The following is a 113,395-nucleotide window of genomic DNA, read 5'->3' as shown; positions in this document are numbered from 1 at the left end:
TAACGATTTATACAATGCCAAAGGCAAAACTGAAGCTGAATGGAATTGTAGGTCTAAATCGATGCTTATTATAATTTAAGTGTCAGCTTATCTGGTTAAAATCACATTCCTATGGATTAGATATAGATAAAGTACTTAAAGGGATCGAAGCTTACATAAGCCGAAAGTACCTGCGTTTCTTCAATGACAAGAAACCCAACAGGCTCAATGTAAAAAAGATTCACGGAGAAACTATAAATGTCCATTCGAGAATTTAAAAAACAAAAATACAAAAATCTCGACAAAATTTTAAGTTATATTCACTATGTAGGGGCATAGGGACAGGGTTTGGCATCACCCCATTCCCCCACCCCCTTCAAACAACATTGAATTGGGCTAATAACTATATTTTGGATTGTTGTGTGAGGTTATTAGCCATTAGATCCGCGCCTGGCAGAATACATAATAAATATGTTTCATTCCTAATATAGAAGTTTCTCGATAGGTAAACTGACAAAATTAAAAACACACCTACAGAAAGGCAACACATTAACAAGGATTGCTGGTTCGATTCCTGCCTAGTTCATTACGTTGTGTCCTTGGGCAAGATGCTTGATCTCAATTGCCTCTCTCTTACCTGTGAGGTAACTTGTCATTGGGCGCAGTATATAACTGCTGCTGCCTGGAGGGATTGTCTCTGGGACAGGTTATCATTGACCAGGGGGAATATAACGTCTGTAAAGCGCTTTGAGACCTATCCTTGGTGTAAAGCGCTATATAAAAAGCAAAAGAAAGAAAGTAACTACAACCAGCAAATTACAAAGAACTTGACAAAGTATAGTGTTGACCTTTCTTGAATAATTTCAGGATGTCTCCCATTGACGATATAAGTCGATTAGTGGCTCAAAAAAAGTTAAAAACCTGGGTTTGTTGATGTGACGAAAAAGATTTTAAAACTTGGTTAGTTGATGTGACGAAAAAGATTTAAAAAAAAATGTATCTACCACAAGGTAAAAACGAAGAAGGGAAAATAATCAGATTTTCTTTTTCGAAGCTGACAGATGTAATCGGATGGCTATTGAAACAAGATAACTAGGCGACCTGTGGTCTATACACGACTGCGATAGGATAACATTAGGGCTATACTAAAGACTTGGTCATTCATTGTAATCGCTTTGTATACCAGGATAGCCAAAACTGGTAAATTTGACCAAACTCAAATCCGCTTAAATAGTCCACTAAATCGGGTTTCTGAGTTTAAGCCATGAGTCATTTTGTGTGCAGCAAAAGGTTTTAGAGTACGTATTGTTAACGGCAATCAGTTATCGTGTGTTTGTAATCGCCAGACGTGGAGTTTGGCCGGGAAGCAGTAATTCATTCAGGTTTTTAGGACCTCGGTGGTAAAGGTTGGGGGGGGGGGGTAAGAATGAGAGAAAATGTATGTTCGGAAAGGAATATAAACGGAAGGAAGGACTGACGGGTCTCATACCTAATTATGTACTCTGGATTGATAATCTACAGATTTTCATTTCTAATTATCTAAAAGAACTAAAACAAAGGAAGACAAAAACAAAATGGCGGTTGGTGGGGTTCACTTTTACTTAGGATACTGTACATATGTAGTATGATAACTGATGGGACGATAACATGGTGAAATAGTTCATCAAACTAACCATACTTGTCGCGGACCCCTGCCTCCATCCCCACCCCCGCCCATCATCCCCCTTTCCCATGCACTCTACCACCCAAATCAGTGTAGATCATAATATATTCGTGGACACATCTCTTTACAGTTATTGGGAGCGATACATAAAATGACAATAATATTGCGTTAGTGTGTGTGTTGTGGAGGGGGGGGGGTGGATGGGTATCCTTTATATGAACGAACAAGGGGGGCGGGGGTGAAAGAAACAGTTACGAAAGAGAAGAGAGGATGGATAAGCTGGAATTTGTAAGTCAAGTAACTTACATCCTGTTTATTGATAATTTCCGTCTTTTGACTAAAGCTACACTACGTATTAATTTAAACGATGAAAAATAAAGAAAAACACTTGATGTGGTTATACATATTTACTTCAACGAACCAACCGATTATTACAATGTTCCTCTGGACAGCTTTGAGGTGAAAATAAGCTTTAACTGCTGTTAAGGTGTGTCAACTAATGTTGTAGATTTTGATTGCACCGAGATGTAAATATTTCAATGACCGCTGAGAGGAGGCAGCCCTTTTTGGTTTACGAAATACTCTGGTGAGTGTTAAATGATTCAAATTTTGGTTGTCATGAGAACCTGAAAATGATTGAATGATTAATGTAAAGTAATACATTGTTCAAGTTGTCAAAGGCTGTCCAGAAGAAATCATCTTAATTTACAACATAAAACAACGTAAAAGTACATAAAATATTAAACAGGCAACACTTTCTGAGGGGGAGGGATACATCAACAATGAAAGATGTTCTCATCGTATGGTGAATAATTGCTACCTTCAAACTGTCTTCATATCATCACATAACAACTAAGTAAGTAATTAAGTCGTACTTTATTAAATCCCAAGCAGGAAATGATCTAAAACATAACATACAACTACAAATATTTTACCCCAAAATATATCAAACAACATAAAACATGAAATATAATATACAACAGGCAAAACATATTTGAAGGGAAAGGGTAGGGGAGGGGAGGGGAAGGGAAGGGAGGGGAGGGGAAGGGAGGTGAAGGGGAAGGGCATGGGAAAAATCAGAAAAATATATGGTTTTTCTTTTTCATTTTATGGTGTATGAAGAATGGTTACTCTTTAAAATGTATCAAACTGTATGTATATACAGCTGATGTTAGCCACAGGCACATACCGGTCATTTTACTTTTGATACAAATGATAAAGATTAACTTTGATGTTGCCGACTTAATCTTTTGTCTTTCTCTCTTGTCTTTGTTTTATTGTTAAATTAGAGGACGCCCAAGGTCAATCGATAGAAACATATTTTTTGTAGGTCAAAGACAATGGAACTAGATATTTGCCCTACAAACACAGCAACCACTCATAAGGTGTTACGTCAACTGTTTTTGGTCACGTGACTCAGTTGCCCCAACGACCGATTTAAAGCAGCCTCGTGATGTCGTTGTCATGGCAACGTCTCTCAACGCGCATATTTATACAGGCACTGACTGCATATGTTGAACGTTTTAAAAACCATTTCAGCATAACCAATAAATCATGAAAATCTCTTCCCTTTCATCTGAATTATCAACACTTGACCATATAAAGCTTAACTACATAAGTATAGGCTTACATAGTTCTATAGCCTTCTTGGTATACGTGTAAGAAAAATGCGATAGAACTATTGCTTTGTGACTGTTCTTTAATTGGTGAAATTTTTCTATGGTGTGTGGGAATTACCTTCATTCGAAACACTGAACTAGTTTGGTTGAGGAATGTGGCAAGTGACATCCTGATGCATGTATAATTGTTAGTATATATAAAAAGGCCACCAAATATAGTAGACAAATGTAATCAATAGAGCTCCCAGTTTTGATAGGCTAGAACTTGCTAAAGAATGTTCAAGGGAACTTTCAAGGAGGTTCTCACCCACCGAACATTTTCTCAGACAATGAGATGATTTAAATTAGACAATAGGATGTATGAAAAGTCGTATCAGGGTGGCATTAAAATGTTTGTTGAAGTTGGAACATGAGTGACCATAATTTGAAATTCTAGCATATTTTGGTCCACTGTTGATATTTTTCAAATCAACTTCATGTATAACCATCAAGAAATATATGTAAAGTTAGTATACAGATTTGAACGATGTGTGAGGTCGATGAACGCCATATATACATTTAATCAGCCGTTATTCTCACACGTTTACGATCAATAATACTATTGATGTATAGCTTATATAGTATGTACCACCGCAAAGGGATTGGGTGTTAACAAATACACGTGAGTAATACTAGCAACTGCATCTGAAATGGTGCCGCCTCTATTTAGTCATATTAGCTTAACTTTGTTGAATTGATGTTTATAAGGATTGGAGTCATTAGAACCGGGAGAGGAGAGGGGTGATATGTATCCAATGAAGGCGGAGGCAAAGAAAGAAATATTTGATGATATTGTTACCAGATTACTCCCTCCAACCCGCCATCCCCACCCCACAGAGATGTACTACTAGGCTATTGAAGAGTCGAGATCGCGTAATAGTTGTAAAAAAAAACTTCAACTTTTATGGCGATGGATTTTGTGTTGGTTTGGTAAACTTTAGACTATATTTTTTGAATTCCATAAATAGTTGGACTAGCGCAAACGCATAGTACATTTTCTTTTCTTTTTTAAAAATAAAATCCCTTTGTAATATTACCTTGAGCAATATCGGTTTGTTATGTTTTTACGTTCCTCTCATCATTGGTATCTCCCCGCCACTAAGTTGAACAAAAGTGCTTGATTTTGAAGCAGCAATATCAATGAACACAACCCTATATCAGTATATCAGTATGTAAAACGAACAACTGTTTGGTTACAATAGCCGTACATAGAATAGATGGCGCTCGTCCTTCTTGTGTTTTATGATATTCTCAATATACCAGCCGAGGAGGTGTCAGGGGCTCAACAATAATATATACAACAACAACTTATTACAAATTAAAAATAAACATAAACTTACATAAGTTTATTTAGAGCTAAAAGAAGTTTTCTAAAATAAATTATAACATTGATCAAAAACAACGATGAACAATAAGAAACAATGTTAACAAATAAGCCTTTCATGAAGCTGCAAATATCATCCTAAACTTTGGCACATACGACAGTTGATCATTGAGGCTATGACGATATAGAGGCACAACATCCGATGTACAGTAATGTACTTATTAAGTTTGAAGTCCGAGGTTGAACTAAGCGACATGCAAACACCGATATATTATCTTTCTGCAATTATAGAATCCGTTGTTATTATTATTATTTTTGTTGTTGTTAACATTCTGTAATATTTTAGGAGATTTATATATGGTGATTTGGTCACACTCGTACTTCAAAATGGTCGGAAACTTATTGACAGATTCAGAGATATATGGATCAGAGGCTGGGTTTAATCTTCATCTCTGTGTAACTGATGCTTTTACCTACGCCATACCAGAGTATTCTTGCCTCAGGGTCTTCTAGTGGATAATAAGGACCATTGAGGTTAGATAGAAAGTACTTCCCGTACCACCAGGCACCATGGTGAGTAACAGCCTGGTGTTGATTGTATTCATCATTATCCATGTCGAATGTACTGAACTTATTGTTGGAGTGATGGCCCAATCCTCTCCGACCTATAGTTAGTAAAGTAAACAAGAAAGACGCTCTTATAACACATAATACGGAGACTCATAGCAAATGTGTGGTGCCAGTACGAAGACAATATATGCGTAAGAATACAAGTCAAAGCGTAGGAGTACAAAGTAAATGCGTAGGAGTACAAAGTAAATGCGTAGGAGTACAAAGTAAATGCGTAGGAGTACAAAGTCAAAGCGTAGGAGTACATAGTCAACACGTAGGAGTACATAGTCAATGCTTAGGAGTACAAAGTAAATGCGTAAGAATACAAGTCAAAGCGTAGGAGTACAAAGTAAATGCGTAGGAGTACAAAGTAAATGCGTAGGAGTACAAAGTCAAAGCGTAGGAGTACAGAGTCAATGCGTAGGAGTACAAAGTCAATGCGTAGGAGTACAAAGTCAATGCGTAGGAGCACAAAGTCAATGCGTAGGAGTATATGATTTTATGAATTTGCTGAGTACGATAACGACTACAAAAAACAATGTAGTACGGTACCATTACGAGTGTGGACTCAATACCACACTAGTCTGTTACATAGTTACCTCTTGTACCGAACTAAGAATGAATAAATTATTCGACCAAACATCTCATGCTCATTTAATGTGATATCTCAGTCAAGCGATCACTGTGATTACAATGTCACATTACTCCCACTCAAACCCTTGGTTGTAGTGGTATAATGGTGGTGGGGTGGGGCGGGGGTGGGGGAGTTGGGGATTCCATATTTCATTTTAGTATCAATACTGACAAAACAGTAGATATATCCCGTAAACCGTTACATCCAACGCTTCATATGAATCTGTTTGAGTTGGTGAACATTGGCTAGAAAGAAAACCCTTTAACGTTCTTACTGTACCTGGAGCTCAGATATTACGCATTGAATCAACTTTGGTGTCACTTTGGACTGCTATGAATTACGTACAACAGCTCTACTTAACAAAGCGTTATTTTCCTTCTTGTATCAATCTGACTATTAATGGGGATCTTAAACGTTTATAAAGAGGGCGCTGTCCTATCGGTCCAAATAGAGTTCTCTTATATGAACTCTAGGTCCAAACAAAGGGTTCAAATGCGCGTGATCTATCCTGTTTACAGATCTCCAAAGACTTTGTATAGCACGGTAACATATACCAATCCTGTCTTCAATGACTACGAGAAGAATCGCAAGCCAGCATTTACTATTTCGGAGACTTGATGCAATCTTACTGACGCTGAAATCTTTAACTCAGTGTACGGGTCATGACTTTCCCCTCGCTGTACTACGAAAAAAATATCGCGTACGGGACGTGATTCAGAGAATACGCCAAAGGAGCATCCTGATTGGTTGACTGGTAGACGTCTGTAAGTTGCCGAAAGAATGTGCAACATTTCATTTCTAAAATGTACTATTTATGGGTGATAAAATATCAAGATTAGCTCGAATATGTAAAACTGTGTGTGAATTAGGATATCTGCAGGTAGTTTGCTCGGAAGTCTCCGCCAGAGCTTCCTCAAAGGAATTATCTGTGATTTCATGCAACTTGTTAAGTTTCGCGGAACTAGAAAGGACCGCTATGACAGCGCCCCTTTGTTGATTGAGGGCGTAACTAGAGATCCCCATTCGTTAAACCTGAATCCAAAGTATTTTCTGAATACATTAGAATGAAAGCAAACGCCGGACGTATAGAACCAAACCAGAGAGGTTTGATAATATTTCACTATTCCAATGCTGAAGCCAGAATATTTTTCTTCGTTTGGAAACTGAAGATTTTTTTCTTGTGGAGGGCTTCCAAAACTTTTGGAAAGGAAGTTTATTTTGAAGTTCATTCATTGCTCTTTTAACCTTAGAGGCAATTTTATTAAATGTATCAACACTTTGTATTCTCAGAGTAGTAGTGCTAGTTTCCTAACATACGAGCACTCTTGCAACTGACTTTAGTATCTAGGATAGGTGCGCCATCCCTCCAATACGCAATACGGATACTTCGAAATATTATGCAAAACACTATACTGAGCTTTACAGACTTCTAATGGGTGGAAGTTAAAAGATGCTTTCATTCATCGTGAAAGTTATTAAGTCAGCCAGTTGGGACAATTTCCTAATGATAATACCTCTCTAAACTGTACTCCAATATCATGCTTCCAAGCACTGGTATTGACAGTACAAACAGTTCCTAACCTTGATCTGATAGACACATGATATTCATACTGCTCGTACTGACAATACGAGTGCTCTGAAGCGGGACATAACACTACAGTATAGACAAAATTGTCCCACCTGGGTGACTAAGTTGTGTCAGGGAATGATATAGCTGGTATACAAACCTGTTGTTCCATTGTAAGATCCACCTACAGACAGTCGATAATGGTCACTTTCATCGTTGATGTGGAACCACCCATATAGAGCGTAGTAATGTTTCCCATCTTCGTCCACCAGATCAACCCTTAACTGATATTGACTTTGATTGGTGAGGTAATACAGCTTATCATTACCTAACCAAAACTCATGAGTCAGCTCACCAAAACCTTCTTTATAGCTGGTCCAGTTACGATAAAAATCAACAGATCCATTAACACGACGTTGAAAAACCTGGTAGATTAAAAAATGAATGAAATTTTTATAGTTTAGTCAACTTATGTAATCCATCAATAATAGTTTTTTATTAACAGTTTATAGCATATCATTATATTCTGTATATTGTAAGAATGGCATTAATAAGAAAAAATGTGAGGGATTTACGAAAATTTACCTTGCGATCTATACGATATAAACATCTGTACGATTAAACGACTTACCATCTATACGAGTTACCATCTATACGAGTTACCATCTAAACGAGTTACCATCTATGCGAGTTACCATCTATACGAGTTACCATCTATGCGAGTTACCATCTATACGAGTTACCATCTAAACGAGTTACCATCTATGCGAGTTACCATCTATACGAGTTACCATCTATGCGAGTTACCATCTATACGAGTTACCATCTATGCGAGTTACCATCTATACGAGTTACCATCTATACGAGTTACCATATGTATGAGTTACCATCTATAAGAGTTACCATCTATACCAGTTACCATCTATGCGAGTTACAATCTATACGAGTTACCATCTAAACGAGTTACCATCTATGCGAGTTACCATCTATACGAGTTACCATCTATGCGAGTTACCATCTATACGAGTTACCATCTATGCGAGTTACCATCTATACGAGTTACCATCTATACGAGTTACCATATGTATGAGTTACCATCTATAAGAGTTACCATCTATACCAGTTACCATCTAAAAGAGTTACCATCTATACGAGTTACCATCTAAACGAGTTACCATCTATGCGAGTTACCATCTATACGAGTTACCATCTATGCGAGTTACCATCTATACGAGTTACCATCTAAACGAGTTACCATCTATGCGAGTTACCATCTATGCGAGTTACCATCTATACGAGTTACCATCTATACGAGTTACCATATGTATGAGTTACCATCTATAAGAGTTACCATCTATAACAGTTACCATCTAAAAGAGTTACAATCTATACGAGTTACCATCTAAACGAGTTACCATCTATGCGAGTTACCATCTATACGAGTTACCATCTATGCGAGTTACCATCTATACGAGTTACCATCTATACGAGTTACCATATGTATGAGTTACCATCTATAAGAGTTACCATCTATACCAGTTACCATCTAAAAGAGTTACAATCTATACGAGTTACCATCTAAACGAGTTACCATCTATGCGAGTTACCATCTATACGAGTTACCATCTATGCGAGTTACCATCTATACGAGTTACCATCTATACGAGTTACCATATGTATGAGTTACCATCTATAAGAGTTACCATCTATACCAGTTACCATCTAAAAGAGTTACAATCTATACGAGTTACCATCTAAACGTGTTACCATCTATACGAGTTACCATCTGTACGAGTTACCATCTATACCAGTTACCATCTAAACGAGTTACAATCTATACGAGTTACTATCTAAACGTGTTACCATCTATACGAGTTACCATCTATATGAGTTACCATCTATACGAGTTACCATCTAAACGAGTTACCATCTATGCGAGTTACCATCTACACGAGTTATCATCTATATGAGTTACCATCTGTAAGAGTTACCATCTGTAAGAGTTACCATCTGTAAGAGTTACCTTCTGTAAGAGTTACCATGTTAACGAGTTATCATCTATACGAGTTACCATCTATGCGAGTTACCATCTATGCGAGTTACCATCTACACGAGTTATCATCTATACGAGTTATCATCTATATGAGTTACCATCTGTAAGAGTTACCATCTGTGTGAGTTACCATCTGTGTGAGTTACAATGTTAACGAGTTACCATCTATACAGGTATTTGGATCCTTTCGGTCGATTCCCAACTCTCTGGTCATTCTAGACTTACCGTCCATCCACCTCCATCAGCCATATTACAGAACACAGCAAATGATGATCCATTCCCGACAGTTGGTTTGATGGTATATATACCACTGATATTAAAACTTAACTTGAAATAATCCTGGCAGTTGGTCATGTGTGTGCATGTTTCTCCGTTACCTTGGAAACCGCTACCACGGTAACACTTGTGTATGTCTCCACGCGTCTCACATGATGCGTTAGAGCAGCAATAGTGCTCTTCGTTCACGCTTTTGAGTCCATCGGTACAGTTGTACATACTTGTACAGTTCTAAATAAACATTACGAAGGAGAAAAGAAGGAATACAACAGTTTCGAAGATATGTTGAATTTGCTTTAAACCCACCCAACCCCGACCCCTACCCACCCCTACCGAACCATTATCACTACCCAATCCCTGCCAAATTACCAACCCCGACCCCTACCCAACCCGTACCGAACCCTTATCCCAGTAACCGATCCCTATCCAATCCCAACCCCTACCGACCCCTATCATTACCCAATCCCGAGCCCTACCGACCCTTTCCAATCCCTACCCAACCAAACCCCTACCCAACCAGTATCCCTACCCAACCCCTACCCAACCCATATCCAATCCTATCAGTACCCTAACGCTACCCAACCCCTACCGAACCCTTATCCCTCCAAAACCCTCTCCAATCTCAACCCCGACCCATACCCAACCCGTACCGAACCCTTATCCTTAACCAATCCCTACCCAACCCCGACCCATACCAAACCCTTATCAGTACCCAATCCCGACCTCTACTCAACCCCTATGCAATTCCTACCCTACCAAACCCTTACCCAATCCCTACCCAACCCCTACTCAATCCCTACCCTACTCAATCCCTACCCAACCAATATTCCTACCCAATGCCTTCCCTACCCGTGCCCTACCCAACCCTTACCGAACCTTAAGACGTGCCTACAAAGAATCCATTGACAATTGGTCTAAGCAAAATAAGAACGTTTACTGTTTTGAAGTATGCTGTCTCACCAATACAGAACCAGCCTCGTCAGGCAGGGAGCAATCTCCCTCGATGCTAATGAGGGTGGATAAATCAGATGTTATATCTACAGTGGTGCTCTCAGAGGTTTCAGTGGTGCTCTCAGAGGTTTCAGTGGTGCTTCCAGAGGTTTCAGTGGTGCTTCCAGAGGTTTCAGTGGTGCTTCCAGAGGTTTCAGTGGTGCTTCCAGATTTTTCAGTGGTGCTCTCAATTGTCTCCTTGGTATCTTCTTCACTTGTTTCGGAGACAGCTTGAAGGGGTTTGAGCAATAAGAACAAATTGTTTATGTTATTGCTGCTGATGTACTCGACGTGTTTCAGAACAAAATATTCCCCTCGCATATGACGTGTCTAGTTGGAAACATTGTTCATAACACTTTCTATCAAATTAATTTGGTTTCTTCTTTAAACTATGCTACATCTCTGGAATACTTTTTAAAGACTAAATTGACAATGGAAAAGAAAGTGAGAGAAATGGACAGACAACTAAATTGGATAAATGAGCGATGGATAGAGCAAATTTAGACACAACAAAGGCGAGGTAAGATGAAAGGAAAGAGCGATGATAGGATTAAAGACTGAAAATAAATATTCGGACCACCTGTTGCCCCCTCTGGAAAACGATTAAGAATATAAAGCAAAATCATATTAAAGCAGCATTTTGCGTTTGGTCGCCGTTTTCTATTTTTTTGACATGTCCATCGAGTTTTCTACATATATCAATCACAAAACAGCAAACTAAGATATTAGCCAAGTTTTTCCCTGCCAACAACGTTAATTGGCGAGTAATTAAGGATATTTGCAGATAATGTGAAGAGTGTCCACGACAAATTCCACTGTTAAAATTAATCGCATACAGTTCCCCCAAAACCCACTAGTTTGAATTCAACCAATCGGATATGCAGGTCTATTTATGAGCCGTTGCTAAAAATAGATTCAAGACTTAACGTTGGTACAACCAGGGAGATGTATGGAACTCCCTGGTACAACTGCCATATAGACTGTACACAAATAAAGCATGGTGTTGTATTACATAGGCCAATTGATCAATGACATTCGTAGTGTTTAAATTTTCATATTATGGGCGAGGTTTATATGGTTCTAACGGAAATATCTTGGAGAAAAACAAAGTTGAAAGTTGCAAATTTTTCGACTTTTATGCCACCATTTAAGTAAGATTTAAATAGATAAGCTAGTTATGTATGTCGTTATGGCATAGTGGAATCAGTGAGGTTGAGGAAAATCATAGAAAAGGACGCAAAATGCTGCTTTAAGATAGACGCCAACAGTAAAGATAGTAATAATAAACTAAGATAAAAACCTTACCATTTTTCTTCGAACTGTAACAACCACTTCCTACCCCCGGAAACTTTGCCGCAAATTGGCACAATTCTAGAAAACAACCGAAATGAACACTTTTCTAGTATTTCGTACACCCCTTTGGTTACTAGCTATTTGGTTACAATTTGTTTTCTGGACTAGGAGTACGAGAATAACAAGTACTAAAGAGATGGGGTATTGGGAGTGAGGTCGGTGGGTGGGGTAAATGGGGTGGATGCGTGGGGTGGTGTGAGGGTGTGGGTATTTTTTTTGTGTGTGGTTGATATCGAAATTACGGAGCACATGAAACCTAACAATGTCAAGCAGTGACAGAAAGTGATATTCTCTCAAATTTACTTCAAAAGTAGGCTTAGTTTACCGTTTGTAACGTGGTTAGATTTGTTTCTCTCAAACTAGTACTGCAAATGTGAGAAACAGAGAGGAATTATTTTTAAATTAAGAGAAAACTAACTGCCGTCTGTTAGAGAAGCATCAACACAAACTGCGAAAACAATAAAGAGATGAAGAAATGTTTTAGTCTCCATGTTTGAATATAAAATCTTCCTTCCTCCTCGCTGACTTGAAGCTTAACTTAAATTTGAATCCTGCTCTCAGTGAAACAAACTGTTCATATATATATATATACATATATATATATATATATATATATATATATATATATATATATATATATATATATATATATATATATATATATATACATATATATATATATATATATACATATATATATATATATAAACATTTATATATATATATATTAATATACATAAATATATAAACATATATATATATATATAAATACATATATCTATACATCTATATATATAAATACATATATCTATACATCTATATATATATATATATATATATATATATATATATATATATATATATATAGTAATTCAATAAAGAATAACACACCAGAAAAATTCCACTTCACGACCGGTTTCGTCCTTTTGGGACTCATCAGGCGAAGGTAGGAATCGAACCCCGGATCTTCGTGTCACGAACCTAAGCCCGTACCACTCGACCACAGTGATTCTACTGGTGTGTTAAAGCGTATAACTTGGCTTTGAATAACTGTCATTAAGGGCGTATTACCCAAGTATTAAGATTGTACAGAGTGCGCCCCTGGCGCTTTGAATCTGACAATCTTTAAACAAATATACACTGAATAACCACTCTTTATAGGCAAGCCAAGCCGTAAATAAGAAATGAATGTGTATAGTGGTATGACAGATATATAGTAATTCAATAAAGAATAATACACCAGAAAAATTCCACTTCACGACCGGTTTCGTCCTTTTGGGACTCATCAGGCGAAGGTAGGAATCGAACCCCGGATCTTCGTGTCACGAACCTAAGCCCGTACCACTCGAAACCGGTCGTGAAGTGGAATTTTTCTGGTGTGTTATTCTTTATTGAATTACTATATATCTGTCATACCACTATACACATTCATTTCTTATATATATATATATATATTGGTTGATTGGTTGGCGTCTATCTTGGCGCAGAGTGCTCTATGTCCGGTGGACAGAGCGGAATATATGTTGAGACTAGTGGAACACTAGTATATATATATATATATGTATATGCATATATATGTATGTATATGTATAATTTATGCATATATATATATGGACATCTAGCAATAAACTTCAAACTTCAAACCAAGACATCGATACGTATATTTTTATGTAGGCCTGTAAATTTATCGTTACAGAACAAAAACGTTATAAAAGTCATCATGATAGAAACTCTTCTTACAAGTCTTATTTAAATAGCTATATTAACCAGGCTTATATCCAAGAAAAACTAGGTCGCTATAGAAACCGTAAAGTAAATAATCTGATTCGTCAAGATCATGTAATGAATTATCTTGTTGTATTGCTCTATTACGAAGACCGAATTTCCTTATGTTACTATGGTCAAAATTGCAATGTGTCTTGTCGGCTTGTCTGCATATAGTCTACATAAGTCATATAAAGTCATTGAAGTGTCTGGCAGTAATCCATTCCATGCTATGTAAGCATAGGTAGTAACCTTGACTGTTATAATATAACCAAGTTTTAATATCACCAAGTTATAATATCACCAAGTTATATTATCACCATATCATACTAAGTTTACTATGCATAGTAAACACGATAAAACTGAATAACCAGATAGAATATTCATGTGACGCCATTGATAAAAAACGCAAACATATAAATGATTCCCATTATTAGTGGACTTATATTCACGTTCATCTTACATATCTTAAAGACGAGGCCGGATCTACCTGTTTTAGGAACACTTGGCCGCCGCCCGAGATAACTTTTTGGCGGGCTCCTAGCAGGGGTGGGCTACCTTTTTGAATGAATTGGCCAGATTTTAGAAGCGAAAGATTGACAGGGCGGCACCTAACCAACGACCTGCTGATGATTTCAAACCTTTGCTTCCGAGGACGTTCAAGAAATAGGTGTGTGTACTAATCTGCATTCACAAAAACATAATGTCAATACAGTCCAATTGATAATTATTGGTGATAATAGACCTACCTGACAGCATCATAAGTGCAGATAAATTCTAGGCAGCTAGTTCGTTTTTAATGATGATGTAAAAAATCACTGGCGGGCCGCATGTGGCCCGCGGGCCGTAGTTGCCCACCCCTGGCCTGTAAGAACGATGTCCCAAAATGTCTCCGGACATATAGGCGAAGGAAGCTTTCCGCCGCGACTGCATGTGAGTTTCTCGACTTGCCGTCCTGGGAGCCGTACCACAAAATTGGTGCATTTCCTCATATGCCATTATTAATAATTTAAATAACTAACCAATTAGGCACAGCCCAGATCCGAGTTCGTATAATGAGCTTAGCGCAAATTTGGCCAAAAGTCGTCATACGCCAGCATGTTAAACCACCAATGACTTTTAATACCACCCGTGACACACTTCCAACGGGACTGTGTCAGTTTAAATGTTTTGCTAGGTCTACGAGAATACATTTCTATGAAATTTGAAAAAAAAGGATGGCAAGACAAACCACTTTAATTATGTTTTCAGGACCTCACACATGCGCATGTATCGTCAGACTTAGAATAGGTCCCATGTGAGTGGCGGCTAAAATGATGAAGGCATCCAAATACATCAGTGGTTGTTCGTTGGAGTACTCACGCAAGTTATCTCGGTTGCTGGGTGGATCTGCATCTGGTAAATTCTGGTCGGAGAGTACTATGTAACCACCGTGCACCCAGGAACGTAGCTAAGGCTTGATGATTGAGAGGGGAGGGGGGGGGAGCGTGTAGTGGCTGAAAATCCAACTGGATGGGTTTTGAAGCCAGAAAATTCCGACTGCTGCTTTGTACCCCCACCCCCCCTCACCCTCGCGCTACTCGTCTACGATACGGTCAGTGTCAGACACCCAATCTATCGCGACTGCACTTTTGTTCCGAACTTTTTTCGATACATTTGTACCCACTGGCACTCATTTCACAAATTTATTGGCCCCCCCCCTCCACCCCAACCAAATATTTTTGTGAAATTTCGGGCAAAATGCTGATAATTTTTCAGGCACCTACTGAAAGAAAGATAATTTGCAATGTGTTTTTCAGTAGTTAAACTTATATTATTATTACCATTAATATTGTAACGACTTCCAAATAACTCTAACCAATATGGAAGGGTAATAAGACAGAAATGATTGTATGTTATTTGCATGTGATTTAAAAATCGATGCATGTGTATATGATATGCACATTCACATGTGGAACACGCGCGTAGCGCGCGAAAAATGTTGGTTATATTTTTCGGGCAAGTCGTTACAACTCCCCCCCCCCAAAAAAAAAAAATCAAATTGGGTCCTACGCCTATGACGGTAGTTCTATAGGCATTTTTTTATTGGAGTATTCAAAATCATACGAAGTTTTTGACGGTGGAGTATAAGAATCGCGAGATACAATTTCTCAAAGTGGCAAGGAAAACGTGGTAAATATGACAGATTCAAGGTAAATTTTGACCGAAATTTTTCAATTTTTAGGTCATGCACAATCACAGGAATAAATGAATAGGCCTAGATAAACTAGAGTGCGACAGTCGGAAATTCCGACTGTCGCACTCCAATTTTCCAACTATCGTCAGTTTTACTAAGTTTGGGGTGAGACACCCCCTCTAGCGACGTCCCTGCGTGTACCCAGTGTTCTCACTGTGGAGTAAACTCCGGTATCACTCAACAACAAGGTAACATGGGATGCGCTGCCACGGAATATGCTCCCTATTTCATTTCCCCAATATTAGGGAACGGGCACCGTCTTTTAAACACCATCTACAACTAAACAACAAATATGTACAGGCTTTGGCTCTAGCTATGAAGTGCTGTCTCTTATGATAATGACGGAGCGCACTATTTTTTTACTGGAATCGCCCGAAGATGCGGCGTCTGTAATCCGAGGAACCAACGAACTTCTCTGCTAACTCCTCAGGCTTCAACTGGGCTAGACGTTCGCGGTGAATATGGCACACCATCACATGGTTCAGCCTATGTTGAGTCATGGTGCTCCGTAGCCATGTTTTCAAACGCCTCAAAGCACTCAATTATCTCTCGGCTTCCGTCGAACTGGCGGAGGAGACTAGGAGGACCACAAGAGAGCTTCGACTTCACCAAACATAGCCCGTACCGCTGTATTCATCAACTTGAATATTTGTCTATACCCTTCAACCGACGACGACTGGAACTGGCCTCGAAAGAAAGGCAGACTAAGCTTAAAATTGTCGGAGAGCTCAGGGTACCAACTCACGAGATCTGGGTGGAATTCTCCATTCAGCAACATTGAGTGATATTCGATGATATGAATCCTGAGATGTGTAAGTCCTAACCAAATAGAGCCACATCATTACTCTTTTTCCAAATGTGTGAGGCGGGGGGGGGGGGACATTTGATTTTGTTTCCACCACCCATCGAAATGTGGGGGGGACGTGTCCCCACCCCCCCGTCCCCGCTGGATTGACGCCCATGCATACAATATAAGTAGGATAGCAATATGAAGAAGTGAAAAAAAGCTTTTAAGATGAGTTATCTCATGGTTTCTTTTCTTCGGCATCATATTTTGGGGGATTCACCTGGGCTCAGTGTTACATCCGGCCCTCGTAAAAGATATGAATAGAAAGTGTACTAATATAATTTTAAGTTATTATTAAAATCAAGTTGATGTTTTATGTGTTGAAACAACATGTCCTCGATATGTCATTAGAAAATGTTCTATACACAAAATGAAAGCTTGATTACCTCATTATCTGTGCAAAATACATGTAACTTAAGACAATTAAAATATGATATTATGAAATGATCGTAAATAACATTTCAGAGCAGCCTACGTTAGTTCAATCTCTTTTCTTCTTAAACTTGTACGGCAAATATTAAAAACATAAAAGCAAACATATTAAATAAAAAAAACTTACTGCTGGCTGCCAGAGAAGCATCATCACAAACTGCGAAAACAATAAAGAGATGGAGAAATGTTTTAGTCTCCATGTTTGAAGATGAAATCTTCCTTCCTCCTTGCTGGCTTGAAGCTTGATTTAAATTTCAATCCTGCACTCTATGAAACAAACTGTTCTATTTAGTCAATTAAAAGGTGTTCTTTTCAACGGCGTTGTATAGTTCTTATGTTGTAAAATGGGGGAGTGTCTGCGCATTTAACAGACTCTCACTTGCAGGCATTCTTAATGGATGACCATCACGTGACATCTAGATTTTTTATCATTGGATGAAGCTATATATATATATATATATATAAATATATATATATATTTATTTATATGTGTGTATATGTTTAATGGATGCATATATATATACATATATATATATATATTTATATATATGTGTATGTGTATATGTATAACATTAGTGCACACTAGGACGTCTAGCAATGAACTTGTATTGTAATATTTCAACTTGAAAACAAGACATCAATAAGTATATTTTTAAGTAGGCCTGTAAATTTATCATTTTACAGCAGTTCACAGAACAAAAACGTTATAAAAGTCATAATGATAGAAACACTTCTTACAGGTCTTATAGGTAAAATAACCAAGCCCAAATGAACAAACAAACATGTCGCCATAGAAACCGTAAAGTAAATAATCTGATTCGTCAAGATCATGTAATGAATTATCTTGTTGTTTCAAAAGATACACATCATTATTTACTCTTTTTTTTGTATAATACTTATTTAATGTTTAGCCACAAACGAACGTTAAATTTAGTGAAGATTTTTATTAACTATACACCTTATATACAAACGGGGTTGCTATGGTGACATGGGCATTCGAATGTAATAATACTCAACCCACTCAATAATTTATCATGTATATTGATAGTTTATATTAAGGACCAATATGGCGACTGTCATAGCTTCTAGGTCAGGAAGATGGGAAATGACCCAAAAAAAAAAGAAAAAGAAAAAGAAAGATGTTTGGAACATTCAGCACACCTCAAACAATCAGCTAAATTAAAAACTTGATCTCTAGTTAGCCTCTCATCGTCGATTTGTTAGGGACACGCCAGATTTTCAGGTCAAACCTTTCTCAAAATTTGTACATCTAATATGTTAATATACTTGGTTGTTTCGAGTGCTGCAATCTTGGTACGGAACGTTTAGAATAAAAATTATCATATTTCATACTCAAAAAAAGTTCATATTTAAAAGCTTGAATATCATGTATTTACCGTTCGTAAAGGGGTTAATTTTTTTCGTCAATCAAAGGCTTCCTCATGCATTGAAATATTTTGTAAATAAAATAGAATTTATCGTTAGTTTGTAATACATAAATATCGTATTAGTTATTTCAAAACATAGTAATATTAAACAAACTCATTTATTTATTTATTTGTTTTATCGACAATTGTAGATAATTAGAAAGGAAGTCTCCTATAAAATATTAAAAAGGAAAGTAGGAGACTTCATGGAAGAACAGAAAGAAAAAATGTACAAATATAAATAATACAATATATACATAAGGATTAAATATACAGTAATAATAATAATAATAATGATAATAATAATAATAATAATAATAACCTGATGATGCTGAGATGGATACGTGAATAGATTATATAATACTAGTACGAGTAAATAAATTCCTTTTTCAAATGTCTGGTGAATGTGGGTTTTGAAGGTATAGACTTCAACTTTTTTTGATAGATCATTCCAAATTTGTATTGCTCTATTACGAAGACCGAATTTCCCACTGTTACTATGGTAAACACTGCAATGAGCGTTGTCGGCTTGGCTTGTGTGATGGTTATGTTAGACTCTGTTACTACATATAAAGTCATTAAACGTGACTGGCAGTAATCCATTCCATGCTTTGGAAGCAAAAGTAGCAACCTTGACTGTAGTCTGTTATAATATCACCAAGTTATAATATCACCATATTACTACTAAGTTTACTATGCATAGTAAACACGATAAAACTGAATAACCAGATAGAATATTCATGTGACGTCATTGATAAAAACACAAACATATAAATGATTCCCATTATTAGTGGACTTATATTCACGTTCATCTTACATATCTTAAAGACGAGGCCGGATTTACCGGCTTTAGGAACCCTTGGCCGCCGGAGATAACTTTTTGGCGGGTTCCTAACCCAGGTGCACAACTAATGAATGTGTGTGTGTATATGTATCTCATTCGTAACTTTCGATTGATCTTTAATATACATACAATATAAGTAGGATAGTAATATGAAGAAGTGAAAAAAAGCTTTTAAGATGAGTTATCTCATGGTTTCTTTTCTTCGGCGTCATATTTTGGGGGATTCACCTGGGCTCAGTGTTATATCCGGCCCTCGTTAAAGATATGAATAGAAGGTGTACTAATATAATTTTAAGTTATTATTAAATCAAGTTTATGTTTTATGTGTTGAAACAACATGTCTTCGATGTATCATTAGAAAATGTTCTATACACAAAATGAAAGCTTGATTACCTCATTATTTGTGCAAAATACATGTAACTTAAGACAATTAAAAGATGATATTATGAAATGATCGTAAACAACATTTCTGAGCAGCCTATACAAAAGTTCATTTTTTTTCTTAAACTTGTACGGCAAATATTAAAAACAGAAAAGCAAACATATTAAATAAAAGAAAACTTACTGCCGGCTGCCAGAGAAGCATCAACACAAACAGCGAAAACAATAAAGAGATGGAGAAATGTTTTAGTCTCCATGTTTGAAGATGAAATCTTCCTTTCTCCTCGCTGGTTTGAAGCTTAACTTTAATTTGAATCCTGCTCTCAGTGAAACAAACTGTTCTATTTAGTCAATTAAAAGGTGTTTTGTCTTGAATATCATGACCACATCCGGAAGCTGTTGAATTGTGCAAAGATTATAATGTTTTGGCAAGTGTTAATTGATTTAATATCTCAAAACGCTATATATATATATATATATATATATATATATATATATATATATATATGCACTGATTAATATATCTGTCAGGTACCTCAACGAGAGTGCTCTAAGCGTTTTGCTGAGCATTACAAATAGAGTATATTCCAGGCTAGCAATTCATTGCTTCGCTACTCAGAGTTTCGTGGGTAGATCCACTCATCTGGCGATACAGCAGTATAATGCAAGACTGCATGCACTTAGATACAATACAGCAGAACACACATAGAATAAAGGAACGATATGGACCGATAACCCTGAAAGAAACCTACTCTTTTAATCTGGATAGGGAGAATTTGTTAGCATGCCTACAGGTGGTTATAAACTCTGAACGGGTATTTAACGTAGCTAAGTTGGGTTTGTAAATAATTAAAAACTTTTCCCAGAGGCACAAATTGCACCTTTTTGTGGCAACATTATGAGTACTGGCTTTTACTAGGAATTTCCAAGTGATTTTATACAGAATATTGCTATCTTTCAAGTGCCAAATGTATTTGCTGAGTGCTGTGTCATGAGCGTATCTTTTGTTGTTAAAAGATTTTTTGTGGTTGTTATATCTGAGTTTGAAAGATTGCGCAAGGCCAACATAGGTTTCTGTCCCCACCACCGAGGATACAGTGGCCTGGTACATTACTGGGGAGGGGGTGTTACATTTACCAGGGGTAGGGCAATCCATTTTGTTTCTGCAGTTACAGGAGTCTTCCTTCTTATTAGCACTCTTAAGTAAAACTTGATTATGTGCACTTACAGTATGCTGAATGTTGTCTATACAACAGTAACTGATTTTTATGGTGTTTTTGTTACATATTTGATGCAAGACACTTCCGGGAGGGAAATTTTTCTTAACGAGAAAAGGGAATGATTGTCCGATGTTTGTGTCGACATTCTTCGAATCCGGTGGGTTAAACCAAATAACCTTTCTAGACCTGTTACGTTTCTTTTTTGGCTGCGGCTCGGAGTAGGTGAGCTTGTGTTTGAACCCGCTGTTGTTTAGCGCTTGTTGGTAAATAGGAGCAGCTTTGTTAAAAAACTTCCTCATTCGAAGAGATGTCACACAATGTTCTGTTGATGGACTCTGGTAGATTTTTTAGTATAACTTGCGGGTGGTTGGATTTACTGTGTATGTACTGTGGAGTGTTGCCAGGCTTGGTGTAGGGGTAGTACTGGTTTGTGATGAGGTCTAACGTCACATCTAGGTAGTTGATGACTTTCTGGTTGGCTTCTACAGTGATGTTTAAACCATAGGTGTTAAATATTTTACAGAGGTCTTTCTTGATGTGCCCTATTACTTGTGGTTTTTCGTCAAAGGCTGCAAGTCCGTCATCTCTATACAGGCCAATCCTTCCCTTGTCATATTTTTGGGCGATAATATTGAGCAGAAAAGTCCCCACTAGCTCACAGATCTCCGCTCCGTCGAAACTACCCATAGTGACGTCAAATAGATCGTCAGAAGATTTTTTTTTGTCCACGGTGCTCCGTTATGGAAGAGCAAGGATTATACACATATTATGTGCCAACAACATAAAAATGGTTGACCGTCGGTTCACAACTTTGTGTTCATAGAATAACATTGACACTTACACTTTATCCATGCAAAGTCTTCTCCGCAATCGTACATACACAATCAGGGTGCTAACAATACATTGATGTCTGACAGTTTGTTCACAATCATCTCAGCGCAGGACAGCATCAATCCCCTGTGTGTACATACGTAAACATATATTTCATTTGCGACCACCTCTCCGCAGGGATTGTACTAACGCGTACTAACGCAGTCCACCTCACCGGTGCTCGTACATACGCGCCAACGGTATCTCTGTTTACTACCCATACGTACAGCATTAACGCGGCGTTTAGGAAGTCCCCTTCCCCCTGAAACTTGTATATACACTGAATGCGCCAACGGTATGTTCTGGCTGGCCGTTGATTTACACAGTCACATCTCCATAGAAAGAATACTAACGCAGATGCATTAGGAAGTCGCTCTCGTCTCCTGTGTGTATGCAAGTAACATAAATACATAAGTACAAACATAACAAGCGCTTACAATGTAACAGCAGTCGGTAGTTGATATGCGCAATAACATCGACGTCACGTTACAACCTCGGCACTCTAACAAACTCACTACAAGCGTTCCGTGGACGGGTTTGGCTGGACGTTTTTTTTTTTTTATAAAAACAGTGATTACAACGTCGGCAACTTCAGAAGCAGTTTTTTCCTTTCGGACTGACTTGCTGCGACTCACTGGCTGGTGGTTCAGTCAAACTTTTATATACCCCGACCCCCTGTCACGTGGTCCCTATTTCTGACGTTGGATAACACATATCGTTGTTTACCGCAGCAACGGTTGCTAAGCTAAATTGCAAATCCCTTTTATCTCTTGTACCAAGCCCAGCCACCGTCATCGCCTTGGATCAGACCGCATACAAAATAAACGACCGTCAAATAACGTCCCCCTTTCGTTTAACCATAGCATATACTGTCCGGGGAGACAATGTGTACCAACAGGCCTTGTATAATTGTTCCGGGAGACTAAATCTACTGTTAAATCCAGTATAAAGTGTTCTAGGGGGACTAGGACAGTATGTACTGAATCAGGGGAGACATTCGACAGTTTGTAATGCTACACCGGCACATGGTAGAAGCTAAGTCTTCAGGAAGGTTCATCGGCACTGCCTCGAAGACTAAATATGGTGGCGCAATCCCCTTACCGACGTTATGTACACACAGAATAAACAGTTTTGCCCGCGTTATACTATTCTTTGAAATATATATATTTCATAACCCACACAATACGGTAAAGGACAGATTTGTACACAAACACGCAAACTTTATCGTTAGATATACTCCTCCTGTTAACTAACCTGTTAACAGGAAACATTATATTTATATTATTATTTACCTCAAATTGTATAGAGATTGTTTACATTATAACCCAAAATAACCAAATTATTTAACCCCCCCCCCCCCCCCGATTGAGTTTTTGTAGTTTTTAAAGCTTCCATTCTGTGTATATCGCAGCTATTCTTACCCTTACCAATGTATTAATAATTAATAGTCTGTTTTTGGTTTAAAAATTGTTTTGCTAACCTGCAGGAGCTGTGCCTCGCACGGCTCAATCAGGCTCCCCCCCCCCCCCTGACACTAGGTTGATTATATCCACACAGCTGTAGTCCATATTGTTGCGAAGTCAGATCAAATTTTGAGGGAAGGGTTAAAGGAGAGTCAAGACAGATGAGAAAGAGACTTTACGTATAAGTTAACAATTGATTGCTTCCTCTCAAGAAATCCTAAAATGAGGGAAAAGTAACATATGGCTATATAGTCATACGTTGGACAGTGGTACCTAATTACAAATAACAAAAAAGTTAAACTTACATAGGAGGTACCTCCAGGAACGCTCAGCAATGATAAACCGGCTGTGGTGGCTACTGCAACGTTGGCGAGTTCGCTTTGCGGAAGGAGACTCGAAATTAGCTGAAAGTCACGGCAAGTTTGACATATGGAAAATTTAATCCAGGAGAATTGTCCGAATCCAGTGAGATTATAATATAGGCGGCGGGTTTTAACGGTTGAAATTTAAATCAATTCAGCAAAATTGTCTAAATCCGGTAAAGTACAGGGCAGGTTTAGCGGTTGAAAAGTGATAGGAAAGAAACCATCTCAGAAACTTCCCGAAAATAATTTGAGAAGTAAAAGAAGGGATATGTGACGGCAGGAATAATAAGGCCCAGACAGCTTCACTAAAAACAGTGAGAACGACCGTACGGCACTGTGCTCTTTACGTTACCCACCACGCAGGAACCAAAACGTTACGGCCAAACGGCACTGATACCCAACCCCCTCTCACAAACATAACCCAAGCAAATAATTAACGCCCACCAACCAGCGGAGACAAACACCACCCACCCACTCCCACCCGAAAATTCAATAAGCTACAAACTGACGACAAGCCCGCCGTGGGACAAAACAGCCCTCCCATCACACTATCACCCGAAGAAGGCAGCCCCAGATAAACGGCGAAAATCTCTTTCAATCTGAAGGCGAATGTCAAACTTCACCGCCTCAAGGACTGCCTGCCAGCATGGGGAAATCCTCCCCTAAAAGCTATATCACGTCTATTCCTCCAAATATATTTTGTCAAAATAACAGAAATACAAGTAATACGGCGCAAAAACACCAACAGAACACACTGGAGAGTCAGCTACCCCATACTAGACAAACCCTTACCCTACCGTCGATGAACGGTCTCCCGTAACACGGTCGGCTAAGTATTGAAACCACTCCCACAACACATGAGCAATGACTGAAAACATGAGCAGTACTCTCTAGGCTGTCACAGCCGGTCCTGGGGAACAGCCCATCACCCAATCGTCAATGATACCTTACAGATTGGTCACCAAGGCCCGTGTGCAATTCTCCAGGCAAGATCGCGGAGCCTGCAATTTTTCAGCCTTGAATGCACCGAATGCCATACTTCGGCAGGATGGCGACCCTGTGAAAATGCTGCATACGGCTCTGTATTGACATTCGCTTTGAATAAGATTCCACAGGTAATATCGTTAGCGCGCCCTTTACCGGATCTTGCGCAATATGGCTTTTGTTCTGATGCTAAAATCCCACAGATGCAAAACAATGGGTGAAACAGGTGCGTGATGCTCTTGCGCAATGTTGCTCTTCAAGTAAACATGTTTACAAACTTGTGAAGATATCTCATGAACCTTTGAACTTCATAATTATTATTAATATTAGTATTGAAAAATGATGCAATCCCTCTATAGTGATTTATCCCAGGCGCTAGCTTTATCCATTCATATGGCACTCACTAATAACAATGTCAAAAGGTCGACATCCAAATGCATATGGGTGTCCACAAGACAGTATATATGACTTTTTATAACATTCAGAAAATCACAAACATCGATTCTTTTACTCATACCACGTAAGTCACGGTAGTTTAGGGAATATTAAAATGTCAGTTATCATTCTTACAGGTAAAATAACTTGATAATTCAAACAAATAGCATTGTACATCCCCTTTCCCATTCATAGTCTTCAGGTGAGATGACGTTTTTATTTGATGTAAAATAATACTGAACTTTATATGATCCTTGCAAACATGGAAAACACGACACCATGGAGAGAGTAGTTTTAAAAGGATACCAAACATAGATAAAAAGATATAAACATTACATACGAAGAACAGAGCAACAGCTTCGTGGCAGACTCCTGATTCCTGTTGAAATTCAGATCGTAATAAAAGACAAGCCATATTAAAACCCTTGCAACCCTTGCAACAAACGTGTATTGGTCTGGGATGTTTGCTCGGATTAATTGGGGCTGGATCGTCATGTGTTCTGTTTGCTCTTTCAATCTCCGTACCAGTCACATCTAGTCCCATTATATTCATCAAAATATCGTTTATGATAATATCGTCGCAGGAACGGGGACCTTCAGGAAACCAAATTGTTACTTCTTGATCGGTTCTCCAAATCCTCCATTTTCCCTACATAGGACATTTTAATCCTGGTTATTTTCTGCATTATTGCCGGCATACTCTGTCTTATTACTTTAAGCTAACATTTTAGCAGAGGAATTCTTTTTTTTTTTTTTAACTTTTTCGTTCTATTATTGCATCAAGTTAGTGATAACTATACAAAGTGCATAAACTGTTGATTCTTTGCTCTTTTTGCAATGTGCCATAGTTGATCCTTAGTAATAAGTACAACGATCTATTCCATGAAATAATTTCGCGACAGTGTTTCCACTTCGAAGGAAATTTCTCGGAATACGACAAAATCATGAATATTTCTAAGACTAACAAGAGGCGGTTTGTATAGACCCTAGAGTAATTAAGGCTAACAACCGTTGAAAATGAGTACGGTACATTTCGTGAAATAGCCACCTGATGTCAGGAATTGTAGCGGCGTTATTCTGGGAAATTCATTTCTGAAAAGTGGAAACACTGGTTATTGATGGCACCTGCCATGCCATGATCAAGTGTTGAATTTATCATTGTTTGTTTCAATAAAAAAAAAAAGCATATTTATCTTTTTTAATATCTTATTTTTAAAACAAATGTTTCATAACTTTCTAACATTGTAACAAAACTATGTCTGCTAAGAAGGAGCATATAGGACAAGGAAAAAAGGAGACGAGAGGAAAGGAAATGACACGGATATCCCGCCTATGTCTTATATTTTACGCACAAACAAATGCATAAACTGCTCAGAAGTATTGCCAATCAAAACAAATTTCTCAAATAGAACCTTAGTTGAGCTTCTGTAGCGTTGTGGCTCTTGTGTGAATGTGCAAGTCACCAAGGTAGGTTATTGGGTAAAGGAAGGGCAACTTTTGTAACCCTAGTGAAAATCAGTTATACCAAGTTTATTGAACGTGCACTAATGTATCAATATTTGGCACAGTGCTGATCGGCTTTATTTAACTTTCTGCCGATGCTACAAATATTGCCTTGATGTTAGTGAAAAGAAAAAAAGCAAATCATTGGTCTTTATTTTCTTGATTTTAATATATCTGTTTTCGATCTAGAAATCTAGTCTCTCATTTTCACTTTGTTTTTCTCTATCATTTAAAGCTGCTGTGAGCGGTGATATTTTCAAACATCAAACTAATCAGAAGTTGGCTGTGATTGGTGGATTTCTTTTTGGTCTCGGATTTGTATTAATTGGACTAACTAACCAGAATTTAACTTATCTCTTTGTATTTACCACTGTATCAGGTAACAATTACACAACTGATTATTTCTGTGTGTTTATTTGGGACGGAGGGTGGAGGGGGGGGGGGGGGGGGGAAGGAGTGTCATCATTAATTTATTGCGATTATATTGCTTCCTTTTTAACTCACTATATTTTAGATTTTTGGTAGTTAACAGTTTCGAAGGTACCACTCTCAGCACTCATTACTTTTCTCTTTATTTTAATACATTATTTTATTATTTAATATTTTAATATATGAATTTATTTTGGCCTATTGCGATGATATTTATGCTGTCACGTACTTAATGAGGAACCTTTGTCAGCGGGAATTATAGGACTCGGATAGAAACAAAAAGTAAGAGTACAAACCCTGCCTCCCATATAAAGAAAAGAAACCAAGTTGATATATTTTAAAAAATGGAATAAATCTCTACAAGTAGAGTGACGACATTTGGAAAGACTTTCCGCCATCTTTTAGGACCCATATACTATGCGTTTAGTATCCATATACTATGCGTTTGGCACTTAATGAACTATGAGCACTTAATATGCTATGCGTTGATCACTAAATGTGATATGCGTTGAGCACTTAATATAATATGCGTTGAGCACTTAATATGATATGGTTCAGCACTTCAAATTATATGCGTTCAACATTCATATAGTATGCGTTCAGCACTTAATGTACTATAAGCACTTAATGTGATATGCATTGAGCACTAAATATGATATGCGTTCAGCAATTAATATGATATGCGTTCAGCATTCATATACTATATGCGTCACACTGAATGAACTATGATAACTTAATACGCTATGCTTTGAGCACTTAATATGATATGCGTTGAGCACTAAATATGATATGCGTTGAGCAATTAATATGATATGCGTTCAGCATTCATATACTATATGCGTCACACTGAATGAACTATGATAACTTAATACGCTATGCTTTGAGCACTTAATATGATATGCGTTCAGCATTTATATACAATGCGTTTAGCACTGAATGAACTATGATAAATACGCTATTCGTTGAGCACTTAATATGATATGCGTTGAGCACTTAATATACTATGCGTGCAGCACTTAATATACTATGGACACTTCATATTATATGCGTTGAGCACTTAATATGATAGGGTTTAGCACTTAAAATGATATGCGTTTAGCATTCATATTCTATACGTTCAGCACTTAATATACTATGAGCATTTAATATGATATGCGTTGAGCACTTCATATGATATGTGTTCAACACTTAATATGCTATGCTTTCAGCACTTAATATACTATGAGCACTTAATATGATATGCGTTGAGACACTAAATATGAAATGCGTTGAGCACTTATTATGATATGCGTTCAGCATTCATACACTATGCGTTCTGCACTTAATATATATATGAGCACTATGTGAGATAAACTTCAAGGATGGTTGGCACACTGGAGAGGTTATCGTCTTTTGCAGTTTGCTGACGAGAAATAATGAGTAATATGAAAGTTGTGATGTGTAATCATCCATTGGTGTGATAAAAGTATCAGCTTATCACACTTTCTGTGAAATAAAATGATTTAAAAACAATTATTTGAGCGGAAAGAAGCGGGTAAGATATATATAGCAGTACAGAAAATCACCAGACTTTTGTTATAATAATTTTTCCTTGTATTGCTTTTGTCGACATAAACACAACGTCGTATATTCATCGCTACCATTTATTTTATGGAACATATTAGTGCTCTAATCGGGTACCATGACAACGGTTGCCATGCAGATGCAGGTTATAGAAAAAAAAACGGGTAGTGCGATTTAGGAATGGTGATTAGCTTTCCTCCTTTGAGATGTTAGTATATGTATTTTAGTGTGTGGAGAGGGGGCGTGGTCGCTTAGAGTAACCCTCAAACTTGGTGGAAATGTGCCTGGGTATGTGGTGTAGAGTCACCGTGATTGTGTCATAGGTCAAAGGGCACATAACCAAACTGGAGCACCGATGGTACTTAACTCATATATTTCAACTATATTAAACTGTAATGTAAACATACACGGCGGCTTTGCTGATAAGGTAAGCTAAATATGTTAACAGGTGTTCATCTGATGACACAAGTTAAGCGTAATAATGTATAATTCGATGGTGTCTTCTAGAGACAGTAAAAAACTCAAATCACTTAACAAACTAATCCCCCTCCTCTACCCCCACCTCTACCCCTCCTCTACCCCCTCCCCTCCATGGTAGGCCATTAACAATAATCATCAAAAACGCCAAAATGCTGTTCGGACGGACTGTTCATGTTTTGTGTCGGCCAAGGAAATTGGAAAAACGTCAATTTTCTTTAAGGTGTTTTAAACAGCCAAAGTGACAACACTGCCGCATACTCAATTTGCAAATATACCAAAATTAAGCTCGTTTCTCGTTGTATCCAAAAACAGTTAAGAAAGCCTCTTTTCTTTCTAATTTAATTGTGGAAATTTATTGAGGATCGTAAGAGTAATCATAAGGTCCTTTCAATCATAAGGTCCCCGGTTCGAGTCACTCCCAGATTAATGTATATGTCGTCCAGTTACAGAGTTGTTGACAATTCATAATCATGGACGTTAAATACGAATGTAACAGACTGATTTCGGTCAGCTTGCGGCTTTGATAAGCCAATGAAGCTTCTTCGCGAGTTCCTGCTTGCAGGAGGATCTAAAATACATACATACATACATACAAACAAGAGTATCTCATGTACGTACTGAAACCAGCTCCTTCTTTCCACGTTCTATTTTGCAGCTATTGGTAACGGACTTCTTTATTTCGCTGCCTATATGGCCTATCTAGAGACTTTTCGGGACTTATTTTCTTTGGCCTATTCCATTCGAGATACGTTTAGTTTTTCGGGTGTAACAGTCATACCAGTGCTGATGGAATTCATGCGCCACACCTATGGCCTCCATGGCGCATATTTCCTCTTAGGCGCTATTTCGTGGAATGCGGTCGCTGCAGGAATATTACTGAGACCATCGGCATTAGAAAAAACCAATGAAGTAATGGACGCGAGCTTTGCACCAACTGAAGATATCCAAGGAAAGGATAAATCAATTAAGAATGCAATGTTAATGCTGAAAGGAAGAATCGTATCTATGGTAACCCTTTTGTTTAATTTTCTCAACTTATCGCCAGTTATACACCATCCTATCTTTATAGTGTACCTCACAGTTCATGCCTTAATTAGCTATAATTTTACGGTCTGGGCGATATTTCTCGTTCCATTTGGAACTTCACTGGGCATCTCTTCCGAACATGCTGTACTATTTTCGTCGGCAGGTGGCATAGGAGGACTCTTCGGAAAGATCCTAGTTTCATTAATCTTTTACTTTGATAAAATGCATCCACTCGCAGCTTCCGTTGTTCCATCGGTAACTTGGTGCCTGGCTGTATCTTGTTACGTAATCAGTGATGACTATATGGTGTTACTTGGTACATCATTGGTGAGTGGGTTTTCACTGGCTTATATTGATGCTGCCACCGTTGCAATGTTCCCTCGATATGTCTGTGCCGCTCACCTACGACAAGGAACCGTTCTCAATTACTTAGGCAGTGGATTAGGCGTTCAACTGGGCGGAATTATATCAGGTAAGTAGTGTTTGAAATCCTTAATGGATAACAGGTAATGTGTCCATTCACAATGGTGTACTTCAAACCTAACAAACTACACACCACAAGTGAGTGTTCCTTCTTGATATCGGTTACCGGTGGCTAACCGCAAGGTTACTCTGTAACTGACCATAACCATACATTTATATAGGACCCAGCAGGTGTGTCAAGCTATCAATGTATACCTCCATGGTAACGGGGTGAAATGTATATCTTAAATCTAATTCCGACCTCGGTTTGGTTTTAATTTAAACGATCGAGTCAATCCGAATTGAAGGGTAGCACGGCGTAACTGGACATGACAGATAAGATATTATAAATTGAAGTGTACGATAAAGGAACCACAATACCATGCAGTATAATTGGACTATGTTATAGAGATAATTGTCATGGTCAACTGCCCCAAACAACTCCGAAAAATCACATTTTAACACACAATAGTGGACGCTAGACTTGAGCGAGTCTAAATCATTAACCCAAAGTGTCTGAGTTGTTTATCATTTTGGTTTCGATGATAATCGTAACCTTTGTAGTTATGCAGGCGGATGAGTGTGTGTATGTATTTATGTGTGACGCCTTGCTTGTAAACGAGATATCTCAAGAAGGGAAGCTTGGACCAATCTCATATTTGGTATGTACCGGTAGTTGTGGCACGCTTAGTTCAAGATCCCTATTGTTTTAGGTGTAGGTCAAATGTCATTTGGGGTCACCACCAGGGATCAAATTGTAAAAACGTTGTAAACACGATATCTCAAGAAGAGAACCTTGGTACAACCTATCAATCAGTATGTAGTTGTGACACTTTAAGTACAAGAAGCATATTGTTTTTTGTGCAGGTCAAAAGTCATTTGTAGTCACCAGGGGTCAAATTGTGGAAACCTTGTCTGATAATCTACCATATCTCCCACCGACCAGCCTAGCTATCGGGTAACATGTGCTTTTTTCCTCATAAGAATAGGAGAGGCTATTGGCAATTGGAAATTTGCTTAAGGGCATCCGTAGATAAGAATCAGAAGTCTCAACCTAATGTCCATTGACTGAGGTTTGTCGGTAACTTTTGGAGTCGCCATGTACGTCTCTGCATACATGTTTGTTCACAAAGGTGTGTAATGAACGTTGTAATGTTGATACATACGACGTTGCTGTTGGAATGGACGATATCATTGTGAATCATCGATATTATCTTTGCTTTCGTTGTTGAAGTTTTCCATTGTATTTCATAATTGTCGAGATTCATTGCCAAATAGAAACCTCAGGTTTGGATGTAGTAACGTTGGGAAAAATGACCAAGCCGTTTACGAAAATTAGCTGTCGCATAGTTAATTGTTTAGGAAGCCAACTAGACGCAAAGTCTTTGGCACCAGGAGGTAAAACTCGCCCAGCGCCTGCTTAATGTAATGTAGGTATACCATTGAGTAGAAGAAGCCAGTTGTCTTGAGTAGAGATCAACCTGTATACTGAATACAAGAAAAATTTCCATCTCGGTTATCAGCTACCAATGTGAATATTGTTTGTCATATCTCACTGCTTTTTGATGTACTACTTAGATTGAAGTATGTTGTTTATCCTGGCTATACCCTACGACCTAGTGTGTAATATTCATATAAGATTATTCATATAGCATCATCGAAACCACAATGAAGTTCTTCTGTCTGGTTTCTCTATTCCAATGTTTATGTTACTTTCTGAAATAGAGTTTGGATTTCGCAAGTTTTGAACTATAAAGTACTGAAGATTGTACCATGAACATAGTACGGCATTGGTGTCATCTTCAACACTATTAACATTCATACCAAGGGAAAACTGGGTCCATGATTAATCCAATCAGCGATGATACTGGACCGGCGCCTCGGTTGAAACCAGCAGTGTTCTTGAGATTCGACACCTCAATTTCGCGGCGCCCTAACATTGGGGTCTGGACCAATACTATGCTTATTATTCTTATTATTCCATATATTTTTGTACGAAGTTTCCAGAAAGTGATGGCAGTTTTAACGAAGGGCCTCCAGAGTTGTAGATATCTCTATATACGGCTGTCAGGGCCTTCTACAAAATGCGCCATATGTAACTGGCTAACAGAGGACGCAGGAGGGGTATGGTCATGGGAAGCCCATGGAATAAATATTGTTTATGAGTTGTATGTTATGGTCCTATCGAGGGGCGGGGTGATGGGGTGGCTAGCCGGTATAACTCATCTGTTTGCCTTTGTTCTTTCACCTAACCGATCTCACATCCCTTTCTTTCACAGGTGCCATTCTGGATTTCACCTCAAGCTTTTCAATCGTATTTGGGATAATGTTACTCAATGGTCTCCTGACAATTATTTTGGGCATACTGATGTATCTGTGGAGTTTAACGACGACGACTGAATGCGCAATCATCAAGAAATATACTAACAAGACGGGTGACTTCACAAAGTAAATTATACATTATGTAAAAGGTTAATACTCATATAGTAATTCTACGCGAGAAAACGGGAAAAGGTTGACGGGCCCATCGGGTAATCGAACCCGGGACCGCTCGCACCGAAAGCGTGTGTTTTCCCGAAAGTTGTAAAAAGTCATATATAATGTTTTGTGGACACCCATTTGGATGTCGACCTTTTGACATTGTTAGGAGTGAGTGCCATATGAATGAATATACCTAACGCCTGGGATAAATCACTATAGAGGGGTTGCAACATTTTGAATACTAATATTAATAATAATTATAAAGTTCAAAGGTTCATGAGATATCTTCACAAGTTTGTAAACATGTTTACTTGAAAGCCATATTGCGCAAGAGCATCACGCACCTGTTTCACCCATTGTTTTGCATCTGTGGGATTTTAGCATCAGAACAAAGGCCATATTGCGCAAGATCCGGTAAAGGGCGCGCTAACGATATAAACCTGTGGAATCTTATTCAGAGCGAATGTCAATACAGAGCCGTATGCAGTATTTTTACAGGGTCGCCATTCTGCCGAAGTATGGCATTCGGTGCATTTAAGGCTGAATAATTGCAGGCTTCGCGATCTTGCCTGGAGAATTGCACACGGGCCTTGGTGACCAATCTGAAAAGGTATTATTGACGATTGGGTGATGGGCTGTGCCAGAGGACCGGCTGTGACAGCCTAGAGAGTACTGCTCATGTTTTCAGTCATTAGTCATGTGTGTTGAGGTTGTGGGAATGGTTTCAAGACTTAGCCGACCGTGTTACGGGAGTCCGTTCATGGACGGTAGGGTAAGGGTTTGTCTAGTATGGGGTTGACTCTCCAGTGTGTTCTGTTGGTGTTTTTGCGCCGTATTACTTGTATCTCTGCTGTTTTTTAACAAAACATATTTGGAGGAATAGATGTGATATAGTTTTTGGGGGAGGATTTCCCTTTGGCAGGCATTCCTCGAGGCGGTGAAGTTTGTCATTCGCCTTCAGATTGAAAGAGATTTTCGCCGTTTATCTGGGGCTGCCTTCTTCATGCGCTGGTGTGCTGGGGAGGGTTGTTTTGTCCCGCGGCGGGCTGGATGTCCGTTTGTAGCTTTTTGAATATTCGAGTGGGTGGGTGGGTGGTGTTTGTCTCCGCTGGTCGGTGGGCGATTGTTTGCTTGAGTTTTTTTTTGTCAGAGGGGGTTGGGTATCAGTGCCGTTCGGCCGTGACGTTTTGGTTCCCGCGTGATGGGTCACGTAAAGAGCACAGAGCCGTATGCTTTTAGTGACCCTGTCTTGGCCTTATTATTCCTGCCGTCTTCCTCCTCAAATTGTTTTCGGTAAGTTTCAAAGATGGTTTCTTTCCTATCACTTTGCAACCGTGAAACCTGCCCTATATACTTTACCAGATTTGGGCACTTTTGCTGGAATGATTTTAAATTTCAACCATTAAAACCTGCCGCCTATACTATAATCTCACTGGATGTGGACAATTCTGCTGGAACTTGGAAGGACTTATATTTTCTATTTGTTAAACTAGCCGTGACTTTCAGCTAATTTCGAGTCTCCTTCCGCAAAGCGAACTCGCCAACGTCGCAGTAGCCACCACAGCCAGCTAGCCTATCATTGCCGAGCGTTCCTGGAGGTACCTACTATGTAAGTTTAACTTGTAATTTGTAAGGTACCAGTGCTCAATATAATGTCTATATAGCCTAGAGTCTGTAGCCTATATGTAACTTTTCCCTCATTTTAGGATTTCTTGATACTGCAACGAGAAAGTAATCAATTTGTTTACTAATTCCTAGTCTCTTTCTCATCTGTCTTGACTCTCCTTTAATCCTTCCCGCAAAATTGTATCTGACTTTGCAACAATATGGACTACAGCTGTGTGGATATAATCAACCTAGTGTCGGGAGGGGGGCAAGCTTGATCGAGCCGGTTAACCAAAAAAGACTATTAATTATTAATACATTGGTAAAGGTAAGAAGACCAGCAACATACACAGAATGAAAGCTTTAAAAACTACAACGTGGGAGACTTTTTTAGACCCCTAGGCATACCGAGAGGCTGCTCAAGACCTTGCAAGCCCACCCTCCCCGGATGAGAACTTATAGAATCAAACTTTCATTTCAACTGATGGTAATTTCTTCGCTATGACTTTAAACATTATTGAGGACCAGGGACGTAGCCAGGGGGGAGCAGGGGGAGCGACCGCTCCCCCCCTTTCAGTGTCTATTTTTTTTTTATACTGTCGTTTTTTAGCATGGTATTTTGTCAGTGCTCTTTTGATCTTGAATACTCGTTAGCTCCGTTAACTCGATTGTAATCGTAGTAACATTCACGCCTACTGATTCAACTACTTACTTAGTTTGGCAGATGCAATTAGCTAAATTTAGCTTATAGCCAATTACAAGCCTACAGTTGGCCACTGCGTAATAAAATACATATTGCCTACCTAACCGCACTCTATGGAATGTCACGAACTGTATGCACAACAACGTCGACAACGTTCGTTCAATGAGTCGTCCTAAGTTGTTGCACGAACAGCATGTTATAAAGCTAAGCTAGCAATCGTACGTGATACGCACTTCCTATAAATAATTATTACACTGCTAATACACTGCGATAACGATATTTGTTTTTAGGCCACTGCATTTCTGGCTGTATTACAAAATATGAAAGTTTATATTGTCCATCAGTTAAGTTCGTCAAATGTATTAAAGTCCAGACATTGGACAATAAACAAGAATCATCCTACTGGAAAACTTGTAAAAGAGCACTATGTTTGTCTTTCTGATATATTATGTAAAAGAACATGTAAAAGAATTTAAACAGGAAACAAAATCTGCTGATAATGATATCATATGATCAGGGCGTAGCCAGTATGTAGCACGATAGTTTCATTCAACACCCTACCCGCCGAAAAAGACTATAGGATCCGATGTCAATTTTTTAACATGTAGTTTAGAACCTGTTTACGCAGATAATATTTCAGTTGAGAAAACACTTGAGAAATTTGCATCAGATGGCAATCGTCGGATAGCTCTCGCCTTCTCTTATTAGGCTAACTTAAACATTTACTAGCTACAGTTGTATCAAAAACATTTCTGGACTATCTTTGCATCTACAAGTATCAGAAGTTGAAAAGTAAGTAAGACTACTCTGTACATGTACCTTCAAGGGCGGCGGAACCGGGGGGCACAGGGGGCAAGTGCCCCCCACTTTTCCTCAGGTTAAAAATGTGCCCTTTTTCTACATAAAACTTGTACTCTTGATCACCTTATTAGAACAGCGATATTTCAGTAAGAGATCTAATCCTAATTTAGAACTATCAGGGGCGTAGCCAGTATGTAGCACTGTAGGCCCGGGCCTACACTTTTTTTGGCCAAGTTATCTTTTTTATTAAAACACCCATAATTCAAATCCATAAGCTTGCTGGACGAGTTTAAGAGTCTAGACAGGAAAAACTATTGAAATGAACGAAGCAAGATTATGGCTAAATTAGGTGACCTATTCTTCTGTCATCTAGGCTGTCATTCATATCGCGTGCCGTTTCATTCAATACTCTACCCGCCGAAAAAGACTAGGATACGATCTTGTCAGTTTTTTAACATCTACTTAAGAACTCGTTTACGCAGATAAATTTCAGTTGAGAACATTCCACAGTCAAATAAGCCTATCGTTGATTAACAGACTTTATATGTACAGAGCTGCAGCTCTTTGTTGCCTGTTGTAGTCACGATCGGCGTTCCAAGTTCCAAAAACAGCCTTTTCGATAAACATTTACTAGCTACAGTTTTATCAAAGATAATTACTGGCTATGGTTGTATCAAAGACATTTCTGGCCTATCTTTGTATCTACAAGTATCAGAAGTTGAAAAGTAAGACTACTTAGACGGGGGGGGGGGGGGTGGGGGGCGTTGATGGAGTGATGTGTATACGCAAATAAGATAATACAATAAGATTTATAAAGGGTACTAAATATCAGGCTGCAACAGTCCAATCGAATTCCTGCAAAGTGCCCTTTGACTTCGGTGCCCCCCCCCCCAGATTAAAGGTGCTTCCGCCGCCCTTGTGTACCTTGCTAATTTTAATACATTATGTATTATTGAATTACGTACTTTTTTAACTCGTTTGTTTTTTGGGTTTAAAAGTGATATTGAATGAGGTTTCTCAAGTTAGCAAGAGGCCAGGGAACCAGAATGAACATTCGGGAAGGGCTGTTTCCTGCCATCTGGGGGGTTTGTAAAACCAAAAATTTTCTTGTACGCTCCGCGCCAACCGATGGTGGCGCTCCGCTCAGATAGTCGTGCCTACAACTTTGAAAATCCATATCAATCGCAAAAAGTGCTCCCCCCCTTTCAAATTCCTGGCTACGTCGCTGTTGAGGACTTCAATTTACCTCCGAATCATTGCATTGTTGGTGATTGGAATTTGACTCATGATCAAAGTGTGGATACTCCTAACTATTTACACATAAATTACCCTCGCCCAAGACAAGCAATATTCGATTTTTTGAACAATTATATTTCTTATACTACCAAATGATCGTAAGTTTACTTGGTGTCAGAGGAATCCTTTCAAGCAAGGACGCTTAGTTTTATTCTTCTCTGATTTCCTCTAGACTAATTAATGATTGCCTAGGTTATATCCTCTTCGTGTATTTCGCATGGGTATAGATTAGATCATTCTTTAATTATTCATTTTTTTATATTTAATTCTTAAATTAGCTCTTATCCTTAAATTAAGCTGGGTGATGTACTCTTAGGCATCCGGTCTTGACAATTTGATCTTTTTCGTAATGTTTTGTTTGTTAATATGATAAAAGAGATAATCAGTGGCATAATATAAGGATTGTATAGGCTTAGTCTATATTTTCCCCTTGTAACCGTGATAATATTAACAATGCTCAACTAGCAGATATTCAGTTTTTAATAAACGATCAACTGTTCTTTGAGTCAATGCTCTGTACAATTCGTGGGAGAACTTATATTAAGGGAGACTCGTATATCTGAAGCTGGTAATGTCAATAGTCAAATTTTAAGAGAGGAATTGCAGTTGCTAAATAATGAGCTCGAAACCTTTGGGAAAGAGAAATTGACTGGTTCCTTTATTTGCTCAAAAGCGTAGTGGATTGAGGACGGGTAAAATCCTACAAAATTTGAAACAGCGTAACATATTGCCCCAAAAGTAATTAGGCCTAGTCACTCAACAGACGAAGATAACGTGGATATTTATTCTCCGGATGAAATTCAAAAGAAAGTTTGTAGATTTTATAAATCACTGTACAGAGCTCGTGAAATTGAGTTCATCCAAACTAATGTGAAACAACTTTTGTCAGATAATCTTATATGTTGATCTGCTAGCGAAGCAGAATTGTTAGTAGGACCATTGACGAAATATCATCTGCGGTAAAATAAAATATGAAAAACAATGTATCACCCGGATCGAACGGATTAACAGTAAACTTTTTTTACTTCTTTTGGCAAGAGTTGAGAAACCATTTTGATTAGATCCATTAATTGTGGCTTTGAGAAATGCTTGCTTTACACGACACATATGTTTGGTGTACTCTCTATTATACCAAAGGGTGATAACACAGAAAATGTACTGAGTAATCGGAGACCAATTAGCCTGCATTGTTGAATGTCTCTTACAAAATTGCTTCCGCTTGTATCGCCAGCCATATCAACACGGTGTTACCAAAACTTACTTCCTGTTACCAGAGTGGTTTTTAAAGGGTAGACGCGTGAGGGGTTGAGGGGGGGGGGTGTTATTCGTACCATCTATGATACTATGTCACGTTTTGGAGAAGGATCAGCGCCCTGGGCTTCTATTTGCAATAGACTTTGAGAAAGCCTTTGATTCTGCTGCATTTACTGAGTACTTTCCCATTGAAAGAGGATTTACGCAAGGAGTTCCGCTATGTCCCTGTCTATTTAACTTAGTGAAGCAGGTCTTAAAGGGTGTGAAGACTCGCGCAAAATAAGGAACGTTTAATGCCGGTAATCTGACCTAGTTTCGAATGAAGTGTAACAGAAGTGTTAGATCCCAGAAAATACACACACAGCTAGCATGCTACCGTTGGTAATTAGACACGTGTACAGTCAGTACATACAGCTGCGGTCAATACCCACAGCACACGAGTACACACGATGCAGCGATGGACATCTCAGGTCCAGCTTAAGACAACAAGGTATCAACAAGGTTTCATTGCTGTCTGCATTTTCTAGCGACAAGAGAAAAACTTCACTTGCAAGAAACGGAAAGTTAACTTTTTCAGATTGCGGCACGCTGCAGTTTGGGCGAGTCTTCAATGCCTTTAAGGGTTTTTTCTTCCAAGTACCCCTTAATTCGTGGCATTGACATAGGAGGTAGTACAAAGTGACCCAATATGCCGACGATACAACTTGTTTACTTGATGGTTCTGTACGGTCGTGTAATGGTTTTGTTAATACACTTGAACGGTATGGTAACATGGCAGGATTAAAACTTAATTCTGACAAATCTAATTTGGTAGGGGTTGGTACAGTTTAAAGGGATATATATATATATATATATATATATATATATATATATATATATATATATATATATATATATATATATATATATTTATACACTCAAAGTGAGGGAGATATGATCACTTTGAATGACTTGCTGAGCTCTCTTGTATTTTATAAATTGAAGGATAGATAAGTAAGCCACTCAATCCTATTGATTACTGGCTTCTAGCAAAGATAATTCTCTTCATTTAGTTTATTATACTTCGTGTGACTTTCATAACACTCCATTGCAAGTCACACTACTACATATTTGGTGGCACTACATTGATGAAGGTAAATAGTCTGCAACATTGTTATACTGTGATGAATGACTAGGCTTCCGGTTATTATTGTTGTATTATCGGTTATTACTGATCTTTTGATGATTTACAAGAGCGCCACCATTTCGAAACTGAACCCTTACTGTTGTTGTTTAAGTACTTGGATGTTAATTGAACGTATAATTCTAGTCCATAATGTGTGTTTTTTAATGTAGACTTGAAATACTCCGTACTCGTACAACTGGTACTCGGAAGAAAATAATATACGTGCACTCTGGGCATTGTGCTGCTACTCACGATATTGTTAGTCAAAACACTCATTCACATTTCTCGATTTGGAGCAATTGTTTTGTAATCTGTTTATAGATCCAAATGAAGTCTTTGCTTACAAATCTATTTGTTTCTTAATATTTTTCACAATTGCTTTAGTTTAATAGTTATATTTAAATGATATTGCATAAACCTAACTACCCTGATATAAATATATACAGCATACCCTTTCCATTAACGCATTTATTGTTTGTTTGATGTAAATCGAGATATAAATCAGGGCCGATTAAGTTAAATGCCAAACATCAAATAAGACAAACATGGGTGCCAAGAAAGTTGTCAATTATACCTTGTTGATTGTTTTCTTCAAAACGGACTTCTCTTAAAAAAAAACACCATTTTTGTTTGTTTGATATTTTGCAAGAATTATATCAATTCGATTTCGATATTTTCTGTCCAAACATGTTTGTCCAATTAATCATGACCATATGTAAGCCAAAAAGTAATGCCCCCTCCCCACAAAAAAAAAAATGGACCATGTACGTAACTATGAATATTGCAGTTAAAAGGAAATACCTCATTACACCGATTTCGATGAATCTGTTGTCCAAACATGTTTGTCCAATTGATCATAACTGTTTGTATAAGCTAAAAGAAAATGAAAACAAAAACAAAAAAACAGAACAACAAAAACCCATACAATTAAACCATGTATGTATGTGTGTATGTATGTGTGTGTATGTGTGTGCGCGTGGGTGTATGTGTGTGTGTGTGTAGGTATGTATTTAAGATCCTCCTGCAAGCAGGAACTTGCGAAGAAGCCTCATTGGATTATCAAAGCCGCAAGTTAACCGAAGTCAGTCCCTTAGATTCATATTTAACGTCCATGATTATGAATTGTTAACTGTCAACAACTCTGTAACTGGACGACATACATTGATCTGGGAGTGACTCGAACCGGGGACCTTATGCTTCGAAGGCACCGGCGTTAACTACTGAGCTAACACTCATGTGACGAGAAAAACCATAACGCATGCTTGTATTTCGTGTGCATCAAGATACAATGCACCCTTCCATCTCCCAGACCCCTCGCCCACACTCCCTCTATAGTAATGCATATCTTTTAACAGTCCCAAAGATTTATTCCATTCCAGAATTGTTGTAATGTATAACTTAGCTTACCTGTATATTACAGTGTGTTGTAATGTCTTCGGTATTGTTAGTAATAGTATTCAATATTGTGCGTAATGTGTGTGTATGTAGTATTTATTCGTTACTTGCTTAATCATCAATATACATATGACTAGTACATGGGGATTAGTCAGTTGTCTGTCGCATCTTATCAGTGTATATTAGTCACCGTAGCAACGATTGACGTTGAATGCATGGTGTGGAGAATTTTACGGGTATTAGTAGGTCCATCATGGGTCATATAGGAATAGGTGGCGGGCTTCCACTACTTTCCATTATTACAATATATTATAGTGAATTTTTCAACTATGGTAGCGCATCGATGACAATAACATCTTTTATCTTTGAAGTTTGTCGTGTCCCGGGACACACGCTGAAATAAAATCGCTTTCACAGGCAAACTCATTTCAAGCAATCAGATAAGTGATTAAAACAAATGAATTACAAACGATACTACTTGATACCTCGTGAGACAAAATCTGGTCTGTGTACGGTTGGGGATGTTGAAGGGGTACTAAAGAGCCGTACAATAACTACAGAGATGGGATAAAACCCTGGATGATATTATCTAAAAGATGATTTAAATAATGAACATGAGAGGGAGGGAGGGAGGGAGGGAGGGAGGGAGGGAGGGAGGGAGGGAGGGAGGGAGGGAGGGAGGGAGGGAGGGAGGGAGGGAGGGAGGGAGGGAGGGAGGGAGGGAGGGAGGGAGGGAGGGAGGGAGGGAGGGAGGGAGGGAGGGAGGGAGGGAGGGAGGGAGGGAGGGAGGGAGGGAGGGAGGGAGGGAGGGAGGGAGGGAGGGAGGGAGGGAGGGAGGGAGGGAGGGAGGGAGGGAGGGAGGGAGGGAGGGAGGGAGGGAGGGAGGGAGGGAGGGAGGGAGGGAGGGAGGGAGGGAGGGAGGGAGGGAGGGAGGGAGAGGAGGGGGAAGGGGCGGGACCGAGAAACTTGAAGCAATTGAAGGCATTATTCATTAACAATGACGTACCCAGCAACATACCTGCGTCTATGTTTAACACAATTTTCACTAAAAGAAATGTATACGCTAATTTTGTAAGAGTCTTGTTAGCTGTAAAACAATACGCTGGCCTTGTTCGGATCTAGTTACCAAATGGTACTCACTCAAGCGAGACCTTCCTATCAATACACTAAGGAGTTTAGAAAGCATTTTGCGAAGCTCCTTATCGCGCAAGTGTAAAGTTATAGAATTTAGATCATCTGTCGCATTTTAAAAGTTTAAGAAGAAAGAAAGGTTTAAGTGGGTTTTTTTTTCTTCAAAAGGGAGTTAAATGAAAGCAGAACAAAGCGAAAAGCTAAAATAAGAAGCCAGTAAGTTTTCAGAGAATTGTTGGTTTCGGGTTTTCATTTTTCATTACTCTACTGTTCAATTTTCGTTAGTGCTTTTACTTGGAACTAATGTTATATTATCAAGACTGAAAAATATTTTTTTCAGTGATAGTGTTTGTTTGATGACGTAGTTATCACCACGTGATACGAATCTCATCGGCTGGTGTTACCGGTAAAAACAATTTTTTTTTTCAGTTTCCGTTTTTTTTTCTTCTAACATTGAGGAAGTTTAGTCTCAACATGCTTGTATTTGATGAAATGTTATTTCATCTTCTCAGTAATGACATTGAAGCCGTGACTCAAACCAATAAACTACAGAATATATTTTCTCCAACTCAAAATATCTACCCATTCGCCGCAATGTGTACTGTACGTGTTAGTTGGTGCACTTATTTTGGTAGTAACATATTCATATTTGCCTTCATATTTGATATTACCATGGGCGTCGATTTTGGTTTTCCAAGTGGAGTAGTGTGTGTGGCGCGGTGATGGGGTGGGTTGTAGATGACATGAAGGAAATAAGTGGGGGCTATCCACAGGTTGGCAAAATGTAGCCTGCGTGCAAGGATTTGTTTCTTGCTGCTCCTCGCCAGAAGCCTTTCAAAGCGTTTTGAATAAATTGCGTTTTGTTTTTAATTGTTTGGTTAGGGATGGTATTTTTAATAACACTGTTAATGTAGTTGGGAGGGGGGGGGGGGGGTGAGCTCTAAAGTGACCCTCTCATGAGGGCTCCAAATCACGAAAGTGTGGAAAGGCTCCCATTTCGCGAAATGTCTTTCATCTAAAACTGTTGGGGGGGGGGGGGGAGGTACTTACCCATGTCCATATGACCCTTCCACACCATCAATGTCAGTAGAACACAATAAACCGTACAGCAACCCAATGCACAAGCTATCAACGGATGGAATCACGTGTGAGTAGTTGGAGCCGATCCAATGATTACACATTACGTCATCCCAGACAATGTGGAAACGTGATCGCAACTGAGACACCTCAATAATTTACTTGGGAGCTGTTTAGTTGTACGCAGAGATTTGTATGGTACGTGAGATTCCAGGCACTGCATCTTTGTGCAGCATCGTGTTCAAGCAAGAGAAAAACAATCAACCATTTTAATTAACGCTCCCTCTTTAGATTTAGAATGAGATGTTTCTATATATTTGCGTATAGTCATAATGCACGTGAGAATACATGCCAGTCCCAATCTGGACACGACTGGAATGCTTTCACTGATTCACTGACGACGCGCAGTTAAATTTCATGTAACTATGGTGAGTAGAGGGTGGCGAATGTTGTATTGCTTGGTGTAAGGTTGGTATATTATAAACTGCGAAATACAAGGATCAGAGAAAGAAAATGGGGTGCCTGAATGTTTGGACAAAATCGCCCAGAATGTAAAGTCCACATCAACATGCCTGGTGCATTATGAACACGATGTACCGCATGGCCTTATATGGCATGGTGCATCTTGATTGACATCAACTTGATCACTTGTTATAGGTCGTGTACTGACATTTCTTTTATGAAGTACGCCACCTCTTTATCGGCCCTTGGACAGATTCCTTATCTCACTGTTAAAGAGCTGCTCGTCTGTATTTGGCCCATATACCGGTTATTAACTCACTTGTGTTCAAACTCACTTGAGCGATATTATAAGTACGTATTCTTCTTCGATAAAGCTAAAACTGAAGACAATTATTCCGATGACCCGGTGTCCCAATTAGACAAAGGCAATGACAAAGACAGGACAAAGGACAAAAGGCAAATGACAAATGACAAAAGACAACCACAGAGGACAATAAAACAAGGGACACAAAGGACAAAACATAAAAGACAAATGATAGCAGTTAAAAGACAAAACCAAAATAGCTAAGAGAGAAACTAGGCTGAATACTGCTGTACTACGGTGCCCGAGCTTGCGACACGTGCGTGAGATCCGAGTATAGGCCTACATGTATAAGAATATTATGACGATAGTATAATCTTGCATAGAGAGAAACTAGGCTGAATACTGCTGTACTAAGGTGCCCGAGCTTGCAACACGTGCGTGAGATCCGAGTATAGGCCTACATGTATAAGAATATTATGACGATAGTATAATCTTGCATAGAGAGAAACTAGGCTGAATACTGCTGTACTAAGGTGCCCGAGCTTGCAACACGTGCGTGAGATCCGAGTATAGGCCTACATGTATACGTAGTTATGACGATAGTATACTCTTGCATAGAGAGAAACTAGGCTGAATACTGCTGAAGTAAGGTGCCCGTGCGTGCGACACGTGCGTAAGATCCGAGTATAGGCCTACATGTATAAGAATATTATGACGATAGTATAATCTTGCATATAGAGAAACTAGGCTGAATACTGCTGAACTAAGGTGCCCGTGCGTGCGACACGTGCGTTAGATCCGAGTATAGGCCTACATGTATAAGAATACTATGACGATAGTATAATCTTGCATAGAGAGAAACTAGGCTGAATACTGCTGTACTACGGTGCCCGTGCTTGCAACACGTGCGTGAGATCCGAGTATAGGCCTACATGTATAAGAATACTATGACGATAGTATAATCTTGCATAGTTTATACTAAAGACTAATACTTTTAATGCTGGTGAAAGATTCCTTATTATATTTTGTGAACATTTCTGCATTGATCAGATGAAAAATTGCTAATGATTTTTCCCTTTTGTTTCTCATACGTCACGTATTTCAAGTATAAACTAAATTAAGGACAGTTGAAATAATAATTTGACATTTTAGTTAATAACAATTGATATAAGTATTAAGCGAGGCACAAGTGAAGTTAAATCTAATACTTCAAAATATGGTTAATATGATCAATATTTCGAAATTGTTAAAACATTAATATTTATATGAAACTGATCACAATATCTCACGCACAGACAAATAGTTAGTCTTTCGTATTAAAATATTATACCTTATCGTTCAAAATATTGATTAAGTTTATCTAATTGTTCAAGAAATAAAACATATTTTAGGCAGCAGAACAAAATTGGCAAGATTTATTACGTACGTAAATGGTAAAAAATATAACAACTTGAAGCTGTTAATTACTAAGTTCATATTAAAATAATTTACTGAAAATGAAAATTCCACGATCAGTTTCCGAGAACACGCCATTAAATGCATTTTCATTGTTAAGTTGACGCGATTTATTTAAATATTAGATTCTATGAATAATTCATCGTTTTTTAAATATCTGTCTTAGTAGGATGGTAAATATACATAAACTTTCGAGAAATTTACCATTTCTCGAACCATTAAAGAAGGGGTTTCTTTACAGGTTGCAAGAAGAATATTAAGTAAAAGAAGACGCAAGTTCTCGGCTTTTAATGACAGAACCAAAATGAGATGTCCGTTTATGAGAAATCTCTCTTCGAAAAAGGAATGTCCTGGGGAAAATGTTATTGACCGATGAAAATATTCGTTAAGCATCCTATTGTAAAATTTGCAAGCAATTTTGCTATATCTAGCGTTTTCAAGATATTGATAACTTGACATCGTCACAGTTACTGCTGCAGTAAGTAAACTTGTAGCAAACAGGTGTAATGTCATAGTTGCATACTGCAACGTACTCTTTTATTTCTTTAGTTGATATTGTTGCGAGCTTTGATTAGATATGGGTTCCGACTTGAACTACAGGATATATAGTTGGCGTAATATAATTGATGAATAATTGATGAATTGCGTAATATAATTGAAGAATTGCGTAATACAATTGATCGCTTCTCGGCCTTTTGGCTAAGATCATGTGTAGTATCTGTTCCCTTTCGAGGGGAATGGTGATGCACACCTGACGATGATCACACAGTCACAGTCCCGATGCAAGGGGATTGGGATTGGAAGCGGATCAGTCGTTCAGTAGTTTGGTTTTCGTGCCCAGGTTTCTTGGGCGACTTTTCTTAAAAAGTATATAATTGATGAAAGTGAAATCATATTGAGATGCATGATAATATGAGAGTATTATTGGACGTGAAATTTGAGGAAGAAAACCCCAAACATACAATTGCCATTGTGTTAGCTTACTTCTATGTCGGCAAAACTGTATTAAGTGTGATCCACAGGTGGTTGGTTAATTTCTATTATTTTTCAATTACAAGTTTAAACTGATTTATAGATACAGTAATTTACAGGTTAATATCTTGGAAAAACGGAATACCTACAATAAACGCCACAGCACTGGAATAATTGTTTTGTCTTCTTCAAACTTTTGCGTCACATACCGACATAAAGATTACGTCAAACGTTATTCGTCGAACCACTATTTGTATACTTAATTTCGATGAATATTCATTAAGTTTGGTAAACACCCAGTTACCACATGTTCATTCTTATATATGTAAAGTTATGTCCTATAGTAAGTACAAATCCATGAAAATATATACACAGTTCTTACGCATATATTTCCTTCACAAAACAAGACTTTTCCTGTAAGTATGTCCTAGCGAGGGTGTGGACAATTAAGTTGAACTGCGGGATACCAAACTCGAAACTGACGTGTTAAATATGACGACACATCTGTGTTAATATCCGCAACGGAGTACGCCCCAGCATACGAAACGATTGTACTGGAACTAACTGCTCATAGGCAATAGACTTTTCCAAAATAATTATAAAGTTTGTAGTATATTTATTTTTCTCATTTCATTGGCAGCCCTTTTTATCAATTTACAACATAATCTTACGAATAACTTTTATTCTCTCATCAATGTATTTTAATACATGTCGATTTATGTTTTGGTAATTAAGAAACCTTTTGATCTCTTTGGTCGGAAAGTCTTTTTCAGAGAAGACAAAAACCTCAAATTAAGTTTGCATTTGGTCAGACTAAGACAGCTAAGTTTGGGGGGGGGGGGGGGGGCACCAAATGGAGATTACAAAAGCAACGCGTTAATTTAGTGTTGAATTATATATCGCCTAGATACTTTTTCATGTAATTATGTTAATTTCATGTTAAAACAAGGCAAAGAATGAACAAAAAGACATCAATTTTGAATAATTTTGTGACTATCTTTTGAAATCTAGTTTGTCTAGCTTAGATAATGATCAATGTCACTGTTAAATATATTATTGAAAACATTATCAAATTTAAATCACAAATGCTGTTTTAGCTAAACCTATTGATGATTTTGAATCCTGGTATAGTTTTCCTGTATAAAGATATACAATACTTTAGCATGACACTCGTTTAAAGGTCTTTGCCGCTTTTTCTTGCTTATGTCTCCCGTAAAACGCACGGGGAAGAAAAAAAACCTTCGGGAAATTGTTGATAATAAATTACCGCTATATATCAGAATAAGCTTAAAGCAATATGGAAATTACAGCAGGGGGCCTGAGCATTTTATTTCCTTTTTTTATATTTAAACCGTTCTGTGTTATCTCTTTTCTCTTTCCACGTATATTATATGTCACCACTAATGGATTGAGTATAATTATATAGCCACTTTCAATATACTTGATTGCTGCAGTGCAACGCGTCACGTACGTGTTTTAACCTGTGGTAAAGGCAAGATATAAAAAGAAAGACATTTTGAGTACAACACGATTACTTTTTAATCTCATCCTGTTATAGTCACTGTATATAAGCCCGTTCTCTCAAAGCGGTATTCTTTTCTCGTGTTTTCTTTTGTCAATGTTGATGAAAAATTCATGACATTCTTTTGTATATTATATCACATTGCAAATATCGTGGTGTAATCGTATCATAAAGAATCACAACGGATTGTTTAATTGACGTGTATATATATATATATATATATATATATATATATATATATATAGATGTAGAATATCATATTCTTTTCCTGTATTATTTAGTGTAACGTTTTAATCATGCGCAGTTATATTATCATCATATACTTTGATAATATCATCGTATACTGAAATATGTTTATCATAATTTGTGGCCCTTTTTGGCTTGTCATGCCTTTTGTCAGTCAGCAATTGTTTTGCATACAAGACTTTAACCTGAGGCCGTGGATTTCTGGTGGTGGAAACATGTTTTAACTACAATTCTTGCTCATGTGCATTAATGACCGTATATGTTATGCAAACAATGCAGCACGTGAGGTAATGCCTCCAATGAGCTGGGTCGGAATGAACGTCTGTTTACTTGTAGTTTAAAGTAAGTTAAGAGACGTAAATCTATACGGGTTCCCCTTACATAACTATTATATGGTGGAATATTGATGGTTCCATGAAATAGCTTACGGTTGAGCAATCTTAGAGACGTGGTGGCTTTGTTATTACATTTCATTTCATTTCATTTATTTGTTTCTCACAATCCGGAAGCTAATATCCGGAAGCTAATATAACTGCAAAGCTTTATAGACCAACTTCTTCTTTGAAGATTAGAAATCGTAATAAACTAATTCGGTTTGATTTGATTGATTACATGTGTAAGTCAATGGGGATAGTATACATGAAGTAATACTAAGTTAAGTCACTACGTTAAATTGTATATGTGCCCATGAATCAGCTTATGTTGTCATGTGTAGTACGGCAACTGTATTAACTCATTGTAAATTTTGAGAGGCCGAATAGCTGAAATCATATTCACAGCAGCCTTTAATTGTAACAATTAATAACACGTATGGTGGAGGGGGGGGGGGCGGGGGGTCTTAGCAGTATAGACAAAAATGAACAAAATATGTATGCTTAAAAGCATCTTTAAATAAGTTTTGCCTCGTAAAAATTCTTGGAAAATATTCGTACATAATGGCCCGTTAAATAAATGCTGCATCTTCCACACGCATGTATATTTCACAGTTGCTTAGATAGCACGGAACACGCTATGCTTTGGGAAATATATGTACGGCTGTGTTTAAGCAGTGAAGCCTTGAAAAAGTGAGGGCGCTTTGCATTGTACGGCAACAGAGCCGTATATAGAGAGAGTTTGGCCAACTGGCGATTTGTGACGTCACACGCAAACCATGGGCATTAAAATAGGTCCAGTTGTCGTTACCAGTTGCGCGAAACACGAAAAACACCACACACAATATATAGCAGCTTTGCACACTGTGCTCGTTGCGAACAAACGAAGCGACTCAGAATGTCAGATTTTGACAGGCATACGAGGAACAAAATGGATATCAGGTAATGAATTAGAGTATGCGTTAGTTAATGACATTTACGTTTATCTTCACACCTGAAATGCATAGAAAACTAGCTGAAAACCTGTCATTACACTTGTTTTATTTTACGCCTCATACTACTAGTCCTACTTTAGTCATACAAACGAAAAGCACACATCACAGTCCTGGCTAGGCTAGATTACAGACGCACAACTATAGCATCAGGCCTACATTAATAGATCCTTCAATTAAATAAAGTAGGCCTACACATAAAATGACAATTTATGCTTCACTGATCTTTTCAGGTTTGCCAAAAGTAGTTGTACCAGAGGTCATTGTATTAAACTCCATAAGTTACATAGTAGGATTAATATTCGGCATAACTTTTTCTCTAAAGTCTAATACAACTTATACAAGGGTTGTGAATGGATGGAATGGTTTGCCTGAGAAGGTTGAATTGCAAGTAGTGTGAATGGGTTTAAGAATACTTTGGATGAGTACATTAAGCATTGTAATTGGGTATGACATTTGATGTCCCCGGTTTTATTCCTCTCATATAGTCTTAGGGTCCTTAATGGGGACTTGAGTGTCCTGGTCTTTTTTTCTACTAAACTAAGCTATATACTTGAGTGTAGGAGTTAGCAATAGTTGGGAGTCTGTGGGCAAACCTAAGAATGATATTAAGGTGTTAATTTCTCAGGAATGTAGTACTAGGCTATAGTAGGTGCAACAGATTGAATGGGTCTGTCGAGAAAAAAAAAACCTGCAACAACTGAATACTGGTGTATGTTGTAGCTTATGTATTTTCCATTAACATATATACTATACGGTCATGTCCTTAATAAGGTTTCATGGATCACACTGACATAGTGTGCCTACTTATCAGTGTTGTCAACTGAGCACAGGGCTGATGACATCATTCAGTTTGTTATTATGCAGACAGCAAATGGCCATAATGATAATTATTAATTGTTACTTATTCTTCATACTGCCCTTACTGGCCTTACCTGAACAGTGATGTATAAAAACGCAAGAAGTCGTTAAGCTTTTCATTTAAGAATCATTTCAGCCTGTCCTATTTCAAACATATGATTGGCAGGTTTCCACGTTACATAGCTTATCAAAATGGAGCTGTTCTGTAAAGCAAGAAAATCACACATATGCATGCATACAAACACACTCATATAACAATTTCTGAATATCTTTTCAGCTGCCCAAAGGTACTGGAATGCAAGCTCTGTTGGGTGAATTAAAAAAACCCTCATTGTACTCTTTTATTATGGTCGGCGTAACTGGAACCAGCAATGATGGTGATGTGGATTTGACAGTACCTAGACAAGAATTCAATAGCTGCTTTGTGTTGAAGTGGGTTCAACTTGCTCAAAGCCATGACAGGATGACGACTAGACATCAGGATGAATTATCTGTTCAAGAGCTCTATAAACCAGGCAGTTGTTAAAACATCCATTGGGTGACCCTCACAGTCTACCAGGCACTGCACTGCAGAAGCAAAATGAAGTGTGTGTGATACCTTCATCTTATGAGAGTGCAATGGTATCAGTGTGGCCTCTATCAATTTGGCTTCAAGTCTTTGTTTTCTTGAAAGCTGAGAAGATCTTTCAGTGGTTTCACACTGACCTCTGTACTTGACAATTCATGTGTATTTGCCAGCTCAGGAGGAAGCCAGATTTTAATTACATTAACCAATGCTGACTTTTTTTTGGACATGTGGTACATCTGCAAGGAGGTGAAGGAAGCAGTTGGAGTTGCATGGATGTGGAATCTTGTTGATAGTCTGGCAGTCTTATCCACAGATTATCCCAAAGCTTCTCCACATTGCCACATTCAGAACTTATTACATTGATAAACTTGAAAATTGCAGGAATCTAACGAAGCACCCATCAAGGGAATTTGTTTGTATAATTATTGAAAGCTGTGACCTTCTGATGTGACAGACTAATGTGAAATAAAGGGCAGTAGATTACCTTGTAAATGAACCTTGTTATTGTTTGATTGTATCTAATGTTTCCAAAATTTTAAGTTGCATGCTACCAATTGAAACATAATTCTTTCTCTATTAATGGGATATAAATACTTCTCCTTAAAGGGTGTGAAGACTCCCGCACAAAGAAACGTCTCATGCCGGTTATCTGACCTAGTTTGGAATGCGGTGTAACAGAAGTGTTAGACACCACCATTGATCCCAGAAAATACACACACAGCTTGCTACCATCTGTAAATAGACATTAGTGTACAGTCAATACAAACATCACGGTCAATACCCACAACACAGTGCACATAGCAGCGTGGACGTCTCAGGTCTAGATAAAAGATAACAAGGTATCAGGTTTCATTACTGTCTGCATTTTCTAGCGACACAAAACCATACCATAATTAGCCTTGGCCTAGTGGTCTTAGAAATGTAGCCTAGGCCCCTGCTACTTTGAAAAATGATAGTTGACTGCATCCAAATCAAACCAAGGCCTAGGCTATACTTTTGAAGAAGAAAAAATTAGGCTGAATTCATGTTAGCCTAAAAAGGCTAGGCCAATGCTGACAATTAACACAAACCAAGATCATTTAACCATTTGGGCATTTGTTTATGGCATACTAAAAGGGTCTATATAATTAGGCCTGTATGTGTACACAACCCACAAGTTGCCAATGAGTATAGACCTTGCCTAACTAGTTTAGGCCTAGGCTACTTTGTTTTCCTTAGGCCTAGTTTAATTGGGCCTTATACTGTGGCATATTATGTAATGTGCTATAACAGTTGTAGTAATAGCAAGAATGGTCCAGGTCTAACTAAGCCCAGGCTTAACTTATGATTCGGGCTTAACTAAGGATTAGGGCTTTACGTGATGCCTAGAGGCTAGCCCACCCTTTTACATTAAACTAAAAGTGATACTTTTTTAGGCTAGGCATACAATAACTAGGAATTAGGATAACTATGTGCGACTGAAACTGTCATGCCTATGATTAGGAGAGCTGGCATAATGAAATCGAATTTGTGAATCGTAAAACGAGATAGAATAGCCATGAATGTAGTTACAGAAACCAGTCTGAACGTAAAATTCTCGCATTGCTTGTACATTACTCGTATTACACTAGGGCCTATGGCTAGTATGGGCCTAGGCTATACAGACTTTTTTTCATTAGATCTCCATCTTGTTCTTTCTACTTCCAAAAAATTCCTCTTCTTTTATGGTCAGTCGGAAAATCAAACAACAATATCCATGTTCTGACCGATTGCAGCATCCCAAGCACCATTTCTTTCATAATTTCGTACTTTTTCGTGTACACAAACGATAGTCTATACACTGTGGGTATGCGTGTCGTCTGCTATAAAGTTTTCAAGTGGACCTATTTTACCACCCTGTGTGGGCGTTTTCCCTCTCGACCAATCCAAATCGGTTACATGGTTGGCCAAACTCTCTCTATATACGGCTCTGTACGGCAAAAGCCAGATCATTTGTACGTCTTCATACATACATTGTGCATACGACTTTGAGATTGAATTGAATTTTACCCCCTTTTTTTGGTTAAGAGTAGGTTTACTTTGCACAACAGAGACATGTTATGGCGACCAGAGTGGTAAGTTCTATACTCTTGACTAAAGAACCAACTTTGAAACCTTTTTATTTTCGCCTCTAAGGACTCGAGCAAGTGGAGTATTTTATGCAACTTTGAATGTCTTGAAAGTGTCACTTCTGATATCTGAGAGGCACATGGCAAACATTTTTCTTGCTTGTATTATTTTAGTGCTCCACTCAGATAGTGTCATACTTTTCCCTGGAAAATGGCGTGAAAAAGCAACCCTCCCTCCTCCCAGCCCCTTCCCACACACACCTAGTACTTCTGTGTAATACTTCCATATTAGTCTGTGCATGCAGTTCTCAGTTTAATGTTAATGTCGTAAAGTGGGTAGTAGTTTATGCGGTTAAATCTCTATGTTCCGACGTCTCTATGTTCCGACGTCTCTATGTTCCGACAAAAAGAAAAAATTCGGAGCAATTTTTTTATCCAAAACTTTGTTTGTACCAAGGAAACTAGTTTGGTGACCCAATCTTGGTTAACCAGGATTAGGGTCACAAGCGGTTCACAAGCAATGTTTGTTCGCAAGCACTGTTTGGGTCATAAGAAACTTTGGTTCACACATTTTTTTTTCGTGAAAAAAAAAATGGTCGCAAAGAATTTGGTCATAAAAAATATTGGTCATAAAAAAATTGAGTCCCAACAAAATTTGATCACAAAAATATTGGCTTTTGCCACATTTACAAGCGTTGGGAATATCTTGAATATTTGTACAATTCTAGATAGACTGAAATATGCTAGGCTTAAGTTATGACATAGGCTAACCTAACTTAGACCAAGGACAAGGTTACGTACATAGGACTAAGTTAGGCTAAGCCTATTTTCCTAGTAGTGAATTGTTATTGATAAGCCCAGGACATCATAACCGTCATCCCATGTAATTCTTGCATGTGGATCTATCGTTAGAGATACAAGTTTAAGTAACATGAGGTGGTTCTAATTGTTGTCATTAGGCTTTAGTCATATTGCATCCGAAAGGACAGCCGTAGCCGGTCTAGGGGCCTAGGCTAACTATATCCAGGGTCCAGTGAATAGCAATACAGCAGCTGGGCAGACGACCCTAGTAAGGTAATTAGATTCCTATGTAATTGCTTCTACTATCGCGTCCTAAAAATTACCTGTGTAACTGCAGTCCACTGCCACATTTTTGACTATTTTGGCACCCAAATGCGGCATACGACATCACCATTTCGAGTGATTTATGTCAACTTTTTAACTTTAGTTATGTCACAGTTCTAGTGTTTCTATAACGCGCCGGTACTTTCTTGCCGTACAAGCAAAGCGCCCCCAGTTGGACGAGTGGCTTCAGTATATGTCGGATGACGTCATTCTACCTACTTCAACTTCAATGATTTATCACGTTTCGTGTATACGTTTACATGTAGCTTTACCACTTCCACGAAAACGGTGAAATGACCGTCATAGAATGCGTAATGAACAGTTAATTTGGTGACGTCACTTCCGCCTTGCGCACAGTCATTGTACTTGAGATCCATTACTGTGAAGGATACGATTCGTTGTAAGTTTACAATGACGTCATAAAGGCTTAAGCAAGGCTTATATTATCATTCACGCTCTATAGTAGTAAGTTGAGTCTCGTCTATCCGACATGCTCATTGATTAACCTCCGCCACGTATCACGATCTTGCGCAAGATTTATTGCTTCCTCGAAATTGTTAATGCTAACGTCCTTAAATTGCGACTTTATTTTTCCAAGCAAGGTTTTCACGGGCCTTCCTACTGGTTTAGCAGTATGTCTCAATGCTTCTCTTAAAGCAACCTTTGCTGGAGCGTCCTCCTGGAGCCTTGCTACATGGTCACGCTATTATGGTCTTTGCATTATTACAATTGCTTCGGCCAAATGTTTGCATCATTATGACCATTTTCACGAAAATTGAATCGCAATCGACCAACAGCATAAGTTTTGGATAGTTTCATATTCAGTGAACGACTACTCTGTGGGCTTAGATAACGTATAGAGGCTTAACCGGTCATTACTCACCAACTGGTAAAATTGGTGGCGTAAAATACGAATGAGGTGTAACAAACAGCTCATTAAATTAGATCATGAACAGAAGAAGGCAGTCAACTATATAAAACATTAAACATTCCGGTGAGCAACTTCATGCTCACGCAATGTCACAAAATATGACGTTTTACTCGAGTAGTAATTGCGAACGCGCATTCAAAGGGACATGTGGCGTCAATTTGACTCGATTTTCTCGGTTGCACGCACCTCACCTCTAACATGACGTCATAACGTGACCGGGACATGTCAATTTTTACTGTGGTGCCTGCCGCTGATTTCAGCTTATGTAATGAATGAATGACAACATGTCTGTCATGGCCTAAGGAAGTGACGGAAGTGCATAAGTGCCACCGGAACAGAAAAAGAAAGTGCAATGATAAAATGTTTTTCGAGTTTTGCCTAGTCAATAAGCTCATATGAATTTTTCACTTATCAATTTATATTTGTTTATTCGAGAAAAAAAATCGAAAACGCAAAAGCGAGAAGAAAAAAACAGATGACAAAATTATATATATCAAGAATTCAGATAAGATAAGAGGTGTATGCGGTGAAATGTTTGATTGTATCTTATCTTCTTTTTCCCCCTATTTTTGTGGAAAGTCTTACGTTTTTGCTTAGTATTATTGATTTCACAAATCAGTTATCAGCTGTATGCAACACCGTTAGCCTCACCAATACGTGAACTTCACGGATAGAAATAAGTCATCTTTCAGCGACGAGATTTTGGTTTAGTTTTATGATCATAAAAAGTTGTTACCGTCTGTGTAAACAGTTTACTCATGTTACGCACGTGTTATTCGATAAGTGTCATCGCAGACACGCACCAGACGAAACAACACGATAAAGTAAAATACAAAAACACTCAGAAATTAATGAACCAAACCACGAAGGAGGGTTTGACGAGAGAAATAGATGTGGAGAGCGCGCGAGGAGAGAGACAGAGAGGGTGGGGCAGGGGTGTGAGGTAGGGGTCGTAGAGTGACAGCTCCAGAACCGTTGGTCAATTGTAGCTCGTTTAAATGTGCGATAAAGAATAATATTGAAAATATACTTAAGATTAAATTTCGACCTCAAACTGGGATTCAGAGGTCGCTCCAAACATCATGAGATTAGAAATAGTAACTAAGGGCGCTGTAATATGATAAATCATATACTCATATACGCCTTTAAACTGATGTCGAGTTGTAACGTTATGTCATTCCAGCCACTTCTTGTACTGTTCGAAAGTGATTGGTGACCTCTTTCAACTTAGAATTCAACTTGCATACACTGAACTGAAATTTGAAAATCATCGGTTTTAGTTGGTAACACAGTTGCATCACCCAGGCAGGCTGTGCCAGTGTGTTCCACACACATAGCGTAGCCTATATTACCTTCATTCAAAATATTGACATTTTAGGTGTTTCTTACATAAACAATAGATTTCATTTCTATGTACCCCACCTTTTCTTTAACGGTGTAAGTATGCAATAATCACATAGAGTAATGAACAGTTTATATAGACTGCGTACATATACACACTATATGTACAGCTTACATAAAAATAAATAGATACTTACACACATATACACTGTACATGGACACCTGACAGCTTACATACACACCTTACATATACATCTAACATAGACAGACAACATAGACACCTTACATATACACCTAATATAGACAGACTTTATAGACACCTTATATAGACACTTTACATAGACGCATGACAGCTTACATACACACCTTACATATACATCTAAAATAGATAGCTTACATATACACCTTACATATACATCTAATATAGACAGACTACATAGACACTTAACATAGACACTTTACATAAACACCTGACAGCTAACATACACACCTTACATATACATCTAACATAGACAGCTTACATACACACCTTATATATACACTTTACATAGACACTTTACATAGATACCTTACATAGCCACTTTACATAGACCACTGACAGCTAACATGCACACCTTACATACACACCTTACATATACATCTAACATAGATAGCTTACATATACACCTTACATATACATCTAATATAGACAGACTACATAGACACTTCACATAAACACCTGACAGCTAACATACACACCGTACATATACATCTAACATAGACAGCTTACATACACACCTTATATAGACACTTTACATAAACACTTTACATAGATACTTTACATAGCCACTTTACATAGACCACTGACAGCTAACATGCACACCTTACATACACACCTTACATATACATCTAACATAGATAGCTTACATATACACCTTACATATACATCTAATAGAGACAGACTACATAGACACTTAACATAGACACTACATAAACACCTGACAGCTAACATACACACCTTACATATACATCTAACATAGACAGCTTACATACACACCTTATATATACAACTAACATAGATAGCTTACATACACATCTTATACAGACACTTTACATAGACACCTGACAGTTTACATAGACACCTTACATTGACAGTTCACATACATTTTACATATACAGCTATCATAAACAACTTATTATACGCAAAACTCAGACACACGACAACGTTAGCAATCTGTTGTTGGACATTTCTTCTGCGAATTTGGTGGACTAAAATGACAGTTTATAATTATATTCAACCTGACTTTTCTTTAACAATGTAATATGGAATCATCAGTTTTGTGATCAACTTCAGCTCAATAAGGTCTTTACATAATTAAGTATTCACACATTTTTTCTTTGTATGTCCTTCCGTGTTTGATGTTATTACGTAATGTTTTCACTGATAGTAACAAACACAATTACACTATTTTATTCAAATCAATATTAAGATACTGACCAACCGGAAATTAAGTTTCATTAAATATATTTCCTGTGTCATTTTGATGTAACTGAGAACTATGATTGGTATGATGTCATAGTTTACAAGATGTACTTGCTCCTGAACATAGTTAAGGAAGATACGTTTGTGCAGTTTGGTTACCATGGGAACATACTGCTATTCTGTGTGGGCATCGTCTCTACCTCCGCAAATGCCTGAAAGAGGGGAGAAGGGGGGGGGGTGTAGGAAAGGGATGGGATGGGGAAAGTGATGCGGGTCAGAGAAGCAGGGAAAAGTATAATATTGTTTGAGAACATTTCGATCCTAAAAACTCTAACACGCTTTCTAGTTTGATAGGGGCTGAAATTAAAATTAAAATTCAAGATGTCGATAAGAAATCCAAGAAAAACATTTTTGTGCCCTTTCCGGTATACCAAACCCATATTTGAGGAAAGTCAAACTGAATGAAATGTATCATAAGATAATAACAGGCCAGTTTCAAATCAAATTCAAGCATTTCCAGTTATAACCACCCACTCTTTCTATCAAAGCTCTTCAAAGTACTTTAAACTCTTACTTCATTTGTGTTTAAGAGTGTCCCTTCCAAAGTCAGTTATAGTTAAATTTGTCAGCCTTCTTTGCCTTCGTCCAGCTCTAACTAGAGAAGGAAGAATCATTCCGCTGATGTCTTATTTTATATTGTTTACACAGTCGTACATGAAGATGGACAATCCAAGACTTTATCTGACATCGTGAGTATGACGAAACACACCACGTGAGACCATCTTGTATAGCTTTCTTTCTGCTAGTTATATCATTTAAATCGTCCGTAAAATCACTTACAAGGAAGTTAACTTAGAGAAAAACAGTTTGAGGCAAAACTAAACTTAAAGGAAGCTTTAAATGAAGAACTAATTGATTTAATAGCTTATTGCGGTTTTCTTTTCTATTATCTGTTTTAAAGAATATCGTAACTGTCAATTTAACATAACCGACAGAACTAAGGAACAAGGCGAGGAAAGGGAAGGGGGGGGGGGGAGGGGGTTGTGGTTATGGTTTGTGTCACGAAAAGTTACCACCAATCTGTCAACTCTGGCCAGTCGCAATTGAACTGTTTATTCCATGAGCACGGTGTATTTTAATTTCCGTTCCTCTCTTGAGAGTACAAGATTAATTTGCTTGAGATATGTATGGGTTTCATCTTCTGCTCTCCAAGCTTGGCTATCCATTTATTTGCCAAGACTGATCTCATGTAGGCCTGTGTGTGTTATTTTATACGTTGATGATGATTACGGAGAAAGAAAGTCGCCAAAAAGCAAAAGGAAAAAAGAAAAAAAGGTTACGTACATTCAAGACACAAACAGCTATTGTCAACAGACCAATGCACTGCAAATTATTGTTTTCCATACTTGTATGTGTTACTTCAATTCCTTCTTTCTCTCTCCACCTCTCTCTCTCTATATATATATCTCTCTCTCTGTTTACCGTCATTAATTCTATATTTGGGTAAATATTGGGCAATTTTCCGTACATTAACATATTTTACCCGGATTTATTGGCGATTTGTGGACTTATGGATAGGATATTTTATATTCCGTGATCGCTCAATATTTCACCCCCAAAAAATAATAGTTTAGAATATTTAAAGGATTGACGTGAAAGTTTTTCGATGGCATACATAGGTATGGAATCAATCAAAGTAAATATGAATAAACTCGGATATTTTCAATAGCATTTATGTCTTAATCTGTCAAAAAAAAGATCTTTACGATATTAAAAACATATCTTCCCATACATTAACTACTTTGACCATATTCGTCGATAGTAAATGGAAGGCCAAAGGAAAAGAATAGAATATAAAGAAACTTAAGGGAAAACAATTAATTTGAAAGGGAAAGATTTTTACTGTAATATATGGCTTCTTTCACTTCCTCCTTGGAGATTACGTCTGTCTTCTGTTAATTACACTATGCGTCAACAGTGGACAAACGCGTTTCTTGTTTAACACTATACCACAAATAGGACACGAGTTCATGCAGAATGTTGTAATACAGTTAATGTCTATTAATCCACTCCAGCGTCTAATACATGCACTTGTGGCAACAAATCCATCAATTTTTCGACATATTTTAGGGGCATAACGTCTGTAGGGGTATAATCTGTACCTTTGGGAAGTTTTAACCAGTTACATTTCTTGTTATAGAGTGTGGTCTTGGTTCAGCCTCTCCTTTTGTATTACTTCGACGTAGACGAGAGGATACGTCATTATGAATTACGATGTTTCCATAATACCATGCCCTTTGAAATGAACGAGGGGGCGCATTGACGTAAACACAAACTGTTTACCGATGACGTATACCAGTACTGACCAATAGAGAATTGACAACCAGTACTGTTGAGAGTCGAGAATAAAGACGGTGTATTTTCTTCTACGCCGCTCACACATCCCAACCCCCTCCCCCGCTCCATCTTTCCAGTTCCAGGAATCAATGCCAATATAAATATTGCGTTTGACTTGTCTTATCTGGCGCCGCCCTAGCTTCCACAAGCATTGACCAGGAATCTCGAAACAAAAAGTCTTTACGTTCGTTCATTGATTCAGTACATTAATTACTAGAATGCACGTGATGTCTGAAAGTATTTGCACCGATTTTAGCACGTAAAAGCCTAAACACAAATATCAAATCTCACTTTTGATGATTTTAAAGCATTGCTCTTTTTTTCTTTATGTTTTCTTTTTCTTTTCTAAAATTCTGTGAGGCGTGTTGCTCTATTTAGACCACAGCGTGAACCCTTTGTCAGAAAAGCACTTACACACAAAAAAAGGGCCGGGTGTGCAGTTGTTTCTTATTCTGTTTTAGACAACTTGTAAAAATATGCAGACATAACCTGAGTAGATTGTATCTTTGTCATTTAAGCCCTTTTCGTTGGGGGAAAAAGTCAAGCTTTTAAGGCTAATGGTTACGGCGACATCTCTACCTGGGAATTTGGGAAAACTCCAATAAATGTATACCTCGTTCTTTTAGCATATTATATTACATGGACACTTGATCGCCGTAGGATGTCAAGCTCTTCCGTGTCCATATTCCCTTCACAAATTAGTAGTGGTTTAGGAATAGAAGCAATCATTTCTGTTATTGACGGAAATAAAAACAAAAACTAGATATATATATTTTTTAACCTTATGCTATTATCTTCCACATTTGTTTAAGATAAATTGTATTTAATCCATAGTTACATTTATTCCTTATGGATGTTTTTATACCTGTACCTATGAACTATGGATGTGGTATATATATTGTCTCATTCCCTGTACCTATGAACAATCGAGTTGTACACTTATTGCCTAATTCCCTGTACTGCGAACAATGATGTGGTATACCTATTGTCTCGTTCCCTGTTTGTGAACAATGGATGTGGTATACCTTTTGTCTCATTCCCTGTACCTATGAACAATGAATGTGGTATACCTATTGTCTCATTCCCTGTACCTATGAACAATGGATGTGGTATATATATATATATATATATATATATATATATATATATATATATATATATATATATATATATATATATATATTGTCTCATTCCCTGTACCTATGAACAATCGAAGTTGTACACCTATTGCCTAATTCCCTGTACTGCGATCAATGGATGTGGTATACCTATTGTCTCGTTCCCTGTTTGTGAACAATGGATGTGGTATACCTTTTGTCTCATTCCCTGTACTTATGAACAATGGCTGTAGTATACCTGTTGTCTATTCCCTATACTGTGAACAATGGATGTGTTACACCTATTGTCACATTCCCTGTTGCCGTGAACAATGGATGTGTTACACCTATTGTCTTATTCGCTGTACATTTTTTAAATTTCTCATATCGCTATAACCATATCGCTAGACCCATCTAAGGTAGCCCTCACCACCGTGACCCACTTTTCATTTGTGATCTTAAATATAAAATCACTGTTAACAGTTACATATACATGCACAACAAACTACAAACTGTGTATGGTTTATGAAAGATGATAGTTTGATAGCAATGATTTGGAATGAAATTTATGACCACAACTTTATCAAACAATTACACCTCATTTCTATGCTTACACGGCATTCAGTGTACTGTGGCTGACTGGCACGCCCCCAGCCAATCAACGGTCAATAAGTATGTCACATGACATACATCGCCTACACACACAAAAATTGCTTATAATCACTAAATATCAGACAGTTTGTTCATTTATCACGGTATAGCTTTCATCGGGAGGGACTATCCTAACAATCGAAAGAAGAATTGTGTTCGGAAAAGAAAATACAAAAAAATAATAACACGACACGCGTGACCGGAACGACATAGAAAGAAAAGGCGTCGGAGTTTTATATTAATGAGACAGCAAGGAAGAACGCTTAAGGTATGAGTTTATTTTTGTTCTGTTATATCGGATAAAGATTTGTTTCTGAAGATATGTTTGAATATGCTCTTCAGATAAGAGAAAAAGTACTTAAACCTAATCAAAACCAGTTAAATATTGTCCTATTTTGTTAAATGTAAATATAGCTGGTATATTTTATCTTTGGTTAATGGTAAATTGGTTAGTACTTCATGATGTTTTTTTTTTTTTTTTTGGAAGATGGAGAGATCGATTGAAAGGGTATTTAATAGTTTCTATTCTTGATAGGCAATCGTTCATGCATGTGAGAAAAACGTTTTTCAAAGGAATTTTGTTCTGGAAATGACGTGTAAAAAACACACGTGCGTATTTCCGATAGCTTATTTTGTCAAAAAAATCTTTTTTCTTTATTTCTATAAATCTGAAAGTAAACATTAAAAAAAGGAATCATCTCTGAAAAGTGATGTTTTAGGTTGATATAACTTTCTGTTCAAATTAAACATTAATTTCCTGAAATATTGTCAATGAACGTTGTCTGCAAAAATGTTAATACTTTTGAAAAACAGGAGATATGGACATTTAAATATTAATCTGCTTAAATTTGTAGTTGATAATGTTTTAGAGTAAGACTACTTTCAAAGACATGAATGTTAACCAAAAATATCATAAATCAATCACGATTAGTAGATATTTTGACAAAATAATGACCTTTTTTTAAAAAAAATCCTAGATTAGTATGCAATTTTTTTTCAAAGGTTTTAACGGCTTCTTTTCTTCTGTCCGATTTCTTTTTTGGCTTGTGTAAAGACGATTCGAATTCATATCTTATATTTGTTAGTAAAAGTGTAACTTTTAGTTGAAAACTACAACGCTGCATCAATTGTTGTAAATCTACCAACAGTTAAAGGCCTCTACCACAACAACGACGCTATATATAACAGCTGTCTGGTGGTATAGATAAGAATTCGGTCCGCAGGGGAGGAAAATGGGTAGTATATACCGATCTACAAGGTTATTAGATCGATTTGCATATGTTACCGAGAAGGGTGATGTTCTTTTTACATCGTCAGGGAAATGTGCCACCGTGTCTCAATCTCCCACCCCCCCCCCCCTCCCCTCTCCTCCGCACCGTTTTCTCTTCTGATTACGAGGTTGCGTAAAGGGTTGAATTTGGTCTGTTGTCAAGAAAATATGGCCTTGATGAATGAATGTTTTCGTTTGAAGTAAGGACCATGGCACATGCAACACTTGCAAGATCGAAATGTATGTTAAATCCTTATATTTAATAAAAGAGTTGAATAAAATGTTGTCATGAGAATAAAATGCCACTTAATTTCTCGGTTGTGTAGATGTATGTCAAGGACACATATTTTGTACATTCGTGTCTTGAATTTGGCTAAAAGTTGTGAAGACTAATGCAGTAACAAATGCATTGTTAAATTATTCCAAAAATTATAATAAATGTTTATTCATCATGAATAAAATGGGGTTTTTTTTCATCATAAATAAATGTTTAATACCATCAAGAAAAAAATATGGTGTTTTGATAGCATTTTTCGACAACTATAACAGATGTGTTAGAGAAGTAATTTGCATATACTGCATTATGCTGTTGTTTTTGTTTACATATAATGATGACGCTATTCTAGAATTTACTGTAGCATATCGTTAGAAGACTCTACATGCAAAATCTCAATCGTACACGGATGGTTTACAATGGGAACATGATTTTAGAAATATTACCTAAAATGTTCGTCCAAGCTGCATAACCGAAAGAGGGAACAAACACGTCGATAAGATGAATTAAAATCTTTTATTTCTTACGAGCAGTTAAAAGACTCATTTAGTAATTGCACTATACTGTTCAGTTAATTTCGATGCATCATGGTTTTAGTATGCACCTATCATTACTTGTAAAAGGTTTTTGACCTTATTGTATTCAGATATGTTCGAATTGGCACAAGAATGTTACCAATAAAGATACCAAGCGTGGTAAAAAAAAAGAAAAAAAAAAGATGGATTAAAATCTACCATACGTCATGAGAAGTATTGTAGCTGTATATAACTTGAAGAGTATCACACAGACCCACATATACCCACTCACATACACACACCTGTCTGCTTTAAGCCACAGAGTATTGTGATGAGATTGTATAATTTATCAAGTACTGCGGAAGATATAATGGTATTATCAAATCATTGTCTTGTATTACTATGCGTTCAACTGAACATGATCAAGACAGTAAAAACAAAACGAGAGAGAGAGAGAGAGTGAAAGAGGTACAAATAATTAAACACACATATTGTTGACATTAAGTGACGAATTATTCACTTTTGCCTCTCATATCTGACTTTCAATCAAACAGTGGTGTTGAGGCGAGTCCTGTTATTCACACAACTAAATATTAATTTAGAGTGAAGTGTTGATGTCATAGGGCCATGAAAGGGAAAAGGTTATAATGAATTGAAATCTATCTATCTATCTATCTATCTATCTATCTATCTATCTATCTATCTATCTATCTATCTATCTATCTATCTATCTATCTATCTATCTATCTATCTATCTATCTATCTATCTATCTATCTATCTATCTATCTATCTATCTATCTATCTATCTATCTATCTATCTATCTATCTATCTATCTATCTATCTATCTATCTATCTATCTATCTATCTATCTATCTATCTATCTATCTATCTATCTATCTATCTATCTATCTATCTATCTATCTATCTATCTATCTATCTATCTATCTATCTATCTATCTATCTATCTATCTATCTATCTATCTATCTATCTATCTATCTATCTATCTATCTATCTATCTATCTATCTATCTATCTATCTATCTATCTATCTATCTATCTATCTATCTATCTATCTATCTATCTATCTATCTATCTATCTATCTATCTATCTATCTATCTATCTATCTATCTATCTATCTATCTATCTATCTATCTATCTATCTATCTATCTATCTATCTATCTATCTATCTATCTATCTATCTATCTATCTATCTATCTATCTATCTATCTATCTATCTATCTATCTATCTATCTATCTATCTATCTATCTATCTATCTATCTATCTATCTATCTATCTATCTATCTATCTATCTATCTATCTATCTATCTATCTATCTATCTATCTATCTATCTATCTATCTATCTATCTATCTATCTATCTATCTATCTATCTATCTATCTATCTATCTATCTATCTATCTATCTATCTATCTATCTATCTATCTATCTATCTATCTATCTATCTATCTATCTATCTATCTATCTATCTATCTATCTATCTATCTATCTATCTATCTATCTATCTATCTATCTATCTATCTATCTATCTATCTATCTATCTATCTATCTATCTATCTATCTATCTATCTATCTATCTATCTATCTATCTATCTATCTATCTATCTATCTATCTATCTATCTATCTATCTATCTATCTATCTATCTATCTATCTATCTATCTATCTATCTATCTATCTATCTATCTATCTATCTATCTATCTATCTATCTATCTATCTATCTATCTATCTATCTATCTATCCATCGTCATTGTTTTCTTTACCTTCATTTAAAAAGGTCGTCAACATGTGTGATTGTCATCTAATTAAACATTAAGGTTTCTTTGTGAATACTTATACAATCACTTATTAAATTTTATATCAAAACATGATGTTTATTTTCTAATCAGCCAAGTTGTTGTCCAACTGATTAGGGGAAACGATCGACGGTTTTGTAAATGTTCACTTGCTTTTGTATGCGATTAATACTAATACGAAATGTGTGTGAGGTACGAAGGGGTAGGGGTACGTGTCCTCCGTGCCCCCCCTCCTCACCCACGCCCCTGAATGATAGATTATATGATGACATACAAAGAGCAATGAACTCATAGCGTTTTACATTTATTTCCTTGCATTATATTGTATTGTGTTTATGACACTGATGCTTATTTACTACAGAGGCTTGCGGTAGTAAAAAATAAACTTCATAAGAGAAAGGAAACTAAACGAAACGAAAATATCTTACTTAAGGTTTCTTCTTCGAATGATTCAAATAAATTTACATAGGCGACTCTCGTTGCTTTCAGCCTACGGGCATGTAGCTAATGTAAAGAGTGTTGCAGGTATCATAAATGTAGGTGAACGTTGTAATTCAGGGGGTGTTTCTTAACCGTGTAGTGAGGAGAGTTAAGGGTTCCAATATAGCAAAAAAAAACTTACTTCTCAGCGGGATGTTTTCTGCTATAATAGGAGAAATTATTCAGAACCAACTACCATATTTCACAGTTTTGACATGATTACGCTTGACGAGAAACACAATTAGTAATTCTTCGTGTATCTATATGCAGATCTGTCAATACAGAATTCCCACATTCGTGTTATTGTTTTATAAGTTTTGTATAATCCTATGGGACATTTCGTTCATTACGAATAATTTGTTTCCACACCGTTTTTATGAATTACACTTTCCAAATGATTTGAACAGCATATGATAAATGGTACTTTTGCCAAATAAAACAGCAATATTTGTCAGTGTTAAAAATAAGTGTAAGCTATGGATGTATGGTTAGCCGAAAAAATACAGCAAATGACTTACAGTTTATATTTGTTATAAAATGATGAAGTACTCACAGCAGGCTTGCACTGTGAGTACAAGGTCCCGGGTACGCGTACTATACATCGAGATTCAATGAGTTCGAGTATACGATTTTCACGCTAGTGAGTACAACCGCGGTTCAACGAACCTTTGATAACAAATGCTAGTAATGCAGAAGGGTACAAGAGGACTATAGTACCAAACTCATTACTTAATAGGCTGTTTTATTCCGAGCTGTTGTGATTTCAGTGACACTCGCTAGGTGTCATAAACTTGACGAAACAAACCACAAAAAGCTTGGTTATAAACAAAAAAATACGGAAGTTTACCGACATTGGCACCCATAAAACAACGACTGCGTTATCTTACACCCATCACGGGATTACAGCCATCGAGACGCTAACCAGCCATCTATTGCGAGCGGAAAGTATCGTGTTATGAGCACAGATGGCTGCATAAAGATGAGTTTAACGACCTTGAGGAATATGGTGGACGAAGAATGTCTATATAAGCAATTCCCTTTACAGTTTCCAAAAGGAAGATGCAACATCCTGCTCGCGTCCAAAACGACTCTTTATTTTGTTATGCACATACGTAAATATATCACGAATGACGCGAACATCGCTGTTTAAATAGCGCTGGACACAGTATAAGATTGTCGTAAGATTTCGTAATCTTTCGTGTTATTTCGGGGGGGGGGGGTTCGTCTTATTTCGTGCTGTTTAGTGCTTTTGTATGCAGTTTGTCCCTCTTCGTGCTAGTGTTAGCGTTATATACTTCGTGATATGATTATGGTACTGTCCTTACGTCATTAATGTCATATCTATTGCATTAAGACACGGACAACGAGAGTAAGTTTACAGTCTGTCAGCATAGGTTTAAGTTGTTGTTTTTCCTTTCAGGTTTTTCAATGACAATTTCGTAAAGGCTAATCTTACCGTCATGAACACGAAATGTTGACTATCATGCGACAGTATCTTGACGGTGTGGAAGCTGTAGCATTAATCGCTTCCTTAAGCCAAGAAATCTTGTTTACAAAATAAATTATCGTTTTATAAACAGGATTTACGATCATACCACGGCAAGCCACATCATTTGTCTTCATTAAAGTTGGGACTACGTTTGCGACATTAACTAAAGAATAAACTTTTAAACGACTTCTCAAACAGAAATATGGTTTCTACGATCCTGTAAAAGGGCCGGTAGTCAGGCCTGGGCACAGGGGGGGGGGTGGAGGCGTGTCCCCATCCCCAGCGCAGACCACCTTGCCCTCATCTGTGCCCCCATCATGCGTACAAACTTGCAAAACGTCATGGGTACAGGACAGTAGTGAGATGCCCTTTCTTAACCTGCTTGTTACAGACATTGCTTGTAACAATCTGCTGGACAGACTCTACTGTGTTATCCCTACACCATGTATCTTGCATTGTCTTTTCTGTGTTATCCCTACATCATGTGTCTTGTATAGTCTTTTCTGTGTTATCCCTACACCATGTGTCTTGCAATGTCTTTTCTGTGTTATCCCTACACCATGTATCTTGCATTGTCTTTTCTGTGTTATCCCTACACCATGTTTCTGTATTGTATTTTCTGTGTTATCCCTATATCTTGCATTGTCTTTTCTGTGTAATCCCTACACCACGTGTCTTGTATAGTCTTTTCTGTGTTATCCTTACACCATGTGTCTTGTATTGTCTTTTCTGTGTTATCCCTACACCATGTGTCTTGTATTGTCTTTTCTGTGTTATCCCTACACCATGTGTCTTGTATTGTCTTTTCTGTGTTAATCACTACACCTTGTGTCTTGTATTGTATTTTGGTGTGCAATAAATCAAATCAAATCAAACCCCTCATTTAATTGTTAGTGTCCCCCAACTGGGAACTGGCCTGCATGTAAAGTTGGTGTCGGTACAAGGTGTTATAATACCCTTAACAAGCTAACCGATATCAAATGTTACAAACTGCATAATAACAAAGCAGGGTTGTGTTGCATAATAATAAAGCAGGGTTGTGTTGCATAATAATAAAGCGGGGTTGTGTGTAACTATACGTAAACGTGGGATTTATATCATTAATTTCTTTTGTTTCTTTTAAATCTGCTGGGAGTTAAAATATGCTTCTTCGAGTTAGTAATTCCCTAACCAAAACAGCAAGTAGCTTCTCATATGTCAATACGTGGGTGGGTATAATTCTCTCCCTCAGCTTGTAGTAAAATGTAAAACATTTTATTACAAAGATTACTTCCTCGGGAATTCAGAGATTCAACGACGTGTTGCCCGACAAAAATATATATATATAGAAATGTTTTATATGCTGCGAAACGATTGCTGAAGCAAAATAAGATGACAATCTTATAAACTAGGATATGAATATTCAGGAAGTATGAAGACGGTTTCTATGACGTCACGAAAATGAATAATTATGAAAGAATGGCAAAAATAAAATGCGGGTGACAGTGAAGAAACTCACCCTGAAAACAAAAATTCTTTGAAGATCAAAAATATTACACATAGCCTATACAGAATCACTTCCAAATGTGTATGAACATAACACACCGGTAACTGTATACGTACACACAGATATATATATATATATTTATTTATGTGTGTGTGTGTACGTACAGTGACCGGTGTGTTTGTGTTTCACGGATGGAGTCAGTGTTACGTGGGTGCAGTCAGTGTTCCACTGGTGCAGTCAGTGTTACGTCGGTGCAGTCGGTGTTTCACGGGTGCAGTCAGTGTTACGTGGGTGCGATCTTTATAAGAAATTCATATCTCATCGAAACATCTCATTTGAAATTTAGTCATAGTTCTGTAGCATTATTTTCCCATAGAATATACATATTTGATTGCTTTTAGCTTCGTTTGCGAACCTTGACTCAACCAGTAAATTTTTTTCTTTCTTTTTTTCATCACTTTCGAAATAGGTTTTATCTCTATTACATACTAGTCAGCCCCCCCCCCCCCAATAAAAAAGAAACTGAAATTACAAATAGCAATCATAATATTTTGGATGTAAACGCTTTGATGACTTTTCAAGATTTTTGGTATCAGTAATCACTTTCCTATAAATATATTGTGTTAAAAAAAAACAATTTTCGATTATAACTAACGTCATTGATAACAATGCAAAAACACAACCTGTTGAGTTAAAAGCGCTTATCGTTATTACTAAAATCATTAAAACCTCCTTAATATGATACAATATCGACTTTAAGTTTTGTTCTAAACATTGACGAACAAAAGAAAATGCCAGCTTTCTCATTCCATTTTCTTTTTCGGAATTAAGTATTCCTTGAAAGAATTACTATCAAAACATGAGAATACAGCGTGATATCCATTTCGTACAAATGGTGTCATTTATTGTAAATAGGGCATCACCTATTCCGACTAATAAACAAAGACGAACAAGCAACTCTCAGTCATATGAGAATTTGTTTTCTTCTTTTAAAATTCCATTAGCTTGCTTCCATTTTAAGCAAATGAAAACCAAAAACCACAAACCATAGCTCAACTGTAGGGTTGTGTCATTTACATATTTGGAAAAGTGATCTGAGGTCATTATCTCGTCATTACAATATTGCATTTTGTCCATAAAGAACGCAAAAAATAATGGAAATAACAAGTTGATAATGCAAAGATTGCCAATTACCAATCAACCTGAAAGATCGACCTAAAAGCAAAGACAAAAATTCCTTTTTTTTTTAAATCTATTTATAAATTTCCGGTGTGAATTATTTATATATTGCTGAATATCAGTGATATGTGTTTTAGGTTCTGTGTGTGTGTAAACGCACTTGTAAAGTTTCCGGACTGAGGAATTCAACAAAGGAATAAGAAGTCCACAAACGTCATTTGAAAAGAATCACCACGTCCTCAGAAGAATTCTTTTGTTCAGGGATATTGTTAAGGTTAGGGTACGTGGACTTGAACACACACAAAAACAAAACAAAACAATGGTGTCCTCAGTCTGAATGTAAAGACACACCTCTCGTTGTGTAGCGTGTGTGAACGGAATACGCGACAAGGCTTGACATGTTCGTGGTCAGAATATACAGCATCTGTACATCATGCAACATCTGTCGTCTGGAAAAGGACTATATTGAAACACACAAACGAGTTACTGGATATGCCTGACGACACGAGTGGTGGGGTCATAGTGGGGCAGGGTGGGCGGGAGGGGGTATATTATTGTGGTATTATGGTATTAAACATTCTTACTTTATGCTTTATGGTGCCTTTAAGACTGCACGTGTCTTTTAGTACCGGTATGTGTCTTACTGACTCAACCACGTATTACAAGAACGAGTAAAAGCTCTGCACGTAAGTACCCCGAGTACCCCGAGTACAATAAAGCAGGGTAAGTTTCGAGTACAGAGGACTATTCTAGAGCACGAGATTGAATTCAATACATTTATGTTCTCTATCTACTAATGATGACCTAAGGATGTAACAAACTAGAGCGCCCCCTTAACAAGTTACCAACATAATGAAAAGAGGTGTCAAAATGGATACATGAACGGAAGCACATTCTTGTCACCAATTTAAAGACTTTGAGAAGACAATGTAATGGATATGTATGACCCTCATACTTCCTAAAGAAATTTAACAGATCGATCGGTTTAAGCTTTATACGTCTTAAAATGTAAAACTGACCCTTATGGGACTTCCATTACTACTTTCAAGGCGTGTGTCTTTTTGTAGTTCACTTGAATTCCCTCTGGCGACAATTTACATATATATCTGTTTTTCAAATTTTCAAGCCTTTGGGAAAAACATCTTTCAATTTGAGACCATAAAAGGATTTTTATAATCTTACGAAACTCTTAATTGTTTTTCTCTTTAGTTGTTATATTTCCTTATCTCGGCGTCGTTGGGGTCCTCTCATGGAGGTTCAATGAACACGGAACTAGATAATAGCTGGTTTGCTTAGAGCAGGAAGAAATACATTACTAAAAGAATATACTATATTTTGTTAATGGAGAAAGGTCAAGTGAAAGAAGTGGGATGGAGGGAGGGAACTGCTAAAACATCAACAGTGACTTTAAATTAAATTTCTTTATTCTTTGGTATACATTATACTGTTGCAATCCCTTTTCAATTTTGACCTCTTTATTACAAGGAACCATAAATAAAACTTTCTTTTTCAATATTTCGTTGATCGATAGCGGGACGCATATGATAACATCTATACCGACTACGAACATGTCAAAAGAAATGTTTGACATGAAGGAAATGTACAGAACGCTGTGGCCGAGTGGTTAAGGCTGTGGACTTGTGATCTAAGGATAACAAGTTCGAGTCTTGGTCAAATTATTGTGTTATTTCCTTGGGCAAGGCACTTTATCTCCATTGCCTCTCTTCGCCCAGGTGTATAAATGGGGACTTGCGAGGTAACTTGTAAATATAGTTGCGTGCGCCGGTTTGTGGCTGCACCCCATGGGAAGTCCCTCGGGGGACACGTAAATGCGGTGCTCTGTAAGGGTTGTGTGAATTGTGCACACTGGTGAATAGGTGTGACAAGTTACCAATGACCAGGGGTTAGTGTTGTAAAGTTGCAATGTGAGGAGACCTTGGCCTCAAACAAGACTGTTAACCTTACTTTAAATTGTTTTTGTTGTAATGCTTTCCTTTCTTCTTGTAAATTGGAATCACTTTATAATATATATATATATATATATATATATATATATATATATATATATATATATATATATATATATATATATATGCAAATATTAATGATCATAGTCAAATAGTTAATAAAATCAGTTAGTCAAATAGTTAATAAAATATGTAAATATATCTTTGGAAAGTTAATTATGGAATAATTCAACAATTGATCTTCTTTAATATGGAAAATCAGGTTCATGACAATGTGCGATGACGAGCACTGACAGAGAGATAAACATTAACGCCCGTCCCCCCCCCTCACCACGGGCTGTTTCTTTTCATGTTATGAACGCACCCACAATATATTTCCCAGAGAGATGTAATCATATTTTCTCTTTTGCTCTTTTCAGCTGCATTTGGAGTTGAACTGCTCATTATTTGAGGGTACCACACGCAGGCGTTCTACGAAAGGTAAGGTATTGGAAAACAGTCAACTGTTTCCTTTATATCCATTCTTTATGTGTGTATATATATATATATATATATATATATATATATATATATATATATATATATATGCAGTGATCCGGAAATTAGTGATTAACTTTGCTTGTTTAATAATTCATTGTGAATAAAGTTCTGCTGATAAACACTCCATACGGTGAGATTTTATTGGTGAACTGCCCTCCAAGCGTGACTATGTAGCTGAGTAAATGAATGGGCACAATCCAATAAGTGTAAAGGTCGGTGTAGCAAAGTTTGACCACACAGACACTCTATCTCAGACTGATCTTAATGATTCCTATCGTGATATAGAGTATACCGTCACGCATTGCTAAACATACGGTTTACCGACATAATTGACAAAATTGATGTAACTGTCACACATCGCCAAATAAAAAATTACTGTTTATCTTATTGGCTAAGGAAACACATTACTGTCACGCAAGGGAGAGTAGACCTCACTCTCACATATTACAAAATAGAAATTCTGTCACATATGGTAGGACAGATCACTGCTGTAATAAATGACACCATGGTACATATACTGTTACATATCGTTTAAGATACCTGTCACATAGTTTTATTTCATACTCTTATTATTTATATATGTTTAAGTGTAATGTTTATCCATTATAGCTACCTTTATTCTAGTTTTTTGTTGTTGTTGCGAGATTCAAGATTCATATCACTTTCCATCAAATTATGACTTTATATAGTCAACTTTATTAATAGCATTAACCTATTTAACCATTCATGAGGACTATACTAGACTCTACAAGAATATAAATGTCACTTTGTGTGGTTGCGCGCGCGTGTGAGTATGTGTCTACTTTTCAATGGTGTCAACGCAAGCCATATTTGAGCATTCAACCATCAAAAGTGCTTTGTTAGATGAAGTTTCATCTAAGTGTCTAACATACCCTACGGCATTACAACGTGTAATGTTCATTCTATTAATTTGCGGTATATAAGTCAGTCTAATAGCCCATTGCGATTACGTGAGTTTTACGAAATCTTCATAAGAGTACAGTAATATTGCTCGTCTATATTGCTCGTCTTTCTAACTAACATTTCATTAACCTTGTCTCGACTATGTAAATACCTCAGATCATGTTAAACGACGTCCTTAAATATGAACAGTTTATAGAATATTAATAGTCTTGAATGTAAAATCATAAGCGCTACGATGATTTGATTCATAAGTCACGTAGTTGGAATGTAAGCACATCTACTTGAGACCTTTCAATATCGCAATATGAATACCGAGTATTAATGAACTTAGGATGCCTAGTTGAGACATCACGCAAATGGCACAGCGATGTACGTATTGCAAATCCAAATACAGTTGGGAAATTCTGTAGGCTGTGAGATGGGGGGGGGGGGGGGAGGGCTCAGAGATATAGATAGAGACATATAGGACGTGTGTCGTGGGGATGGGTGTATGGGTGAATTCAACCCCACTTAACACACACTTCCCCTTCCTTTACTACTTTATGGAAACATAACAAGTCGTCAGCGGTATTGTCATTTTGATGGATATAATGAATCTGTTCAAAACCGACCTATGATTAGTCAAACTATCCTTGTCACAACTCCAACCCCTTTATATCTACAACCCATCCCCTTTGGTTAACAAATGGTTATTTTAGGGCAAGATTAAAAAATAGGAGTCGATACTTATTCCCATACGAACGAGATACATGAATTAGGGCTTCCTATCAATATAGAGGCATGGGGAGCCTCTACAAAGACACCATTTCTCTCTTCCGGTTTGCGAGGACAATCGATCAAAGCTATAGAAAAACTTCAATGTTTCGTTTTTGAGAAAGAAAATAAGAAAAGACTCCTTCTCGAACCTTTTATTGTGTTATGTGAATGTCTTAAATAGATTTGTTATGATTTAACATTTCATAAATACGAATGCAGACCACTTCAGTTCTAGGCACAGTCAAAGTTATATGTATGAGGCTCGGTACAATAAATATCACCAATAAACATGCGATTACGTCACACATTGACACCATAGTTGTAGAAGCGATATCGTTATAACTTGAAATCCGACACACTTGTCACTAATATACAACGTATGACTGATCCGACAGGAGTTTTGAAACCAAAATGAGGATTTGTAAATTGTAGCTTAAAAAAAAGGAGATAATAGTTGGTGTTTCATTTTAATCCTCACTTTTACACCGAACTTTTCACATCCATATTTTAGCTATTAATTCATCGTTTTGGGGATTTACAATCCAAGGGGCGGAAGGGGTGGAAGAGGCGTAAGGAACGCCATATTGCGAATAGCTATATACGGATCACCAATATATAGACATAGAATTTAATATGCAAAGTACAGTAACCCAATTCGAGATGTAGAGGAGGACAAGGTTGGGAGGGAGGGGGTTATAGGTTTTTGTAGGCTACATTAAACAAGGCCAAAACGAACGTCTAAACACTTTGTGTGGTAGAATGAGAAGGGAGGGCATTGACCGGAGGGGTCCGGTTAAAGAGGGCGCACAGTGTAAAAGGTTACCAGTTCACTCTAGACACGGCAGAAAGAGAGTGCCAGTTTGTGAGGGGACAGGTTAACGAGGAGCGAAGCCAATATATAAATTTATCAGTAAATCTATGCGAACTGCCTCAAAAGCTGGAAAACATGTATCCAAAACAAGTGACAAAAGTGTTCGACAGGTTGAGAAAGAAAAAATGCTTCTCAGGGTTTAGCAATTAGCAGGAGAAGAACTGGGAACATGAAATGAGAATCAAAATTATATTTGTTCCTCGATATTTGAGATATGTTGATTGAATCAAACAATCATATATTTTCGCCAAATTTGACGTGCTACACTGTGATATCCAGTGTGATACCGGTTCCCTCCTTTCTGGATCAAAAATAGTTTTTTTTTGTGTTTTGCTTTGCTGAACGGCGCAACAAAGAAGTTTGTCACTTTGTTAGTTATGCTACAGGGATTGTTGACCTTTCAGAGTGAATGCTCCTGACTGTCGATGCCGCCCTCGCCTCCGTCCCCCGCAGCACCCGCCGCACCCCTCCCATTTTCACACGCCATTGGTGTTCGTGACATACCAGTAAACATACAAGAATCTTAACTTTTATAGCAATAGTATCCTATTATGAAGGTTTCTTGCAATATTGTACAACTATACGTTATTTCATAATAACACTAGGCCTTCAAGTATAATAACTCATACTTATGTGTATATATATATACATATATATGGGTGTATATATATATTTATATATATATATATATATATATATATATATATATATATATATATATATATATATATATATATATATATATATATATGAGAATATTAATAATTATATTGCCGCAATGATAAATTATTAATTAGTCATACATTGCGACAGGCGATATTAAACATTCTGCAATAATAAAGGCTACCGTATTGCTTTGTTTTTTACGCTGTAAATTAATTTCTCCTTAAAGCCTCATCCTGCTCAAACGTAAGTAAATAACTTGGTTATGTTTTAAAAAAGAAAGCAAAAGTGCACGAAGTCTATAAAAAGTGATTGATAGTGTTTGGAGTAATATTCAAAGTTTGCTTAGAACTTCATAACGGTAGCGATGGAAATTGCCTATAGAACAGGAATCCGTATATCAGTGACGACAGATTGATGGGTGTGTATAAGAAGAGCTTGCTTAGTAAACACTCGGGCTATTCCATAGGGCGAAGCCACTACAAAGAAAGAAACGGGATTTTTTTTTTTTTTTAAATATCTAAAAAAAAATGTTTCACGGAATAGCTATATGCCAATATTTAACATGTACAGCCCCAAATCATCGTAACGTGAGATATGAAGTGCTTACAAGTGTTCTTGGCCAGAGAATAGTAACGGGAAAGCGTTGGCCTTTACACTAGAGTACGGCCACGATAGAAACTTGACAAGCTTCAACTGGGTTTACTTGCAATGTAATCATAGACAAGGGCGGCCCTTAGGGTAAATAATACATGAATTCAGTGTGTGGCCATTGGATTTTATCTACTGCCATCAGTGCATATACGATGAGGATGAGTTCAAAAAGAATATCACTCACATAAACGGAAATGACTGTAACAAATTTGTTTCTTTCAACTTTAATCTTTGCATATTTATGTACTGTTTTATAAAAGCGTGTTATATAGAACATACGACGCATGCGCACAAAGTACTTATGGGTAGGGATGATGAACGAGATAGTAGAATCGCATTAGGTATGCCTAGTAAGGGAATATTCTTACCGAAACCAACGGTCTCGGTGAAGAATTCAATCTTTCTGTGTGGGAGTATCTCGAAGTAAATATATACTAGTTAGGTATATGTATTAACTGTACCGCGAGGAAGCCGCTGTGTTGATGCAGGAAGCCCCGTTGTTCCTAGCGCAAATAAATGTATATTAAGTTTCATTATATCGTCAAGCGACTGTTTAGTTTTGTAAAATGCAAAACTTGTTGTTCAACTAGCATAGATATAAAGATTAGATAAATAGAAAATTTACAAGTTAACTTTTATATGAGAAACTCCCCTACTGAATGACTGACTGTCTTTGGAGAAAATCAGTAGCATGCCAAACTCCTTGGATGGACCGAGAATATAAATCTGAAAACAATTCTAATAAATAAGTAGGACACGAGGCCAGATTAAAATGAATTGGTACACATGTTTGCAATATCAACGTTTCAGGGAAAGACCTCATCTTATGGATGGTGTGAAGTACCTTGAATAGTACTTTCTAAGTGAGGATTTTCCTTGTAGGCTAAAACGTTGGTACTTAGTAATGATACTTGAATTTCTTATTACTTCAATTTAACGACACCATTAGGGGTTTACAATAGGTTGACTGAAAACATATAAATATCGGTAGGCCTACCCATATTTTTATCATACAAACTGTCTCAAAGCACAAATGCAACGCCATCCAGAAAGAGCAAGGTTAGTGCTGATGAATATTAATTAAAGCCGATGTAAATGTTGATTGGCGTTCCTTAGTTTTCTTTGGCCTCAGATTGGTTCTCTGGGCTCTTTAAGAAAATGTAATGACTACAATTATCCGAATTGTTTTTCAACCTTTCTTTGACAGACAGAACATACACCGCAGCGTTTTTTGATCGTTTTTTTTACCTTTGCACAGCCGTTCTCAGCCTTTTCACAGCAGCCATCTTCTGAATAACATAAAGTTATAATTAAGGTGTATTAAATTAATGAGAATTGGTACCCTACGGGTACCCAGTCCAAGGTCAAAACAACAAATTAGGAAAAAATAAAGGAAAAAAAAACAACTTTTGGGGTCAGTGGCAACGATGACATCATACTTGATTGCTTCAAGATCACTTATGTTGCAAACAATGTTTAATTATTAAAATCTCGACAACTGTTTGTATGAATTTGGGTATAGATGCTAACAGTGCATTTCAAATTAATTATCTTAAAGTTAAATTATCTATCATCTTTTATCTGAATTATTTCCGTTTTGTGTGATTATAGTCACTGTTTCAACTATTTACAAGTCAAGCCGTCAAAAATCCCCAACCAAGAGGAAGCTAGAAGACCCCTCATAACATTTATATTGTCTTTCCCAAAGCAAGAAATGTACACAAAAAAGCATAATTTCCCTCGGGAAATTTCCAAGGTATTAAACTGTTCATCGTGGTTTAATGACAGCAATTTTTTGGACTGATTAAATGTGACAAATTAATGCACCCACCTTCAACCGAGATCAGGAACGAACATCGTGAGCTAAAAGTTAAAACTTCAAGAACAAACGTGACATGATGTTACCTTACGGTATGGGACGAACTTTCTAATTCTCGCTTCTCGTCTTTTAATATAGTTATAAAAACGTGCTGTTATTATTTACATGAATATAAACATAATATTAAAAAAGTAAAAAGTAAATTTCCCAAGCGGGTGATTAATGTGTTAAATGTGCCTCAAAATGTGTCATAATTCTTGTGTGGACACATTAATTAGAATAAATCATGTGTACCTGTCAGATAAATTAAAGATATTAAATGTATGTCAAGCACATGTACTTACAGAAGAATTTTCTTTACGAAAGATTTCGCAGATATATATATATGTATATATATATATATATATATATATATATATATACATATATATATATATATATATATACATATATATATATATACATGTACATATACAAATATATATATATATATATATATACATATATATATATATATATATATAACTATGGATCCTACCTTAGGTCGACAGTTACATTGACTTACACACTAAATTTAATCTAACCCTAACCCTTTTTTCTAACCCTAACCCTGAACCGACCCTAACCCAAACTTTTAAATGAACGTTTTAGAGGACGGAGAACATTATAAAGCTATTTGCGACAATAAAAAAGTGTCTTAAAATGGTAGTGAAAACATTAGGTCGACACTGAAATGTCGACCTAAGGTACACTGTTGACCTAAGGTACACTTTTTTACCACAAACTGTCGACCTAAGGTACATATTATGCTTATATATATACATATATATACATATATATATATATATATATACATATATATACATATATATATATAAACATATATATATATATAAACATATATATATATATACATATATATCAAAGATCTGGAGCATTAAATTTAACCTCAGTGCATACAAACTAAATATTCCTTCTTTGTCACCTCATAAATTTTACCTACAATTGATATGCCGTTAAAGTGTCGCACCATAACGCAATGATACTAAAAAAAGGTCTTAGTTAATATTTGTCATTCAAACGTGTCAAGAAAGATTTTAAAAATTAAACACACACCAATGTAAGTACTTCAAAACAGGAAAAAAAAGCGATAAAATCTTTTTGCGATATAAACTTATCAAATAGGAGCACCTTACTCTGGCAACAATTTCAGAGAAATATAAGCGAACTATATGAGGCCAGTCCAAAGTAACGTCTAAGTGATCAAACTACTACGTGGTAAAACGCCACACGCATTCTTTTCTTTCCCTCTCACCGTCTTTATTCCTTTCTTCCAAGGCTCTTGACAACATGCACGGAACGCCTAAAGCGTCAATATCCTGTAAATTTGCATACATCTCGAAAGTGCTCGCAAAGTGATGGTTGGGAAGTTCTTAATGACCACTTCACAAATTTGTGGACGGCACAAGGCCTTTTATTTTTGAGTGATTCAAGAGATTACAAGATGTCTTAAGTCGTTTATCCTAAACGATCTTCCATGGGTATCTTCGCTCTATTTTGTCGCCTGGGAGTAGACTGACGAAGAAAAATTTTGGGGGCATTTTGGAGATGCCAAGCCTATGCTATTAAGATATGACAACAATTCATTAGCTATCTTAGCCTAAGAGCTCTCTGCCACGATGACGAACATGAAGGCTTGGCTGTAAAATATCTGTGTCACTATAAAATTGGTTTAGATCGATATGCCTAAACATTTTTCTGTGAAGACTTGAGAAAAAAAAACACTAATAAATCAGGCGAACGAAGTTTGGAAAGCAGAGTGTTCCTTCAGGGAAGGTAGTGAAGACAACCGACAGAGTGTGTGGCGAGGGGGGGGGGGGTGGGGTGGCGGCGTGGACCTTATTTCTGTCACCAGCATGGACATTAAAAGATCATTTAAGTCATAACAAATCCTGCTTAACCAATTTTTAGTCATTCTCCCGACCTCTCCACCTTCTTCACATCCAACCATGACCTACTTAAGGTTTTTTTCCGATAGGCATGAGACATATTTTTCTGTACATATATTGACTTGCAAGCAGTGCTGAAGCTTTCCAAGAAAAATCCAAAGCCTTTGCAATTGTTTTTGAAAATGCCTCAGCATTTTTTGTTAGTTACTTCACAATTCTGGACGAGCGATCCCTATATCCTAATTGTTGAGCAAATATGTTTTTTAATATCAAGAGATCAAGTATCGCGCGTGGTACTTTCTATAGAGGTCTTGCACATGACGTCATTCACTGGTTTTCACACCACGTGATCAATTTTGCTGGAGTGATAAAAATCGCTTCTTCTCACACTGACTTACTATGTAGTCCTAAATTCAAACGATGATTTCTAAATGACTGGTGAATATTTTGAGTAAACCATGCCATATGTTATTTTACAAAAATTAAACAAAACCACAAAAATATATATAATTTGAATATTTTTGCAAATGAAGAAAAACAAGCAAAATAAAGAAAATTAGCCAATTGAACGTAACGATATAGAGAGGCTCTCTTTCCCTCCAGTCACTGGGCATGATTCACGCTATGGCCCAAAATATGACGTCACTGCAACACCTCTATAGCTGCGTGTCCGTTTTTACTTTCCGTTCTGCTTATGTTTTCTGCTGATTGAAGTTGTGCACGTTTTAATTGCAATCAAAATGAGAAACAAACGAGAAAATACTTTTGTCATTACAAGTTCAAGAATGTCCTACACGACTGCCGTCCTTGAAGAAAGTCACGAATATAAATCAGATCATCATACCCTTGAGGGTAAAATCCTCTCATTTAAAGCAAGTGTTTTAATTTGAAATGGCTGCCGATGGCATATTAATCGTTTATGCTAATTAACAGTCACCGTTTGGTGCAGAAGTTGGTTTTTATCTACTATGAAATTCGGTCTTCGAAACAGAGCAATACAAATCTGGAATGATCTATCAAAAAATTTGAAGCTCATTACTTCAAAACCCACATTCACCAGGCATTTGAAAAAGGAGTTCATTAACTCGTACTAGTAATATTTAATCTTTTCACGTATCCATCTCAGCGTCACTAGGATATTATTACTGTATATTTAATCATTACGTATATTCTGTATTATAAATATTTGTTCATTTTTCTTTTCTTTTCTCCCAGGGAGTCTCCTACCTTGTTAAGTCTTTTATGACTTTTTAGGAGACTTCCTTTCCTTTGTACACAATTGGCGATAAAACAAATAAATGAATTATATGTAGCACAAGTTGCCACAGGGAATTAAATGAGGGCGGTATTCACAGGAAAGGAAACTTTAATTGCGAGTTACGAACGTACAGATGCTTTACTTGGAAGAATCTATTAAACCTTTCCGTTTACTCTGCAGAATATTCATTTTATTTGTAGAGAATCACCCAGTTGGGACAACTTTTCCATACTATATCTGTGTTATGTCCCGCTTTCAGAGCACTCGTATTGTCAGTACGAGCAGTATGAATATCATGTTTCTATCAGATCAAGGTTAGGAACTGCTTGTACTGTCAATACCAGTGCTTTGAAGCATGATATTGGAGAACAGTATAGAGAGGTATTGACAGTAGGGAATTGTCCCAACTGGCTGAGGGAATTGTTCCTCACTTAAGCATTCATATTAGGCAATAGTCTGACCATTCACCACGTTTAGGAATTGGCTAGGTTGTAAGGTAACACTCAGGAGGTAACGAAAACTGAATCTTTAGGGAGGTGGGGTGGTGGGGTGGAGAAGCTAAAGATAATGGGTATCAAAATGATTGACCAACGTGGGTATAGCAGCTTCTGTTAGTTCACAGAGCAAAGATCAATCACGTGACCCTATTTTAGCCATATGCCTATTTGTAGATTATAATTAAGTTTCCATTTACCGAAACTAGATAGTAAAATGAATATTTTGTTTATTTTTTATTTTTTATTCTGACGTATATTTTCTTTGCCTCTGTACTTATTTCTGTTCCACTAAATTTATAAAAGCATGGCAGATCCTTCACTTCATCAGGTTGGAACTTAGACAAACTCCTTAGGATTGTTAATGAAGGATTACATTAAATTGGTAGAAAACAGTTAGATTGTTGTTGTTCCTTAATGAAACTGTTAACAACTCCAAAAATTGAAATTTCATCAAATGGTAGTAAGCATATAGCTCTTTGAGGTATCTAACTTTGTGTCAAAGTTAGATTGGATAGGTCAGGGTGATATAAATTACTACCCAATGCAATATACAGCTTTTAGCGCACACCTTTCCTCCATGTGGCAACGATATAAGGCTTACTTGTACCGGCCTTTTCTATTCAACGTAACCATAGCAACGTAATATGCATAGTAACGAATCTTGTACCACTCTACCTTTTCGTCTAGGTCAACGACACGAAGGTCAAAATGAACTTATGCCGGAAGTAATAAAGACAAAAACAACAAAATGTTAAAAATCCACCCAAAAAAAAGGGAGATTATTTTAACTTGAAAGGTACCGGTATATGCCTATAATCGTAACTAATCACAGAAAGCTATGGGCCTCATTTATCACTCTAAATATATTTCTTGATATCGTCCAACTGCTGCTGTCGATGGTAGATTTAGATTACCGATACTGTTCGCGCGGGTTTATGTAATTGCGTACTTGCGTACTAAATGTAGCGTTGACTTTTAAGACTGGGTTTTACCGTCAACTTGCGCTGTTTTTTTGTGTGTGACAGTTTTATATATCTAGAGGCATCATAAGAGTCACGTGGGGCCATACGTAGGTCTTTAATGGTATAGTTTAAGTGACAACTAACAGATCAGTAGTAGATGTTGATAACCTAGTCTTCAATTTTTAACCTTATATATAGTGATGGTTTGCCAAAAAAAAAATGGGGGCTCAATCCCACTCCAACCCCCCCCCCCCCCCTCTGGCAGACAGAATATTATATAGCAAAAAAACGCAATGAACAGTACATAAATATATAACATACATTTGCGGTACAGACTAAGCAGTCGAAAAATTATTCTAATATTGTTGAAAAGATGCAAAATATAGCACCAGCTTCCAACTAGGCATCCTCCATTTTATCAAATTGTAACGTTGCTATGGGGGGGGGGGAGACATATCCTGCTAGACCCCTCTCCTGGAAGACGTAACGTCTTGCCCCCCCCTCCCATGTTGCGACCCTTTGGGCAACTTTTCGTATTTCAAATTATTTGCGCCTATAGATTTAAGGCGCTCATCAAGATGTATAACACAGAATGGAAAAAAAGTGAGTAGTCCCATTAAAGAACGCTGATATTTACCCGAGTTCGAAAGGCTGCATAATAGTGGCTTCTTTCAACGATCCGCTACTTCATGTAAGCTTCACGAGTAGCTGTAACACGACAAAGAAGACAATAACAAAATGGGACTTTTTAAATGTTTGTTAATTATTATTTAATCCCACGGAATACTAGGAGTATATAGTAACAACGTAAAGAGTTTCCTTATTGGCCTAGATTTTTGGCCTATATTTTTATATTGGACATCTTGTAAATACATTTGTCTCTTATAATGGTCCTTCCAAACCAGACGTGTATATGTGAAAGAACCCCCAAAACAGCATCGAAACAGATAATTGACATAATTCTAACATTTTTTTATGCAAAAAATTGATCTGAAAAAGGAAGCTATAAGGGGTTGGTTTTTGTACCGTAGTATTCCGTGTGACAATGTAATAAATATATTTCGTTTCTTACTTTTTATGGTAAATTTGAGTACCTGCAGTATATATTCAAATACCTTCATTGATAATGACGTCACACCACTATTTACTTCGTACGTGTGTATACCCTTCCGTTAAGACCCTTTACCCTTTCATTGACTTTATTTTAATCTTTGCGGTGAGAAAAAAAAATTGAGCAATTTCCGCTATACTTTTGAAAATGTCAGCAATTTATATTGCACCCTTAAAGTGTAGGATATATGCCCGTTACTTGTGGCGTCAATGGAACACACAAAAACAATAGACGCCTGTAATTAAAGTACTAACAATTAACGTAAACATATAAAGTAACAGCAAAATACTTGAACCGTTTATCCCAAAACGTTCTCTGTGACGTCAATGACGAGTGACGTCACATATTTGAATAATGACTCACACATCAGTACTGCGTCCTATCTCTCAGTAAGGTTAGACCTTCCAGTCTTATTTTCCTCCGAAATTTATCTTCTTCAATCGATTTATTCCTGTTGATAGTAGTTTTGCTGTTTTTTCCCCCTCTTTAGCTAAGAGTTACGTTTAATAGTCATTATAGTCCCCCCCCCCTCCCCTCCCATCCCCTCTTTATTTTAGTCATTCTTTAGCCTGTAAGTATCTTATCAAATTCTTCATTTCGGGGTGTTTGTTTTAAAGGCTGTGAAATGTCTGTTTCATTGTTATGTCGATGAAAACAAAAACTGTGATAAAAGTCGAAAGATTTCGTAATCATTTGTGTTTTATATATTTTGCAAAGTTTCTTTAATCCTACGCTTGTCTTTTAATCTATTTGACAGCGTTTCATAGCGGTAAATTGTTGTTACCACACAGGAGGATTTGCCTCGACGCTAACATTTGCAAGTGCATCTATTGTGACGTCACATCTATAGGGACGTAGCATCAAGCACAAATATTTAACGTATATGCTGCCACTTTATCAGAAGACCAGAACACTTTACGGTTATGTTATTATGTTATTTACATGTTTATTTTCAGTGTACATAATTATTATATTTTTTTTGTGCTAATTTTCTTTTCTTTTTCTGATTATCTCTTTCGCAGCTTGACGATGAAGACCTCGCTGAGGCTGGCGTTGAATGCTTTCCTTTTCATTTTTATTTTAATTCTTCCTTCCTTATCGAGTGCCCAGCCTCTCTTCGGGAATTATGACGATGACCTGTATCAATGGAACCAACCACAATTAGCATACAAACGTAAAGCTAAGCCAGTATCGCGATCACCACTCTACAACCGAAAATCCATTGGAGAGTTAGTAGGAAGAATGTCTGGAAGAAGATTAGTTGACGATTCCTGTAAGTAACCCCCATCCCTGGTCCCATCCCAATCCTAATCCCTTACCCCATGCATGCACATCATCCCCTTCCGTAATCTGTAAATTGTATAGCTGTTGTGCAGTGCCATTATCTAATGAGCATATCGTATGGCCGCAGGTTTCCCTAGTTCTGGACTTGTCACAGCATGTTGAAATACGCAATAATATTGTTTAGATTATTCAATGAAAGATCATGCATTTGTTCTCGATAATCAGCATTATTTTTGTTACTATAAATTCTTTTTTACCCTGTTTGGGGTTTGCTCTAAAGTACGGCATGCCTAATGCAATATTACGACCGATTACAGTAACTACCGTAAGTCTTTAAAGTTCGAGTGAATGTTGTCCAAATGTTCTTGTCTATTTAAGGTGTTTGAGGAGAGTTATCGTTTTTATTAACCATATATTGTAAACTTGAGGGAAACAAAATATAAAGGCTCGAGATATACCGTTACAAGCGAAATGCCCCATCTTGGAAAGAAGGGGAAAATATAGTCCTTAACAAATTTGTACCGAATTAGGTAGGTCGTATAAAGACAGGCCAATGAACGGGAGCACTACACACACGCGCGCATAAGGGCAAGCGTATTAAGGGATTGGTTCAGGTGTTTGACATGTCTATTTTGTATGAAAGAGCACAAAAAGACAAAAAGAACAGTGAAGAAACTACCATGATAGCATGCTCTGTTAAGGAGATATGACACTTTGAAGATATCAATTGGTGTAGAAAGACTTACTGTGAGGGTGTGATGTCACATCCTCACTTCCTTAAAATTTGTGAATATATTTCTTTAAAAATTATTTACATTTTTTAACACATTTGAAAATAATATAATCAAAAATTCTTTAGATGTTTAATCTCAAATACTTCCTTTGACAAATATGAGATCTCCTGACATATCTTTTGGTTGAAAGTCATGAAATCTCACAAAATATTTAGAGAAAAAAATAAAGACTTTTTAGGAATGTGAGGATGTGACGTCACAGCTAGTCAGATTTCAGCAGTTTCTACACAATCTGATGAAACTTTACACTTGAATATCTCTTCAACCGAAAAAGATATATGAACAGTTTTTTTCACCATTGTGTTTCTTTTATCGTCCTCTTTCATATAACATAAACATGTATGACAACTGAACCAATCCTTTAATTAAGACACATTATAATTTTTATGGCTACTTAACGTTTTTAGTCATCAGTCTGACAACATGACAAAACTAATCTGTGTGAAATTGAATAAGCTCTCATATTTTAAAAACATATACAGCTATTAAAAAATGTCAGTATGTATCAAATTTCACTTAAGAAGAAAGTCTGAAAATTTGAATTTAAAGACTCGTCTCTTGAGAAAATAAGAATATGTTTCCCTGGTAATTTGATATTTTTTAAACTTTTATCCTTCCATTCTAATTGACGATGTAACCCCCCCCCCCCAACCACCCACGAAGCTTTCTAATCATGATTAAATAAGATGAAATAATACCACCACGATGAAAAACATTTTGTGCCCCGTTGACGAATAAATGAAGTACCATATATATATAATATAATGCAAATCCTATCATTTTTAAAGATCTTTCACCAGCATTGGCTGTAAGAAAGTTTCCACAAACTTGAATAAAACTGTGTATAATGTTACAAACTAATGGAAAATTTGATTTACCTATCAAACAGCCTGTCTTTTGCAAATCGCAGTTAAAGATGTACAAATTGTATAATAATTCGCTGTATATCACAGAACATTCAACTTTTGCCACTATAACCGTTTAGATTTTGGGCTAAGAGAGCTCAAAGTCCAACATAGTGCTCCCCAACCAATCTGCCAGCTATCTCTGCCAGCTATATTTTCTTGTTTCACCCAGGCTTTTCTAAAATACCTTAAATCACCTTCAATCCTCCAGACTTTTAGATCATAAGTAGTTTATTGCATCCTCTTCAACATCCAAGCATCAAACTGAATGATGATGACTCAGAAAATGCCCCAAACAATCAATACAGTTGTTTACTTTAGGGCTATTTTCCGACAATGGTTAACCTCTCAGGCAGACGTGCACTGCTCTAACTGTGATGTGATAACTGCATAGCAGCTCTTCAACTGACACAAATATAGAAGGTACGGTCCTGTTATATGTAAACACACCCAAGATAAAAAGCCCGGGCACCAAACCCAAACAACTTGATCCACTCGCAACAGCATTCCCATTACATTGAGACTGTAACCATGTCATCATGACTATGTTACGTCCAGTGGCCATAACACTAACGCCGGTTAACGCCAGTGCCTTTCAATCATAAGGTCCCCGGTTCGAGTCACTCCCAGATTAATTTATGTCGTCCAGTTACAGAGTTGTTGACAATTAACAATTCATAATCATGGACGTTAAATATGAATGTAAGAGACTGACTTCGGTCAGCTTGCGGCTTTGATAAGCCAATGAGGCTTCTTCGCGAGTTCCTGCTTGCAGGAGGATCTAATATACATACATACAAACATACAACATCGAGACTATAACCATGTCATCATGACTATGTTACATCTGGTGGCCATTACATCGAGACTATTACCATGTCATCATGACTATGTTACATCTGGTGGCCATTACATCGAGACTATAACCATGTAATCATGACTATATATGTTACACCTATCGGCCATTACCTTGAGACTAAAACCATTTAATCATGACTATGTTACGTCCAGTGGCCATAACATTGAGACTATAACCATGTAATCATGACTATGTTACGTCCAGTGGCCATTACATTGAGACTTCGCCATGTCATCATGACTTTGTTACGTCTAGTGGCCATTACATTGAGACTATAACCATGTCATCATGACTATGTTACGTCTAGTGGCCATTACATTGAGGCTATAACCATGTCATCATGACTATGTTACGTCTAGTGGCCATTACATTGAGACTATAACCATGTCATCATGACTGTGTTACGTCTAGTGGCCATTACATTGAGACTATAACCATTTCATCATGACTATGTTACGTCTAGTGGCCCCAGATAACATCATGCTAGCGGTCCACCGGCGGCCCGCCAGCTGCACCACTGGCGGTCCACCGGCGGGGAAAGCCGGCGGAACGCCAGAGATTTGGCCGGCTTTAATCCGGCGGTCCGCCGGCGACTACGCCAGAAGACCGCCGGAGAAACGCCAGCGTACCACCGGTGTACCGCCAGTGTTCCACAAGCAGACCGCCGAAGAAACACCAGCGTACCGCCGGTGTACCGCCAGTGTTCCACCAGTAAACCGCCAAAGAAACGCCGGCGTTCCGCCGGTGTACAGCCAGTGTTCCACCGGCAGACCGCCGAAGAAACTCCAGCGTACCGCCGGTGTTCCACCAGTAGACCGCCAAAGAAACGCCAGCGTACCGCCGAATAAACGCCAGCGTACCGCTGGTGTACCGCCAGTGTTCCACCAGCAGACCGCCGAAGAAACGCCAGTGTACCGCCGGTGTACTACCAGCAGACTGCCGGAGAAACGCAAGCTTACCACCGGAGTACCGCCAGTGTTCCGCTGAATTTCTGTCAGAGAGAGCCACTGGCTATCCGCTAGCTAATATCCAGTGTTCTGGCGACCTGCTAGCCCAAATCTGTTATTCCGCCAGCAACCCACTAGGCAGTGATCTTCACATGAATTGCTAACCAAATATCTGTGTTCCGGCAGGAAACTGTCCGTCAAATATCTGGTTTTGTCCCAACACATTGTCAAGGGAAAGCCAGCAAGAGTGCCAGCTTGTTTGGGGTGTACTACTAGAACAGAGCTATTGGTCTACCTGCAGATTTTACTGAATTACACATGCGGTTACATATGAAGAAATAATGACTAACACAGTGAAATTAGTTGCTACCTTTTTATTACGCCTATAAATTACAAAGCGAGAAAATGAGTTCCAGCGTTAAATATTCCAACAGCACTAAAGAAATTCACTCGTCAACTGTTTGTGGTGTAGTCCGAGATTATCGCCCTCCCTCACGACCAGATGCACCCTTCAGAAATCTCACCACCGCCGCCTGAATATCAGATGAAGTCGATTGTGCAGTTCCTCCGTACAGCTTCTGTTAATACGAAACACATTACACAAAACATTAAATAAAAGATTGCATTCTACACAAGCAATAAAATGAAGCCAATAATTGGTTACTCGATACTCATAGCTTGAACAGTTACTACTGTTCATGTTCCACAACCGTGCATCAGTTACTACTGTACTGTGCTCATAACACAGTAACATGTGTTACAGGTGGCACGTGGCAAGTTTTTTCTAATTGCAAATTTAAAAAAATAATAATAATTTAAAATTTTAAAATTTAAAACATTAAAAAGATTAAATTTAAAATTTTTTAAAATTACTGCAAATTTTCACCTGTCTGACTCTTAGTTCAACGTGTCACAGCTTTCTGATAATTACTGTGCCAACTGTAACACTAGCTATGAGTATCGGCTGGGGTCCCATATTATGATCACAATTGGTTAAACTACATTATTCACATTTTCACACATTTACCATTTTTTCCGTGATATACGAAATATTTCCTTTGCCTTTGACAGTCACCTTCTTTCATTTTATACTGAACACATGCATTACTGTTGCAAATCCAGGTCCCATCAATTGGGAAATTGGATGATAGAAAGTGACAATGAACTGGTCAATAAAGTCATATGGTGAATAAACTTTAAAATCAATGCTGAATGCTGCTTTACAACTGCATCTGAAACAACACATCTTACATCAACATATATTTGTGGTAAATTTTTTAAATGACCAGAATTCAATGTAAATTAAAGCAAGAATTCTCGTTGATGGGATGTTGCATTGAAAAGTTGGCCGATCCATGAGTCAAATGCACAACCCCCTCCCCACAACTCAAGATTCTCTTCACTGCTGCTGAAAACAAAAATGACACATATAAACTCACTTTCAATTATGTATTTCATACATGTAGCTTCGCAAAGGCTGTTTTCCCAGTGGTACATATGTCCAGTTCAGTGGGTAGCAACTGCATTTGCCAATACATCACTCAGGATTCTTTTAACGCACTCCTTCAACGTGTTGCCACCAAGAATTGATAGTCATTTCATCTTGAAACAACAAAAAGAAAGAAAAGTTTATCAGAAACCATTACAATAATTATTATACAAACAGAAATATTCAAGTAATTCTATTTCATCCCACACTTTGGCATCTTTTGCTAATTTCTTATCAATATTTTAAGAGGAACTAGCAATGCAGTGCTGCAATGTTCCTTTCTGGGTCCAGTCAAAAGCAAGATTGATTTAACAGCCCACTTTTGTAGAATGCACCGCAAGGTAAAATCATTTCTGGCCAAACTCTTGTTACCTAAATGCTTTCATATCATTAGAGTTTTAATTGTCTCCCAGGAAAAGGAAATTAGCCCCTCAGGAAATATTTTTATTTTGCACAGACCACCGACACAATAAAACCTGACTTGGCTTCAAATTTATAATGATAAACTAACATTACACTCTGGAAAACTGTTTTCTGATTACTTTCCTTACACTTTTAAACTGACTTACCAAATATCTTTCCAAAGCCTTGTTTGTTTCAATAGAGTCATCCAGGTTATTAAATTCCTCCAAAGATCCCACAGGAATAGTAATGCGCTGGCTTCTAACTTAGTTCCTGAAAATCCTGATCTGGAAAAATTGAAAAATTGTGATTAAATCTGCTGACCCCATCTTCCTCAAAAAACAACAACAACAACAGCATACTTTGGTGTTTCCATACTGCAAATTAAAGTTAACAGTAAATAAGTTCACAATAACATATTGTGCAGGAGAGGAATGGCTATCTGTCGCTCCTTTATATACTTAGAATCCTTTCACTATTAACTTCAACTGTGTCATCATGCAGCTCAAAGTTGTTATCAATATTGCATGTTTCTTGTAAAATAGCGATTTTGTATTCACCTCATTTTGTATTTTCCTTGTTTAGTTCGCCCAGGGATTTCACATAAGTCTTTTTTTTTTCTGTAAATCTACTGCAAAAAAAGAACCAAAAACAACAACCTAGAGCTCTTCATTCTGTATCCATTACTTACAATGGGCATCACCCCTTCAATTAAAATGTTTTTTTTTTGGAGAACTCCCTACAGTGTCCCTATATAAGGTCAAATTTACATCATCAAATACAGACATATCATTTTATTTGTTACTTTGTCTGCAGAGATTTTTAAACATAATAACGACTGGTAATTACCCTCCTGCTTGCCCAAAGTTGTATATACTTTCATTGCCATTTAATTCACCTGGGAATACAATAGAGGGGCAAATTGAACCTAAACTACCTCCACTAACTATGCTTTCAATGATTTATTGCCAAGGAATTTAAACAGTTCTCCCCGCAACACTGTAAACTTTTAACCCTTTAAAGTAACTTTCCATAGAGTTAAATAGTGGCATGCAATACAGACATAGCATAGAGGCAGTTCAGCTATTGGGCAAATAAACTTTACTTTAACTGAGGATCACTTCAATGTAGGCAGTTATTTTCTTGGAAATCATGCGCAGAATGATTCACCAGAAACTGAGCACATGGAATAGACCCAATGCAAATATTTCAAATTGACAGTAGCCAAGACAAAAAGCAACAAAAAGAGATAAGGCAGCCACAATTTTTTTAGAAGCCTAGAGGCTAGATATGAAATATTTTTCATTATCGTGTTGGTTGGTATCACTATACTCCACAGGAGTACTCATAAACTATAATGACGATGATCTATGTTCTCCAAAATGCTTAATTTGTTACATAAACTTTGAAGCCTAAGCACTAAACATGAAATCCAAAGAGATTTAACCACCAACCCATTCCTGATATTTGAAAACAACCATAGGTCTACTTATATTATTATTATTAATAAGGTTTTAACATTGAGTCTTTACCTTCTTAACTAGGCCCAGGGACCTAGCTATAAACAAATAAAACAGTACATTATTTCTTAAAAGTTATGGATGACCATGATTTTTCAATACTGTAACATACCAAATTATTCAAAACTAGGCCTAGCCTAGTAGTACTAGTGTACTACTACTACTTAGTAACTAGGCCCTAGTATAGTAATATATATTTCAGAATATGATATTTAAAATTAGGGGGAAGCCATCCATAGTCATCTAGTAATATTTACAGTGTTAACCTTCTGCAGATAACATTTTTCTTCTAATACAGTGAGCAAACAAAATTTTCGGCATAACATTGCATAACCTAGCTATTATACAAACAACGGTCATTAGTTTACCTTTATGTGTGATCGTTATTGCTCAGCCTAACACAATTAACACCTACAAATGTAGGCTAGGTGTAATTTATACACCGCGAAAGGCTTCTCATTAAGCGATACATTCTAGCCTAACGCTAGATTACGTCTAAGTTTATTTTAAAAAATAGTCACTTCAAATACTTGCGAAATCAATTATGTACAACTGTAAACCCTCAGTAAGAAAACACAGGTACATACCTCTTAAGCAAATTTGTATCTGCAGACTGCAAGTACTTTCAAAAGAATACATCAGGATATCCGACATCGAAAGAGTTGTAACGCACTACGAAAGCGACCGCTTTTCAAACAAGCTGCTATATTTGAGGACACTGAGCATTGCGGTTTAACGATTGGATGCCAGGTATACTATAGATTCGTTCGATCAGTGAAAAATGTTTTCTGAACTGTTTTCTCTCAACTACGCTAAATTGTTGAATAATAAATACTTCTTTGGATAGTTGAAATTTATTAAAGTATTTGGATATCGCTTATAACGTTATTGCTCAATATTTATTTCAGAATTCGAATTTGTTGAAAATATTATTCTGTAAGTGTTCCTGTGGTTAAGGGTATTACCCGCCCATTTTGCCCAAATGCTTGCCAACATTTCTTCATGCGGTATCCGTCAGACTCGTTCGATCAGTAATTCTTTTGGTTTTCCCTTCAAATATTATGTAGTGTATGATAATATATATTACATTGGATGGTATGCAAAATTTAACTACTTTGAGTTAGCTCAATCTTTAGTTACCTTATATATAGTTATTGGAGAATATAGGTTTTAGGAAAATATTATTCTGTTTGTGCCAGTGTGGTGTGGAAACTTCCCGCCAAGTCGGCACAAAAGCTATACAATATTTCCTCCGGCGGTACTGCTGTCGGCATTCCGCTGTAATATCTATCGGTCCGTTAGCGGACCACCAGCGGTTGCCTAATTACGTATTAGCCTATGCAGCCGCACCTAAACCTGGCCTATACTATGTACACAAAATCCAAGTATTCTTAATTTTTCTCCCCACAGGAACAAATATATACAGAAAGCACAGGTAAAATAGTTTAATAGAAACTCATCTTTAACTAAACTTTCATATAGAGACGTAAGATTTTGGACAGACCCGATGGTCAATGTGTATGTGAGCTTGTGTATATTGCTGAATGACTTTCATAACATACTATTTGTGGGAAATTTTCTACGGCGGTACGCTGTCGGTCAGCTGTCGGAATTCTGCTAGGTTTCTCCAAACAACAATGTCTATCGGTCCTATCTAGTGGCCATTTCATTGAGACTATAATCATGTCATCATAACTATGTTACGTCCAATGGCCATTACATTAAGGCTATAACCATGTCATCATAACTATGTTACGTCCAATGGCCATTACATTAAGGCTATAACCATGTAATCATGACTATGTTACGTCTAGTGGCCATTTCATTAAGGCTATAACCATGTCATCATGACTATGTTACGTCTAGTGGCCATTACATTAAGGCTATAACCATGTCATCATGACTAGTGTGATGCCGTTGGTCATCATATATGTCGCCCTCTATTTGTCGTAGGCTACATTACGTAATAATTACAGGTCACGTGATGTCCGCTCACCAGCTCAGCTGAAGCAGACCTCACGACTTGTGACCAGTCTTCGCTCCCGATCTGAATCGTTCGGTTCGGTAGTAGCCCTGGCTCCGACCATTGTGGTCGTACTTGTATCTGTCTTGTATTCGTCTTTTATACACTTTTGTACGTATCGTTATAGGACTCTACTTCGGTATTGAGACCTCGTTTGTGACCATTATCGTTAAGTGCATGCTTTCTACCTATTTTTGAGGGCTTCGTGCCGATGTATTGTTTGTACCGTGGCTGGTTACAGTAATAGATTGCGAAATCTACACAGCGCTTGTTCTTTACTCGTTTATCTATGTGTTATATCTTTTGCATGTAATAGCGAGATTTAAGGCTCGTCGTTTACTAACATACAACTATCCAAGCCGCATTTGTCTCCATACTACCACCAGTCCTCAGCAGGGAATATTTTGGACGCCCCAGAATCTTAGACTGAGTTAGCGTTACACTATGTTACGTCTAGTGGCCATTACATCGAGACTATAACCATGCCATCATGACTATGTTACGTCTAGTGGCCATTACATTGAGACTATAACCATGTCATCATGACTGTGTTACGTCTAGTGGCCATTACATCGAGACTATAACCATGTCATCATGACTATGTTACGTCTAGTGGCCATTACATTAAGGCTATAACCATGTAATCATGGCTATGTTACGTCTAGTGGCCATTACATTGAGACTATAACCATGTCATCATGACTATGTTACGTCTAGTGGCCATTTCATTGAGAATATAATCATGTCATCATAACTATGTTACGTCCAATGGCCATTACATTAAGGCTATAACCATGTAATCATGACTATGTTACGTCTAGTGGCCATTACATTGAGACTATAACCATGTCATCATGACTATGTTACGTCTAGTGGCCATTACATTGAGACTATAACCATGCCATCATGACTATGTTACGTCTAGTGGCCATAACATTGAGACTATAACCATGTCATCAAGACTATGTTACGTCTAATGGCCATTACATTGAGAATATAACCATGACATCATGACTATGTTACGTCTAGTGGCCATTACATTAAGGCTATAACCATGTAATCATGACTATGTTACGTCCAGTGGCCATTACATTGAGACTATAACCATGTAATCATGACTATGTTACGTATGGTGGCCATAACATTGAGACTATAACCATGCCATCAGGACTATGTTACGTCCAGTGGCCATTACATTGAGACTATAACCATGTCATCATGACTATGTTACGTCTAGTGGCCATTTCATTGAGAATATAATCATGTCATCATAACTATGTTACGTCCAATGGCCATAAAATTGAGACTATAACCATGTAATCATGACTATGTTACGTCTAGTGGCCATTACATCGAGACTATAACCATGCCATCATGACTATGTTACGTCTACTGGCCATTACATTAAGGCTATAACCATGTAATCATGACTATGTTACGTCCAGTGGCCATTACATTGAGACTATAACCATGCCATCATGACTATGTTACGTCTAGTGGCCATTACATTGAGACTATAACCATGTCATCATGACTATGTTACGTCTAGTGGCCATTTCATTGAGAAAATAATCATGTCATCATAACTATGTTACGTCCAATGGCCATAAAATTGAGACTATAACCATGTAATCATGACTATGTTACTTCTAGTGGCCATTACATTGAGACTATAACCATGCCATCATGACTATGTTACGTCCAGTGGCCATTACATTGAGACTATAACCATGTCATCATGACTATGTTACGTCTCGTGGCCATTTCATTGAGAAAATAATCATGTCATCATAACTATGTTACGTCCAATGGCCATTACATTAAGGCTATAACCATGTAATCATGACTATGTTACGTCCAGTGGCCATTACATTGAGACTATAACCATGTCATCATGACTATGTTACGTCCAGTGGCCATTACATTGAGACTATAACCATGCCATCATGACTATGTTACGTCCAGTGGCCATTACATTGAGACTATAACCATGTAATCATGACTATGTTACGTCTAGTGGCCATTTCATTGAGAATATAATCATGCCATCATAACTATGTTACGTCCAATGGCCATGAAATTGAGACTATAACCATGTCATCATGACTATGTTACGTCTAGTGGCCATTTCATTGAGACTATAACCATGTCATCATGACTATGTTACGTCTAGTGGCCATTACATTAAGGCTATAACCATGCCATCATGACTATGTTACGTCTAGTGGCCATTACATTGAGACTATAACCATGTCATCATGACAATGTAACGTCTAGTGGCCATTTCATTGAGACTATAACCATGCCATCATGACTATGTTACGTCTAGTGGCCATTACATTGAGACTGTAACCATGTCATCATGACTATGTTACGTCTAGTGGCCATTTCATTGAGAATATAATCATGTCATCATGACTATGTTACGTCCAATGGCCATTACATTAAGGCTATTACCATGTAATCATGACTATGTTACGTCTAGTGTCCATTATATTGAGACTATAACCATGTCATCATGACTATGTTACGTCTGGTGGCCATTACATTAAGGCTATAACCATGTAATGATGACCATGTTACGTCTAGTGGCCATTACATCGAGACTATAACCATGCCACCATGACTATGTTACGTCTGGTGGCCATTACATTAAGGCTATAACCATGTAATCATGACCATGTTACGTCTAGTGGCCATTACATCGAGACTATAACCATGCCACCATGACTATGTTACGTCTGGTGGCCATTACATTAAGGCTATAACCATGTAATCATGACCATGTTACGTCTAGTGGCCATTACATCGAGACTATAACCATGCCACCATGACTATGTTACGTCTAGTGGCCATTACATTGAGACTATAACCATGTCATCATGACTATGTTACGTCTAGTGGCCATTACATTGAGACTATAACCATGTCATCATGACTATGTTACGTCTAGTGGCCATTTCATTGAGAATATAATCATGTCATCATAACTATGTTACGTCCAATGGCCATTACATTAAGGCTATAACCATGTAATCATGACTATGTTACGTCTAGTGGCCATTACATTGAGACTATAACCTTTCCATCATGACTATGTTACGTCTAGTGGCCATTACATTGAGACTAGAACCATGTCATCAAGACTATGTTACGTCTAGTGGCCATTACATCGAGACTATAACCATGTCATCATGACTATGTTACGTCTAGTGGCCATTACATTAAGGCTATAACCATGTCATCATGACTATGTTACGTCTGGTGGCCATAACATTGAGACTATAACCATGCCATCATGACTATGTTACGTCCAGTGGCCATTACATTGAGACTATAACCATGTCATCATGACTATGTTACGTCTCGTGGCCATTTCATTGAGAATATAACCATGTCATCATCACTATGTTACGTCCAATGGCCATAAAATTGAGACTATAACCATGTAATCATGACTATGTTACGTCTAGTGGCCATTTCATTGAGACTATAACCATGTCATCATGACTATGTTACGTCTAGTGGCCATTACATTGAGACTATGACCATGTCATCATGACTATGTTACGTCTAGTGGCCATTTCATTGAGACTATAACCATGTCATCATGACTGTGTTACGTCTAGTGGCCATAACATTGAGACTATAACCATGTCATCATGACTATGTTACGTCTAGTGGCCATTTCATTGAGATCTATAACCATGTCATCATGACTATGTTACGTCTAGTGGCCATTACATTTAGGCTATAACCATGTCATCATGACTATGTTACGTCTAGTGGCCATTACATTGAGACTATAACCATGCCATCATGACTATGTTACGTCTAGTGGCCATTTCATTGAGGCTATAACCATGTCATCATGACTGTGTTACGTCTAGTGGCCATAACATTGAGACTATAACCATGTCATCATGACTATGTTACGTCTAGTGGCCATTACATTGAGGCTATAACCATGTCAGGGAACAGAGACAAGAAATGACCACAATAAATGGTATCCTCTTTAGTGCTTGAAATAAACTTTAGAATAAACTTTCTTTTCAAATTAAAATTCAACAAATTACTGTGCCTCACGTCAAATAAGCAAATCATGTACCCACTTTATCACCATATTTTACCCTGTTACTAAACCTATCAAGTCCATCAGACCTGGCCTCATAGGTAAGAATGTTTAAATTGCTGAATAATTTCTTAAAATGTACTTTCACGAAGGTTCCGAAGGTTTCGAATATTGAAATTATTCACATATTCCCGAGAGAATGTTCAATTTGACATTTAACTAGTTTCTATAATATCCTTTTACTTAGCGAGCTGAATTGAACGGAATATGTGTGACCATTAATGGACTTTTTACGATTGTTGTGACAATACGGAATGACAATCGGTAAAAGTGAATTCATGTCACTAGATAACCTTCCATGACTTTATAACATGACTGTATTATGTGTTGTGGACGTTATGGAAATTGTCTTATCACTTGCTTTTTGAGCGCAAGTGATCCCACCATGATAGAAAATGAACACAAAAACATATATTTAGTCATATTTTTGTGATCATTTTCTATCATGGTGGGATCACTTGCGCTCGAAAAAAGCATGAACAGCAACAACAATAATTATAATACTCATACTTCTATATATTACAACAAACAAGATATCGATGTATTTAACATCTAGTAAACAATACGTAGCAATACTGGAAACAGAACACCGAATTATGTCCTTTGATAGCATTTGAAAAATAATATTTAACGATCATAGCATTAAAAGAAAGCCAATTAAGTTACGGATAGGCGAATACCTTAATTTGTAAGGATTATGCTAGTCAGTGATTATCTGAAATGTGACATGGTAACGTGTTACTCTCTCTTCCCCTCTCGCTCTCATTAATATGCTTTTCCGTGTTAACTTTACAGAGATATTATCTACTTCCTTAGGGAACTAAATATCAAAGAAAGGAAAAAAAACGTTATGTTTCTTATCTCTTAATCGTCGCAGGTTAATTTTAAGTTGAAAAAACAAGCTTATAAGTAAAATTCTCCATAACTTAAACAGTCAAATTCTCCCTTTAACATTTTTGTTTAAGATTTTAATCCATTTTTACGGTAATTTGATTCAATCTAAGATTCGAAAATGCTGGAAGGGAGGCTAGATTTCATAGAAAGCGATTATCATCATTTCTAGTATAGTCCCTTATTCAAAAGACACGGCGTGTGTTAGTCAGGATATTAACGATAGGACAGGTAAAGCTACATAAATATGGTTCGATGTCAAATGATGGATATAATATGTAAAAAAAACATGTTTCGGATTAAATTAAATTCGAAATTTTCTCATTATTATTTTGTTTGGCAAGATTTTATATAAATAAGTTTATTTTTGCTATCATTTCATCAATTGATGGTTTGACAAATAAAATCACCGTGGAGGGTATGAAAATAAGTTTTAAAAATCCATTGCTCCATTTTATATAGAAGTCGGGCTATTGTGCAATCACTTGTCAATATAAATTTAAAAGAAAAAAAGAGTTTTAACGATTATCAACAAGAACAGTTATAAATTAACTCATAGCGTGCACATCTTTAATGTCTGTGTAACGTTCTAGTTGAATTGGCGTTCATAATCAACGTTTAAATTGAAAATTATGCCAATAATGGAACTGAAAAATCAATCTATATCAAGTATGAAATTATGCATTTGATCAGACAATTAAGTTGAGGTGAAATTCTGTAAAAAAATAAATAAAAATAAAACATATTGTCCGAGTAAAGTCCCACTCGAATTCACGTGTACATGCTTAAAATACATCTCGTTTTACCAAAAGCCATTTTAATTTTATTAGATAAAAACATAGCTTGGAAATAAAACTAAACTGTTTTAATTTTTTTCTCTAAAGCCGGAAGTACACAGACAGCACTGTCAAAAGAAGATGAAGAGGTTGTTGCTTAATTTGTTTCTCTTTGTCTCTCTCCCACCTTCATATTAGATTATAATAGCGTTGGTAAGAGACAGTATCCGATCCGTCCCGCTATAGTAACATTTGACGCCCTCCGCGGAGAACAAGCTCGTCTGAATCAAGACAAGTATAGGGACAGAGTCAAGCAAAATGCAAGATTTTTCCTCAAAAATGGACGAAGGTAGAGCTAGCATCTCTTAGAAGTTAGTAAGTATATCATTTCATTCTTAATATCACATTGCACGTAGTAATTGGAAGTTAGTAAGTATATCATTTCATTCTCAATATCACATTGTTCTTAGTAATTGGAAGTTGGTAAGTATGTCATTTCATTCTCAATATCACATTGTACTTAGTAATTGGAAGTTAGTAAGAATATCATTTCATTCTCAATATCACATTGCACGTAGTAATTGGAAGTTAGTAAGTATATCATTCCATTCTCGATATCACATTGTATTTAGTAATTGGAAGTAAGTAAGTATATCACTTCATTCTCAATATCACATTGTATATTTAGTAATTGGAAGTTAGTAAGTATGTCATTTCATTCTGAGTATCACATTGTACTAAGTAATTGGAAGTTAGTAAGTATATCATTCCATTCTCGATATCACATTGTACTTAGTAATTGGAAGTTAGTAAGAATATCATTTCATTCTCAATATCACATTGTACTTAGTAATTGGAAGTTAGTAAGAATATCATTTCATTCTCAATATCACATTGTAGTTAGTAATTGGAAGACAGTAAGTATATCATTTCATTCTCATTATCACATTGTACTTAGTAATTGGAAGTTAGTAAGAATATCATTCCATTCTCAATGTCACATTGTACTTAGTAATTTGAAGATATTTGATTGTAGCTCTAATGACATATAGTTACTACATTACTAGACGTAATGACGCGATAGCAAACTCAACCAATTATCAAACTACTGCTAACAATTGGGTAGTTAATGGCTTTATTAGATGTTATAAAGATGGTCATTATAGTATTAATCACATGAATACAGTTTATCTCTTGTTTTTAATAGTTTTGCTAGTTTCTTAATATCATTTGAAAAGAATGTCCAGTTCATAAAGTGAAGTGAATAGAGTTATTATATTATAAATTCGCCAAACATGAGATTAAGATACGAAACAGTTGACAAAATGTGTCAAATTTGTATTTAAGTGGATTTTCTTAAGTAATAATTCCGAGTTTTAATGTTAATATTATTTATTTTTGCGCTTTTTTTTCTCCTTTCAGAAAAAAACCCCGGAAAATATCGGCCTTATTTATCAGTTCATTTCTTATTACTTGACGAAGCAAATGGACGAAAAATAAACAAGAACACATTTTAGGACAACAATGAACAATCTTTATTTGAAAAAAAGGAGGACTTTTACTGTAGAGGTCTTTCTTCGAAGGAAAAGACAGCCTCTCGAATCTGACGCGACGTTGTCAAGATGGAAATTACCTCCTAATCCCAACCCCGTCTTGGACACACAAAATAACTTAATGGGCGCCTCGGTGTGGTTCTCACCCAGTGTTCGTCGCCATAAAGAAATGGTTACTCGACCTCATCAGGCAGAAATTGTAATACAAAAGAAGATATGTAAAGCTTGCCAATATAAATATTCAAAATATGTCAACTTTGTTTTTAATGTTGTTATTTCATTTGCTATTTCCATCCATATTTATTGCCACAATTCAGAAGGAGCATTTGTCATCTATTCTCATGGAAGGGCGATATAAGTGAAATAGAAGATATATGCTAATATAAGAACATACGTACCGTACCGTCCGACATTATAATATCAAAGGAAGGCTTACAATGTAGTGTCACGTGATAATTAACATGTGACAGATCTTTCGGCTATAACCTCCCCCCCCCCCACTCTAGTGATTCATATATAACGTCTATACTTCAACCACCTGTTGCCCTTTATTGTTTTTCATTCGCAGAATCTATAGCATTCTAGTTTATTCCCTAAATGTGAGAATATGTAAATTAGTTAGATGACATAAGCATATCAGGACGTTAGCTCTTTGTGCTTCTTTACTTTGCTACCTCTGTGAGAAAGCAATGAGGAGAGGTACCCATCCGTAGCAGAGAGGTAGGCGCGCAGATGAGGCGCGCAGAGGAGGGTGCAGAGGAGGCGCACAGAGCTAGCAAATAACGTTACAAGGAGATAAAAATATGTTTAAATATCATACTTAGATATGCACATGTGTGATTATAGAGTATGTCCCCGCCCCCCCTTTTTACTCACCCCTATATACAGCTGAAGGGGTAACATGTTGTTTACATTCACTTCATGTAAGTGACACAACTGTGTCCCTTTGATGGCGGAAGGAACAGTCTTTGCGATTGCGTCAAAGGCACCAACTTTAATGGTTCATTCTTGCTTGGAGGAGATTGCTTGAGTCTATATAAGTGTTCGAGTAATAGATTGACTGGTAAATTTAGAAAGAAATTTAGATTGCTTGTAAACCTGAAGGAACTTCGTCCAATTATTCCTTTTCGTGATTTATAGTTTTTAAATTGTTCTCAAAATAAAAGGTTAGAATATGTAAAATACGTGACATAAGCAGGTAATACTCTATCTAATTTAATGCCAATTTCCCTCAATTACTATGTTCATATTATATTCACACCCTGGCATACTGAAATTCCCCTGTCGTGGTATTATGTTGTAACTATTTATGGAATTTATCATTGTTGCACTTTTATCAGCCCGTGTACTTCGTGGTAGTGTATAAGCTGTCCGTTAATAGAGGGAACTCTTCTCGAGGGTGTCTTCTAATAGAGGGCACAGTATAACAGCGAAGGTCCTATTGAGGGCGCTATTAAAATGGAGCATCAATGAAGAAGACCAAGGCTAGAAACCTGAATTTGACGACAAGTTATCTCCTGAAGGTGGTCGGATAACGCCTTAAAATAAAAGATTAAATATTTCAACGTCTTTTTAAGGGTGTGTGCATGGGAGGGGGTGGGGGCGCCCTGCTTGAGTCTCAAATAGATTTTCGTTTCTTAGTTGTAACTATTTTCAAAGCATTGAAAGCTTTCATGTTCATGTTTTTGTGTTTGTTGTATGAGGATGGGAAGGTATTGTTTTCATCTTTATTGACTTGATGTATATGAAACAATAACCCTAAATGGTTTCTCCTGTTCTGCAATGGTAGATGAGTCGATATGTTACTTCCACACACCCACCAGTAGCTTTTCTAAGGGAAACTGACAGATATCATTCATACCAAGGAACGCCAAACAGGAAATAAATCAAACTCGACCGAGAATGTCCTAAACGATAAATCCATGATTTTGTATAAACTGCATGTTCATGTGATTAACATTAACTTGTATGTGGCTGATGGGAACAGAGGATATATGTTATTATTGTAGACTGGCATTTGTGTAATGGTTTTTAACGGTATCAGTTTACAAAATCAATCCACTTTAGAGCCATTTGTTGGCGAGCATACAAGACGCCAAATACTTATAACAAACATTATGTAAAAAGCGTTGTATGTTCAGTGTTGTGAACATTTCACTTTATAACCGCAACGTAAATGTTTACATCGGTCACATACCAGTGGCATTATGGATATATCCATATGGGCATGGACATGTTTCACGAACAATATCAGTCACGGTGAATATTTTGGCGTGCCATAGCTATCAAGGTATCACAGCGTTTCTGATAAAAGTGGAATTTTAATTTCATGGGTTGTGATTGAGATGTTGTTCTATATTTAAATTGGTTTCGCTTGTAAGATATTAAGTACTTCTCGTTACCACATTGTACGTAATTAATTGGTAAAAGAATTAATTGAATATTCATGCATTTGTTTAAAGTTGATTAAAATAACTTCTTCGTAACTAATATGTTGTGTTTCCCCTTTAGAGAAGAAGAAAAAAAATAACAGTAAGTAAATTAGCAAGGTTAAATAGGAAATCTGTCAAATAGAAATGTCAGACGTGTTTAAAGGCACACGATTCTTTTACCCTTTTCTGAAATTCATTGTTCCCTTCACCGTACGCTGGATATGATATGTCGGTTACGTAATAGTGGCTTTGTAATGTGAAACCAGTTACGAATGTGATATATTGCTCTCAGTACTTGAGAGAAAACTACAATTATTACAGAATTAAGCATTTATAGGAAAACATTATTTATCTACAATCTTGCTTTACATTAGACTAAACTTCACCATCCATGAAGATCGTTCATAACTTTGAAGGAAACGCCCCCCCCCACCCTCTTAACAAAAGATCGCCTGTGTTTTTATTTGAACATTCTGCATCTTACTGTGTGATGAACATAACATGATATTTACGTATTTAATATAACCATTTACTAATATCGTCCCCATATTATAGTATTAAGATTGAACTTCCCAAAACGACCCAATGCGTATGTAGCCATTGAATAGGACTTATACGGCGGTACGCAATGTTTACCCAAGACAAACTAATTTAGTTATAAATGTGTCATGTTATTTTGGTAGAGGCTACAAAACTTTTTAATCTTATTATTAAGAAAATGCACCTTGTGTTTGATAAATAAACAATAAACAACCATTTTATTAAAATGAAGTATAAGACGTCTTTTATATACTTTATTTGTCATTGTTTTGACTTTGAAGAAAAATGAACGAAGAGAACTATGCACTGGTATCTTCCATTTTGGGCCTTCCACCCCTCCCCCTTCCCCCTCCCTCCCCCTTCCTCCTCCCCATCCCCTAAACCATTATAACAACAACAAAAATCTGAGTTGCATGTCAATGACACCACGTTTAAATTTAAAAAACACGACATCTGTAGAGTCGACAAGTTACGGTAAAATGATATATTGGAGACAATTATCAAATTCTACAAAATTGAATCGACACTTCGATTAATCTTCGTCAAGATGTGACGTTAGCCTAACTCGCCAACCGTGGACTTAAAACTGTTCAAAATTGTCTCGATCATGTCGCATTATACTAACACGTGACCAAGTCTACAACTCGCCTGTCCCGTCTGATCCATCGTGGTTCATGATGGCATCACGTGACATGTTAACAATTTTGTAATTTCTTTCAAGGACAAAACGATCTTGAATGTCATCCAATTGGAAGCTCTGAGGTTTATATGAAGTTCAAGGAACACGCGTTTTGGCTGAGTTATTAAATTTTATAAAACAATGGATAAATAATTAACAGTTTAGGTCTTCACTGAGGAATCGAAGTTGTTATCATCAAATTTGACAATCAAATATAGAGCAGTCGAGCAATTTAGCATATTTTGAAGGTGACTATCGTGAAAAACGAGAATTATAGTTATAGAATCTTTACCAACATGCAAAGGTTTCTTTATTCTTGGACTATCACACATTGCGACTAGAATTCTTGCTAAAGCTATCCCTTTATCCAACTTCCAAGTAGACACGTTTATGGAGAGCTGATTATATCTGGAGACAGCGTTACTGTTCCATTTCTCCCTGCTTATATATACGTTATCAGTGAAATATGTTCAGTCTTTACAGACGAACACCTCATTCCTAATATAAAGGTTGAGAGCTCCTAAAAATAAATATGTCCCTTTAGCCTACATTCTAAAGAGCGGAACCTATTTTCTGCATTTCTAATTCTGTTATTCTAGAAACAAGGAGAAACAAAAATGATTTCTTTCCCAGCTCTCTTTACCACCGAAGTTACTCTCTCATCTCCCTCTCCATCTGTTGCCTCTCTCTCTTCCATTGATCCTCCATGATTTGACTCCGCGCTATTCTCTGATTAAACTATAGATAATCATCGTTCCGGCTGGAGAGTTCCATTTATATTAGCCTATATTCCAAACCTATAAATACAGGACGAGACGAACATGAAACAATGAACTTAATGAGTTATGATGATTACATCTCCAGTGGCTTCAAGATTCAACAGACCGAAGGCAAAACGCAAAAGGCATGTTATAAGTATTTACGAAAACTGTTACACAGTGTAATTTATGTAAATATCTCTATATGGACAAGTGTTGGTACATGTGGTATAGGAGTCCACACCGTTGCCCTCCACCCACCCGGGCAGCCCCCTTGAACCCCCCCCCCCCCCCATCCGATCTCAGTCATAAACTATCTATACGCTATAGTATTCGTTATGCGTCCTCAGGTTTATTCCTCGAAGACTTCGACAAATAGACAAAGTTGTTTTGATATCTGTTTGCTAAGTAAAGGGCAATTTCAATGACGTATCACACGTAGGAAGCTGAACGAGATATACCTCTGTACTGATTCTAGAGATTGGCTATTTTCAAATACCATGATTTGTATTCGTTTTTTACTTTTAACAGGTACAATGACGTAACGATCACATGATCACATAACTGATGGAAAAAGGTTGTGTATAGGAGAAAGTTTCATAACGATTGTCCTAAATGTTTAGTTCAACAGTGTAGGATTTGAGTTTTCTATGTTAAAGGATGACTCTATATAGGTAGAATATTAGTCTTGATGTGTGATGTTCCGAGAATATTAGAAAACATTAAATGATAGTAATGTTTATATGGCTTTTCTGGTTAATGTAAATTCTTCATCTAAAACAAGTCCTTTACTAACTTCATATAAACAAATTAACACCCACGGATGATATCCAACGCCATTTGTCCTTGACAAGTTTACCATACTTTGTAAACATGTAGTCTGGGGTATTGAAAGATTGTATTAACAGTCTATAAAACATATGTGTTTGTAGGTGTTTTAGATCCTCCTGCAAGCAGGAACTCGCGAAGAAGCCTCATTGGCTTATCAAAGCCGCAGGCTGATCGAAGTCAGTCTCTTACATTCATATTTAACGTCCATGATTATGAATTGTCAATTGTCAACAACTCTGTAACTGGACGACATACTTGGAGTGACTCGAACTGTGGACCTTATGATTGGAAGGCACCGGCGTTAACCACTGAGCTAAAACTCCTTAATATCGAAATTAATGTTCTGTCAAACTTCAGTGATTCAGTGATTTATAGAACTATCTATTCCCCCCTCGAAACTAAGAATAATTAACCTGCCCAACGAAAAACCTGCAGACAATAACACGATATAAGCAATACTGTAAAGTGATGTGCTTAGCCAACAACTTTTAGAACTATCTGATCTTATAGATTAAAACGACTGAAAAGACAAATCTACTGGATCATTATATTACAGCGTTTTACGAGTATTGTGTTGATCCTCATCAAGAACTGTGAAAACGTGTATACGTTTCCACCAAAGTATCATGCAAATTCATGCGAGCAATGAAATAACTAGGATAGCACTTAGTGCATACGGCACCTCGTGGTACCACCTTCGAAGTTTATTATTAACTTATGACGTGTGACAAAACTAGTTAGGCTACATGGAATTTGTCAAGTTGTTTAGAGGAAGTGTCACCGCATGTTTGTATATAAAACCATTCACTGGTGTATGATGTACGATGACATTTATTATACAGTGAGCGATGGGCACTGTTTATTGGAAGATCGCCATCTTGAGTACGACTCTGGGAACGGTGACATATCTTACACAAATGTGACATATCTTACACAAATGTGATACACTTACACAAATGTGACATACTTACACAAATGTGACAACTTACACAAATGTGACTTACTTACACAAACGTGACGTACTTACACAAATGTGACATACTTACTCAAGTGTGACACATCTTACACAAATGTGACACATCTTACACAAATGTGACATATTTTACACAAATGTGAAGTCAAAATTACAAATAAGTACCGGTAATGGAATGGAATATAGGTTGTATTAAAATTTCGCGTGACTAAACTTAACTATGAATATTCATTTCCATGTAAATATTTATTTACATGAACCCACCTTGTTATGACAATTAGGCATAAATGTATAGGCCTATCTAAAAGAAAATTCCATGAACAAAAGCCACGTATATCCTTAACAAAACGCTTCCTTTTAATAATTGTGAGTGTTAATATGGATACTTGGGTGTGTATATGGATTAACCACACACATAGACAGACCTAACCACATTCTACACCCCCTCCCCCCCTCTCGCCCCCCCCCTAAATAAGTAAGTTTTAAAGTACCACGCAGAAGTGTGTTGTAAATCTTTCTTTCGTTATATAATTGGACATCTAGGTTTTTCACGGTTCTGAACAAGTTACAAATCACTTGAGATTTCATTTCTGACATAGAGCTACAATTCATCTGAATTCGCCTTTAGCAGTATAAGATATTGTTCTCTGCTTTACGTTTTCAGTGTTAAAGTTATCACCAACTCAAACACTAAGCGCTGAAATCCCCAACGTCCGTAAACTTCCACTTGATTTTTTGTAGTATTTGTCATTTTTCTATCAAATTTGTTTGTTTTGGTTTTTGTGACAGGAGAAATAGAAAAATACATCTCATAACATGGGCAAGCCTCGAGGAAACATATTTTCTCATTTACGATATCATTCTGTTTATATCATATCATTCTCCAAGTTGAGCTAAGGATTGATGTCCAATCAGAGAGCCCTTGAAGTTGCACACAAACTCGCAAAAAATTAGAAATACATTCTATGTGAAAATATTTGGAAAAGTGGAAATAGTCGGTGCCGTAGTTGTAGAAGATTTCTTAAATTTCATGAAACTATAATGACATGTATATACCCTACGCCCCCCCTTCCCTACGCCCCCCCTTCCCTCATCCTCTTCCGTCCCGGGCCCCGTGCAAGTATATGTTATTAACTCATCATCGCGCAAAATATAACCAGAAATCTAAGTAACTTAGTGATTCCTTGTCAAATTTTACTCTTTTTGACATTTCAGACTTTGACCTCTGCGCAAAACAATAGGAACGGTCTTTGTACACAATATACCACGTTTGAAGTAAAACGAAGGTTTCTTTTTTTCGAAATAGAGTGATGAATAGATGATAGGTTTCCTGATTTTGACCTCTCTTGACCTCTCTTGACCTCAAGTGACATTTGACTGTTTTGACTGTTTAGTCCCAAGTATTTACAATATGATAAACCTTTCGGTAAGAAATGACAATCAACCTTTTCTTTCACATACTCCACCTAATTCAATTCTCCAAGTTGGGTTATTTAAGTAAAGGTGAAGGAACTGTTCATACTGTCAATCAGAGTGCTTTAAAGCATGATATTGGAGGACAGTATAGACTGTTATTAGCATTAGAATCAGATAAAGGTTAGGAACTGTTTATACTGTCAGTACGAGTACTTTGAAGCATAGTATGAGAGGACAATATAGAGTGGTTTTAGCATTAGAATCAGATAAAGGTTAGGAACTGTTCATACTGTCAGTACGAGTGCTTTCAAGCATGGCATAGGAGGACAGTATAGAGTGATATTAGCATGAGGAAATTGACCCAACTGACCGACTCAATCCCACCTTCAAATGCATAGTTAGTAATACCCATGCACATGCACAGACACACATATTATCACAGTAAAATAAATTTAAAGTTGTACCGGTTGGCTAATCCATTTCCTTGAATAACAGAACGCATCCCCTTCGGGTGTGTTCTTAAAATATCCACATCATTTCCTAAATGGATATTTGCGAGCGATGCTGCATTAGAATATTGAGTGACAGATTATACCAACGAAAAAAAAACCCAGGTTGACGTATATAACTGTTTAAATACGGGGATGCTACGGAGGTAAATGCAACTACGCCCTCTGTATCTGCCATCAGAACATACCGTTACCAAGGGTGATGACGAATGACAGCTGCATGTTATGTGAAGTGAGATGAAGAGTGGGTTAAGAAGTTAAAGAAGATTGACACAAGCCATACAAGAGATACGAAAAAGAAGAAATGATAAAGAATGAAGAAATATATTAATGTAAATTACCCCCCCCCCCCATTCCTAAAAAAATCGCGTGTAAAGTACAACAATTACACACGCAATTACACGGCTTAGATCCTTTATCATTTGTAGCTTTATAGGAGCGGTCCGAAAACTTTTCGGCCCACGAGACACGGGAGCTCTCATGATGTACCCTCTCCCCTATACCCCACCCATCAGAACCGATACTCAGAACTCATGACAGCTCTAGCCTGGACTTCGGCACGTTCCAAAAATTGTCGATAATTTTTTTTTGACCGTCGCTTTACCACATGAAAACAAGAGCGCTCACTTGTTGTACTTGTCCATGTTAAGTGAAAAAAAACTTGGAAATATGCCCCCCCCCACAAACCCCCCACATATATGCTACATACAAACTAAAAAATATACACTTTTATATGTACATATTTTTAGTGATACGAAAACGTGAGATAATCCGGAACCGAGCACACTCTCTCTTGCTTTCTGCTTAATTTATGCATTTTTCAATTTGTTCACTGGGTTATTATCTATTATACAACACCGAATTATATTCCGGCCATTTGATTGGCCAATTGCTCGCCGATTGCATGCAAAATCCGCTCTATTGCACTCTATGAAATAGAACAATGGGTTATACTTTTTTGATAGCACTTTTTAGCGTTTCAATGGTAAGAGAGCAGAGAAACCTGTCTGTTCAAAACAATATGTTGCATGAGTGCATTTTACATCCAATTATATCCAAATTTGAAGGTGTTGTATGAAACAAATAATGAATGGTTTCCATTCGTGCAATAGTGCAAATATTTCATGAGTTGAAAGATGTAATTTGTTCCATTCAACTCGGTTGCGCCTTAACCATTCATTATTTGTATAATATTCTGACTGTCGCCAGCATTTTCAAACAATATAACCCTCAAAATGATCATTTCAGAAAACAAAAGTAAGTTGTGTTATTATACTCTAAGTTGATTGCCTATATTTACATAACACGACATCGAGGTAAAATACATTACATAGCGCCTAATATCGATAGTCAAGCAATGTTCAGTGGCTCGTAGAGTCAAGAACAAAAAGTAATTATATCATTTATGTAGGCCCAAAATACATAAACACATCTATAGGTTATAAATGATACCCTGCGGCAAACGCTAACTCAGTATGTTGCAGAAGAGGTACTTATGCGAAGAAACCTTATTTTTAATTTATTAATTCTTTTATCTATGCTACTAGGTGAAAACAATGCCTATTATTAAAACAATAAAGGCTATTCTTGTTATTAATTCAAGCATACTTCAAACTCAATTTGTAACCTGTAATGACGTCATTACTTGTATTCATGCGTATTTGAAAACACCTTTTGCTATACGTCGGGAAATAAAACAATCAAGTTAATACTTCACGATAACAGCCTCAGATATCAGCAAGTTCGGTGTTCTGAAGGTTTGGTAAAATCCAAGAAATATATAAGAACTAAAAAGGGAAACTGTTGCTTCGATACGTTATTGTTAATAAAACTCGGTTTAGGTATAAATTTATGATTCAAATAGAAAAATTCGGTCGCGTTTGCCTCAAGTTCTCTTGCTCGCTAAACTTACAATTTATATCTAAAAAAAAAACAAGGCGGCAGCGGTATTATCCGGAAAAACATTCTTATCATGAACCGTCAGCCTTCCTCCGACCCCTCCCCTTGTAGCGCTGTACCGCCCCCTCTCTCTCTCACTTAGCCCACCTTTAAAATAATATTTCTATGGGATAAATAGGCATCGTATGGACTTATAAAGGTAGCATGTTTGACTAGAAAAATCCAACCAACAGTGAATAGCTCACATACACACGATATACATAAATCGAATCCATAAATACTTGGTCAAATGCATAAAAAATACAATCGTGTCGATCTGAAAAGTTCGCTTGGATTATTCATAAAGTCGTTAAGCAAAATATCAAAATGTCAAAAGAGAGACAACGATTCGAGGATAATTAAGCGATACCCCCGACTTTTCGATAGTTAAATATTATTTCAGAATTTTAATTGGAAACTGAAATAAATTATAGTCAGAGTACGACGTCAATGAGATGTTTATCTCGCAAATTCTCGAGAATAAAATTTTGAATATTTCCAAAAAGTATCGTCATTGGAAAGGATGAAACATGAGGGAAAGAAAAACAAAAAAATGGAAAAAAAAATGAGAGTAACCGATCACTGTTAGGAGGTTATTTTAAAGAATTGAGAGTAACCGATCACTATTCCGTTATTCTAACAGCAATGAAAGTAACCGAACACTATATTC

At 37.0% G+C, this 113,395-nt stretch overlaps 2 protein-coding genes, 2 long non-coding RNA genes and 1 pseudogene across 12 annotated transcripts; 3 read left to right on the top strand and 2 right to left on the bottom strand.

The window, feature by feature from the left end:
- Positions 1-1,930: 1,930 nt before the first annotated feature.
- Positions 1,931-20,401, bottom strand: LOC139984176 (tenascin-like). Of its 4 annotated transcripts, XM_071997948.1 has the most exons (7): positions 20,225-20,401; positions 17,516-17,545; positions 12,062-12,127; positions 10,727-10,986; positions 9,716-9,997; positions 7,598-7,862; positions 1,931-2,268 (listed from the first exon to the last, which is right to left on the bottom strand). In XM_071997948.1, exons 1-7 carry the CDS (start codon positions 20,295-20,297, stop codon positions 2,135-2,137), a joined length of 1,110 nt encoding a protein of 369 aa, XP_071854049.1. In that variant the 5' UTR covers positions 20,298-20,401; the 3' UTR covers positions 1,931-2,134. The 4 variants fall into 4 exon arrangements, with proteins under 4 accessions (XP_071854049.1, XP_071854053.1, XP_071854052.1 ...); XM_071997952.1 differs by lacking the exon at positions 9,716-9,997; XM_071997951.1 differs by lacking the exon at positions 12,062-12,127.
- Positions 20,402-26,142: 5,741 nt separating this feature from the next.
- Positions 26,143-105,852, top strand: LOC139984177 (uncharacterized). 6 transcript variants are annotated; one of them, XM_071997953.1, is made up of 7 exons: positions 26,143-27,259; positions 30,008-30,850; positions 33,120-33,288; positions 59,156-59,219; positions 73,490-73,550; positions 86,097-86,347; positions 101,295-101,471. In XM_071997953.1, exons 2-4 carry the CDS (start codon positions 30,043-30,045, stop codon positions 59,163-59,165), a joined length of 987 nt encoding a protein of 328 aa, XP_071854054.1. In that variant the 5' UTR covers positions 26,143-27,259; positions 30,008-30,042; the 3' UTR covers positions 59,166-59,219; positions 73,490-73,550; positions 86,097-86,347; positions 101,295-101,471. The 6 variants fall into 6 exon arrangements, 1 of the variants encoding a protein (XP_071854054.1); XR_011798964.1 differs by lacking the exons at positions 26,143-27,259; positions 30,008-30,850; positions 33,120-33,288 and adding exons at positions 36,407-36,421; positions 102,519-105,852; XR_011798966.1 differs by lacking the exons at positions 26,143-27,259; positions 30,008-30,850; positions 33,120-33,288 and adding exons at positions 37,141-37,155; positions 102,519-105,852.
- LOC139957836 (U2 spliceosomal RNA) lies at positions 46,649-46,725 on the top strand (annotated as a pseudogene).
- LOC139984488 (uncharacterized) lies at positions 49,807-51,997 on the top strand. Its single transcript, XR_011799086.1, has 2 exons — positions 49,807-50,022; positions 51,211-51,997. It is a non-coding gene; the product is annotated as an uncharacterized lncRNA (long non-coding RNA).
- On the bottom strand, positions 91,922-94,018 carry LOC139985167 (uncharacterized). The gene is made up of 2 exons (XR_011799328.1): positions 93,862-94,018; positions 91,922-92,041 (listed from the first exon to the last, which is right to left on the bottom strand). It is a non-coding gene; the product is annotated as an uncharacterized lncRNA (long non-coding RNA).
- Positions 105,853-113,395: the final 7,543 nt, after the last annotated feature.

Source organism: Apostichopus japonicus, chromosome 17 (genome assembly GCF_037975245.1).
Source record: "Apostichopus japonicus isolate 1M-3 chromosome 17, ASM3797524v1, whole genome shotgun sequence".
Classification (NCBI taxonomy): domain Eukaryota; kingdom Metazoa; phylum Echinodermata; class Holothuroidea; order Aspidochirotida; family Stichopodidae; genus Apostichopus; species Apostichopus japonicus.
The sequence above is the reverse complement of the archived record's forward strand: the minus strand, read 5'-3'. Positions and strand labels throughout refer to the sequence as shown.

Excerpts from the sequence above, each read along its gene's own strand:
- LOC139984176 (XM_071997948.1), bottom strand. The coding sequence starts at position 20,297 with ATGGAGACTAAAACATTTCTCCATCTCTTTATTGTTTTCGCTGTTTGT. Across the intron at positions 12,128-17,515 it reads TGCTTCTCTGGCAGCCAGCA|AATTGTGCCAATTTGCGGCA; the intron begins GTAAGTTTTTTT and ends GTTGTTTTCTAG. Across the intron at positions 10,987-12,061 it reads TTACAGTTCGAAGAAAAATG|CTGTCTCCGAAACAAGTGAA; the intron begins GTAAGGTTTTTA and ends AACCCCTTCAAG.
- LOC139984177 (XM_071997953.1), top strand. The coding sequence starts at position 30,043 with ATGGCCTATCTAGAGACTTTTCGGGACTTATTTTCTTTGGCCTATTCC. Across the intron at positions 30,851-33,119 it reads ACTGGGCGGAATTATATCAG|GTGCCATTCTGGATTTCACC; the intron begins GTAAGTAGTGTT and ends TTTCTTTCACAG.